At 40.9% G+C, this 144179-nt stretch overlaps 6 protein-coding genes across 13 annotated transcripts; 1 reads left to right on the top strand and 5 right to left on the bottom strand.

The window, feature by feature from the left end:
• Window positions 1–34802: 34802 nt before the first annotated feature.
• Window positions 34803–106380, bottom strand: spag9b (sperm associated antigen 9b). 6 transcript variants are annotated; one of them, XM_072667844.1, is made up of 30 exons: window positions 88901–89468; window positions 74676–74796; window positions 72748–72818; window positions 70517–70611; window positions 60264–60414; window positions 52410–52529; window positions 50633–50843; window positions 49436–49532; window positions 49106–49227; window positions 47042–47099; window positions 46628–46780; window positions 46448–46499; window positions 46230–46360; window positions 45673–45729; window positions 44008–44184; window positions 43024–43153; window positions 42833–42925; window positions 42573–42746; window positions 41944–42115; window positions 41585–41806; window positions 41179–41362; window positions 40898–41020; window positions 40706–40786; window positions 40503–40570; window positions 40179–40327; window positions 39373–39544; window positions 39153–39266; window positions 38361–38537; window positions 38042–38179; window positions 34803–36902 (listed from the first exon to the last, which is right to left on the bottom strand). In XM_072667844.1, the coding sequence occupies exons 1-30, from the start codon at window positions 89198–89200 to the stop codon at window positions 36784–36786; spliced, it is 4032 nt and encodes a 1343-aa protein (XP_072523945.1). In that variant the 5' UTR covers window positions 89201–89468; the 3' UTR covers window positions 34803–36783. The 6 variants fall into 6 exon arrangements, with proteins under 6 accessions (XP_072523945.1, XP_072523946.1, XP_072523948.1 ...); XM_072667845.1 differs by having other exon boundaries at window positions 52446–52529; XM_072667847.1 differs by lacking the exon at window positions 52410–52529.
• daglb (diacylglycerol lipase, beta) lies at window positions 90251–103813 on the bottom strand. The gene is made up of 15 exons (XM_072667645.1): window positions 103249–103813; window positions 101144–101295; window positions 100859–101033; window positions 99087–99354; window positions 98874–98996; window positions 96852–96979; window positions 96632–96758; window positions 96452–96535; window positions 96209–96286; window positions 94261–94341; window positions 94036–94163; window positions 93820–93888; window positions 93543–93615; window positions 92165–92415; window positions 90251–91088 (listed from the first exon to the last, which is right to left on the bottom strand). Exons 1-15 carry the CDS (start codon window positions 103341–103343, stop codon window positions 90893–90895), a joined length of 2028 nt encoding a protein of 675 aa, XP_072523746.1. The 5' UTR covers window positions 103344–103813; the 3' UTR covers window positions 90251–90892.
• On the bottom strand, window positions 105347–110394 carry kdelr2b (KDEL endoplasmic reticulum protein retention receptor 2b). The gene is made up of 5 exons (XM_072667851.1): window positions 110121–110394; window positions 108500–108600; window positions 107661–107819; window positions 107020–107272; window positions 105347–106098 (listed from the first exon to the last, which is right to left on the bottom strand). Exons 1-5 carry the CDS (start codon window positions 110209–110211, stop codon window positions 106064–106066), a joined length of 639 nt encoding a protein of 212 aa, XP_072523952.1. The 5' UTR covers window positions 110212–110394; the 3' UTR covers window positions 105347–106063.
• Window positions 110395–111678: 1284 nt separating this feature from the next.
• Window positions 111679–116595, bottom strand: mettl9 (methyltransferase 9, His-X-His N1-histidine). 2 transcript variants are annotated; one of them, XM_072667605.1, is made up of 6 exons: window positions 116455–116595; window positions 116116–116280; window positions 115846–116036; window positions 115411–115620; window positions 114725–114909; window positions 111679–114608 (listed from the first exon to the last, which is right to left on the bottom strand). In XM_072667605.1, exons 2-6 carry the CDS (start codon window positions 116278–116280, stop codon window positions 114400–114402), a joined length of 960 nt encoding a protein of 319 aa, XP_072523706.1. In that variant the 5' UTR covers window positions 116455–116595; the 3' UTR covers window positions 111679–114399. The 2 variants fall into 2 exon arrangements, with proteins under 2 accessions (XP_072523706.1, XP_072523705.1); XM_072667604.1 differs by lacking the exon at window positions 116455–116595 and having other exon boundaries at window positions 116116–116295.
• Window positions 116596–117584: 989 nt separating this feature from the next.
• cdr2b (cerebellar degeneration-related protein 2b) lies at window positions 117585–124628 on the top strand. Its single transcript, XM_072667944.1, is given in 6 exon segments — window positions 117585–117836; window positions 119777–119889; window positions 121653–121801; window positions 122809–122946; window positions 123787–124563; window positions 124565–124628. Coding segments are annotated over 6 exon segments (1362 nt in total). The 5' UTR covers window positions 117585–117715.
• Window positions 124629–127654: 3026 nt separating this feature from the next.
• On the bottom strand, window positions 127655–141918 carry polr3e (polymerase (RNA) III (DNA directed) polypeptide E). 2 transcript variants are annotated; one of them, XM_072667705.1, is made up of 21 exons: window positions 141792–141918; window positions 139622–139756; window positions 139440–139490; window positions 139261–139338; window positions 139045–139160; window positions 138848–138930; window positions 138654–138761; window positions 137270–137319; window positions 136977–137096; window positions 136790–136875; window positions 135801–135845; window positions 135596–135687; window positions 135394–135514; window positions 135170–135251; window positions 134665–134724; window positions 133971–134128; window positions 133803–133864; window positions 133222–133691; window positions 131332–131409; window positions 130105–130230; window positions 127655–129605 (listed from the first exon to the last, which is right to left on the bottom strand). In XM_072667705.1, the coding sequence occupies exons 2-21, from the start codon at window positions 139658–139660 to the stop codon at window positions 129549–129551; spliced, it is 2082 nt and encodes a 693-aa protein (XP_072523806.1). In that variant the 5' UTR covers window positions 139661–139756; window positions 141792–141918; the 3' UTR covers window positions 127655–129548. The 2 variants fall into 2 exon arrangements, with proteins under 2 accessions (XP_072523806.1, XP_072523807.1); XM_072667706.1 differs by having other exon boundaries at window positions 141822–141918.
• Window positions 141919–144179: the final 2261 nt, after the last annotated feature.

Raw genomic sequence — 144179 nt, 5'->3', positions numbered from 1 at the left:
GAATGTCAGACATGTCCTGAATCCTAAACAGAACAGCAGATGATTTTTATAATTGAGAATTCAACTCAACTCAAATCGAATCAAATCGGATTGGTCATATACTCTCATACACAGTACAACTAGCAGTAAGATGCTTTGACAACTGTCCAGCCACATAAAAATCAGGGTACAAAAACAAAATGAAAGATATATAAAAACATTATAATAAAATAAAATCTATAAATAACATACTACCAATTATTAATAGGACAAACGATTTCAAGTATCATGACTAAGTGTTTTATTTGGGCTAGGAGTAAATTACCCAGTGAAGAGGAGACCCTAACATCTGTTCACATGCAGACAAATGCTAGAATGCTTCACTGAAGGTAAAGGAAGGGTTCACCAAGTGTAGTCATCCAAGACGTCAGTTCAGCAGTGCTGCCCACCCCTACCATCCACCAATCCATGTCCTCATGCCATTCACTTACGTCCATCGTTTACCCATCATGGAGTGGTGATCACTCAGAGACACTTTTGGTCATGGACAGACATGGATAGAACACCCCTCCCTCCCACCCGAGTTGCTGTATTACTCTTTGTCGTTAAGAACAGCAAAGCAGGGATGAGTCCTCGCCCTGTCTGTCTGAAACCCAGTGTGTAAACACCCACCTACTTGTAAAACAAAACATTGTTGAAAAGATCAAAGGGAGGATTTGCACATCAATGTGCGCCATAAGAGCTGCATGAATGTGGCCGTGCGTTTGTTGCCCGCTGTCTCCTCTCTTTGCAAACGTTGGCTCAAAGCTTTCTCCACATTGCGTTGATGAAAAGGTGCACTTGGTGCCGCCGCTGCTATTCTTGTTGTGTGAGCTTGTGTCGAGATCGCACAAAGATATGTGCGTCACAAGTGTGCCTGTCTGTTTGTGTGTGGCTGCAAATAGCCCCAGCAGCCATGATGCAGAGAAAAAGCATGCACTTCCAGTGTCCAGTTACTGCACCCTGTGTTTATCTATAGAAAAAGCTCCAGTCAATGGCAGGCGTTCGCTTTTAAGCCTTTTGATGCGATAGACTATTATGTAGAACATATCCCACAGAGCTCTTTAATAGGAAACAGGGTTCGGGCCTCCTTGTGCTCAATTTCTTGTGGCATAGATTCCACAAGACATTGGAAACATTCCTGTGAGATTCTGGTCCTTGTTGACATGATTGCATCTCTTAATTGCAGCAGATTTTTCAGGAGCACCAATGTTTATGCTCTTTCTTGAAGTAGTCATCAGAAGATGGGTAAACTGAGGCCATGAAGAGATGCATATGGTCAGCAACAACTCAAATGTGTCTTAAGCCAGGATTGATTGGTCTTAGCAAACTCAAAATGAGCCAAGAAAACATTTCCCACACCATTACACCACCTCCACCAGCCTGGACTGTTGCCACAAGCTGTTTATGCCCACTTTGGACCCTAGCGTCTGTTTGTCTCAGTAGAACTTGAGGTTCATCAGACCAGACTGTGAAGACTGTCTTCAGTTGTTCAGTTTTGCTGAGCCTGCGTCTGCTGCAGCCTCAGCTTTCGGTTCTTGGCTGCCACCAAATCTGACACCAGTATAATCATTTTGGGTAAACATTAGAGATTGTTAAGCTGAAAATCTCAGGAGGTCAGAGGCAGTGTTCTTAAAGTACTGGTCATAGTTACAATATTTTTATCAGGATAGATTGTCAATGATAAAATATGATTATAGTGCCCACCTCTAGTACAAATGTCACTGTAATATCATTAAAACAATCTCAACAATGAGATATATGAGCTTTAATTGCTGATGTTTAGGATGTTTTTGACCAAGATATCCTCCGTCATTCAGAGAATATTCTTGGCTGTTCTTTACAGGCTATTTCTATATATAATTTAAATTCCACTTAAAACAAATATCTTAAAAATACAATCTGTGTTTTTGCCATGCTGCTCTGTGAGAATAGAAGGGTGGAGGTGAGGTCGAGTCACAAAGTCAACATGCAAGAGCCCATTGTGTTTCCACCACCTGGCTGGATCACGTGGCCAGGCCCACCTGCTCTGTCTCGCTCGCAGGGAACCAAGAGCCTCATTATCTACATCATGTTCTCACTGTTGCCATTGCAGTTTTAGACCTGCGAGCATTAAAAAAAGGGCTATTTCTGTCTTGTTACTGCCTGGACTTCTCAAGATTATTGTGCCATAATATGTGATGACCATCCACAACCATGCACAAATTAATCATCTTTGAAACTTTTTTGTTGGGGAATTCCAGTGGAATTTCATGATTTCTGCAATTCAACTGCTAAGACATACACAGAGTTATTCAGCGTGGTTTGATGTAAAATGCTCTGTTCTATAGAACCTAACCAGTGCTCACAGTGGTGCTGACAGGAACCAGATGTCTGAAGAGTTTAATGTATAAAAGTTACATCACAGAAATGTATTGCAGCTAAAGTTGACAAATATGCTACCTGATGCCTCAGACATTACAAGAGCCTCAGACATATTACAATAGTTTTCAGGAATGATTTTGACCTTAAATAATGCATATTTTTATTTTTATACGTTATAGGGCTAACATATAACATCTATTTTCCACCATTTTATTATTTGACCAAAAATATTTAACACATATCTGCCATATATATTGGCTGGGATGACATTAGTGAGATGTTGTGGCATGAACTGTATTAGGTGATGGAAAGTGTTCGATTTCTCCTCTGGCATCAATATCCCATAGGGCACTGACATTCACCCATGCTTTCATATGTGGAAGTTGTTCATTTTACAGTGACAATGGGATCCATCATTGTAAGAGCAGATCTGTTAACTATTGTGTGGTTTCAAAACGAAAATGAATCGGACACTGATTTTTTGTTTTTTGTTTATGACTATTATTAAAAACTAATAAAAAAATTGATTAGGGAGATATTGGGGAGTAAGGCAAATTTTAGATAAGATAAAATAAGATAATCCTTTATTAGTCCCACAATGGGGAAATTCTCAGTGTCACAGCAGAAAGGGATAGCAAGACACTCAGTTACAAAAAATGTAGATAAATAATTTACACTATATACACACAATATAAATAAGAATTAAAAAAGCAAATATATATATATATATATATATCTGCTACAATTGGCTGGTGCTTTGTATAAATGACATTTTTATTTATTTATATTTATATAAACATAGTTACTTTGTGATAACCTATCGTTTTGGTATCCATAGGAAATGATGTGTTCTACTGTCAGAAAATTAATAACGGAACATGACTGGAATTTTGGAAAATAGTCAAAAAAGGTAGTCTAATGACCAAGAGGCAATATTACTTAATGATGAGGTTGGAAAAATGTTGTGACAACGTTGAGAAAACAAACAGCGCAACCTTTGCACAAAGTTGTGACAACACTGCGTTTGCTGGGAAACCCAGTCATGTGGCATTTGTGACGTCCTGGGCCGAGCTTATTATTTATTTGTTCATTCCTTCTTTGTCTTATGTTTCTTTTGTTATCCTTTTGGTTGTGTTGTATTAACCTTAAACAAAATGATTTAACTGAACTGAAAGGAAGCATTGTACATATGAAAGCCACAAAATCTGAAAACACAAGGCCAAAAAACTTTGTATCCAGGAGTTCCATTGTGCCGTTTTTAGAACCTGATCACCAGGACATCTATATAATTGCTGCTCATTCAGTGCATACATGTCAGTATCCTGTTGGTCATTTGAGTGGACTCATGGTCTTGTGGAGGAGGAAGAGTTGGAAAGAGTTGGATTTACTGGCTACAGTATTAACACCTGCTCTGGGTGGCCAGTCATAGAGCCTGCACCCTTTCCTGCACAAGGCTGTCAACTGTTCTCGTCTGCGTCAACTGTTCTCAGCAGCTGAGGTCTCAGCAAGTGCTAGTGCCGTCACGCCAAATTCGGCCTCACATTTGCTGCATTTAAAGGTGCTACATGCAGAATCTAATATGTGCTTAACATTTTGCCTCCAGTGTCTGCTTTCAGTTTTGAGAACACAAGCTTGTGTTAAATGTTTATTACATGAATGCTCAGGCTGCTTGTGCCTCAGTGCATGTGATCTGCTTGTCTGCAGTGTTTGTAACCGAGTCGAAGCAGTGGGTCTAATTTACCAAGCCTTCTTAAGAACTGTCTTTACAATTCTTACACAGATTTTGACCAAGATTCTGACATTCACCAGTGTTTTCATATTTGGGAGTTATTCATTTTACAGTGGCAATATGATCCATCATTATCAGAGCAGAGCTGTTAACAATTGTGTGGTTAAAAAAAAACAAAAAAAAAAACATGAATTTGACACAGATTTTGTGTTGGGACTATTATTAAAAACAATTTAAAGAAAATTCTTAGGGAGATAGAAGACACTGTGTAGTGGTACAATACAAAGTGCGAAATATAAATATGAAAAACATGTTCTCTGCTTACAGAATAATCAATGTTTCTTTTATTTGAAATATCAATATTTAATCAAATAATGTATTTAAAAGAATAGTAGTAATAATAGTAATAAATGTAGTGCTAAATGCACTCTAAATGCACATTATATTTTGTCCTAACCTTGCATATAAGATGTATATCAAATACTCTAATTTAGATAAAATGTGAAAAAATGAATATTAAAATGCTAAAAATTCTAAAGATAAAATTGTTCAAACTGAAATGATAGTAATATTTAAAATTATACATTTTAAAATGACACCTACATTCACAAACCACTTTATTTGTAAGACTATACTATTGCTCTCAAAGGTTTCTTGGATTTTTGTTTAATAAATCTGTGTGCCTCTGCAAAAATGTGAGAGTCAGACCAGGCTACCTTTTGTTCCTGACACAATTACATAATTCTGAGCAAATTTACGACTAGGTTGTGCCAAAAAAGGTCCAGATCAGCAGTTTTAGAAATGCCCAAGCCAGCCCATCTGGCACCAACAATCATGCCACTCTCAAAATCACTGATATGATTTCCCCCACTCTGATGAATTATATTGATTAACATTATCTGAAGCTACAGGCCCTTTATTTACATTCACAGCACATAGCTGTATTAGGAGTCTTGCCCAAGGACTCTCATTGGTGTAGCATAGCATAGTCACCCAGACTGGGAATTGAACCCCAGCCTCCCACATGGTGTGGTAGCTTAGTGGCAGGTAGTGGTGTTATCTGTTGTGCCACACAGTCTAATGCATTTAGCTGCTGCCACAGGATTGGCTGATTAGATAATTACACAAATGAGTTGGTGGACGGGTCTTCTAGTGAGGGTATATTGTATACTTGAGTGAGGTCACATTGTTAAGATTGGCACTGGTGGATTGACAGATTGGTGTAGTTACATGGCTCCTTTAACATATTTTGGAAACAATTATGAAGCCTTTTCAGACAGTTAGTCACAGTAAACTTTTAGTTAAATTCCAGTTGATTATCATCAGGTATAATCACGCCTCATAGATCCTGATTATGTTCACAATATTTCCTCTGAAGACATCTTTAAACCGAGCACTAAGTGAGCAGCCCCAATCTAATTTGTTCCTCCAGGCATCTCTCAGCACTGAGCCAAGTCACACATTTTCAAGCCCCCCAGTTAATTTGTTGAATAACAGATTGCTAGGAGTCTGTCTACGGACACTGAGTCAGTTCAACAGCAAAACACACACACACACACACACACACACACACACACACACACACACACAAAAAAACCTGTCTGGATGAGAAACTGAACATGTGTGAGCTCTAGACATCTGCCCCTCTCTCAGGAGATGATAGAGGCTGGGGACTGGCCTGCTGCCATACACGTTCACAGAGGCATCGTTGGTTAGATTTCCTTAGGCAGGACGGTCTCTAAGCTACTTATATAATGGTGACCAGGAGGGAAAAACAGCAACTGTTTCCAATATATTAGTGGATTAAGATGCATGTTCAGTAGCTCCTTAGCTGACTCATAGTCCACATTGTAACACCATGTGTGCGCTCAACGTTCAGAAATGAGCTGCTGTTAGATAGAATTTCAGATTTCTGCAGTTTCTGTCCACAGGCCTTTGTGAAGTAGGTTAATGGCCGAGGACAGTCTGTTCACTGCGAGTGGGTGTAAAATATTTCGCTATCATTATTTACTCAACAAACCCGTTGTGTAATAATATGTGGGCTCATGGTTGTAACAGAAGACTGACTTTACCAGTTCTTTTTGAAATATTCAAACTATGTATTACATAAGAAACAAACACCCTAGTCATCTAATCAACCACAGGCATGGCTGAAATTCAGCAAACTGGCAAAGAAGGTTCAGTCAGAGGGACTCGTCCTTAAACTGATCTATTAACACTCGTGTCTGCTGCTCTTTAAAGCTATGTGCTTGTGAACAGCTCTTTACTTCTATGTTGCCTATTCAAAACTGAATTGAAGAAAACCAATTCTGAGGGATGATAGGTGTTGCATGATGGGTAATTCAGTGTTAAAACTGACTCTTAAATAGTATCTCTTAGAGTAGCTCTTAGTAGCTGCAGTCATCACCAGCTATTAGAGAAGAATGGTCAAGTCAAGTCAAATTTATTTGTATAGTGCTTTTTACAACTGTTGTCATCACAAAGCAGCTTTACATAATTAGTACTTAATAAAGGACAGTGGTGTAATTGGATACTCACTACCTCACTTGCTGCTCATTGCAGTTGTTGAAAGTGCAGATTTTCATCTTCTAAACTTTTAGTAAATACCAAATTCATATCAAGAAGAAGAAAAAAGATACTTTATCATGCTTTACAGTGGCAAACAATCACTCAGCCTTCACTTTAGGCCATTAATGTCAACTCAGTTGATAAAACAAGAACACCTCAAAGTACCAATTTTATAGAGCTATAGGAATACTGATAGTATGTCAGTGCTAAGCATGTCTTTAATAGCCTTGATTTCAGAAGAAACAATGCATGAGCAGGCATCCCAATACTTTTGTCCATGTAGTGTATATTGTACCTTGTTTGTAGTAATTGAACAGTTTATCAGTGAAGAGTCCCAGCACAGAGCTGCCATCATTTTTTCCCCATTTCAGGATTTTCAGAGCAATGTTATTTTCTCTCTAAATTGGTCCCAACCACAGCAAAACAGAACCTGATTGGTTGGTTCCTCTGTCTGTTACTACTGTTACTATCTTGTGTTCTAGCCAATGGCCAATGTTTGGCTATACCTACAAAGACACTATTTTGAGAACCTGACTGACTGGGCATTTTTTTCAATCAGGCAGATCAGAAATGTAATCCCTTTCTTACCAACAAATTTTATTGAATGAAAAATGTAATTATAAACTCTAAAAATGACAGAGGACCTGTACAGTACCAGACATGGGTATACATGGGTCTCCACTGTTAGGATGTCTTGGCTGGGGAGTTTAAAGTCAGCCCAAGTTATATGTTGAAAGTAAGGCTAGTTATTATATCATTGCTAAATGTGTAAATGTGTATGTATTCATATTTATTCAGAGGCATTTCCACCCTCACACAACTTTGGCTTAGGTCTTGTTTTGTGGAAGTAAAAAAAAAAACAACAACAACAAAAAAAAAAACTATACTTTTTTCCCCTGTACAGTTTTTATTTCAAAATGTCATTGACTGCATAACTTTAATAAAATGTTATAATATTTCCATGCATAATAACTTGGCTGCACAAACTAATAAACAAGGCTGGTTTTGTGGCAGCATGTCTACTGAAATGCCCAAAGCAGTACATATTACTGAGTTCGCCTTGTTCACGACACCTCACACATCCTCGCTGCTCACTCTGTTGGTGTTCCTCTGCAGTGGGTTTCCATCGTTGGCAACCTTGAAGCGCCTGGCCAATCAGCAGCTTGTATGTGGTGCCCGTTCAGCACCCCCACCACACGCACTGACACCTCAGCAGAACTACAGAACAGCCATTGCGCTCAATCAGGAGTTCCACTCTGTCTCCGTGAGTTATACTGCCAGTAAAATACACCGCCCTCCCTGCCCCCTCCACCCCCCTCGCTCCACGACTGGCACTCTGAGCCTCTTACACAAGTGCCGGCCTGACAGATTGGGTGTCGTCACAGGAGGTGCTGGAGGCACACATGAGCAGGGGGGTCATGCAAGAAGGGGGAGATAAGGGGCAAATGCAGACAGGGTTTCCTAAAGTATCCCAGATTGGCAAGGCCAGCAGAGTCAGGTGGGCACTCTCAGAAGGTCAGAGGTGATGGTACTGTGGAAAGCAAGCCCCAACTGTGCGCGGCAGCAGCTGTGTGTGATAAACAAGGCTAGCACTGGAGTCAACAGCCCACCCCTCTAACCCCCCTAACCCCCTACCCCAACAGCACTGCCTGGAGTGCATGTCAACATGGGCACATGAAACAGCAGTTAGAATATAACCAGCTTTCACAAATATTCCATCATCACGTACAGCAGGATGTCCACTTAGGGTTATTTCTGACCTACACAACAATGACCAAATCATTATTTTTCATTACATTTTCTTAGCATTAGCTAAACCACACTTTCCTCACTGCTGGCCACAGACCTCCTTTAGGTGTTGGATAATGTTTCGTCTTCAAACAATTCCCAACACAGTCCTACAGGTTATCAGTGACGTCTAAATGTGGTAATTTTATTATTTTCCAAATAAAAGGAGAGTTTAGATCGCTTCAAACACCCAGAACAGCTCCTATATCATACACTGGTGTTTAAGTACATCTGAGCTGTTAGATCAGGCCTTCTATTGGCAAGAGCCTGACATTACACTATTTTGAATTTTGATATTTCACAAAGTATCAAACACACCATATGCATAAAATCTAAGATAAGAAAATACTTTATAAGCAGTCAGAACAGTGGGGGTCTCTCTCTCTCTCTCTCTCTCTCTCGCTCACTTATTATCTTTTCCCCTTTCTGATGCAGATGAAGTATCTTGTACTTAATTGTTAATTTGACTGGAAATGAAATAAATAAAGGATGACCTCCTGTGAAGTTACCAGTCGACTGGGGCGCCGAGGCGCTCAGTGGTCACTATGGCCTGGGGGTTGTGATTTCAATTCCACTTTGCCATCAGCAGCCACAGTCAGAGAGAGCTTAATCATCCATGCTCTCAATGGGTGGATAGGTGGCACTCTCTCCCATCTCCTGTTTTTAATCTTGTAGCAATGTTAGCTGGTGTGGCAGGACCCAGTGCTTTCCTCTGAGCGCGTTGGCTGCCCAGCCGTATCACCAGTAGTGGTAGTTCAAAAAGAGGTGGCGGCAGGCTTTTGTTCATCGAAGACATGTTAAATCCTTCCCATTCTAGTGTCAGGATCCGTAAGTGTTCGCTAGTGTTGGGGGAGCTACAAATAGGAAAGATAATTGGTAGCACCAACTTGAGAGAAAAAAAGGAGAAATGTGACTTAAAAAATTTAATAAATAATAAAAAAGGGCAGTTACCAGTCCACAAGTATACGGTTTTGTTACGACACTGATGACAAAACACATCTACACTTGCAGGTACCTTCACTCTATCCGTTGAGTGTAAGCAGGCTAGACTTCCACCACTATGTGCATTCCTTGCAGCAACACAACAAGGACTTATTCTGAGCACTAATCTTTTCCATCTCAGCAGTATGTTCCACAGGCCCAAGTAAAAGTGAGACATGTGGTTTCTTGTGCAACATAATAGCATTTTTCAGATTTTACTACTCAGTAGAATTATCCTATGCAGCACTGTGGGAACACAGTATCCTTTAATTCTTTCAGAACGAGAGCATTGGCTTCTAACCCAGAGGAATACTAAAGAAAAGCTGCATGGAACAGGAATCATTCACATGATCAATGCTAACTTGTTTGTTGTATAACAGAAGCAGTAACATACAGAAGGTTCTATTACCTGAGAAGTATGACTGTGCGTCACAGGGATAAAAATACAGTTTTCCATTTCTGCGTCTGATAGCATATCATAGAGGGAAACGGCTGCATGAAGAAAATAAAAATGCACTCGTGTTTCAGACCGGGAAATGGATTTGTGGAGGCAAACTTTCCTTTTTTGAGCCTTCTGAATCTAGGACAGATGTCCGGCTTATAACCCAGATACATAAGGGAGTGCCATTAGGATGTGGGCAGTCAACACATTAGATCTGGATTATTAGTCCATTTCAATGTAAGCAGCAGGCCCTGTGAGATAAGAGCCTACACACCTCAGCATCAGAGTGAAGCTCCGCAATATATTTCTGCCCCATCTGACTAAGTGTGCAGCGTTCAAATGCAGAGGATATAAACATTAGAGCATTACTGTGAATGTCAATGTAGCAGCTTGGTTTACTTGTGGTATGCAGCACACAATGGGCACAAACACTGGCCCTCTCCTGACGCTCCTGAGTGAAAGTTGCTGAGTAACGTCATTCATAGCAAAAGAGTTTTTGATGGACCCTTCTCCCCTCTTGTTTTGGAGGCTGGTCAATTGAATCGCAGACTCAAATACAGACACTGAATCAGCACTTACAGGTAGCAACTGCTGAACAGCAAAATAATGACATTGCAATCTGCATACATCACACAAATCCACGCTTCCAAAAGATGCGAGTTGCCTCCTGAATAAATACTTTCATCCTATTTTTGCTTTGCTTTTAAATTTACGTTTAAGTATGGATATATGTACATGTTTGGGCACTGCTGGTCACAATTTCTGTCACTGTAAATAGTAATGTAGAAGATAAACTGTGTAGTACAATCTGAGAGTGAGGAAAGGAAAGAAGCACCATCCAAACGTTTGGGCACCCCAGGAGATTTGAGGTCTAAGATAAGGTCCTAGAGTCATCATTGAAGAAAGCAAAGTGATGCAAATTTCACAAAGCTTTACTCTGACTCCTCAAACCTTGTGCCAACAATCAGCAGCCTTATTATCCAATAAGCAGCTGTCCTGCAAGACCAAGAAAACTCGAAAGAACCACTATTAATTTGCAAGACTTTTAGCACGATGAAGCAAACAGGTGGTGCACTGTTCTACTGTGCAGCAACACCTGTGCAAACATATCTTCAAGGAAGAGTCATCAGAAAAACCTCTCACATAAACCCCTAGCAAATATCATTACAAATATGTGACTGGACCTTCCAGACAGGTGTCTTAAACTACAATCACTTAAAATAAATTCATAGTGGGACTACTATCCCCCAATTGCCTGGACCTCTGTTGAATTAGGCCCCAAACAAAAAGCTTTTTTTTTTTTTCACACTTATTTTTTTTGACACCATTTTATCATCCCAGCTGTACATATAAAATTTAGATGGTATTGTAGACACTGAGCTCCATAGTTCCTACAATCACCACTGTAATGAAATCTAAGTCTGTAAGTTTTTCTACAATTAAACATTTCACATTAAATAACTTGTTGTTGAATGACTATTTCTCTCAAAAAAAAATGTGAATCTTCCATCTCTGGCATCAACATTTTAATTCATCTGATTAATATAGAGGCTTCTTCTGAGCAAAACCTGTTGATGCATTTAATGAGTAATGACAGATCTAGTCTGTTGTGAGTCTCAGAGACATGCTGTGCTAAAGCTAACCCACTGATCTAAGATCAGGAAGCATTGCCAGACCTATGCTTACCACGTTTCACAACAGATGGGGGGTATTGGACATCAATAGCCTATAGCACAGTGAAGCTTTACTGTGGGGTTCAACGGACAGGCCTCAATAACACCTTGATGAGCTCCATCTGGATAAAGATGTTGAGTAAGATTAGTGTAACCACAGGGGGGCATAAAAAGTATGTGCTTCATCTTCTTGCACATTTTCAGCTACTTTGCTAGACATGTGGGTATACATATCCATACATACATATCCAAGTAGCTTTGTACTGTATCTGCTTGTTAGTGACGCGTCACTGTTAATGAATCAGAGGGTCAGAAGGTTTCCAAGGTTGGCCAAGCCTAGGCTAATTTGGATTTTGAATGGTACACACCACTAACACTGCAATGTAGTCTGGGACTAGGCACGAAACCAGCCCATAATCTTGTATGAAGAAAGTACATGACTATTCAGCAACATTTTGTTTATACTTCATTTATAGTTCATCGTCATATTCAGCCAAATGACACAACATGGCTACTCTAACATCAGAGCCTTCTATTTCTCTTGAAAACACATTTAAAGCATCTTTTATTACTGGATTTACTTTCCTGGAACCCAGTACGTGTGTTGACACGAGATGCAGGCCAATCTTAGCCCACTGCTAATCATATAACTTTCTTACATGTCCCTTGCTATTGAAGCCATGTACCTCTGCCCCCAATCCCCTTGCAAGGGGTGATCTATTCTTAGCATTAACACTCAAATTGTAAATAGTACAGCAGGTCTTCTGAAACCCACCTCACCATAAATACGTGACTCTTCTCCACGGTTTGGCCTTAATCATGTTGTTATTTATAGCTACTAAACTCATCATGTAAACCTCAGGAGCACTGCCTGATAGATGCTATTAAGTTGTTGTTTTTTTTTCAAAATGACCAGTCTTATATTTGTTTATATTTGTTTGTCTGTTTAAGGTCAGCAATGTTGTGTCTTTCGTTTCCTCTATTCTATTAAGTAACTTAGTAAAGGCTTCGGGTTTTATATTTACATGACTTGCATACTCACTGAATAGTTACGCAATGCTGCCTCTCAATTGAGATCCACACCAAATTTAATTCATGGTAACTCTTGCAGGGTTGGGCAGGTTTTACTGAATGGCCAAATTAATTTAAAGATGAAGGATTTAAAATTATGATTTTGATTCGCTACATTTTGATTGAGTTTCTAGTAAGCTGGACTACATTGTTGAAATAAGCTAGGCAGGTTAGAAACAACTACAAATTTACCATCATGCAAATATTAGATAAATTGCATGAAACCTGTTGTAACACTGTAAATATAAAACTGTACATTTCTTTATTTAAAAAAAAAACTTGTTGTACACAACATTTTGATTAGATTTAGATTGAAAATATTTGATAAAGCACATCTAATATAGCAACAGTTATCAGAGAATGCATTTACGGGTGGAGCATGGATAGATCAATTTACTAAAGTATTCAGTGTATTTTTGGGTGGATCGGCACCAATACCAAAATGGAAAAACTGTGTACTAATCTTAACTGTGTTCTGCTCAAGGAAACTCTGTATTTCCAGTTCCAATCCAGCTCCTAGTTTATCTAATCAGTCCTTCATTAAAGCAAATCAGGTGAGCTGCTGCTGGAGCTGAACAAATCCATACACTAAACTGAGTTCACCAGGGAAGCAACCACACCCGTTTTCTTCTTAATGTGTTTTTCTAACAAACACATCAGTAACTTTACTGACCAACAGCTCATTCTGACTACAGTTTTTCAGGCAACACACAAATAAATAAATAGTTAAATACATTTAATAACTTAAACTGTAGGCCATATCAAACTGCAGGCTACTATTGAACTACGATGGACAATAAAAAACAATTTTTTTTTTTTTTCAGGGCCAGATTGTCTAATTCAGCATCTGCTACGCTGTCCAAAGTTCCCAGCCATGAGTAACTGAAGAGTTGCATTGAAGAACAGGGTCCATTAACCCCTTAAACAACCTATGGCTCGTGGGTGGGCAGAAAGTGTTATTACAAACTTCTGTTACCACAGAATAGCCCCACCAGTTTATACTGTAGTTTATACTGTAGTCCCTGTAGTTACTGAGTGAAAGCCATAGCGTGTAATAAGGGGTTAACACTGTTCTGAGAATCATCAACATCGACACCTTTGCTGTGGCAATCGTAAAGATATTAAAAACTATATACTCAGAAACCAATTAGAACCGAATGAGTCTTGGGTGTCCATTTGGGACACAGCACAGAATTCCTCAGCCGCATTCAAAATTTAGCAATAATTTCTTCCCCAGTGAAGCTCACTGATGCAGAACTAGCCTGTAAGTGTGTATCATTTCAGTCATTCATTAATCAGAGGCTAGATTTCGCATTGTTCCTCACTCTTATGAAACTTTAATCAGGCTGCCAGCTGCGCTCTGCATGCCTGAGGTGGCACGTGTCCTTGGAAGGGTGTCGCGTCCACAGGCCTGGCCATTGTTACTCTGAGTGAGGCCAGAGCCATCAAGGAGCAGCCTCTTGTGACCTCTTTCTGTCTTGTTTGTCTTTTACACACGCAAGCAGGTCACAAAGCGCTGGCCATGCAGCCTTTCGCAATGTGGGTCCTAAAATCTCTCCTTATTTCCCCTCAAAGATCTGATTTATAACTCTTGCCTGCTCACCTGGGTTGAGATCAATACCTTTTCAATTCCCTTAATTCTAATAAAATCAGCCAATATATGGAAATTCCCCCCCACAGTTAACATGCACTCAAGATGTTTTAAGCAGTTTTTCCAAGCAATTAGTTTAATTCAGCATATGAGCTGATCGGGTGCCTTGCGCTGGTGAAAAAAGGCCCCAATTCCCAATCACAAATAATTTATGGACTCATTTTATCACCCTTCAGCTGAGGGAAATGAGTCTAAATTTCAGTGCAAAAATCTAAGTTACCAGTCTCTGCAATCTCTTGCATTGTGCCAGATTGCATCAGCACAGGCGTAATGCTTTAATGAACCTGGGACAGCTCATAATGCAGAGCAACTTAAAACAAAACCCCCACCTGTCCATTTATTTCACCATATGTTCCCCTGCATCCTTAAGAAGATTGCATCTCAATCTCATCAATCAATGAAACGTTTCCATTCAAATGGTCAAGATGGCTGGAGCTGAGGTCTTAAGGGTTAAGTGAAAGGTCATCTCCAGGGCATGTGTGCAGGACATAACAATAGCCAACACATCAGAACCTGAATTAAACCACTTCTGGAAGCAACCTGGTGCAGCACAGAAAAACACATGCCATCTGTTTAACTCATCTTGGCACATGTGACTGATTCATCATGTTTAAAAAGGAGGCCATCATTGTCTACCAGCTTCACATTCATGCTGCTGTTCTCCTGGCATCCAGAACCATTCGTTTTGAAGCTGCAAGCCAATCAACCAGCAGGTCCGGACAGATGTGTGTCTATCCTGCAGAAACTGGAACTGATCACTTCAGATTTTCCAGCGAGATTGGAACCTTGGTTAATTAACGGTCCAAGAAAATGACACTACTGCCGAGACAGATGAGGGAAAATTTTCCTATGGAGTGGACAGAACTGGGGCGAAGTGAACTCTAGCTGGGCAGATCTGGTTACCACATGACTAGCTACAACACCCTGGTCATCACCATTGCTCTCAGCAGCATAGTTGGACAAGAAAAACAGTCCTGTGTACGTCAGTCGGATGTCCACAGTGGAATTCATATGGTTAGCGGTGCTCTTCAGGGGAGGTGACCCAGCATTTTTTAGAAGGCACTCTGAGTCTAATGACGTGCATGTTAGTTAAACCTGTAACACCAGAAAGAGTACATATGGAACACTGGAGAGTACACTGGAATTCTGCTGTTCCACGCTCTCAGTATATCTGAAAAATACACATTAGCATGTGGAGCATGGTGGTGGTGGTGGTGGTAGGTGAAGGTAGAGAAAAGCATGTCCACAAATGAGTTCCACAGAATTAGCAAAACAGTCCACAAACGAACCCCCTAAACAGTGGACAGTGATGTTTCTCCAGTGAGCTATTATACTGGATTCAGATAGGAAAGCATCTGGTAACACAGTTGGAGGCCACCCATTCCTTTTGGCATGCTTTTCCAAACCACAGCTGGGTCACTTAAAATTCTTGGGGCCGTAGTGGGCAAGTCTTCATTTTGGAACACTGCTATCTATTAAGGTTGTAGGAATTTTCTCAAAACCATGATGGGTTGAACTTTTCTACCATATCCTCATTAAGAAAGCATCAGTAAACCAGCCCAGTCCATGAAGACACCAACAACAACAACAAAAAGGTTCCTCTGTGGCCAGGACTCCAGGTGGCCTTAGGCTGTCTCCTCCCAATCGCTTAGCACAGTGCTTGCCAACATAAGCTTCTGACAGAACGGAGTTGGCAGTTAGTATTCTCCTCGAAGCGTGTTGAGCTGTTCAATGATGTTCAATCATTTATGACAGACAGAGCCCTGCTGATCTGAGATGAGGGGCACTAGCTGCCAGACTTGGTGGGAATCTCACTGACTAAATCGGGGAGAAAATGGTTCTTGGCGTGACTTCATGGTTATAGAATGGTTACGTTATGTGGAGATACTTTGAACTTTATATAAATATATCATAAATAAATAAATAAAATTTAAAGAAGTTTTTTCACCCTCACGTCTTATTCACAACAATGGCCTGTTAAAGAACCAGTGAAAGGTTCTTTATGGAATTAAATATGTCTCTATTTCTTTGGTACTTTTATTTGAGCTGACCTGGGCTGTGTTTTCTAAACTGTAAACAGTGCATATTCATCTAAATGTGACTGATACCTCAGATATAACAGTGAACACTGTACTACAAAGAAACTGGACAATAGCTTTGGTCACTGTTTTGCTAAGGGCAGGAGTGAATGTGAGAATCTGCAGAACATTCAGCCTAATAAGACATGGAGGCAGGCTGTACATATATTGACATTAATATAGTTACATTTAATGCATGTGAGCAAATACTTTCATAGTACTACTCTTTGCTATACATGTGATGAGCTAAAAATGGGGAGCAACTAAATACTAAAACTGTTTGTATTTCAAACCAATAAAACACCAAATCTTTAGGTTTTATTTGATTGTTTGAAGAGCTACAGCCGGCACACTTCTTCTGAAAATCATGAACCCTCGCCAGAAAGGAAATAAAGACTTCTGCATTGTCAAGAGTTGTCTTACTGTTGATATGGAGTATTTGTAAGTTTTCCAGAACCTTCACATTAACATAAATATGAAAACCAGGAGAGCATGACCTGGCCAGTGCATCTCTTACTGCACATCATCTCAAAGGCTCATTTGGTGAGGAGTGTTGCTAGCCTCAAACAATTAAAGACCCTGAAATGGTGGGGGCACCGCCCACGAAAATAAGATAGACATCAGACGATAGGAAAAAGTTCAAATTTAGTCTGTGCATATGCACCACTTTGAATTAAAGGGCCTCTTTTCCCAAATATCTGTGCTTATCGGGGTGCTATTATTTTTCACCCACCAAGCAAGAGCAAATTGCTGGCAAACTAAAAACCAAATTGTACAGAATCTATTTTCAGTGAAATGGAGAGGACACTTACAGCGGTAAAGGTCAGGGATTGTGTATTGACTCCACTCACTCATTGTCTTTCTCTCTCGCTCTCTTGCTCGCTCTTGTACACACACGTACACACACACACACACACACACACAAACCATTAACCAGTTGATAAAGCCCATTCCATTTTCTGTACTGTCAGCTTGTAAAGTTATCTTGTCTTAAGAGTGTATGTGGTTATGGGTATAGGTATTGTGTACAAATTACAGTAATGTGTAAAGCCTACACACTTAAATGTAAATAAATTGTTAGGGTACACTTTTTAAAAAATCTTTCTTTTTTCTTTAGAAAAGAAAATAGTTCTATATAGAACCATGGCAGCAAAAGACCAAAGAGATTCTTAAATTAAAGGGTTAAAAGGTTCTATACCTTAGTGGAAGATATGTTTTCTATACAGAAGCTTATAAATGGTTCTATTATATTATAATATTTCTACATGGAATATTTTTCTGCTTAGAATGTTTACAGTATGCCTGGTTTGTACATACATCAGAATAGCCTTGTACGTAGTCTGCCCATAAATGCATTTATTTGTAGCAACTGATGGACAAAGTATTCTTTAGTAGAGCTCAGTAACACTGAGATAAATTACTGATCAGCACAGTGATTTATCAGTCTACTCAGGCTTTAGTAGAGTTCAGTTACACTGAGATAAATAACTGATCAGCACAGTGATTTATCAGTCTACTCAGGCTTTAGTAGAGCTCAGTAACACGGAGATTAATAACTGATCAGCACAGTGATTTATCAGTCTACTCAGGCTTTAGTAGAGCTCAGTAACACGGAAATTAATAACTGATCAGCACAGTGATTTATCAGTCTACTCAGGCTTTAGTAGAGCTCAGTTACACTGAGATACATAGAGCTCAGTTGTTGTACTGTCAGATCATTGTTTTATCTTTTATAGCATTCTGTCCAGCTCTGGCAGTAAAATAGCTAATTGAAACGGTTCAGGCAGGAATGTTTTTGCCATCATGCCACTATTAACTAAATGTGTTTTCAATTCAAACAATATTTATTTTGTTTGTGGGAAAGGTCAGACCCTTAGGATAGATCCAGACTAGTTCTATAAACAAGCAACAGTAGCATAGTTCAGCTTGGTAGTGTAGCATTTTAAACTCGGTACAGTTTCCTTTTAGTTTGCATGGGAGTGCTGTGGCTAATCTAATTTAGTGATAGTGTTTACAAAAGAACCCTTGGGCGGGACAGGCCTTGGATAGGTCTTATCCTAGGAAATAAAAAACCTACACTATAGATGTGCCTCAAGCAGCTGTTTTGAGTCGATAACTAGACAGTATAAAAGCAGAGAGTGACTGCAAGGCTGGAAATGCATCAATTTTCAGCCTTTTCAGGCGGTCAGTACCGTGCCCTGCCAAGCAAAACAAAACACACATTACAGCTCAGTGAATGTGAAAGAGTAAAGTGTCCTGCTGAACAGTATGTCTCAGCAGCTCTCAGTTTTCCTTCACACATGGCATGCCTCCGTCCCCCAGCTGGTCACACTGTGGGAGAAAAGGAGTGCGTCCAGCCTCACCATCAAGGCGTTAATTGAGCAAGAGCTGTAGGCCCAAGATGGCATTGTGTGTGTGTGTGTGTGTGTGTGTGTGTGTGTGTGTGTGTGTGTGTGTGTGTTCACTCTTACACATCAGTGCTCCCTACAGGTCATAGTCAAAACATGCCTGGTCATCACTGCTCACTAACAGAATGCCTCTCCAGCTCTAAAGAGCCCTGAAAAATGAGAGCCCACGATCTTCAGGATACCTGTACCAGAGAGGGTATGCTGGTCAAAATACAGTTGAAAATGACAACAATTTCTAATGTTGTGGGCTAGCTCATTATGTTCAAGGTGACTTTACACCAAACGCATATGAGGCATTTAGGGGAGACAGTGTTTTTATTTTATTTTTTTAACAGAGCTTTGATTCTAAATCCTGATTGGCTGAGACACACAACTGAAGCTGCTGTACTTGCTATATATGCATATGAAGCCACACATCATTTAAAAGCTGCATTAATGCCCCCAGTAATTCAAAACTGGGCTGTTCATAAAATAACCATTTGCCTATTGTTGTTGAAAAGTGGTGCATTTGATCCTGTCCTATTTTGCCGCTGTTTGCTATTGTATGTTGTGTCTCATAGCATCCATTAAAGAGGTAGTCTTGCCAACAGAAAAACAACCTTTGCTACATCTGTTGGGAACATGACTATTTACCGCCAACCGTGGTGGTCTAATATAGGTGAAGTAGGATTTTCTGCTGTAAGGACTACAAAACCCTTTTGATGATGGGTTACAATTAAGAACCATTAAAAAAAACAAACAAGTGATTTGGAGAAGATTGTGCTTTTCATTCTAACTGGCGAACACACAAAAAATGCCATATACGTAGCCAGGCTTTCTTTATTGCTGTGGCTACATGACACATTTGTGAAATGCATGATCTAATACTGTAGCGAGAGAAACTGCTGGCTACAAAAATCTTGATTTTCAACAGGATCAGAGTGGTGAAATGATGTGCTATAGAACCTCAACAATGCCACGTATTATATAAAAACATCCCCTTTTTGACCCTGGTGAAAATCAGTGTAACGCATGACCTTGAATGGCTTTTGCCATGGAAAGAATCAGCTTCTTTGTTTTGAAGTCCTTGGATGCTTTTTGACCGTAAAGTCAAGTCACAGCACTCAGGCCATTGAATCATCTCTAAATACTGTAGCAGACGACTGGATAGGGGGCTGATGGAATTTCCTCTTAATGGTGATGTCACCATTAATAAAAGCTGGAGGGGGGGGGGTCATAAACCTATCAGCGGGGACACATGGCAAGGTAATGGCTAAAGCAGCAGCAGTGCATGATAGTCCTGGGCCGCGCCTGCATTGCCGAACTACTATGGACATAAACTGATATTGGACCATGTTCCTTTCGGCTTAATCTGCCTTAATGATTTTCCAAGGCTATAGAAGGAGTGCTGTTGCACAACACCTTTCCAACATGATCTGTGCAGAAGAAATTCCAGCCTTAGACCTGTGGACTCTTTCAAACCGTTTTAATCAGATAGGAGATGCATGTTTTAGATCAAATGCTGCTAAGAAGAGAGTACCTGTCCACCCTTTAATGCTTCATCTGCTCCAGGGCTCATCTTTAAAATTTCTCCACTACACATGTCTGATAGCATGAGATTATTGGAAACTCCCCAAGGTTGTAGTTTTGTGATTCTGTCCTTGCTGGCACGGCAGTTGTGTTGCATCACGTGCATACAATGCCTCCCAAAAATATTCCTTCCCCTTGAAAAGGTCACCTGATTTATCTGAATTACAGAGGACGCCATGATCTTTTGTGCTAGGTCATATTTTATTTTAGTATGCGGGATAAGGTTTTGTGATCAAATCAGACCAAAATAGACCTTAGCATTGATTTATCCTCACATCACTGCAGGACTACGCTTCTGGCTGTTTACATGCATGGACTTTATCATTCTCACTCACATCTAGTTTGGCTTGATGCCACATTTACCCTTTTTCTGAATTCACTTTTGTTGTATGGATTTTATTCCTGTTTTGCTTTTTATTATTATCATCCGGTGTCAACCTGAGGAGGATGGGTTCCCCTTTTGAGTCTTGGTTCCTCTTAAGGTTTCTTCCTCTCGACCCGAGGGAGATTTTCCTTGCCACTGTTGCCACTAGCTTGCTTTAAAGAGGCTTTGACCCGGATCTCTGTAAAGCTGCTTTGACACATTTGGTGTAAATTAAAAAATGCTATATAAATAAAACTGAATTGAAACGTATGGGAGTGGCAGCATCATGCTGTTGGGATGCCTTTCTTCAGTGCACTGTTATATATATGGTATGGAGTGTGCAGTTTTGGGTTTTTTTTTATAAGGTTTTATATTAATAACCTTTATAAGTGTGATAATAAAGTAAACACTGAAACGAAATGTAAGATTTGTGCTTGATGTGTGGACGTGACTTTGGTGGGGGTCGGGGAGTCCAGTGCTTTACCGCTGCGCCACCACAGCTGTGAAAGGTGGGGGCGGTTAAAAGGCGGGAAAATACCAACAAAGGCATCGTCAGAAACGGAGACTTCCGCCCAAACTTAGAGCCAAACCTCTCACACTAAAGCCTGCTCGTGTCTAGAGGACTCTCAGACCACACTGGCTTGTGACTAGCTCTCTCTCTCCTCTACCATGAGAGCCTACGTTTCCCTCTCTTCCCCCCTCTTTCCTCCTCTTTCTCTTGGTAAAATGTTTCGCTTCACTTTCGATGTTTTTTTCTCTTCTTTTGTCTTGTTTTGGCTGCTCACAGCTTAAACTCTGCTCTTTTGTCTTTGCTTTTCTCTGTTCTCTCTCTCTAAACCCACTGTTACCGTGTGTTTGGCTGGGTGTATTTATAACGTGTCATACAGGTGGCTCTGGTCAAAGCTGAGGATTCTGGGACTTGGAGTTCTTCACTCCGGATCTACTGGCCTTACTACTGTGTTGGTGGCTGATGGGACATGCTGCCTGCCTACAATGACGAATAGATAGAGCAAACACAAGAAGACTTAAGAAAAACACTTGTTGTTGAGGCTAACCGACAAAAACGGCTTCAGTTTGCTGAGAAGCATAAAGATTAGAGTCTGCATCGATTGTTAATTGTGCATCGTGTGTGACATTTTTTATATTTATTTATTTTTATTTATTTTTATTTTACTTCTTATATTTCTAGAATAAACCAGGTCATTAAAATCATTTCACAATTTGCTTATATCTTAACCATTTAATTATACCAACAAAAAAAAAGGAAAGAAGCGAAGCCAGTTCTTCTGTACTAAAGACATCTGGGCTTGAGATATAAAACATGAAAATGAGCAGATAGATCACAACTGCAGCTTTTATTTACTCATTTTTACATCTAGTTGTGTTCAAACAATTGCAACCACATTGCCCCAACCCCATTTTTAGGTGAGCATTGAAGCATAGCATCGGAGCAGATATTAATAAAGCAATTAAAGTAAATAACACATCATATTCGGTTGCTAAGCCCACTGCTGTACAACACAAATCACAATGTGAAATTCACAGATGATACGTCAGTAGTGGGCCTCATCACCAAGAACAATGACACAGCATACAGAGAGGAGGTGCAGTGGCTAGCGCACAAAGTTCCTAGTCCCTCAACACCAGCTCCATAACCAAGAAAGCCCAGCGGTGCCTCTACTTCCTGCGGAGACTGAGGAAAGCTCATCTCCCTCCTCCAATCCTCTCCATGTTCTACAGAGGGACTGTGGAGAGCATCCCAAGCAGCTGCATCATCGCCTGGTTTGGGTTTTGCAATGCCTCGGACCGCAAGACCCTACAGAAAATAGTGAGGACAGCTGAGAAGATTATAGGGGTCTCTTCCCCCTCTGTCACAGACATTCACACCACACACTGCACCCGTAAGGCCATCAGCATTGTAAAGGACCCCACTCAAACCTCACATAGATTTTTTTACTGCTGCCGTCTAGCCGAAGGTACAGGAGCATCCGTGCTGTCACTACATTCTGCATTAGCTTTGTCCCACAAGCAGTCAGACTTTTAAACAACAGAGACTGAACTAACACCCCCCGCCCACACACACACCCACCCATGACCCATATTTATACATTCCACACTTTACTACCTCAGTACCTGCTGTCTCATGTTTTATGTGCACTGTACGCCGCCTGCATATAACGTCACAGCATTTTAAATTTCTATGCACCTTCTATGAACCTTATTACCAATACCTACCTGTTAAATATCTATGCACCTTACACTCATTACCTCTACTCAGAATTGACTCGTATTTATTGTATTTATTGTATAGTGCATATTGCACTTTCTGCAGTCCTGTGTTGTATTGTTTTTGTCAGCGCTGTATTGTTTTTGTCTGTGCTGTATTGTTTTAGTCTGTGTTGATTTGTTTTTTGTCAGTGCTGTATTGTTTTTGTCTGTGCTGTATCGTTTTTGTCTGTACTGTATTGTTTTTGTCAGTGCTGTATTGTTTTGGTCTGTGCTGTATTGTTTTTGTCAGTGCTGTATTGTTTTTGTCAGCGCTGTATTGTTTTTGTCTGTGCTGTATTGTTTTGGTCTGTGTTGATTTGTTTTTTGTCAGTGCTGTATTGTTTTTGTCTGTACTGTATTGTTTTGGTCTGTGTTGATTTGTTTTTTGTCAGTGCTGTATCGTTTTTGTCTGTACTGTATTGTTTTTGTCAGTGCTGTATCATTTTTGTCTGTGCTGTATCGTTTTTGTCTGTACTGTATTGTTTTTGTCAGTGCTGTATTGTTTTTGTCAGTGCTGTATTGTTTTTGTCAGTGCTGTGTTGTTTTTGTAAGTGCTGTATTGTTTTTGTCAGCGCTGTATTGTTTTTGTCAGTGCTGTATTGTTTTTGTCTGTGCTGTATTGTTTTGGTCTGTGTTGATTTGTTTTTTGTCAGTGCTGTATTGTTTTTGTCAGTGCTGTATTGTTTGTGTCGGCACTGTATTGTTTTTGTCAGTGCTGTATTGTTTTTGTAAGTGCTGTATTGTTTTTGTCAGCGCTGTATTGTTTTTGTCAGTGCTGTATTGTTTTTGTCTGTGCTGTATTGTTTTGGTCTGTGTTGATTTGTTTTTTGTCAGTGCTGTATTGTTTTTGTCAGTGCTGTGTTGTTTTTGTCAGTGCTGTATTGTTTTTGTCAGTGCTGTATTGTTTTTGTAAGTGCTGTATTGTTTTTGTCAGCGCTGTATTGTTTTTGTCAGTGCTGTATTGTTTTTGTCAGCGCTGTATTGTTTTTCTCTGTGCTGTATTGTTTTGGTCTGTGTTGATTTGTTTTTGTCAGTGCTGTATTGTTTTTGTCAGTGCTGTGTTGTTTTTGTCTGCTGTATTGTTTTGGTCTGTGCTGTGTTGTTTTTGTCTGCTGTATTGTTTTTATGAATGCTGTGTTGTTTTTGTCAGTGCTGTATTGTTTTTGTCTGCACTGTATTGTTTTTGTCAGTGCTGTATTGTTTTTGTCTGTGCTGTATTGTTTTTGTCTGCACTGTATTGTTTTTGTCTGTGCTGTATTGTTTTTGTCAGTGCTGTATTGTTTTTGTCTGCGCTGTTATGTTTTTGTGAGTGCTGTATTGTTTTTGTCTGTGCTGTATTGTTTTTGAGTGCTGTATTGTTTTTGTCTGCACGGTATTGTTTTTGTGAGTGCTGTATTGTTTTTGTCTGTGCTGTATCATTTTTGTCTGTGCTGTGTTGTTTTTGTCAGTGCTGTATCATTTTTGTCTTTGCTGTATTGTTTTTGTTCTGGTTTTGTTCCATGTGGCACCCTTGTTCTGGAGAAAAAGGTAATTTCATGTCACTGTACAGAGCTGAAATGACAATATAAGCCTCTTGACTTACTTGATATCCCTTGCATGTGCTGTATTGTTTTTGTCTGAGCTGTATTGTTTTTGTCTGTACTGTATAATTTGTGTCCATGCTGTATTGTTTTTGTCTGTGCTGTATTGTTTTTGTCTGTGTTGTGCTGGATTGTTTTTGTGAGTGCTGTATTGTTTTTGTCAGCGCTGTATTGTTTTTGTCTGTGCTGTATTGTTTTTGTCTGTACTGTATTGTTTTTGTGAGTACTGTATTGTTTTTGTCTGCTGTATTGTTTTGGTCTGTGCTGTATTGTTTTTGTCAGTGCTGTATTGTTTTTGTAAGTGCTGTATTGTTTTTGTCAGCGCTGTATTGTTTTTGTCAGTGCTGTATTGTTTTTGTCAGCGCTGTATTGTTTTTCTCTGTGCTGTATTGTTTTGGTCTGTGTTGATTTGTTTTTTGTCAGTGCTGTATTGTTTTTGTCAGTGCTGTGTTGTTTTTGTCTGCTGTATTGTTTTGGTCTGTGCTGTATTGTTTTAGTCAGTGCTGTATTGTTTTGGTCTGTGCTGTATTGTTTTTGTGAGAGCTGTACTGTTTTTGTCTGTGTTGTGCTGTATTGTTTTTGTCAGTGCTGTATCATTTTTGTCTGTGCTGTATTGTTTTGGTCTGTGCTGTATTGTTTTTGTGAGTGCTGTGTTGTTTTTATCAGTGCTGTGTTGTTTTTGTCTGCTGTATTGTTTTTATGAATGCTGTGTTGTTTTTGTCAGTGCTGTATTGTTTTTGTCTGCACTGTATTGTTTTTGTCAGTGCTGTATTGTTTTTGTCTGTGCTGTATTGTTTTTGTCAGTGCTGTGTTGTTTTTGTCTGCTGTATTGTTTTGGTCTGTGCTGTATTGTTTTAGTCAGTGCTGTATTGTTTTGGTCTGTGCTGTATTGTTTTTGTGAGAGCTGTACTGTTTTTGTCTGTGTTGTGCTGTATTGTTTTTGTCAGTGCTGTATCATTTTTGTCGGTGCTGTATCATTTTTGGTCTGTGCTGTATTGTTTTTGTGAGTGCTGTGTTGTTTTTATCAGTGCTGTGTTGTTTTTGTCTGCTGTATTGTTTTTATGAATGCTGTGTTGTTTTTGTCAGTGCTGTATTGTTTTTGTCTGCACTGTATTGTTTTTGTCAGTGCTGTATTGTTTTTGTCTGTGCTGTATTGTTTTTGTGAGTGCTGTATTGTTTTTGTGAGTGCTGTATTGTTTTTGTCAGCGCTGTATTGTTTTTGTCAGCACTGCATTGTTTTTGTCAGCACTGCATTGTTTTTGTCAGCGCTGCATTGTTTTTGTCTGTGCTGTATTGTTTTTGTCAGCGCTGTATCGTTTTGGGGGTGCTGTATTGTTTTTGTCAGCGCTGTATTGTTTTTGTAAGTGCTGTATTGTTTTTGTCAGCGCTGTATCGTTTTGGGGGTGCTGTATTGTTTTTGTCAGGGCTGTATTGTTTTTGTGACAGTTGTTCTGGAAAAAAGCTAATTTCATGTCACTGTACAGAGCTGGAATGACAATAAAAGCCACTTGACTTACTTAATATCCCTTGCTTGCAATAACACTGACATCACTAACATGCTTCCAGCTTTTTCTTTTATTTTTTATTTTTGAGGGGGGGGGGGGTTCTGGGAGTGAAAGCATGTTCAATTTGGTTAAGGTCTGGAGATTCCCTCTTGTGTAGTCAGTTGTCCTGTTGACCTGTGCTTTGGGTCATTATCATGCTGCATGATTAAGTTTTTTCTGATTAAATTTGATGCATTTCTTTATAAATTGGCTTCTGTAGACTTTGGAGTTCATTCTGCTGCTACCATCATGAGTTACAGCATTCATACAAAAAAAAAGAAGCAGCCATTCTAGACTAAGCCATGACACTACCTCCACCATGCTTGACTGATGAGTTTGTATGATTAGGAGCAGATCTTTGGTACGCTTCTTAGTATGCTGTTTTCATTTACGATCTCAGTCTTTTTTCGAACGGTTTATTGTGATCCCTTCACTCTTGCTCTGTGAAGGATGTTGATGTCACTGACTGCTGTTTAAGGGGTTTTCTTCACAGCTGTCATGATGTTTCTGATATCAGAAGCTATTATGTTCCTCTGCCGACCTATTTAATGTCTGGCACCAGGGGTTTCATTCTTTTTCAGGTCGTTCCAAATTGTTGTATTGACTCTGCTCAGTGCTTGTCTAATGGCTATGATCGATTTTTACCTCTTTTCTACCGTAGACAATGCACTAGTATCCATGTTGGCTGATCATTTTTAACAGCAAATGCAGTCTTCACAGGTGAAACCCAAGGCTTAAACCTAGAGTCTGCAATTAAAGTAATTTAAATGTTCAAACAGTCAGTTTAACAGACCCACCACGGCAACAAGAAACTCCTTTCAGTCACATCAGTTACATGTTCTTATAAGAGTGAGCAGATCCAGGTCTATGGAGACCTAAAAATCATCTGACCCAGAATCCCTCTCCTGTTGTCTTGCAGCAGTTGTTCTAAAAAAGGGCAGGCCAGGGCACAATTTGTTCCAACAGGGGGTCGAGGGTTGGGGGGGGGGGGGGGGGGTGGAAAAATCTAGAGCTGTTGCTTGGCTTTGGACAGATGAATGGATCCTCAGATGCTCAGGTCGGGACGACTGATATTTATGGCTAATGAGGTGAACGTGAGACGGTTCCTCGCGTGTGACACACCATTTTAAACACTTTCAGTGAACAGGGAGGCATAGCAGAGCAGTCCTGCCCATTGGTCAGAAAATGACAGACAGCCACAGGGGGATGGAGGGGTATAGGCATAACCAAGAGCGTTATATCCACTTTCCAAATATAACTCCATGTCAGCAGGCCCCCCAACATGCCTCAATCCAGCAGTGATGTCAATGGCACAGAACCAAGATAGCAACTTCCACAAACTCGCTCGCTATTGCAGGACTGGTGGCACGGACCACCGGCTGCCCATAAAAACCACAATGCCACAAATTTCACTCCTAGATTCATTCGGGCTATAAACACCTCAAAGGGGATGACTAGATCCGTTAGAAAGACCGAGGCAAAAAGGAGGAGGGGTGAAGTGTGTTTGTGAGTGTTATGCAGTTTGACAGCACTTCAGGCTATGTGTTTTTTTTTTTTTTGTGTATGTGTTTTTTGGGAGAATCTCAAAGGTACAACCGGGGTACAGCTTGTGTTGTGTTGTTTAAACCAAAGGTGGGAACGTTTCTCCAATGCTGGACTTTGTAGGGGAAAAGTAAAGTTAACAGCACACAAATGTAGGCTATTTTAGTTGAACCTATGTCATTACCATCAAAGGGACCAAGAAGGACTGGGAAATGGGAGCTCTGCCACCATATAAGCCAATCTGTATATAAATACATCAGCAATATATACCTCAACAATTACCATTCGTTAAATGCAAAGTACAGAAGGAACTTATATTAGGTTCCCTAAGTGGAGTTATGAAATAACTACATTTTGGGAGGAGGAACATGCCTGAAGCCCCTCCTCTCTAATCTATAGTCCTATCAATTCCATCTCTACCTTGTTCACGTGTCTACCACAAGTCTGTGCAACCCTCCACCACCCTGTCACATCCCTTTTAACCAAGTCATCCATCACTCCTGGCTCCACAGATCAGAGGTAATACTGGTTTCCTAAACTCCAGCCCAAAACTACCCCCTATCTTACAATCTTCTCCCAGATCATCATTGGCTCAAGGCAAAAAACATTTAACTGACATCTCTTTTGAAAACCATTCCTGTAAATGAGATGTAAGACAATGAAGAACCTTTTGAAATCTATCACTGCATCACACAGAAATCAGCGACTTACTCCTTCTGCCTACAGTTTTCACCATTATGGAAAGTCTACATGTCTACCTAAGATGAGGTTGATTGTGAGTGTCCGTCCATTTGTGAATATGGTGAAGGGCCTTGTTCAAGGGCACCTTGCAGAGCCTGTGTATCAAACCTACTACCCGGTCATCAATAGCATGGCTCTCTAACCACTGAGCCACCTCAGCCCATTTCACAAGTAGATGCTTCCAGGAGCCAATTGGAAAGATGTACGTATTGCACAAACAAACCCTACAGGTCAGTGTATATTATGGAATTTGTTCAGAAATAATTTTTTAAGAGTGCATTTGAGTGCATAAGAGTGCTAACTTGCATGGGCCAACCACGCCAATGGTGACAGATTAATCTCAATTTTTAAAGGTTGACTCAATGACCACACATGTTCATCTAACTCAAAGTAGTTGAGTAATGCATTGGAACAGTTTTATGTACAACAAACATTTATTTGAGTTCAAACAACTTGTGGGTTTACAGTGATGAGGCACTATTCATGTTGCTACATGACACCTGCATAAGCCTTTCAGGACAACTGAAATAAGCCTTTATAAACATTATAAGCATTTTAAGCTTATTCCACCAAGCATCAATAGATCTACAGTAAAGGGATACGGAACCCTTTTTGCTTAGAGTTAAGTACTTCAGAGTTTGTATCTCACACTTGGCTGATTACTATCTTTAGCTTAACGACTGAATTGAACTACATGTTAATTTGATGAGGCTTCCTCTTATAATTGTTTATTTTATTATTTCTTTTATTATTACCCAACACACTTGTTAGTTCTCTCCCCCTATCACATGTGATGCTCCCTACACTGGGAGGGGTAGGACTGACACATGTGTCCCAACCAGTCACTGATGCAACATCACCTGGCAATCAATGCACTCGGAGCAAATCACCAGGTACACAGCTCTGATGTGTTCCAGCCATCTACCCACCTGGAAAGAGCAAGCCCAGTTGTGCTCTCTCAGGCTCTGGCTGCTGATGGCATGCAGCATGACCCAGGATTTGATGAATTTCTAGCTTGTTTTAATGACTTTAGGATTATCTTGACACACTTTGTCACAGATTATGTCATTAAAACAGTTTTAGGTTACAAAACTGAAACTCTGCTTGTCTTCAATATGTTACCACAGGATGTGTTAAAAGTAACCTCCCATAACTGGACACACAGATAGAGTCAAATATAACTGCGCACTAGGTGTTGTTTTTAACACCTCAGTTTTAAGAGCACACCATGTGATCTCCTGCATCTCTGATGTTCTCTTGCTGGAGCCTGGCTAATTTCAGCTGCCCCTAAATTTGAATAAAGTGAATAAACACTGTCTGGGGCAGGAGAGTGTGAGGAGAATGTGTGTGTGTGTGAGAGAAAGAGAGAGAGAGAGAGAGAGAAACAGTGTCTGTCCTCAGTCCAGGCCTGCAGCTATAGCATCCTGCACTTTGCACTTTTGAGCAACTTAAGACTCCCTCGCTGCCTCCTCTCTCTTATCCAGCGTGGCAGATGAGCTTGGAAAAAAAAAAAACTTCCAGCAGTGGAGCTGGCCACCACACATCAGAGCACAGCCCAGCACAGAGCTCACATCTCATTAGAAGCAGAGAGAGGAGGACTGGCATGTTGCATAAAGGCCATCAGAGTGCTTCATATGCAGCTCAAGTGAAAGTCAAAGTGAATCGTGACACATCAAAGTGGAGACGCAGCAAACTCAAAGTGACGTGCAACCCGCATTCGTCACACTGACCGGGCAGGGACTGAGCAGCCGCTGCCTCGGCTGGCATGATCATAGGCCTTGAGGAAGGGTGGTTGTTATGGAAATATCTTGTCTTAAGGTAACACCACTATACCTTAAGACATTTTCATGATGTGCACTACAGATCATGATGTTCGTAAACACGTTGGAGTGGACAAAATGACCCAGAAAAACAGCAGAGATGCATTAAAAAACAGTGACTCTGTATTTGCATATGTTTCAGGAACAGGAGGAAACAGGAGGCAAAAATAACAAGCTTAGAAAAAGCTTAGATCCTAGACAGCATATGGTTTAATTTGAGGCTTCATTTGACGGTTTAGTTGGTTGACCAGCATGACCAGCCTGACTAAGCATGTTGTCCAGTAACATGCAGCATATGAACTATTTTCTCAGGTGACGTCAAACGGCTGCATTCTGCAACACTGTAGAGAACACCAAAATAATTAGAAACTCAAATAATTTACAACGGGGGAGTGAGTGTTTGTGTGTGGAGGAGGGGAGGGAGGGGGGTGCACAATGTAGTTAAATTGCTAAATTAGAACAATGCTTTAAGCTTTGTGTAAGTATGAATAAGAAGTGACATCTCCTATTTGTTCCTTTTATCCAACATATCTGAAGAATCTGGGTGTTTTACAGTGTGTTACAGTGAGTGTTGATTCAACAGCCCCATCTCAGCTGATTACTTTACCAGCTAAGAGGCCTTAAGATAAACACCAAAGCAGTCATGTGAAGACAGCTGGAATAGATTCAGGTTCTGTGAGGGACAGCAGATGAAACTCTCATAAAATAGTCCAACAGATCAGAGTAATAGGCAACAGTGCTGGGAGGAGACCATCTATACTGTACTGCTGTCTCGCAATTACACTGGTTTTAGCTCTATTGATAGATGTTTTCACATATGCTTTAAAAACTAAGCAGTATGTTACAGCAAAACTATACAGTCCAGTCTGAATAAAGTACAGCGGCATGCAAACATTTGGGAACCCCTGGACAACAGTTCAGTCACTGAAAGTTAAGTTTTTGTACAATTTTACAATGAAATACAGGAAGGCAGACTCATGCAATATTTGTCGGACACCCCAAGAGCTTTGAGGCCTTCGATAACTTCTACCTGCGTCTCAGACATAAATAATGAATGAGCTTGCTTGGGCCATGGCTTGTTCACGGCCAATATAAGGAAAGATCAGAGCTGTGTCTGAAACATTTATTTATTTTTTTATGCTTTAGTGCTGATACACAACTTCATTGGCCTGGGACAGAAGAACATGTACAGTGTGTACCCACTGCTGAGCCAGTCAAAGCCCTGCTCTTTCTATGAATGTCATCAAAGAATATATTGTGCACTTCTTTGTGCCGCCGTTATATAGTCCTAAAACATAGTGCTGAATTTTTAGTGCACCATAATATAGAATATCAATGTTCATACTGTCTGAACTCGTTCACTACCTTGTTGAATTCTGTTCCCTATAGTAGTGCTTTATGTAGTAATCTGGATTTCCCTATGTAAAGAACAGTGTATGTAGAGTGACGCAAATTTCTAAGCTTTATAAAACCCTCAAACTGTGTCTTAACAATCATCAGCCATGGGCTCCTCTAAGCAGCTGCCTAACACTCTGAAAATGAAAAAAGCTGAAGCCCACAAAGCAGGAGAAGCCTGTAAGAAGACAGTAGTTTCCAGGTGGCCATTTCTGCGGATTGTAATGTAATGAAGAAATGGTTCTGAACAGGAACAGTGGAGGTTAAGTTAAGGTCTGGAGGTCCAAGAACACTTTCAGAGAGCACTGCTCCCAGGCTTGCTAGAAAGGCAAATAAGCAGAATACTGATCATAAACACCTCCAAATCTACAATGGAATACCTTAAGAGGCACAAGCTGAAGGCTTTGCCATGGCCCTCACAGTTCCCCAGTCTAAACATCATGAAAATCTGAGGATAGATCCTCAAAAGAGCAGTGCATGCAGGTCTGCCCAAGAATCGCAGTGAAATAGAAGCTTTTTGCTTATGGTTCATAGATGAAAATCCTCAGATCAAGAACTAAAAGACTTGTAGCTGCTGCAGAAAGCATTTAAACAAGCTATGGCCCTTGAGAAAAGAGGCGTTTTGATTTTATGTTTTTTATGTTATTAGTAATAAACAGAATCTTTTCTAAAATATTATAGGAAGGTTTCATCTTTAACTTTCTTGCCTTTTGGAAATCAGCTATTCATAGGAACACATACTTTGACCATGAATGCCCAAACATTTGCATGCCACTGTCTGTCAGGTGTGTAAGTCCAGTATTGAGAGAGTAGAAATGTCATGATACTTCTGTACTATATAATTTAGCTAATATGAGCCATTAATTGTGCTCTATAAGGTTATCGGCATAACCAGCACTACCAAATAACATTAATGATGAATCACACCTCTGACATAAGGAGGACTAGAGGAGAAACAGTGGGTTCTTCTCATGTTGTCCAAAAATACAACCCCCTCACATGACTGCTCTCCGTGGAGCTGCTGCTGCTGCTGGCCCTCTGGCTGTGTCTGCACTGGGGCAGTCACTCTCAGTCTCTCAGCCCGGGATCTCTCCCTGGACACACACACCAGCTGACTGACTTACATAACCGCGGAGTGTGTTCAGAGGAGGGGGAACAGGGGCGTGAAGAGGAGGATGAAGGAGTCTGAGTGTGGACTGGATTCAGCTTTTTAAATTATTCTAAACTCTTCTCAAATGTCACCCGATAATCCTCACAGCTCTTGGTCACAGCTCTTGGTCAGCTCTGCCAGACGGAGACAGGCCAGCAGAGTTTGAAGGGGCTCAGAAAAGACTGGAAAGGTCATTTAAGGCAATGCATTTCCATAGGTTTACTTTGGCGATTTTACACAATCATTCCTCAACGGAAAATCAATAGACGAGATCACAGCAGAACAACAGAGAGTTTCCGTTTAAACAGGCTCAGGGTTTGTTTTTGTTTTTTTTGTTGAATGCTTTAGTGCTGATACACAACTTCATTGGCCTGGGACAGGAGAACATGTACAGTGTGTACCCACTGCTGAGCCAATCAAAGTCCTGCTCTTTCTATGAATGTCATTTCAAAGGCAGCTCAAAGCAGTGATACAATGTTGCCCCCTGTAGGAGGAGACGCATAGCTGTTCATTAATAACACCAGGCAGGCCTGCATGAGGACGATTATGCTCATAAAAAGTACTGATTACTGATGCAATTATTTTATTTTATTAGGATACGTTAATGGAACATACTCCGGATCCTTTGGACACACAAAGATGAGAGCAAAAGGAAGATGAAGTAAAGAGGCTTGTGAGCAAGAGAAGAAATGAGAAAGAACAAGAGCTAGTCCTTATTGCACTTAACAGACCAGTTAGCCAACCTACACCTAACTGGGAAAAACGTGGGACATTAAACTGAATTAGAATTACATGCGAGATTTCAAGTTTCAGAAATCCCATGCCCACAGAACACCACCTATTCTACGTGCCCTAGAATGGAAAGCTAGCTGTTTAGCTACCTCAGCGTAGTAGACTAATGAGAATTCGGTATATGGAAGGGACACACAGTGAACCTCAAACGCTATTCTGTGTTCTGTACGTCTAAGTCTTCCCACGCCACTTCTTCTTCTTCTGCTACTTCAGGAGAATATGGAAGCTAGAAGGTTGAGGCTAAAAGCTAACACTAGGCCGACCTGAGCAAGCACTGCTGGGCTTCTCTGGAGGTCTCTGGGGCAGCTGAAAAGGCTAAAAGCTAGCCAACCAGCTAAAATTTATTTAGCTAGCTAATCATGATGAATGTCATGAATATTCACAAAAAATGTTTTGATTTGTTCTTGTGACTGTTTTAAGATATGCTAGACTAGTCTAAGCTAGGCTATGTGTCTGTGGGTCGTTTTGGTGACGATAAATATGGAGAATAAAAGGAAAGTCAGTTTCATTCCAAATCAAAATACCATGGTTGTAAAGGGGTGTGTAAACTGTGCATCTCAAGTACATTCAATACCACCTTTACAGCCATTTTCATGACATTTCAGGCATGTTTCTGCACATTTCTAGTTTCTAGAACCTTTGGAGGTTCTTGAGTTTAAAAAGGTGGAGGAACCTCTTTGAGGGTGCTTTGAGTAAGCTTCAAGAAAAGCTTTTTGGAAGTAGAAGGTTCCATGAAGTTTCCTCAAAGCACCTTAAGAAACTGGAGTACCCCTAAAAGGCCTTAAAGTAACCAATACTTATAACAGAGTGCTTTGTTATCTGACAGCAGGCTGTGTAGGCATCAGGTCACCTCACTAGATCCTAAGCTTAAAGAAGACCAAGGTTTGAAGAGTCAGGACACGCATTATGCTTTGGAACGGTCATCAGATCACAACTCCTAATGGCAATTCTTGACCTGCCTAACCAGTCAAAGTCCTAAAAGTTCTGAGGCTGCATCAGCGCATTTCGTTTTTATTTATGTACTTTATATGGGTATATCAAACACTGATATCGTATGGAATAATAATCTGTGACCACTCTTGGTTCCTTCATATCTAATAAAACTTAAATTTCATCCTAAACTGCTGGAATTGCGCTGCACCATCCCACCATTACCTTCTTGAAGCAGTGCCTATAAGAAGGAATACTCCACTGCTTCAGGTTTCTAACTGGGTTATGGTGAGGCTGTTTCTGAAGGCTACAGTGTGAAAAACACAAGCACACACGTTTCCCAAAACGTCAGTTTAATAGATGTTAAAAAAGTGTAAGGCTAGGATGCTGTGATGGGAACATGACACCGTACATGTCTGAGGGACAGATGCTTTCATGGCAACCTGACAGTGGAGTTCTAGGTGGAACACCTGCAAATCACCCCCAGCTTCAACTCTCTCTCAGCTGGAACAAGGAGCCCAAACAGGAGCTTTAGAGACAGCGCGCACACACACACACACACACACACACACACACACACACACACACACACACACACACACACACACACACACACACACACACACACACACACACACACACACACATCCTGCTTGAGCTATCAACAAGCTGACAGCAAACACACTTGTCTAAAACGACAGACAGACACACGCCCAACAGACACACCCTCACACTCCGGGCCACCTTTATAAAATAGTGCATAGCTCAATAAAGGTACATTTCTGTGGTCAATCATCTCCGAGCGATCCACTCATGGAATATCGATCAACCAGTAAAGGAAGTGATTCGAATCGTAGGACAATCATTGTCAAAACATCAAATCCAAGCCGTCTCAGTTTCATGTACATATTTATATTTCATATATATTTATATTCAATGTACAAAGTTACATTCGGAACTGCAAAGGCTCACTGATAGAAATAAATACTGAGATGGCTAAATTTGCAATGTAAAGCTGTTCCTCTTCTCCTGGAGAGGAGGAACGACTGCAGACAAAGCAGTGCCCCCCTCTCCCCCTCCAGTATGCTCAAAAGGCAGCAAACAGCAGCATAACATCAGCAAAACGTTAGCGCACTCGCTTGTCGCATTACAGAGGCCTGCGGTTAGAGTCTAAAAGACAAATGTACAAAAGTGTCATAAAAATAGGCATTTAGTCTCAATGCTTCAGAATCTACACAGAAGAGAGGCTTTCGTTTGAAAAACAAAGCAATGAAGAGAAACAAGGGGGAAAAAAAAAACAAAAAAACCCACACACACACACAACACTCACCAAGCCTCTGACCAGTACATGATCCTAACAGTATTGCATAACATTGTTTTCTTCCTCCATGACTGATATAATCTGGCGGTATTGTCTCATATCTTCAGAAAGAGCACATGATGTGATCATTATCAAGGTCATGATAGAAATTTACTACAATTTTTCTGTAGTGCTTTGGTAACGTTAACATTCATACAGAAACAGGTGAATCTTTTTTCTTCATGTTTCTACAACAGAGATGAAAATGCTTATGATTTGGGTCTCCTGGTTTAGCTGGGAGGACCTGAAATGAGGGAGGAATAATAATAATAATAATAATAATGATAAAAAGTCTGACTGTAAAGCACAGCAGCCTACGAAAAAGAGCAGGCACTGGGCATGCAGCTTTTTGCAAGCCTTGACCCTAAGAGCATTTTTAAGCAGGTGCTTTGTCTTTGCGAACATATTCTCCTTCCAGCCATCAACAAAAAAACCCTCTACCATTTGCACAGACCGCAGAATTTCAACCGTTATTTGATTGATATCTAAGCTAACTGTGATGCACAGTGCTACTGTTTGGGGGGAAAAAAATGACTGGGAAAAAAAATAAAATCCCAAAACACTGGATTGTCCTAATTCATCACAGCAGACTCCTCTTCATCAGTACTGCCACTGTTGCTGTGGTTATGTTTTTTTTTTTTTTTGTGGCTTTTTTTTCTTCCATGGTTCATCTAATGGTCAGAACAGTACTGAGACCTGTATTGCCACAAACGTGAATGTGCAAAGACTGTGCATGTTCTCTGTACGCGTTCCTCCTCCTGATAGCTGGACGCAACAATAGTGACCCTTCATCAAAAACAGCAACACCTTTTAAAACCAAAAAAGATATAAGAACTTAACAAAAGGCTTGAACACAAAACCCGCGAGGACGAGCATTCTGAAACACTCCTTTTGAAAATGCTCCTTCCTGCCTGGAGAAGGCCGCGTGAGTGGAGAAAAAAACCCCCAACTAAACGTTCAGTCTCCATTGACCATGACCTGCCACACTATAAGGTGGCTGCGCTCGGCTTTGGCCAGGAAGGGCTGCAGCTTTAAGGTGGCTTCCTCCAGGTCCTCTCCTTCTCCTGCCTCATCACCTGCAGGGATAACAGAAGAAAGTCAAAACAGATTCAAAAACATATAAAAAGAAATTCAGCATTGCACAGTCCTATCGTAGCTGCTGTAATCCTGCACCTTCCTTCATTCCAACTATTTCTCTTTAAGTAGAGTGGCAAGTAACTAAAATTTATGTTAATAGTTAAGGGAGTAGGAGATGAACTGATATCCAAGACCATGTTAAAGCTGATGCATTCTTTGCAACATTTTAATCAAAATTCAAGTGTATTATTGCTGCCTCGTACATTTTTAAGAGTGTAAAATGAAAAAAAACAAAAAAAAAAAACAAAAAAAAACATGTAATAGTTTGGGTGTTCCAAGACATTCGAGCTCTCAGAAAATGTTAACCAAGTTCTCACACTTCTTACATAATTAGCTGCTTAGGGCTGTGGCTTGCTCATAGCTATTGTTAGGGAAAGCCAGGTGTACCATATTTGACTGCCTGGGTTTATTAATCTGAAAAATGCATGATTCACAAATTATTATATACACTGATATAAATATCAATAATCCTATTATTCATACAGAAAACCACAACAATAATGATACTACTGTACATTGCAGTTCATGCACTGAAGTGGATATACTTATATTTACAAATACACTGATGCAAACAAGGCTGAGGCTATTAAAGTCCCATTGAAAGCACTGTATTTTGCTTTGCAGTACTCAAACACAGCTTACAAAAGCAGTAAAAGTGGTCTCATATACTGCAATATTATAAGTCAACAGCCAATGTTTTCACACCGCAATCGTGTAATACTCATTTTAAGGCAAAAAGGTACTTTAGAGCCAGTCAGTAGGGGGAGCTGTGCACTCACTACTCAATCCCAAACTTCACCTCCAAGAACAGCCACTGGCTCAGGCTGAATGCTTTCTGACTACTGGATCGCTATAGAAATAAGACATTGGTTTATGCAAATGACGTGTTTATGGGGCAAATTGGGGCGTGCAATTGATATGTCAATGAGGATGTTGTGTGTACATACTTGTCTCCATGCAAAGAACCTGAGCCATTTGATTTGTTAAAATGTCACATGACAGCCTCATGAATCAGACGCGGTCGGGTTTGTGCATCTTTCTGATGGAAAAAAGGGCCCTTGTGTGGAAAAATACTAACCCATTCTGAAGTCAATGTAGCCTTCTCCACCGCTCATGACTAGGACTGACTTGGAAAATTCTGTGGGTGCAGGAGATTCTGCTGCTGGCTTGTCGGTGCCTGCCTCACCTCCTGAGCCTGAGGATGGGATCACTTGGCCTGCCATGGGGAAACAGCGGGCAAACACAAAGCTGAAGCTTCAAAACTAAACCATTACACAACAGAAAGAAAACGAACGTACTGGAACAGGACTCAGTCCTCATTCTGTCCCAATTCAATGATCTAAAAAGCTGAAATACTTGAAAATAGCCTGAACATGTTAAGCCTAAAAGGGCCACACCTGGAACAGCAGTGAAGAACTTGACTGCGTCTCTGTGACCGTGGAAGCAGAGCTGAGCGTGGGCCATGGAGCAAAAAGGCACAAACGTGCCAGCCGTCACTTTATCACTGTTCTCATCACCGTAGACACGGACCACGTTGCCTGGCCGGTTGGACGTTCCTTGGGTGACTTTCTTTGCTTTTTTTGAGGGCAGAAAAGTTGATGATCGGTTAGGCAGGCTAAATTAAAAAATACAGTACTGTGAAAAGCTCCTTATCGGAACAGTACGTGTTTATTTGCTCAATTATACACAGTAATACTACTATAAATAAAAAAATATTAATACAGAAAGTAGTGATTTAATGTAAGTGTGTTCATTAAAACATCTCCAAGCTCTCCTCATGGGAGTCTAGTATTATTTGTTGTTATCAAACACCTGGTTTGGTAAATCAGCGCTTAATGATGACAAATCAGGTGAGCTGGTAATGGAATTTAACAAATCCTTGCGCTGACTGGAAGCATTCAGGATAAATTTAGAACCAGGCGTTGTTCTCCAAACTAGCTTACATGATACCGACTTTCTTTAAAATGAGAAGTTCTTGTTACTTTTAACTGAATTTCTATTTCTGTTCTAATGTGATCCAGAGTCTTCATAAGCAAAAACACTCAATACTGTTGACCATTTTAACCTATGTGCTTAAACGTCTACACAGTACTGTATACATGACCTGTATATATTAAAAACATGCTCTATGTCAACAAGCTTGTAAAGCTGGTAAATGCTGAGAAAATACTTTAAAGTAAAATACACACTCTCGGTTAGAGGTATGGAGATGATGACGCCGTTCCCTGTTCCAATCCATAGACGGTTACACGACACCATCAATGCTGTGATCCTCACAAAGGAGAAACCCAGCTTGCCAGTGCCTGAACCAGAAACAGAAACAGTAAAGACATCCTGACACCAATAGATGGCAATCCTAATGAGAAAAAAGAACCCAATATTAGAGAAATGAAAGGCTGAAGTGCTCACCCAACATCTTGCTGACGTAGGGCTCTATGTCAACATCCTGCAGATGCTGGTAGGTGTGAGCATGGAACAGTCGGAGTGTGGAATCTAGACGGATGGACACCCAGATGCCATCACCGTCCCATGCTAGTTGCCTCACTTGGCTCTCTTTACGAGGGTGGGCATCAAAGGACTTCTGTATATTGGGATTAGAGCGGCAAAAATAATTGATGATGAAAAAAATCTTATAAAGGCTACTCTCAACTTTTTCATCAATGAAGGCTGAAGCATGAAAACATGCACAAATGCATCCGACTGGTGATCACAAAATTCCCTTTTTCTACTGAAGACAGACAGACTGATTAATCTCTGTCTCATCTGAACGCCGATTTTTCTGCCTTTTTTGTGGTAATACAGCAGCAATAAGAGAAGCCATTAGTGAGTGTTCCCCAGATCTACTGTCCCACCACAGTATTACACACTATTAATAATACAGTAATTTACAGCACTGAAATAGAAGATCAGCTGCCTATATTTTTCTCTTTGGTACACACAGTCATATGCGGATCATGCCAAATGCCTTGCTCTGTATAGGCCCAAGCTTTAGAATTCTTTCCTTAGCCACTTTTAAAAGATCACATTAAACATACTGTTTAACAAAAATACATATTTTTAAATCTCTTAAACTTAACAACACCATATAGAAACATATACACACACACACACACACACACACACACACACACACACACACACACATATATATATATATATATATATATATATATATATATATATATATATAGAAATATGGATTTTTTTTTTTTTACCTCTATCTTCATGGCTTTAGGTTGGATGACGTAGATCTTGTTCCTGTAGCCACACCACACTTTATCATGCACCACAGTCATGCAGCGGATGGAGTGGTGAGGCCGGCCCAGATCCAACAAGTGGTAGTTGGTCAAATCCCACTGACCATCTGCACAGAAAAACAAGACACGGTCAGAGCTGATCAGTAGATGTGTGAGAAAAGCTGAAAGACATATCTGTGTTCTATAAGGATACTTTTTTCTGTAAATTATATTTTGATCATGATGACAGTATCATAAAAGAACTAGTGTTTAAGACCATATAAGAGCCTGCAAGATCCTCACCTACTCCTCTGTGGAAGATTGCCAGAGTTCCATCAGCCAAAGCCACTAAAACTCTGCCTTTGACATGCCTTTTAAATGAATGAGAAATGGTGGGGGCAGAGGAGAGCGGGAGGAGGATGATGATGAAAACTAGCTTTACACCACTGTCCAGTGCATTTCCATTAGTGTGAGATATATTACACAAAACAATCTTCTCTACTTACACAATCCCCAAAATGGAATCCTTCAGCTTTATTGAATGTAGGCACTTTCTCCACTGTGCAACAGAGGAATGAACATACACACTGCAACAAAGCATACATGACACTCTTCACAATGGCAGAAATAGTATAATGAACAGCACCAAACGGACGAGGAGGGGAAAAATAACCCCCCAAAAAACAAGGCACACCTACCAGCCATTCTGTGCCCCCAGCCACATTGTAGGCAGGACGCTGCTCATCTTGTTGGCCTCCTCCCTCATCAAGTCTTGCTCTTCAGGTAACAAGCTTACCCCGTCCTTCACCAGGTCAGATTCCCTAGCGCATTATTTGGGAGGTAACGATGAGGAGTCTCACACAGTGTTGTGTAGGCTGAAGTGTACTGAATTATGCATTTATAAAAGTACTGCAAGCACATGCAAGAGTAATAAGTGCAACAGTTCTGATGATCTTGAACAATTTAAAAAGCATTCAACCTCTGAGTGTAATTGGATGGTGTATCTCCAGTGTTCTGGACTCCCAGAGGATCAGTAAACACATGCTCTGTATAGACGCCCGGCTGGCCTTCTTCTGCAGGTGTGGTGTTGCTGCTCTCTGTGGCTTCCAGGGCCTCCTCCGCTGCAGCTAGGCTGTGCTGTCTACGCTGCGCCAGCATCTCGCCTGAACACCAGCCAGGATGAGATGTACAGTTCAATAAACCCTTATAACTAGATGGAATCTGTACTTACTGACTAATTAATAGTGCTGAACATAAATCCCATTGTAACTTGCCAGTCTGTAACAAGCGAATAATGTGATTTGCAAACAGAAAAAGGCCCACTGGTGATTCCTACTGCTCTCTTGAAATGACACTAAGAATTAAATAAAGGAAAGGTTGAGTACCAGAGTCTTCAAAATCCTCTACAGAGTTTGCACTGGCAGTTTGGGGGATGGCGACAGTTCCTTCCACAGAGCAGCCTACAACAGTGATGCCGTCTAGAACACCCTCGGAGCCAGCAGAGTTGTTGTTTGCTGCAGTACCAGCCTGCGATGTTCCCTCAGCACCGCCGGCCTCGCTGTCTGCAGGCACCTCTTCACCAGCCGGGTAGTCGGTCTCCCGTGCCCCTGGAGCACAATCATATCAGGCACCACATTAAGAAAGCAATTAAAGGCAGTATCTGACAGTCTCATGACTTTCTACAAAAGCAATCATTCCCCATCCCAATTTTTTTCTCTCTCTCTCTTTTCTCTTTTTCTCTGACCTGGCATGCTGGCAATGCAGAGCACATGAGAGTTGCAGACGAAAAAGTTCTCCAGGATGTTTCCAGGCTGGTTGGCGTCGATCACTACAACCTTGGAGGTGGCGTGAGTGCTGGTGCAGATCCACACCAGACTGGAGAGCTCATCCTGATGCCTCAGCTCTTTCTCCTGCTCCTAAATGCGCACACACACACACAACATACACAACACTGTGTTACTAAATAAAGGTGCTTTAAACGGTTCTTTCAGTAATGTCGTAAAAGGGGCGGGGCAAATAAATGTTTGTGGATGTGTCCCAACTTTGTACTAATTAATAATGCCATTGTAGTTTCTAATATAGAAACAAGTGTCAAAGTTGAGTATACTTAAATATCCATGATGAACACCATTATCCCACAGTGTAATGCAGTGACCTGTGTTGGTATAGCAATGCTTCATCACTCCCTGCTAGTATGTTAATATTTTGAGTACTAGTCTGCCAAACCCGCACTACTAAGATTAGTATATGGTCTATACCTTATGTTAGTGTGTAGTACCCAGTTAGGATGCAGACCTTGGTGTGTTCAGACAAGGATGAGTATTTTAGGTATCGATATTGGTGTTGACAAAACTCCTTCCTGTGTGTTCCTACCTTCAGCTCCTGTTCCAATCTGTCCAGGCTGCTCTGAGAGCCTTTTGTCTGAACTGGGCTGAGGCTGCCGCTTTCCACTCCTGAGACATCTCTATAAAACACACTCGCTCCTACAATAGAGCCCCCGTCACGAGTCTTCCCTCCTGACAGATTCACCCCTGCAGCACACCACAGCTACACACAAACACAGATATCTGAGGTCAAACCAATCACCTTACATAAAGCTAATATAGTTAAAGTAGCAGGTTAAACATGTTCACCTTCATGGAAGCATCTTTCTCATCTAAAGGTCTGAGGTAAACAGGCACTGGTAAATTCTTCGTCTTACTGTCTGCCTGCCCGCCGTTTGAAGCCTTTCAAGAGAGAGACTGTCTCAGTTCACTGAACACTCATGTCTGTTATGCTTTACAGATGTACCTGCATCTTCAGTATCAGTCAACAAAGGCCATACCTTGAACTTCTGAGGCAGACTCCAGCCGTAAGCTTGCACCCTGCCATCCTCCTTCTGCACATGAGCCTTCACCTGCCTGTACTGAGCTCTCTTCTGTTCCCTACGTGACACAATGCTGTCCGCCTCTGGCCTAAAGACACATGACACACACACACACACACCACATGTGTACCATAACAGGCAAATAAACTACATATTCTGACTCAGTTCCTTTTAAAATAAAGTATAAACACTTTTTTTATTGTGATTTTAATGAGTGTGTTGCCAAGGGCACAGTTATTAACTGACTGTTAACAACTTAATTGTCAGTTTTTAGTACCAGTACTAATACCTAATCCTACAGCTTAATGTGAATTTTAGCCTTATTTCTACAAACTATTTCAGTTGTTGTTGCCTTCCTTGTAGTTAAATGATTACATGTTATTTAAATCTCATTCATTACACCAATATCAAATCATGCCAAGTAACATTTTCCCCCCAGACAAAAATAAATTTGATTTTTAATGTAGTGGAACCTTCACATCAAATCTGCCACGTTTTTGCCATCTACGCTCTGTAAACAGAGCTAGAAACTCCATAGCTCTCATCACTGTCCACCCATTCCAACAGATTATGAAGTACCTAAACAAAAAAAACGTGGCCATCATCCCCCAGCCTTTCAGCTTTGCTCCACCACATATTTTCTCTGACTTCCACATTTTTACAGTGTAAAAATGTATGCAGCCCCATCGGTTTCAGACATGGCCTTAATGGCCTTAAATGGCCATTTCCCTACACTGTTAAAATAATACTAATAGCACAACGTTGTGGAGAATCTTCAGCCTGCTAAATAAATGTATGTGAGTGTGGGTGAGGGAGTGAGTGTTGAGAGTGAAAAGCCAGGTCAACAAGGTGTTTTGCATCTAAAAAGCATTGGGTTTCAAGTAATACTGTTCCAAGTAATATAAGAGTCTGGTCAATCCCAGTCATACAGAAGTCACTTACTCCTCATTGAGGAAGTCAAAAGCTTTGGACTTGTCACTGGGCAGCTGGGCGAGGGTGCTGCTCCTCTTCTTAACGGAGGGCACGATGTGCGAGGTGGGGGCGTTGTACTTGACGTTAACTGGAGCCTCAGGCTTTTTGCCTGTGGCACTGGAGGACGAGCTGAAGAGTCTGCTGAAACTGGGAACGGGGAGAAGGGGAGGGCGAGAAAGAGACGACACAGAAAGACTGATATGCAGACACAGGCGGTAGCAGGAGCAGTGTTAGAGGTCTTAGGTCAACAGTTAGGGGTCCAAGGATCACTTCCCAAACATAGGGCATGCCCCCACCCTGCTTAGCAACAACATCCCATCAGCCTCACATCATGTTAAATGAACACCACCAAGCTAAGTCAAGCAGACAACCTGTTAGGGAGCTAGTGCTCTTAATACGCTTAGTACGAACCTGGTGCTTGGCTGTAGTGTGCCACAGTGAGACGTACCCAACGTTTTATGTGGGGGTTTCTATCTAAATCTGTTCAATTTATCAGTTACTAATTACAGAAACACTGCATATATCCAGTGTGGAAACTGTTGTACACAAGTAAAGACAGTGTACCGATGTATTGTGCTAATGATGTGGCAAAGTGAGCTAAACATTAAGAAAATTCTACACCTCAGGCACTGTACATGCAAAGCATGTATGCATTAACAACTGTGCTAAACCAAACGGACAGCGCAGCAGGTCGTTTGTCTTTAAAAGACCTACAGAAACATTTGTTTAAGCCTAAAACGTCTGCTTAGATCTGCACTCATCGCAAAGTCTCTTCCCACCCACCCACACACCTTCTGCAAACATGAAGGACAACAGGAGGCAGGATAAAGAACACATGAAAGGGGCACACAACAGGAGAGTAAAGGAATTTTAAGTATGCAAAATGCCACATGTTCATCCCAATCCAATCACACCAACGGCAGAACATTCACATAAATCCCAAGACCTGGGAATGGCTACGTGTTGTGCTACACTGGCTGGGTTCTCACATATTCTCAAGTGCGGAAAGGAGGGGGTGGTAGAGCAGCGTCTAATGTAGTGCAATAAAAGTGTGAGTACTGCACTGCACTAGACTTCAAATTTTGTTCTAATTATCTTTTATGTAAGGCATTAGTTTGGCTGTAAATTCTTCTTGTAAAGAGTTGAAAATGAAAGCCATTCCCAAATCCAAGAGCATGTTTTGGATATAAGGACCAGACCAAGTGCAAGAATGGATTTACTAGCATTTCAAAGATTTACCTACATCCTGGATGAAAAAAGCAAAAACAAATAAAAGGACATGAAAAGGAGAGGGAGAGACACTGAATGAATGCCAAACCACACAAGGTTTAGTAGTAACACACTTCAATGACTATTGGAAGAAATGAGAGAGACATAGAGCAAGGGAACAGTGTTGTGCGAGAGAGAGAGAGAGAGAGAGAGAGAGAGCGCGAGAGAGAGAGCGAGAGAGAGAGAGAGAGAGAGAGCACAAAAAAAATAGGAGAGCATGCAAAAGATCACATGAAAGAGCTAGAGTGAAAGCTAGAGCAAGAGAGCAAAAGTCAAGCGTGAGAAAGCATTCAAGAGAGTGCAAGAGCAAGAGAGAGAAATAAATAAAGAAATAAATATAGAAAGAAAGAGAAAGACAGAGCTTACAATTGCCAGATACTGGACTTTTTCTTCTCGGTCAGGGTCGGATTCTCCCTCGAGGCCCTGTGTAGGAACAGTAAAATTGCATTTTTTGAATAAAAAACACACAACCCACTAAATATCCACTATATGTCCAAATGTTTTTGGACACCCCTTCTAATGAATGCACCCATTGCTGACACAGCTGTGGACCTGTGGAGCAGTGGAACTGTTTTCTTTAGTAGAAAGCTTTCCATGGAGAGTAGAGACAATTACTCAGTCCATAAAGTGTCAACATTACAATCTTACACTTCTTTGTGCCTCTGATCATGTACTGGCCAATAGTACACACAAACACAGGGCTCTCTGTCTCAGTAAGGCAAGGCAGAAATCTAACAGAATACTGCAGTTTACACATTGGTTGGTGGTGTTGTGCGCACACTCTCTATAATTGGTTGAAATCTAGTTTTTTTATGATATACACAGATGTTCAGAGTTCTAGAAGTACTGACGATATACTTGTAGAAAATGTAGAGAAGTATGTGACACATACTATTTCCTACAGACCCTCGACCCTCACTCACCGAATCATTTCTGTCCACCTGACAGCCTCCTGCAGCTCCATCAGTCTCTCCTTGTACTGATTCCTCTCCATCAGGACCCGGGCCATCTCCACCCGTGTGAACCGTTTCCGCTGGGCCGTGGGCACATCACTCTGCAGAGGCCGTAAGAAAGGATTCACTGCACAGAACTTCATCATCAAAATGTATATATGTCTGTTAATGTAACCCAAGGCACTCACATCATCTTCCTCTTTTACTCTCTGCTTTGCCATATCCAACTCTGCCCGAACTCTGTTCAAATAAAAGGACCACCGCATTACAACTGCAATTTTTGTAACTCTGCACTGTGGAGATGCGAGGTGTATTTATGCAGCATGTCTCGTGTCTGATCCCATAGTTCCCATAGTGCAGCTTCTCACCTCTTAACCTCCTCTTCCAGCTCCTTATTCCTCTCCTCCAGTTTGCCTTTGGCCTGTCTGAGGACTTCCATCTCACCCTGCAGAACATCCTTCTCGCAGGTCAGTTCATCCACGCGACCAATCAGGTCATTCTTCACCACGTTTAGAGCATTCCTGCAGAGCACACACACACACACACACATACACACAAGCTGCTTTTTCCTTTTCTCTTTTATCTTGTGTCATTCCACACACATACAGCAGATGGCAGTATACACCTGTCTAGCTCATATATATCATCATATATAGGGAATAATCATATATATATATATATATATATATATATATATATATATATATATATATATATATATATATATATATATAAAACATGTACATGTCTAACAGAGGCCAGTGCATATTAAATAGTCTTACTTTGTCTCCAGGAGCTGGGTGTTCTCCTGGATCAGATGCTCTACTTCACGACCCATACCTGTGTTAAAGCAATACACCTTTTATTTGTCTTCATTCAGATAGCGACCCCGAAAAAACATGAAAACACAATACACTGACCGTAATGATGCCAAAAGAACCACACAAATCTACTTTTACACATAAGGGGATGGCATTAGCCTGCTTCTACATACTATATACACAGTATTTAAGAGACTGCATTAGAAAAGACTAAGGGAGATCAGGAAACTAATAAGACTGTCCATCCTGAACAAGAAAAACTGTGGAAATAACCAGGAAGTTACATTACCAAAGAAGTTAAGGTCTAATATTGGCATGCAGAGCAAAGTAAGTAGAAAAGAAGAGCAGATGAAAAGGACGGTTGAAAAAGAAGTGTAAGAAAGGCATGAAGATGTGAAATGATTGGGAGGGGAAGAGTAGTCAATGAAAACATACACACCAGAATACTCATCTGGGGAACAGAAAAGGCCAAAAACAATGAAGGAGAGCGAACATGTAGAGAGAGAAAACGGTTAGAAGTACTGGAAGAGCAGTATTCATGACAGATGGATAAAGGACTGGGGGGCAAAAACTAGCCTATTTGGACACTACTGTAGGATCTGGTTTCTGGTCACATCAAAAAATTATATCTTGGCAAATGAGATCAAAAAAATCTCCCGATTTCAGGGTTACTGCATACGATGCTCTTTCCAGATAATCCTGTATTGTATGGCGTCTATAGTTAAAAATTTTGTCCTCCGAACTTCTCCCAGTGCAGTTGTGGCCACCCCGATCGTGAATTGTAAATATGAATCGTATAACATTTACTACTCAGTGTCCTGTAATGTGAGGTGGATGACTATTCTCTTGTGGAAAATGCCTAAAAGACTGTCAACCAATGAGAGCCAAGCCGAACTCCAAGCCAGCGCTCTTTAGTGTGTGCGGAACAAGTCAGAAGCATTGTGGTTCAAATGTGAGGTTTCATCCACATCCTTTTTTTTCTTGCCTTTAAAAAAAGCAGAAAGCGCTCACCACTAGCATAGCAATGGTTTCTCTGTCATCCGCCATGTTTGTTTACATCTAGTTTGCGAGAAACTCCCGCAAGGTTTTGAGGATCGGAACCGTCGGTTGGCAGTGCATCTTAAAGTGTGTGGTGTTTCATTCAGGGAAGATCATGTAGTGTGGGGACTCTTTGTGATGACTAACAACAATCAAAGACAATCAAGACCAAAGTACTTGAGTACAACTCTCAAGTTATCAACATCATATCAATAAATTCTGTAGTGTGGGCCAGACATTATAGAAAATGACAACTGTGGAGGAAATGATGTAAAATAAGTAAAACACATCTATAAATAAGTTGAACAATCTGATTATATTCATACAATGATCTCATAATTTACCAGGTCACCTGTAAGCTTATACTTCAATTGAGTTTTAATGAAAGAACCATGTTCATGTTATTATTTACATTTACTCATATACTGAGTATCATTCATGATATTAATAACAGAAACTGGTCACAATATGTACTGTAATTCAATTTAATGTGTGCAAAAACTAATAAAATATATATATATGGATAATTTTCCAAATTTATTATTACAATTATTACCACTATGCCACTTTACTAAATTCACATTATTTATATACATTTATTCTTACATTAACGGTTGCAGCTGTAACCACTATAATTTCCCTCTTGGGATCAATAAAGTATTTCTTATTCTGATTCTGAAAGAATGAAAGTATCAGAAGAAGGAAGGAGAGTGAAAGCACTGGGGAAAGGTTTAGAACTGGACTCAAAAGAGAGATGGAGGAGGGATCACTGGACCAATGTCACATTTGGTTCTTTGAAGAACCTCTAATGGATGGATCTTTAAGAAACCATTCTGGTAAATCAGATGCGTCAGTCAGTCTTTTTAATGTTCGAAGAACCTCCACATAATGTAAATATCCACACCGAATAGAGATTAGTCATACGACCACATATCTAACCCAAGAACCATGAACATGACACACAAAATAACGTATACCATTACTTACCCAGTAGGTCAGCCCCCTCATCCACATCCCCTATGAGGTCTGTGCCTGCTGAAGACAGCTCCTCAAACAGGGAGTCAGTGTTGCGGTCAAAAGCCATGTTCTCAATCCCCTTAGTGGGAGTGCTGAAGAAGAAGGAGCAAGAGACACATACACACTGAGGGCTGGACAGGAGAGTGGTCAGCTTAAAACAGTTCACACACTACCTGGCGTCATTGACCAGGTTCTTGCTCATCTACAGTTGATTACAGTTAATTACATCAGGGCGCTGATAAGAGGGTGAATGGAATATAGCAGCACTGTGTGTAAAAGACTGGATCAGTGAGGGCATACCTGGAACCTTTGCAGCCACTCAGGTCCATGTCAAGTTCAGGGGTCGACTCAATAATCGCCTGCACCTCTGATTTCTCGGCGTTCTCAACTACATCATCTGTTCAGACACACAGAGTACTTCATAAGGGCTTGTGTGATGCATTTACAGCTGCAAACAGTTGCAATATTTTTGACCGTTGCTGTGGTCAAACAGTAGAGACGAGTACTGAACATCTGGCCTAATTCACCAGCAGTGTGACGGTTTGTAAATACATCAGTCAGTGCAGAACATCAGGACTGTGAATATCTAGCTTAACGGTGCTATAGTCGTATACTCTCTTTTGTGTGATCTCCTGTCAGTTACTATAAACATCTCCTAAACACCCAGTTACTCCACTCAATTTCCTCAACACTCCATTATTCCACAACCATCTCCTCAACACCAGTTACACCACCCCCCCTTCTCAATGCCCCATTACTCCACCCCATCTCCACAACGTCCAGTTACTCCACCTCATCCCCTCTGTGCCATGTTACTCCACACCTTGAACTTCATCTCCGGAACTCCCAGTTACTCTACCCCTAACTCGTCAATACCACATTACTTTAACCCTACTGTCCGACTACTCTACCCCATCCCCTCAGCACCATGCTACTCCAACATGCTGTGCTGCCAAAAAACATGAGAAGAAATGTGCTAAGACTACATTTTAGACTGGAAGTGCATTTCCAAAATGGAGAGAATTACTACATGCAAAGGGAATGATGTTGGACACAAAAAATTAATACACATTTTACAGCTTTAAGTAAATAATTGCTGACATCACTCCAGAGTGATTTAGTCTTTTTTTTTTGGAATTATTAATATTGATTTGATTTAAGTGTGTGGACACAATCAGCCTTCAGTGAGAGATCTTAAATGCTGATATACGAAGATGGAGAAAGGTCAGAGGTCTAAGCTAGATTGCTGGTTGATCTGTTTAGTGTCTGCAACTGATTTTATTGATTTTACACCTATCTAATCTCACTGGATGGATAATTACACCCCAGCATTAATGGTACCTTGATTAATGTAGAGATTAAATTTGAATGTCACATGAAATCAGTACTTTTCCAGGGGGGAAAAAATTATGTTTTTTGAGTTTGAGTTTAAACTACCTGGTGATGCAAATGTGCAAACATGACAACAACACGCCCTTCCCTGAAAGTAGGTCTCACCTTTAGGGCTCGGGTCTGTTGCTATGGCATCCTGTACTTTAATGTTTTTGCTGCTGTCTGGCTTCTTGCTGCTAGAGTTCAGGTTCCTGTTGAGTCCCTCTGCCTCCTCGGTTTGGGGAGTGTCTACTGATGCCATGGCGACATCTGAGGTTGCCGTGGACGCGGGTGTAACCGATTTGGAGCCTCCTCGGCCAGCATCTGAGAGTTCATCCTGAAACAGGAGCCCACATTGTCAGACAGACAGCTATTTACACGGACATAAGTGTCCAAACACAAGTATACAGAGTCTAGGCGTCGAACACAGCCTACACTATTTATCACTAAAAAGCCAACATGGTTCAAATCCAGAAACCCTTCACCAGTGGTTTATACAACCATGCTGTTAATGTCTGTCTGTCTCTACACACACTTGACTTGGATCAATGTGCGATGCAGAAACGTTTGCACAGATGCTCTAGAAAATCTAGCCATATTTTAACCATTAGCCTACGTTCAAACAAACACAGCACACACAAACAGTAGAACCTTTAAACGCCACGATTACCTAGAGCAAACCTACAGCAGAGAACATGACCTGCTAGAAATAACTAAGAAAAGGTAGACTGCTATTGTTGGGTCTACAGGACAAACAGCACAAAGCCCTGGTGCTGTACTCATTAAGCAATCAGCTTTATACTACGGTAGCAGGCACACACACAACAGGCACATAGAGGCTGAATGCAACCAAAATAAGTTACGTTAAATATTCACACACATGACACATTTATATGGACAAAAGTTTTGGGACACCTGCCAATTCATTGTTTCTTCTATAATTAAAAATACAAATAAATTATAATAAATTAAATTATAATATATAATAAAATACATTTTGTTGGATTTTGTTGTTCTCCGTTTCTACTGTCCAGAGAGGGCTCTTTACTATTAGATTTTAGCAGTGCTGTGTGGATTTGATTAAATTTAGCAATCCCCAACTAATCCTAAAAGTGTTGGATGGAGCCGCAGCATGCCAGAGAACACAGTTCCACTGCTCTACAGCTCAATGCTGTAGGGCTGTATACCCCTCTAACCAAAGTCTGGTATTAAGCACAGTGGCAATAAGATAGATCTCAATCCCCTTAGTGGGATAGACAGACGGATGGGTAGACGGATGGGTAGACGGATGGGTAGACGGATGGGTAGACGGATGGGTAGACGGATGGGTAGAGGAATGGGTAGAGGAATGGATAGAGGAATGGATAGAGGAATGGATAGAGGAATGGGTGCATAGAGGGATGGATAGAGGGATGGATAGATGGTAGATGGATGGATGGATAGATGGGTAGATGGATGGATGTATGGATGGACGGATAGATATGTAGATGGATGTACGGATGGGTAGATGGATGGGTAGATGTATGGATGGATAGATGGATAATACTGTTATAATTAACTGCTCCAGAGAGTCATATTCTATAATATAATATAATCTATAAGATAATTGACCAAATCATCTACAGGAAAACTTACATGTAAAAAAAAAAAAAAGGAAAAAGTAATCAAAAAAAAAGTAATCATACATTAGAATATGCAGAAATGTGTCTCTGCGATGGGCGTGAACTTATCGTACACATCCTAAATTGACCAAGCCAAAACTTTTGCATAGGACTGTATACTGTATTTTACCAAGTGAATGGTTGCAGGCAGCACTCTATGAACACACAAAGTAGAGTAAGATGACAGTCAGCTGGGGATATCAAGCCAAACAGCACACAACACACTGGACTACTGCTGCTACCATGGCGACCATGGTGAGGCCGACAGGCAGGGCTACCTCGTTGACATCTGTCCAGAGGAAATCCAAAGTCTCCCGTGCACTCTTACCCTCCCCTCTCCTGAGGGAACCATCTGCCTCCAGCTGCCCAGAGAGAGAGGTACAATGAGCTGCACTGAACACCCTTGTTCGTGCATACAAAACACCCAGCCAGGAGGATCATGGGAAATGTTGGCCGGCAGTATTAGAACCATAGGTAAATGTCATGGTGGATTCCTGAGGGCCGGATTAAGCTTTCACCACTGAAAAAAATGCTTTTTTCAGTGGGGAGACAATACTGGCATTGGAATTTAGTCCAAGATCAGGCTTAACCCACGTCAGTTATATTGCGGGATGTGCAAGTATGATAACCTTGTGAATTTCAATCGTCTTGGCCACAACAGCTATGTATCGTAGCTGTCATGCAAAAGAAGTGGATGCCTAATCTCATTGGAAAACCTTCAGCTTTCAAAGGAAGTCAATCTAAAATGATTTTATTCCAAGTCAATGTGGTCCATTTCTCTTGGTTTGTTAATTACAAAGTTTTGACACCATATATAGAAAAACTGACAGAATCACATGATGTTAAAAGGTCAAAATGCAAAAAACAGAGATACAAGGTTTTTTACAATATGCTGTTTCATCTATGTGCTCGGTACCAATACTGGCTATTGTGTATTCTACACTATATTTAATACATTTACTATACATTTGATTTGCTTGTGCCATTCTAGGGCATTTTTTTAATCCCTGTCCAAGACCAACAGATGAAAGTGAGCCTCCTAGGCTACCTTTAGCCTATTTACAGGTCTGTTTATGCTGTTCATGAAAGAGCACTGCTGCTGACCAACAAATGAAAATCTGTCAAAATCTGGTTCAGTGCCTTCAGTTCTGGAAATCAACAACCCCTCCAGCATCTGAAAAGAGTTCATTATGCACACTTCAGCTATACACTCGGACACTGTGAAGAAAGCTGCCAATCAATCTGTCAAATTGCAGAATGTGAAAACGAAGCACCCCTGAACTGCATGTGCTTCAGGGACGAAACGGGTTGTGATATATTTTTAGCTGTGGCTCATAAATTATTGAAAAGCATTTTCTAAGGTGCAGCAGAAGTGCATTCTGTCCTTCAGCCAGCTACAACAGAGATGTTTTATTAATATCTGTTTTCAAACAGTTTTCCACAGGTGCCCGCGCTCTATAAAAAGATCAGGAGCTCTCTCTCATTAAAATCAATTTGTTATGGAACAACAATTAATCCTGAGAGGGATTATAGAGTCACCTTGCAGAAGCAGCTGTGGAGAGAGGACTCTACCGTAGATATGCCTGCATGTACCAAGGATGATTTCTTGTTAGATACTTCAATCCGGTTACAAAGATACACTCGTAAAAATAAAGGCGCTTCAACTGTTTTTTGAGCAACGCCATAGGAGAACCACTTTTGTAAAGTAGGTGTGTTTAAAGATGCTTCACTTGATGTAAAGGTTCTTTAACAGTTCTATTACATGGTTCTTTATGGAAGCATACGTTTCATAGGCCACAGCACACAGACAGGACAATGTGTGTGTGCAAATGTTTGGTCGAATTACACCTAAAGATGCTAAATTTGTTTTTGATAATGTTTGATGATGATGGTGTTTGGGCAGCTTCATACAGACTTGTCCACATGCAGCTGCACTGCTCAGCTCAACTCAGCTCACGCTTTCATAGTTACCATAGTGAACAGCTCACTGATTCTGCCGTTAGATCCAAGTGATCAATACTGGCTTTGTTTTGGACAGGGAAGACTTGCTTATTGTCGAAAACCTCAAAGTACACTTCAATTGCTCCCCTGGGGAGATGTAGTCCTATTACTGGTGTTTTGCCGTCCTATATGAGTTGAAGCGGACCTTTGTAAAAAGCTGGTGATTAGCTCCGTGTGAAAAAGAGAAAACCAGTTTTTTTTTGTTTGTTTGTTTTTTTTAAGCGTTTCAGGAAGTTTTTAATATCCACTGGAGGAACACTCTGAAACACTCTGAATGCACTGAATGCGGGGCGCAGCGGCAGACCTCACATTTTTCAACGTGAGGGGACATCTGCCTGGAAAAAATTCAGAGATGTGAAACCAGACGGGCCTAAAATATTCAGACGATTGCGGAATTTAGTAAAAAAACAGTAGGCAATTCAGGCAATAATTTTCTCAAAAGACAACATAGAAAAAAAAACACAGACATGGTCGTTTCAGACAAAAACAAACTCCCAAAGGAGCCTCTGTGAAAAAGGGAATTACCTCAGTACCCAATGCAAATGTAGTCCTGTCTGAATATGGACGTATTCATCATTTCCCATTTCTAATAATGAAGATCTGCTGTTTTGTTTGGTGCTGTTTAACCAGTGTGCCACAGACCATCATATTTCATAACACTGTAAAACAACAGCCAATGTTAGAGTGTTGGGGTTTGGCTTAAAACGTATGTTTGGTGTGCTTCAGCTTTATGGCATCATTCAAAGAACCATTTGTAACACCCTTATTTTTTAGAGTGTAGGTGAATCTAGCATCCAGAGTCTTGCCCAAGGACTAATACTTGCTTGCCTAGTCAGAAAAACGAACCTTAGTATGCTACGGGGATGGCAAAGTTGTTGTCCACTACACTACAGCAGTAAATGACATTAGTTCATCTTGATTTTTCTGATTAAGGAAATGCTACACATGCAGTTCAGACATGGTATGTATCCTACCCTTACTGTACGACTGCATGGTCTTCTGAGTGTCTTCCACCACCTCCCTTTCCTCTTTCTTCAAGTCTCACACAAAACAAAACCAGGTTTGAAAACAGAGATGTCTGATGGGAGGTCGCAGCATGCCATCATATCAAACCCTTTCCTTGTTGCCATGGCAGCGTCAGCTCACAACTCTCAGTCTGGCAGTTCTTTTGCCAACCAACCTGGGGAAAGCCTGAAAACATTACAACCTGGCCTACTTTTCTCCATTTCATAGCAAGTGTGCCAGGGAGAGATAAACAGACGTTACTGGAGACAGTAAATCTGGGAGAAATGTCGAGTCATAGAGGGCACAAAGCACAGCCTGTGTGTCCTCGGTGGGAGTCTGCTGGAAGCCTGAACAACAGGAACACTGCTTTGTGCTGGTGAATCTGGGGGGGGTTCGCCATGGGGATTAAAGCAACCGAACCGAGCCGAGCAAATGGTTACTGAAAACGACGCTAATTTATACACAATAAATGATGGGTGCATCTGGCTAATTCAATCAGAGCATGAATTATAGATAAAACCTCACAGTCCATTAAAATAACAGATGATTTATATGAACTGGAGTGGTTTTCTAAGCAATAACTGCTTCTTTAACGCCGAACTGTCAATCAATTTTGGAGCCCAGAGTCTCTCGCTACACAGCTTGAATGAGATGCCTGGTGTACATACATACATATACTTACACTACACTACACTACTGAACATAATGGCCATACCTGTACATTGCATCCAATGTGTGGGTAGTAATATCACATAAAACTTTTTTTAAAGTTTAAAAAAATCTTTTTAAATCATATTTCTTTATGGAACCAATAGTGGCTGTTCTAGGTCATGGCTAAAAAACAACATTTAGTTGAACCTACTGAGCGGCACTGTTTACTATGAGTCTGTGAAGGCAAGTGCCATATGGCTGCATGCTGGGGCAGAATGCTGAGGGTGGCAGACACCAACATACTCAAGAAAGTGATCCGCAAGGCTAGTGATGTTGTGGGTGTGGAGTTGGACTCGCTGATGGCAGTGTCGGAGAGAAGGATGCTGTCTAAGCTGCATGTCATTATGGATAATGGCTCCCACCCACTCTACAACACGGTGATGAGACACAGGAGCACATTCAGTGCCAGACTCATTCCACCAAAATGCACCACCGAGCGCCACAGGAGGTCATTCCTACCTCTGGCCATTAAACTCTATAACTCCTTGCTCAATGTGTGACATTATAGTTCACTTGTGCAATTCTCAAATTATACTGTTCATATAATATACTGCAATAATAAGAGTAATGTAATATTTTGCCGCTTTATTATATTAATGTAATCTATATACATATTAAATTTCTTTCTCTCTTTTTTGTAAATTTTATTTTATAGAGTGTTTACTCTTACACAAATGGTTGCAACTGTAACAACTGCAATTTCTCTCCTGGGATCAATAAAGTATTTCTGATTCTGATTATTCTAAACAGTGATGAAAATCAAAACATCATGCGAAATGCTTAATAATGTTCCCCCATGTTTTACTGAATTAACTGAATGAATAGTATCATAATTTATCACATGCTCTCCAAATTTGTTTTATATTAATATTATTTTAGTCATGAAACAAATCTACAAGTAGGCCTGAGCAATGTGGTAAAAATACTATATCACAATATTTAAAGACTTTTTTCGCAATAAACAATACCTTAAAACTACTGTTCAGATCCTCTCCCGTACTGAATACAGTGATTTTTACTCAACATCTGCTGCTCTTCATCTAATTAAACCAGTCTAATGACACTGTTAGTAATAAAACCTGCAGTTGATCAGTGTTCATTAAGCACTAACAATATCCTCGATATGCTTAGAAAAGCATATTGTTATTACAATAACAAAATATATCACAATAAGATCAAATATTGTCATATTACCCAGCTCTACCTAAGATCTCATTCAGAAGACACATTGTAAATAGCCTCTCCTTAAGCAACAAAACAGCAAATAAAAAGTAAGTCAGACCTGATCTAAAATACAAAAAGAAAACCATCTTTCAAACTGCTCACAAACACCGATTCCGACGGAATTATTTAGACACAAGAACGAAGCACAGTTCAAATAATTCTCCACTAATAGCACTCATTAAGGTTTTACAGCAGCAAACACAGTAACTTTCTGAGAGAGAGATGCATTATTGTCACCTTAGCTATCAATAACAAGCAGTCCCCAGTCTGCTACTGTAAGCATTATTGCTATGGCTCTGCTGGTAGGGGCTGAAAAATGATCGCATCCCATTCATCAGTTTCTTATAAGTGAATAGTATCCTCAAGGTCAGACTACTCAAGGCTCAGAGCTCCTGACAATGCATGTTAGTGGCTAAATCAATCAGGAGGCCTCCTCTCAAACCGTAAGGGGTAGTCAGGCACTTAAAAGGATCTGAAAAGAGACAGAAATAGAAATCTACAGTAGGGCTTTCACTATTGCCAGGATTAACAGTGAAGCTACTGGCAATTTTAACAAATGAATAACTGTTTTTTGAAAGAGCAAAATCAAATGAACTGTACAATATCAAACAGTGTACAGTCTGTCAAACACTTCATTAATCAGGAAACCTTTTAAACCTAGAAGAAAAACAGACCCTGTTATTACTAGAAAATAGATCTTAAACTCTTAAAAATGGGGGGGAAGACAACCGAAAGAACCATTTGGATGGTTAACTGGTTTCTTGTTTGTATTGGTAAAAAAAAAAACCTTTCGTGCTAGTAGATAGTACTAATTAGAACCTTTTGAAATTGGAGCACCAAAATGTTCACATATCTGTGCACATCAAAGAACCCCTTTTCAGTAATACCTGCATAGAACTGGGAACAGTTTATTTGGAAAAAGACAAAAATTAGGGGTTTATTACGGTTTTGAATGGCATTTGGAGGTCTGTTTTATAAAGAAAGAATAAACACATTTTACCACCCTGTTATGCAAGTTTAGTAGAGCTGTTTAATAGTCTTTAATTAGTGAAAAGTAAAACCTAAAGCACCTAAAATGTCAATCACATGCCAACTGGGCACATAGCAACCAACTGATACCAACTAATAAATGGAAAACATAGTAATAGATTTTTGGCCTGCAAGTACTATTGATAGATTCTCTATTTGTGATGCAAACTGACTGAATAAATACTTTAGTTTATTTCAGTCTCCAATTAGTGAGGAGTATAACCTCACCTTAAAATAAGAAACATGATGATTACACTCTTTTTCTCTGTAAACTCACACAGAGCAATACACCTGACACTACCTGTGAACCCACATGCATGAAAGTGCTGCCAATTACACATAAATACACAAACATTCAGGTTGTTACATCATGCAATAATAATAATTTGCATAACAGGGTGGTTAAGTGTTTTTGCACAATATTACAACTATTAATGCAATTATTAGTGATTCTCTAATAGCAGAATCTCCAAATATGTACTCATTTAGGTTTTACTGAACAAAGACCCCTTTAATTTGTATTCCCCCTTCATTGAAATGATCATCGTCATCATCATCATCATCATATATATTATGGGAATGTATTTATTTTTTTAATTAGCAGGTTAATTTGAGTAACTGTGACAGTCTTAATCTAGAGCATTTTTTGAGGATACACCACCCTTGTGCCTAATAGCTCATCAGCACTACAGTTAAAATACAGTTAAATATTGCAACTGTTACACTGATTCCAGAGCTTCTGCTCCTACTTCTACATTTGCCTTTCTGTCTGGAGCCCCCTCCTCCTGCTCTGTAACTGCACTGCAGATATATTACCGCGTCAGGTCAAACTATAAAAACAGTACGCACAAGCTCTACTGAGACTGCACACATTTTTAATATCCGAATTACCCCAGTAGAGATCAACGACAGAATTTTCAGGGAACCAGCCGCATAAGCCTTCCATTATGGAATGACAGCATTTTGGAGTAACGGCTGCGATATAGTTTGAAAACCGCTTAACAAGCAAAATATAGCACTTTACAAAAAGACTTGAATTTGGCTCTCTTTCTCTTGAGAGAGTGAGAGAGAGGTTTGCTTGTGCACTAGGAACGAGATGATGACAACAATAAATAAATACTTATTTCGATGGAATATTCATGAGGGGGCTCGCGGCACAGTCTTTGTAAGAGGCAGAAAATTCCAGAGGGGGAGGGATGTTCTGTAACACCGTCTCCCTGTTACTCTCAGCCTTATTCGCTCTCTGTTTAAGCATGCAGGACACAGCAAGCACAGCCTCCGCCTCAGAAAAAAAAAAGTTTCCTCTCTGCTGGCACGCAGCTGATTCCCAAGTCCTTTTATCACACATTCTGCCTGGACCCTTTCAGAAAAGGAAGCTCTCTCAATGCAAATGAGCCATGTCGTCATTGCTTTCTTTCCTGGGAGCCCCCCTGATTTCCCAAAAGTGGAGGACAGCATGTTGAGTGAGTTCCACCACTAATTAGCCTACATTAGCCCGTGTGGAAAAAAACATCCCATAACCCCGTTTGCCTGCACAAGACCTTCAAAAGGATTCAGCAGACTCTGGGATAGGGGTGCACTGTTCTACTATGCAGCGACACCTTAACAAATAGGACCTTCATGGAATGGTTGGTGTGGCGCAACAGATAACACCACCACCTACCATTGCGTTACAACAACACCATGTGGGAGACCAGGGTTCGATTCCCGGTCTGGGTGACTATGCTGCGCTACACCAATAAGAGTCCCTGGGCAAGACTCCTAACACTACATTGGCCCACCTCTGTAATATGAGTAACCTTGTAAGTCGCTCTGGATAAGAGCGTCTGCTAAATGCCATAAATGTAAATGTAAATGTAAATGTAAGTGTCATCAGCAGACACACTGTCCTGTGATGTTTTCAAAGGAGCATATAAATAGGCCTGGTGCATTTATAAACAAGTCCTGCGAACTGATGAAGTTTGGAGAACAAGGATGGATCCATCTATTAATGACCGTTCCACCACTAATAAGCCTACATTAGGTGGACAAAACACACAGTCTACCTAATGTAGGCTGGTAACTGATGAGCTGAATAAAGAAAGTAAGTAAACACTCCACACAATAAGAGAGTATACTTTGTCCACCTTGAGGCTGGTGTTGGAGCGAGGGTGACTCAGGTCGTTGTATCTCCATGTATCCGTTCCCGGAGTCTCCACTTGCTCCCTCTGCAGGTCAGGGGTCAGTACATCAGCACCCGGCAGCTGGAAGATTCCCAGAGACACAGGCCGCTCCTTCCTGGCAACACGGAGAGAAATGAAACAAGTGCTGGGTGTTAATTCAATAGGACAAGATTTTCCAACTAGATCAAGGCGTGTGATGTTATGTGTTAGTTCCACACTTTGATACCTCTCATACCAGACAGAAACCACAGTTCCAGAAAGGACACTTCTCATTCCTTTACTTTGGATGTATTTGATTTTTATGTTCTTTCCAGAGAAGACATTTCAGATGGGTAGGATGGCGTTATCAACAGAAAATGCTGGATCAGATATAACGGGGTTAAAGGAATGATACAGCAATACTATAACCTAGCCCACACTCCTAGCACATGTTTTTACAACTGTTGTTAAATAACTTCCTGTCGGGTAGTAGTGTGTTTTAGTAGTCTGAGAATGATGAGATGATTATCTAAAAGTGGGTTAAGTGAAGTGCCTTCATTAAAAATAGCTCATATTAAAGTGTAGCAGTTTTTAAAGGAATCGTACATTTCAATATTTACATTTACATTTATGGCATTTAGCTGACGCTCTTAACCAGAGCGACTTACAAGGTTACTCGTATTACAGAGGAGGGCCAATGTAGTGTTAGGAGTCTTGCCCAAGGACTCTTATTGGTGTAGCGCAGCATAGTCACCCAGACCGGGACTCGAACCCCAGTCTTCCACATGGTGTGGTAGCTCCCTGGTAGGTAGTGGTGTTATCTGTTGCGCCACACCAACACCAATATTGGTATATTGTGACTCTAGAACCTTTAGTTTTTACAAACCAGAATCACTCAATAAAGGACACATATTGCACAGTGAAAGCTAACAATCAATACTGTTACTGTAACATCAACGTGGATATAAACTACACAATAAATGATCCAGCACTAAATCAAGTTTAAGCTTTAAGAATGGCTATTTGGGTTTGGAAACAATTGTAGAATGATCTATATATCTATTAAATGATCTATATACAGATCATTTTACAGTGAATTCTACTTGTTAGGGCTATTATAAATATTTTGACTTCTCATACCTTGTCCTAACAATCATCAGACATGGGCTCCTCTAAGCAGCTGTTCAGCAGTCTGAACGTTAAAATACTTGACACCCACAAAACTGTATAAGGCTATAAGAAGACAGCAAAGCACTTCTGGGTAGCAGTTTCCTCAGTTCATAATGATATTAAGAAATGGCAGTCAACAGGAACAGTGGAGGTCATGTTGAAGTCTGAAAGACCATAACATTTTCAGAGAGAATCGCTCACAGGTTTGCTAAATGGGCAAACCCCTGTTTAACTGCAAACGATCTTCAGTAGGATTTAGCAGACTCTGGAGTGGTGGTGCACTATTCAAGAACTGCACAAGTATCACCTTTATGAAAGTGTCATCAGAAGGAGAAAACAAACAAACAAACAAAAAACGAACAAAAAAAAAAACACCCTCTCTGCGCCCTTTCCACAAAATTCAGCATCAGATGTTTTCTAAACAGCATCTAAGCAAGCTTGCTGCATTTTTAAATGAGTCGTGTGGACTAATTAAGTTAAATAGAACTTTTTGGCTGCTGTAAGGAAAAGATACTTTTCACCCACTTTCTCCCCAATTTGGACCACCAAATAACCCGTTCGGAATACTCCCTATGCGATGCCTGCGACACCAGTAAGGGGGACTGAGCGCCTGGAGGGAAGCACCGCATACCCGGCTTTGCCGCTCCAGCCTGCAGACAGCCAGTAACGGCCAGCTTTGCAACAAAGTGATGTCGGGGGAGAGCGCTCTGGAGAGAGCCAGGCCAATTGTGCTCTCTCTGAGCATCGGCTGCCGATGGCTAGCAGCATGACTAGGACTCGAACAAGAACCCCTTTCCAACATTAAGCATGGGAATGGATCAAGCCATCATTTACAGTATATTAAAAAATATATAATTTAATATTTAACTTTGTTTATAACCAAACTGACTAGACAACATTCAGGAAATTTCTGGTTCCTGAACCGGGAACTTTTTCCCTGCGCATGATTTTAGGTTGGGCCTGTACAGCCAAACTAGCACGGGGTAGAATATCATCAGGAAACAAGGAATGTGTGTAAGCTCTGAAATAAAAGTCATGCTTCTTAAACTTACAATACTCCAGGGCAGCTCCATAACAGCAGCAGTGCAGAGTCAAAGCAAAAGCTTACAACTTAATACGGTTGCTAAGAGTGTTGAAAGTGTTGGATCTGGCTTTCGTACTGAACCGGCCTCGTCTAAACTGTACTACCACTGCTGCTTTTATTCAGAGCCACATACTGGTTGCCGTGGTGAAGCGGTAGCTCTATTCAGCCCTGCCCGGACCTCAACATGCTGACTGCACATTCTGCAGGGCCCGGCTACATCCCAGCCAGGTTAAACCTCATCAGCCTAACCCCCCCCAACACACACACACACACAAAAATCACTGCTGCAGTATGACAGAAACGTATGCAGATTAATATCATGGGTCCCGGCCACACTAAGCTTCTTTAGTGGATGTAGACCTACACAGGCCCAGAGGTCCCTATGATGAAAGACAAATACAAAAAAAAAAAAAAAAAAACCCCACCAAACATCCAAGAGTAATTACAAGCGAGCGAGTGAGGATTTCATGATGACCCATGGCGTGGCTTACATAAACATTCACCAATTCACTTTATCTGTTTTGTTTGCATTGATCCTATCGCCGAAGGCTAATTCCCATACACTATCTACTGCTCACTGAGGGAAAAGGTTCAGTGATGTTAAAGTACAGTGTCATAATTTCAGCCCTTAAGACCTTTTTCCCACAGCAATAGAGATCAACCAGCAGCAAAATGCTCTTTCCCACATGAATTCTGGCTCAATCGGTCACCGATCTGCTCCGCTGTCCCCTAGGTTGAGGGTACGTTCACCAATATTTACAAACACTGCATCCTGTTTCAACTTGCTTAGACAAGGTACAGGCCGACGAGGGTGGTGCGCCTGTCCCCTGCATCACAGCTGTATTTCCACTACAGTCACAAACAGCATAAACAAATTAAACTGCTACCCATCACACCACGCACCACACAGCCCAGCCAATCAGTATGCAGGTACAGTATCAAAGAGATACAGACACACAAAGAGGTATAGGCCTAAGTGCACAACAAAGCAGTCTGTTTGAAAGAGAATGGGCAAATTCAAAAGCCGCCCGACAGCGAACAATGAGAGCGTGATCCAGAGCACTGCAGGGTCACAAAAACCAGCCCTAACCCTGGCGCAGGCAGGGAACGGTCCCGGAGTTTGTCATGGTTTAATTACAGAATTTATATACACACACATATGCGCACACACACAATGCTGGACTACCATACTCAGCTTTATCAACGATGCTGCTGCTGTTTACCACAGCAGACTGGCATTAGAGGTGGGAAACTAGGAGACAGTGTAGATGTAGCTTCTTTATCAATTTAAAGGTTCTCCACAATCATTTATCTCTATTACAAACATGAATCTTGGTTCTCTATTAGCAGAAGTGGTTCTTTTATGGCTTCCATCACTCCAATAACAGTTTAAAGCACCTTTATTTTGCAAAGTGAAAGAGAAAAGGAGGAGACTAAGAAGGTCTGGACCCTGATGGACACATTTATATGCGTTTCTTAGTTCTTTGGTTTATTAATATTCAGAAAAGTCCATTTTTGTTGTTTGCTCTTTCTTTAAGAACTCTGATTACTGCTCATATACTGTAAAGTTCCAGCCTTAAGAGGTAAAATAATAATAATAATAATAATAATAATAAATGTATGGAAAGTACCAGAAGGTCTGACACTACAACTACAAAACACTTCAAAGATACAGAAACATCAATAGGTAAAAATGCAATAATAAAAAATCTAAATTAGGATGTAGAAGACAATCTCCAACGAGACACGCGCATACACACACACACACACTTTCCCCCTCTCCCTTCCCCTCTGCATACCTGCTGATCCTGGGGAGCGAGTGTGTGATGGCGGGCAGGCCGTTGGAGACGGAGTAATGCACCAGCAGCAGAACGGACAGAGAGACCAGCACGGCCGAGTTGATGACCACTGCTCCGCCAACGAAGCCAAACACAAACAGCAGCATGCAGCCCGGACTCATGGTCGTCGTTACCGCGGGTTACGGGCCGCCCAGCGCCCCCTGACACGCCGAAACAATCCCATCAGCATCGGCAGCCCTGAGAATACACATCCGTGCGCACCGCTGTGTGCGCGTGTGTGTGTCTGTGTGGCTCTGCAGCCTCTCAGCGCTGTGACATCATCCGCTCTGACACACACACAAACACACACACAGGGAGAAGCAGCAAACCGGCTTATGGCAGCAACAGCAGCAGCTGTCTCCCACGGGTCAGACTTTTCACTTTCCCTTTTTTCCCTCCTCCCTCTTTCTTCCTAGTGCTGCCTTTCACTGCTACTACTACTGTCTCTCTGTCTCCCACTCCCTCCCTCTCCCTCTCCCTCTCTGCAGTAGCACAGTCGGTCCGACAGCTCATTCCATATGCTTCTCCTCTGCTCTTCCCCCAGCTCCCTCTGAACCTATTGGCTGGGACTGAAGAGGGGAAAAACACAGTGCGAGAACTGACTGTATGTCTGCAGTGCCCTACTGCCCAGAAGTTGCACTGATATTGATTTGAAAAAAAAAAAAAAAAAAAAGCAGATTCAGATTTCTTTACAGCCGAATTCGCTGAGGGATTATTTTTGGAGCTGAATTTGAGCCTATATAATATATAATTATAATTTACTTGACTAGATGTTTTGAAGGAATTATATATATATATATATATATATATATAGATATATATAAAATTATTCAGCAGATGATCTCACAATTCCTTGGGGAAGAATAATTCCTTCAAAACATCTAGTCAAGTAAAGAACACTGTAAGGTGGTAGTCATATCATTTCATCATATCATTTTTAACTCTGTTAAACACTCTGTTGAGTTAACACCTAAATATACACTTAATACATAAACATACAGCCTTACTGCAACACACAGAAACGCTCACTTGTCCGATACTATTAGCCAAAGGCGCTTAATGGACTGAACTGGCTGATTACATGAAAAATTTATCGGCTACTTAAATAACATGCTGTTACGAAGGACCTGGACAAGTAAGATCCAAGTGAAGGTGTCATTAAGGAAAGTGGAACACGAGGCAGGTAAAGCCAAATTTAAAGCTCAGGGAACGTCGAAAACCTTTCATGCTGAAACTGAACTAGGATGATATGTCCTTAAATGTGTTTTAAGTTCTAATTAAGAGTCCAAATGGGGTGACCGTGACCTCTTTGGGTGCAGAGAAGGATCATCAGGGTCGTTTGTGACATTTAATCAAACACAGAACCACAATCAAAGAAAGGCAACTGCAACACAGATCCGCCAAAATGACTTTGTGTGAAGTAAATACGTCATTGAGTCTCATTGTGCACTTCTAGTAACTCAAAGCATCCTGCACATGCAACTCAACTGCTTCAAACTAGAATAAAGCAGATGGGTCAGTCTGAACTCAACCAAACTCACAATGCCTCAATTCACCACATTCAAATCTTACAGTAAACAGTGACACATTACAAGACCCAGATGAGGATCTCTCAGCATGTGCTTAGTAAGACATGGCAACTTCTCGTTTCATCTAAAAGGCTGTAGACTCTTCACAAAACATGAAATTCGAAGCCTTTTGATTTACTAATGTCACACCGAAAATAATCCCTTAATCCGCTCATTTCACAGATGGACCCTCCAACCCACTCCATTCACAACTGCAACAGTCTAGTGTATCAGGTTCAGGTATCAGCTATTTTAAGCCCAACCCACATCTAGTCCTTTATTTTGTATTGCTGCTGTGAGGTGTGTTCTCAGAAGGTAAGGTAAAAGTTAAGAGTCGGCAGTGTGGAGCTTGAAGAGTTACTTTACATACTTAACCCACACAAAAAGACGAAGGATATCAGTCCAGAGGATATAAACTCACGCTAGACTCAAAAGAAATGTTCTCATAGTCAAGTGATCAGGTGGGGGTGTAAGTATACAAAAGACTGTGGCGGAACCTCATAAGATGCTTTGAGGAACCTTTAAGAAAATGTTTGTAAAAGAAAAATGTTCCTTAGAAGTTCCTCAAATGTCTGCAAGAGGTTCCTCCACAGTTTTAAATAAAAAGAATCCCTAAAAGCTCATAAAGGAAAATATTACAGTTAAACTTTGGAAATTAATCTGCAGTTCATATGAGTGGTGATCCGTATGGATTACAGATCAACTACGGTCCATTACATCACCATTCAGCATTAAGGTATCGGCCTTTCTCTGCATACACGTCTCTCCACACATTAGAATCTGCCACAAAATCTGCTAGAGATGGTTAGAGATGGTGCTCTGGTTAAGGAACAAGCATGGACATATATTCAAGGCGGAACAGTACATAAAGGCAGATGTGACCTTATTTCCATTACATAAAGGAATTAATACAGAAATACACACCCAGTGCTCAACAAGTATGAACACCAAACCAGCCAGCACCCACAAATTAAACAGGAATTAAATAAATAATAATACAAAAAAAAACAAAAAACAGTCATGGCTGCCCTCCGAGATATGATTTCACTGCTGTGTCAGTGCTTGTCTTCTGGTTTAACACTGCCACTCTATTATAGAGCTGCTGTGTGAGATGCTCCACTGCCCTTCACTTCATTACCATCAACCAGCGGATTTTCTCAATCTGCCTCTGCCTCCGCTTTCCGCTTTTCCGCTCTCTCCAGTCACAGCACCACACTCCACTGCAGAGAGCACTGCTGACCTACATTCGGAGATGTGGGCAGTGGCAGTGTGTACATTTTTGGTGTGTGTCTGTATCTGTGTGTGTAGCCTTAGTGTGTAGTCATTTTGGCACACACTCAGTCTGAAGTGCACTTCACATCAACATAGTAAGTCACAGCAGACTGGTGCAATTAAACTGTAATGAAATTGGTAGGGTTTATTATTGAGCACGATGACACTCCTAGTACACAAAGACATCTTCAGCCAAAACATGGCTGCTGCCACTCGATTGAACACCTATGAATGTCATTTATGTACCGTCTGCTCTCCAAGACAAGCCACTGAAACTGACTGACTCATTTGAAAGAGCCACAGACAGCAGAGGAGAGAGAGGTTAAGCAGGGATGCACAATTCTCCTCCTCCTTTATCCATAGCTCACACAATCAGGTCCATAGGTATTGGGACAGTGACTTTTTTGTGTTTTTGCCTCTGTTTGCCTCAAAGAAATTGAAAAGAAACAACCACGATAGGATTAAATGTGTAGATCTTTTTTTTTTTCTTTTTTTTTTTACAAAGTACCTTAACAAACAAACTAAACATACACATATAAGTCTACAATTAAGAGACACTTTAATGAAGGTAAACACAGCTGACCTTTCTGTTCTTGGTGTGTTGCTAGTGGTTTAAATTTTGAGGTAAGATCTCTAAGGGCTCATGATCTGAAGCATACTGCAATCAAGCATGCTGAAAAAGCAGCCAAATATGGTGGAGGCACAGTTATGGCATGGGCATGTATAGCTGTCAATGGAACTGGACAACCAGTGTTTAATGATTAATCGAACACAACAACTTGAGCAGCTTGAACCAACGAAAAAATGCTTAGTGGGCTCGGTGTTGAAGTTCTCCTCCATGTTGCTTCTATGTGGCAGACTGGACGGGGTGGAGTCATTTGATTACACATGTTGGTATTATGTTCTTGATGAACAAACAGTAGGGAAAATAATAAAAAAAATACATGAATATTATACAGCAAATCCTTAAAAAAAAAAAAGTTATATTTATAATTATGCTGGATTCCAACTGCTTTTGAGCGTGTGAAAATAGAGGGATTGTGAAAAATGGCTGTAATTCCAGTTACTATAATTTATTAAACCTTGAATTAAGGCTGAACACGGAACAGTTACCCATACCCCAACAACCACATCACTTTGAAATCTGATATGCGTTTTCTGTGGATGTTGGCCCTATACTGATACCTGGTGTCAGATTGCTGCCATCTCCATTTGTAATTATCCACTGTAAATCCAATGCTGGATCAATAACGCGGGCAGTGGCAGCTCAGCGGTTAGAGCGCCGGGATATCGATAACAGGGTTGTGGGTTTGATTCCCGGGCTCGGCAAGCTGCCACTGTTGGGTCCTTGAGCAAGGCCCTTTACCCTCTCTGCTCCCCGGGCGCTGGAGTTGGCTGCCCACCGCTCTGGGTGTGTGTGTGTACTCACTGCCCCTAACACATGAGTGTGTGTGTGTGTGTGTGTGTGAGTGTGTGTTCACTACCAGATGGGTTAAATGCGGAGGACACATTTCGCTGTACAGTCCACACTGTACAGTGACAAATACGTGCACCTTTACCTTTATAACCTGGCTCATCTATCTCTCTCTTGGATGGTCATTCATTCATCCATCCATCCATTTGGTTGTTTGTCCACTCGCTGGCTCATTCATCAAATTGGTCATGCCTTGCAATAAAGAGAGCCTTTCCTTGGCTAAGGTATCTCCACAAGAACACCGGATATTGTTTTTAGTGAGGTAACACAGTGGGTCTAAAGCAGCACCTGCACATGCAGAAGAGCTTGATTCTATTTTCTCCTGGCTTTTTGGGAGCTGTTGTATTCTGAGTATCAGTCCGAGAGTGTCAGATAGAGGCCATCTCTAGAATATCGTTCTCAGACAGTTCTGATCATTTTTTTATCTAGTTATGTCTTTCATATTTTCACACTTTCATCTTAGGACTTTAGAAAGCTTCTGAAACAGCTTGAAAAAGTAATTTATAAGAAGTAATAAGAATTATCTTGCAATCAGGTCCAAAGTATTTGGACCGTGACACAATTTTCTGTCATTTTTCCACTGTACACCATCACATTTAATGTGAAATGAAGCCATGGGCGTAATAGACAACTGACTGATCAGCATGGTCATGGCCATGTGTGGCCTGTTCCCTTGTCTCTTGTGTTCTTTACTTAACCTTTGTGAATTAACAAGTCAAGCGACGCCTTAATGCATGTAAAAACGTGGGAAACAGACATGAAACACCTCAAAAAGAGAAAGTCATATTAGATTTTTTTAAACATCTAAAAACAGCTTGTCCCAGAACAATGAGAAGAGTGTAGAGAAGTAAAGGAAGGTTTCTTTTGATGCAGAGCATACCACATACCGCATCTGTCAAACATGATGGAGGCACTGTTATGGCACTGGCAGATATTGCTACCTGGGTCACTGGTGTTTATCGAGGCTGACAGACGTAGGAGGATACATTTTAAAATATGTAGATAATATATAGATCTACACAGTCAATTCAGAATAGTATGACCACCCCTGGTTTGGAATGAACACTGCCCATTGTATCAGCTCAAACTTAACCATATAAGAGCACTTCCATAATTCCAGACTGTAGTCCATCGGTTTCTCTGTATATTTGTTATTATTTCTCTGTATATCTCCTTTCAGCCTGTTCTTCAAATGGTCAGGACCCCACAGCACCACCACAGAGCAGGCACTAATTGGGTGGCGAGTCATTATCAGTACTGCAGTGACACTGACAGGGTGGTGGTGTGTTAGTGTGTGTTGTGCTGGTACGAGTAGATCAGGCAGAGATCAGAGTAGAGATTTGACACTGCCCCGGATCAGGAATGAGAAACACTGGAGTCTACGGTTTGGTGTGTGTAGAAACACTTGCAGCTGCATTTTGTAGTGATTTGGCTGGGAAACTTGTAAGCATGGTATTACATTTACATTTACGGCATTTAGCAGACGCTGTTATTCAGAGCGACTTACAATGTTACTGGTATTACAGAGGTGGGCCAATGTAGTGTTGGGAGTCTTGCAGAAGGACTCTTATTGGTGTAGAGCAGCATAGTCACCCAGACCGGGAATCGAACCCCAGTCTCTCACATGGTGTGGTAGCTTAGTGCCAGGTAGTGATGTTATCAGTTGCGCCACACCAACCACATTATTACAAAACACAGTATTACAAAAGCTAGACAGTATCTGACAAAGGCATGAATGAGCATTTCAGTACCTGAGGTACAGAATGATGGACAAAGACTGACAACATTTTGCAGGGGGAAAAATGTGAGCTAATATCTGGGGCTACACTCACCTATGTTTGCTCAAAGTTCCGGTGTCTGTTGCTTCTCCTCCTGCCTGCTGCTGTGTTTTGGTACGCTCCAAGTGTTCCATGTAACTGTGAATCATCTGTAAAAGTTAAAAATGACTGTCAGTTGTGATTTGCCTTCTTGAGCTGGATACAACTGCAGAAGAGAAATCAACTTAAAAAAAAAACTCAATAATAATAAAATGTGATAGGGCCTTGTAAGGGCAAAAGAGTTTGAGTGGTCTAATTTAGCCATGTCACTCCACTGCTGCGTTCTCTTCACTGGCTTCCTGTAGCTGCCCGCGTCAGAATCAAAACCTAGACGCTGGCCTACAAAGCTAAGAACGGACCAGCCCCTCTGTACTTGATGGCAATGGTCAAAAGCTGATCCACACCAAGAGCCCTTCGAGCTTCAAGTACGGCTCGGCTCGACCCGCCATCCCTCAAAATCCACAGAAGACAAGCATCCAAGTTTTTTTCTGTTCTGCACCAAAGTGGTGGAACGAACTTCCCCTGGGTGTCCGAACGGCAGAGTCGCTTACTGTCTTCAAACGCAGACTGAAGATCCACCTCTTTCAGTAATACTTGGGCGAATAGTAGAGTGGTCATTGACTTGTTGACTTATTGACTTGTGTTTTTGGCCTATTCAAACTAGCTGAGGTTATCCTTGGGTAAATAGCAAAGCACTTTTGTAAGTTGCTCTGGATAAGAGCGTCTGCTAAATGCCTTAAATGTAAATGTCTGAAGATCACCAGAACCAGGTTGTCAAGAGCTGTACATTTATGGTAAGTTTTATGAAAGTGAAAAGAACCAGGATGAAGAGCTGTGATTTCCTCTGAGCACGCTGACTGCCTTGTGATACTGCATAAGCGGCAGCTCAAAAAGAGGTGGTGGCAGACTTCATGTCTCAGAGGAGACATGTGCTAGTTTTCACCCTTCTGACCCTCCTTTTAGAAAGACCAACTGTGGTTGGTCTTTATAAAATGGCCCGCTTACTACCCCTGGAGCCAGGCCTAGGTGGCCAGACAACCTACGTACCCTGGCTGGGCTCAAGCCAAACTAATAACATGGGAGGACCATGTGGATCCACCACCTGCAAGGTCCAAATCAAAGGTGGGGTGCAATGCCCACTGGATTGCCTCTGGATGCCACTGCCTCTGGATTGGGCAAAAACAGACGGTGGTTGTTGTTGTCAAGGAGAGAATCTGAAGGTTCTGGAAAGTCTATGCCAGGATACAGAACGGCAACTCCATATGACAGTGGTGGGTTTAGGAGGAGCAAAGTAAATTCCATCCTGGCTATGGAACAGGGGCCCAGCTGTTCACTTTCTCTCAGATAAGAGTTAAAAGGGCATGGGAGCTTGCCACCCAAGTCTGGCAAGGGGGACCAGGGGGTTGTGTCTCGGATGATGGGTTTGTTTGTGGATGAAGTTGTCCTGCTGGCTTATTTCTGCGACGGCCTCCAGCTTGCATTAAAAAAGTTCAGGTAATGCACCTCATTCAGTGGAATGCTATTCTAGCATTACAATAATTGGGAAAATAATTTGCAGTAAAGATACGGATTGTGTGTTGGTCTGAAGAACACAGGTACACTGTTAATCTTGGTGAACCTGAGTCCCTGTATGGATTTGTTTAGTTCTTCCAGCAGCTCACCTGACGGAATGAAGAACTGGTTAGATAAACTAGGTACTGGATGGTGACAAATATTAGGCATCCCACAAAGTTAGTGGCTTCCGAGATGCTACCACCCTTTGCCCAGTGCCCTATTATAATGCCTTTTTGTACACCAGTCAAATCGCGCCCTTTGCCCATGACTATGGTTTGCACTCTGCTACAACTGACTGGTGTGCTTGCTTATTTATACATGCAGCAAACACAGTCATGTGTTTAAACTCCGGCCCGGGAGTTTATTCCAAACCTGGGTGGTCATAATACTCTGATATGACTGTGACAGTGGGTGAAGAATGTTAGCATGTTGGAAACCGCTAACTTCGTGGGATGTTCTAGAGCCACCGCAGGGAAGGTGTACCAAGAATGGACTTCTCGCACACTGAGTGCCTCTCAGCAGCGGAACAGTGTTGCACAGCTTGAACAGCTTCCGTCCTTTATTACAGTCCATGCCACCACGTCTCGCTAGTGCCGAACAAGGCTGTTGTTTTTTAGTATAAGACAGGAGTTCACAATATTCTGTGTTTATATATACACACTATATGGCATACGGTATATCTCTATACTCACCTCAGTGTGTCTCTGATGGAGGGCGTTGTACTCTTTCTTCAGTTCTGCCTCTCGTTCCTCTAATCTTCCAACTGAATAAAAAAAAAAACAAGATTAATGTCCCACACTTAGTGTCTCATTATTCTGATCAGACAAATGCAGCCATCAGACAAACACACATCTTGAGATTGGAATCTTTTTTGCGCTTTGATTTCATTCAAAGAGTCGTATCAGTGGTGATCTGAACTGACCATGGCATGTGCCATCAACTGCAGTAACATTAACAGGGCACTAGGGGTCTCTGCTGCAGCACAAATCCCAGATCAGTCATTTGGAAAATGTGCCAATTAACCTCTTCCTCTGACTTCTGACAATGCCGTCAAACGGGCAGTGAGACAGGGGAAAGGCTTAACCCCATATAAACCTGCAGGTTCAAAATATGCTTAGGATCATTCTACCACTTCACTGCTGAACAACTGACACTGCTAACTAATAAGGCGGTGCTACGTGTACAGAGCCCACACTGTTAGAGCTAATAACAGGGCATCTACAATGACCCTAACACATGAAGTCATGGCTTCACAACAGACTATTGCTTCCTACACCAGACAAGTGTGTCTGCACGTACAGAAAACGCCAAGCATCGTTGGAATGTTATTAAACTAAACAACTGACGGCTCAGTTTGCTGAGAATTTGCAGCCCCCAATCCCCCCCCCCTCCATGCGTTCTCCCTTTAAAACAAGAAAAAAATAAAGCAGGCAAGGCTTAGACGGAGCAGCTCTCAACTATTCGCCTCCCTCAGCTAACCCTGTGGAGGTCAATTAAGGAGCGTTTCACACAGCCCAAAGAAACCCAGTGAACTGCCTTTAATTACATTTGACAAGAAGAGCGAAAAAGGAGAGCAGAGGAAAGAGAGACACAATGAGTGCTTCTAAAATGGAGAGGATCTTAAACTACTGAGTGGTTACACTTGATCTCAGTTTATGCAACAGTTTTAAAAACACTGATAAAAAGGGAGACAGGAACGAGCGAAAGCTTGACTAATGCGAACAAGTGGTGTCAACCAACCAAAATTTTCCAAAGGCTTGAGACTAGAAGCCAGCAGGGAAAACATGAGGCACTGAAGAGTACATAACATCTCACCACACCATGGACAAAACAGCATTGTGATCATATTGCTGAGTATTATATAACTATAAAAATAAAGGTATAGCTTCAGTTGGTCAAGGCACTATAAAACATTTCATTATCGATTAAATATTGCAACCTTCTGCCACTGCAGTACTGTAAAGACCAATACAGTATAATACAGATAACCAACAAAATTCACTCTGTGAGCTTCATGATTAGAGGAGCTCCAACATCAGTAGACGGGACAGTGCACTCGTCTATTTAATTTTGCACTTACTTTCAAATTTGGTTAAGAAATCAGACACAAAGACAATTCAAACATGTCAAGATCTACAAGAAGGTTGCAGCGGGTCACTGGGCCGGTTAAACTGACTTCCCTGATCCAATCTAACATATGAAGTATATTTATTTCACTCAGGAGAAATGTTCTCATCTGCAGAGAACATTTAAAGAACTGACAAAATGGATGGATGTGTCATTTGCTCTAAGCAGTTACGCAATGCACCGCCCACCTGAAGCACAGCTTGGCAGTAAACACAGTCATCCTCCCATCATGTGGGGGAGTTCAGCAGACCTGCAGGTGTTATCCAATTCAGTCCATTCTCAGTCAGCACACAACGCGGACAGGGATTGCTCGTAATGTGTGTGACCGACTAAAGAGTGCAAAGGTGTGAGGTGAGGTGTTTAAGGTATGCGGCAGCATAATAAAAACACCAGGCATCAAATGAAAAGATTGAGGTCTACAGATCCAGAGGTGAAGAGTCAGCAGAGTGTATTGGGTGGCTGATGAGACTTGGCTGTGAAGTGAAATACTCACTCTGGTCTGCATAGTTCTTGGTCTTCAGCTCCATCTGTCTGGTCTGAGCCTCCAGCAACACCACCTTGCTCTGTAGCTCTTTCCTCTCTTGTTCCTGGGAGTCTTCATATTCTATATACCTCTAGAAAAAACACAAAACACACAGCACCTTCAGTTCAAACACTCAACAACACAAGGAGAGTCAATCTTAATCAAGCACTGATTCAGTTATGATACTCAGGCAAGCGATTCAGCACATTATGAAACCTCAAATGTCCCACATTCAAATCGATTATTGTGGCATGACTAAGAATTGTTGGAAAATACACACACGGCAGAATATAAACAGAATACAAACCATATCTGATATGAAAATAGCCTAGGAATTTTAGTTCGGCCAAAGAAATGAGTGCATTATTCAACATTACTAAACTGGTTCTAATCAATTCTAGCATTTCACGGCACTAAATTGATGCATCACGTCACTCTAAAGCATATCTAGATCCCTACTCTGTACCTAAAATGAACTACACAGGGCACAGGGAGATCTGACTGAGTGACCCTGATCATTCACAGCTGTACACTTCAGGAATTATACACACCATGGTGCTATACAGTACTATTTTTAAAGGACTATCTACGAAAGGCTTTCCGTTACAGAGAGGAAACTATGAAAGTATTCAGCAGTATTTAAGCATTCAGACGCTGCTTTGAGCAGCGGAACCCTTGAAAACCCCCCTTAGGAGTGTTTGTTGAATGTTTGCCTTTATTATTCTGACCTCGAAAGTTCTGAAGTTGCAATAGCACACATAATTGACCTATCGACTAGATGAGAAACTACACTACACCAAACGAACACTGTACACAGTGCAGGATGTGGAAACATAAGCGGTATCATACAAAAACCTGTAGGAAGGAGACTTTTATTTTTTATTGCTTTCTGTTTTTATGATTTAGCTTTTCCAGAAATACATACTGAAATATTGGCCTTCAGAAGTTTCTGCTTAAAATACAACAACAAAAAGATTCCTTCTAGTATTTTCTTACTTTTAGACATTCAACTAAATTTACATTGACAGTTGACTTAACTGGCGACTATGTACAGATTTCCACAATTCATGAGCCTTTTTTGAACCATCATCTACACAAACCAGCCACCATCACACCCTATTCAAAGAGACCTCGATTCACACCTCTTTCATACTGCACCACATTCACAATTCGTTTCTGTAGCACCCTTAATGCCATGTTCACTCTATAGGAGTCATCAGGTTGTAACCGTGAATCTTTTCGTTATTTGTGGCTTGCACACTACATGACTGATCAACGACACAGGTTCACAAATGACAAGATCTTTCACCAGGAGGAACCCACAACGAGGTTTGTCTGCTCTCCGAAAACATGATTTGTCACAAAAACATGTGATAAGATATGGGCAATAAGATAAGCTGGGCAATATGATGATATTTTAGTGCTTCTCGATCAATTTTGTTATCGTGATAACACATAGAGGGTACAGTTAGTGCTTAATAAGCACTGATCAGCTGCAGGTTTCATTACAGACAGTGTAATTAGAAACTATGAAATATGAATTTGAGCGTCCAAAGCGTCTAAACTGTACAAATCTTTTACAAATGTGGTTCGGATCTGATTGGAAAAAGTGTAATTTCATGTGGTTTTTAGGTGTCCAGACTATCAAAAATCAATCTGTATACAATCTAGATATGCTACAAATCTGATTTGGGCTGGCGGTCTGAACATAGCCTAAGAGAGGAGCAATTTCGCAGTTGTTTGTGTGCCGATTTGCTGCGGAAACACCCAGGACATGGATAAAGACTCATTAAAAAGGCATTCGCTGTAACAAGTCACTGTTCTGACCCCGAGCCACAACACTTTTCACACTACCAAAAAAAAGTTGCCGAAAGGTACAGATATTAAACCTGCTAAATATCTGTTGGTGCCTTGTGAGGCATTAGTGATCACTCTGCAAGCTCTTGAATCAGGTTCTCCCCACCAATTTCATCACTGCCAGGACCTTCCTCATCACACAACACTACCAGCGCTAGAGGGTTGAAGGTTAATGTCTAGATGGCTGCAGATAGATTGAGATCAACTATGCTCTGAAATCAGTTTTATTATAGGTTATTTACTCTCAGAGTAATCTAAGTAACCAAACAATGTTTGCTCATCAATATTCCATCCTTAAACAAGTCAAACGTACCCTCCTATTAAAACACAGAGACTTTGTACGCCATGCTTGGTTCAATGACACGGCAGAGACGTTTAATAGATTTGCTAAAGCATCTTAACATGCTTCTAATTTAGGGTCACGCAGTGCGCGAATGAGGAACAAAAACAACATATTACATTCACAGCGACTAACCATGTCCCAAGTCCCTCTCAGCCATGACATCTTTTAGTGGTGTGGGTTTAGCTGCATGCTAACAGCTGCTTGTGGATTTCACCATGACCGCGTCAGGTTTCAATGAGTCACTGCAGGCGTTAGCCTAGCATATTCATCCTTCCCTAAAGCCTTCTGACCGAACCAAAAGCTTGGGCGTGCTAGGTGGAGGAGAAGCCACAGAGAGAAGAGGTAGTCAGGAGTTTCCCACCCAACAAATGATGTCTTCACCTCTATCGAGTTGATCAAGGATCCTTGAAGAACACTCTCCTCTTTCTGGTTTGGTCAGAACCAGATAAACACTCTACTTTTCAAACGAACACCGACAGAAGGCCTGAACTGAGTAAGTGGCAATCATGAATCATCTACTAGCTCCTGAATGAAGCCCTGCCTGAAACAACTGTACACTGATGTCAGAGCAACCAAACCCTGCATTAAAATACCACAAACAACACAAATGCAGTCTGCACAATGCCACGACAACCCGAAAACCTCCCATCTCACCTTCCATTTACGGCATTTAGCAGACGCTCTTATCCAGAGCGACTTACAAGGTAACTCTTATTACAGAGGTGGGTCAATGTAGTGTTAGGAGTCTTGCCCAAGGACTCTTATTGGTGTAGCACAGCACAGTCACCCAGACTGGGAATCGAACCCCAGTCTCCCACATGGTGAGGTAGCTCAGGGGCAGGTAGTGGTGTTATCTGTTGCACCACACAAACCACACCAACTTCCGCAGATGTCCCAGACGAAAATGATCTGTGCACACATAGGATACTTGTATAAACTTGCTAGCAACAGGCGTCTGCTGGTGTCAGGTTTAATAAGCTTTAATAAGTGTAGAGTTCTGATTAGGTGTCTGAATCCATTACAGTTTCTCTACTGAACTGACTGAACCAGTAAACATGTGCAGCAATATTAAAAGAACACCATAAACACTAAGGGAACATAGGGGACATTTCCCCTGGAAGTAATTTCATTATCATGTAATTACAAACTGGACTAGCTTCTAATATTACTGAACACATTCTAACTATGATTACAGTTAGTTTGGACCTCACAATCCGATTGGTTGAGAGGTGCTCTAGCTTTTTCGCACTACAACTGCATCACTACACATTTGAAATACAAGTCTGTTCACCTGGCCGTCATCTCTGCCATGCCAACGTGCAGTAATTTCCAGTCATACAAGATCAAGACCATCTATGAATGAAGGTGAGACCAGAATACTCCGCACTGGAGGTCAAATGACTGTTTCAAAGACGTGTTCTAGCTACTGCGCTTGTGCATTATCTCCAGATTGAGGGGGGCTTTCCTCACTAGCATGTTGGCGTAACCAGCAAGCTGACTGGCTCTTTTTGCTGAAGGCCAGGACTTCAGCTGTAAACAGATCCCATGTTGAGCATTAAGAGAAATCCCATTCGTATTTGTACCAGTGGCCGGTATCCCCATTTATAACATCTCTGGCTGGACGAGATATCTTGACAGTTCTATGGTTCTATATGTAGCACAAAAGGGGAGCCTCATAGTATCAGCAAATATCATGGACCGGGTACAGGGCTCAGCAGGTGCCTTAATGAACCTCCACTTAGTAGGTCCTGGTGTTTTGGAATGGTTACAGTTTAATATCAGTACCTCATTTGTTGGGGAACAACTTTTTGGCGGAAGGAACTGACAGTATTAAAGCATATTCAGCAAGAGATTCAGGGCTTCTCAGATTTATTTTCTGTATTTTGTAAAAAATAAAAATTTTTTTGATGATTTTGCCTGTGATCAAATCACAACCGTGATGTTATTTGTGATAATGTACTCATGTTCTATCGCTTAATTATATAATGCAATCATTCAGTTGGACACCAAAATACTGCCAGACTGGTTTGCTGGCACTCTGGACAAGAGCCAGAGCTTCTTTGCTTCGTCTGCATGAAGCCCAGAGGAAAATCTACATTATCATATCTCCAAGTGCTGTACATGTAAGTATGTATGTGTAGTTAATTAGCTGATGACGTTCTGTTAGTACAGCCTATAATGAAGTGCATTTTTAAACCTACAGACCAGACGACTGTGCAAAGGGAATGCTTAAAAAGCTAATAAAATATAAACAATAATCACATGGAACATTAAAAACAGCAAAATAATGTAAGTTTGCATAATAGCAGCATTCATTTAAATTACTGTGATATTTTAAAAATACCAATATCATCTGCCCAACGCTAATAAACACACTGCAGAATATTAGACGTGCACAATCAGAACTGAACAGGATGCAGGCTGGACTAGTCAACTAGTCAATATTCACTCCCTACACTAAACAATGAGCAGTGTGGCACCAATAACAATAGTGGATCAGTGTTGACGCCCATACTGGCACTTACACACAGTTTCGGTATAGGCATTACAGAGCACTAATGCCATGAAGCTCACTGACACCCTACTACTACACTATATATATATATAAATAAAAACGTACTTCCATACCAGTCAAAGCCAGTCATAATTAGTTATTACCATTAAACAGACATTTAATGGAACTTTTACATTAGATTTACATTCTAAAAACAAAAGCAGAGTTTAAGCAGCTTGTTTAAAAGCCACACATTAAAAGTTCAGTACCTTTTTACATAGAGACAAGTGCCTGAATGTGAAATTGCCATTTTTTCACTGCTCTGAAATGTGAATTATGCTTCCCTACTTCCACGTCTTTCTGCAATGTGGCAGTTTTCATTTTTCATATCTCTGAATCTTCTCACATGTGCAGATACTCAACCAGTAAATGTTGTTCTTTTTAAGTATATTTTCTCTTATTTGGGATAAGATATAAGAAATACAACCTATACAAATTAGAATACTAAAAATATCAGGATTTAGCAGTCTATCGTGTAGTTGGTATCCGTATCGGTATAGGTACTTGGTATGGGCAGATACTTGAAAATCTGGTATCGGTATTGAAAAGGGAAAAGTGGTATCAGTGCATCTCTAATAATTAGTAAGCCAGCTAAAAACACACTGCATATGAAGTGCATATGAAGGTGCAAGTTTATCTAAACACACAATTATATTATTATTATTGGCCTTGTTGCCTGTAAAATCAGTCTAAGACTGCACAGTTTACTTGTGAAGACAAGCTTTAAATCAGTTCAGTTAAACAAGAGCAGAGATGCCACAGCCATCCTGCCTGCACCCTCCCAGCAGTGCTGTGTCTCAGTTTGTAAAAATGATGAGATTGGGGGGGGGGGTAACAATCAATCTAATGCTCAGAAATTCCTTTATGATAATTAAAAACTAAAAATATGTTTTTAACTAAACGGCTCAGCCTGTGACTCTGAACTGCTTGCAAAGTGCACACTGCCCATTCCCAACACCAAGAAGTCATCTGCACTCAAGGTGTGCTGCAAAGGTCCAACATCTGAAGAACCCTTCTGCTCCACTCGGAGCATCCCGATACCATCTCACGGCGGGGCAGCTGACTCAGCCATTGTCATCACCTGAACATCAGATCTCAGAGAAATAATAAGTGCTTTCTACAGTTAATTCAGTTTAGTTAATGACAGAAGGCTTTTTCCGCCATGGGCAGCGCAGCTTCAAAGGAGTGTGACGCACATTAGGCATCTGTGTAAGGCATCTTATGATCATCAGGCTCTGTGGCTCACAGTGCTGATCCTTTACCATATAGAGTTCACAACTGAGGAGAAATATCACAGAAATAAACCATCAAAAAAATGAAACACAGAAGTTTTCACTAAATTCATTAAAAAACAGAATCAGCATCTGCAGCAGAACAGCCCTTGTGACCTCCTTGTTACTAGTGAGTGGGCAGACACCAATTTCAGAAACTTCAAACTGCAGAGCCTCTGCTGAAATTGTAGCTCTCAGCTTCCAGTTCAGCATATTTTCAGATGAAGTTGCCATGGCACAGCAGCAGCACAGCGTGTTTGTATTTTTCCCCAAATAGCAAAAATTCAAATACGGATTAAGGAGGTTGGCGTGTGACGAGCTGCTCTGGCCAGGAAAGCCAGTGACTTAGGACTGTAGCAATTAACTGTACAAAAATCTAATAAGAGCATTACCTCGGTGTGATGCCATGTGGTGGGGGTCTTATTTCTAAAGGCGTGCAGGGATTTAAAGTACCAATTAGGAAAAGCCAAAATAGTGCCTTGGTCAATGAAAGATTAGGTCAGAGTATATCAACAGAGCATATGGCAAACACACTGGAATTTTTGGCAGAGCCGCTGGTAATAAGCAAAAGTCTTGCTGTTGTTACAGTGCTAGAAACTAGGGATAGCCCAGTCCAGTTATTAGAACATGAGATGCTGGACTGATTTACCTTGGGTTTGGGCTTGGGTAGCTGATGTTTATAAAAATGACCCTTTTAGAGTGTGTTTAATATCTTATAATACAGTAAGACTAACCTGCCTGACCGTTCAGCTCCCAGTTACTTTACAATGCTGCCATGAAATCAGTTCATTTGTATGTATACAGTGTGTATACAGTGGTATGTACCGATGTATAATAACTATATAATATTTAGCTATATAGCTATATAACGCTATGTTGATAGCGTCCAGTGATTTCCTTTTCTGGCTTTGAACACGCTGTTTAGGATTGGTTTGGTAAGCGAGGTAAACTTAACGGAGCGACTAGTTTATAATTCAAGAATAAAGGCGTGGTCTAGGAGTACTTTTATTGAGTGGAACACTGGCCAGTAATCACCAGTAATCCAATAGCATATCTTTGCCGTTGCACAAGAACAGTGAAACTGGGTGGGTTTTAGCGGCCCGGGCAAAAATGGCAGAAAATAGGCAAGCGTCTGGAGACTCCACAGTGCAGTAAGCTGTGAATAATGGACGCCTGACGGAGCCCCGCTAAAACACTGTGGTAAAGACAGAGGATCGGCATCGGATGGGGCCTAGAACAGCAGATTTTCAATCCATAACAACATGTGTGAATCATATCGGGACATTTCCATATTCTAGAAATACTTGTGGAGTCTCTGTGAAGGCCTGGGTTCAAATCTCACTACTGCCAGTCAGAACCTTGTGATGACCCCAGCTCAGACACGGCTTTGGTACATGTGCACTTGCAACTGTGCCTCTATGCATCCTATTCATATAGGTCATATTCTGCCACAATCCAGGGTGCATGGTGAAATCTGCTTTGCTGTTTGGCTTAGTGTCTCGATGTGTTTGGCCAATCAGGTGGAAGTGTCTTACATATAAACAATAATTCCAACACGAGGGAAAAGCTGATAAGGGAAGCATCTAGATTTCTGATCAACATTATTTTATCAGTAAATCATAGAAATGCTGGTAACATTTCCAGCACCATGCTTGAACCTTCATGTCACTATTCAGCTGAACAGCCAGTCCATTACTGATAAATTTGAAAAAAAAATTTAAAAACTCTAAAGGTTCTGTGCTTTGATTATTTTTTTGCACAATGCCATGGTAGAACCTCTTCTGGTTCCATAAAGAGCTGTGTTTGTATTAGGGATGTGTGAAGAACCTTTTAAAGGTCTAAAGAACTTGCACTTAATGATGTCAAGGTTCAGGCCAAATTAAGGGTTCCTCACAGTAGACATCTCTACAACCCAACACGGTTCTTTATGGAACCAAAAGTGCTTGTTCTACGGAATCGCTCAAAGAACCTTAAGAAGCATCTTTATTTTGAAGGTTGTGGAAAAAACGTGAACCAGTGATGAATTACTGAATTACTAATGGCGTGAAATCAAAGGCCTTGTTGGTGTTGGAGCACTGAATGCTGACCTGCATGTTACAGAAATTCCTGATTTGGAGTCTTGACATAACACACAGACACACACAGACACACACAGACACACACAGACACACACACACATCACTCTGACTGCTCTATAACATTTAAAACTCTGTGTACCAGGTCAGGGAGTCATCTCAAACCGCAAACTGATTCCATTGGACTAAACATGATTAACAGCTTCAGCTATAATTAGGCAACTGTGTGTGAACCCCAGGCTCTCGCTTGATTTTTCACCACTGTCAGTGTCTTGTGAATCTTCGTGTATGTGTGTGTGTGGGTGCATGTGTGCTCTTCCTTCATCATCTCTCACTCTCTTGCTCATCATATGATCTGGAGGACACCGCTCATATGACAGTGCTGCAGAGGACGAGCGTCTGGCTTAGGGCTCCCGTTCACACATAATGCCCCCATTGTGCCCCCTCAGATACAGAAGCAGCACTGTAGCGCCACTCTATTGATAGAGCTCACTTCAAGTGAACTGCGTCTTCACTTGGCTTGGTTTAGGGGCTCGCAGCCACATCTCATAACCACCATGGGAGAAGCTTTGGAGTGGATTCAGTTTCAGGCTACGGTCTGTTTCTTCAGAAATCGTATTCGCTAGCTGGAGGTTTAAGTTTTCCTCACTCAAAAACAAACAGTGACGGTTCTTTAGTCACGGCAATATAGATGAAAAACTCAACAGCTGCTGTACTTTCTACTTATATCATTTGTTATTATGTGACCACATTGACTCTTGTTGCTATTTCCAGTTTACCCCACTATAAATAAGTGTCTGCATGTGAAAATGAGTAAAGGACCTTCTCCTCAACTGCAGGTTCTTGAAGGCCTTGAAAAGATTCTTTACAGAAACATGGTTCTTCTATGAACCGACTGTAATCCTGCTATGGCATCACTGAAAGGACCATTTGTAGCACCTTTGGTTTCCCAGACATGGGTCAAGTCTGAAAACGTAGAAAATGTTACATCAGGGTTAGAACCTAATTCTAACTGCTGGAGCCAAGATATTCAAAAGGAGAATCAATAGATTAGAGAACTCACACTGGGAGCTTAGAGCTTCCCGTCAGCATCAACACTACTCTATATTAGCATCAGAAAAATAGCAAACGCATAACCAGAAGTATAACAATGAGGTATAACAAAACATGAATTCCTGCGTTTCAGCTGCACATGTTGAGGATCACTCCAAAGAATGACCCTAGAGATCTTATGACACAACTCCAGGAAGAGAGAAAGAAAAAAATCCAGTCCAAGAAATATCCTGAGTGAAAAAAGGAGCTCAGGAAGTTCTTTTTCCCGGTGCATTCCTGGCCCTTCCCCGACATTTCCTCTCCGCGTCTAGAGCATCAAGTGCAGACTGTTAACAGTTGGCATAGATGTGTGGCATTATAAAGTATACACAACACTGAAGGCCAAGAAAAGGACTGGCATAACTGCTGAAATCTGAAAGCGTTAAACAATCCAATATACAGCTGCAAATCTGAAAGACAACACAGACATCTGCACACTGATCTAGCAATAACTGTTAGCTCATCTTAATGATCATACAGGCCTTTAAACCACATTACTCATTTATATCACTTACACGCTACTGAATCATTAATGGTGATAACTAAATTCTTTATAGTAATTACTGAATCATTTAAAGTAGAAATTGAATCACTTATAGCAGACAGTGAATCATGTTTAGCAGTTACCGGAATCATTTATATGATTCAGTTCAAAATGTATAGTAAATATTGAATCATTTACAATAGGAATCATTCTTTGTAGGTACTCAATCATGTATAGCAGATACTGAATCATTTATATTAAACATTTCTATCACTCATTTATAGCAGCTAATAATTCATAGTAAATATTGAAGTATTTATAGTAGGTATTGAAAAAATGATCATAGGCACTGAATCATGTATAGCAGTTACTGAGGACTGTCCACAGATATTTGATGATACATTACGTCGGGGGGCTGTGAGAGCCAGGGCAAAATAAGCCTTGAGTTTGAGGTGTAAAGACACCGTCTCTGTAGTATTACTAGTGTAGTATTACTACATACTAAATATATAGTAGTGTATCTAAATAACATCACCTCTGTGCTTCCTCTTATGTAGTCCCACCAGGAGATGAGCAGCTACACATCAGCTAAATGGATAAGTGGATAATGACACCCGGATGTCATGGGACAACCTTTAGAAGTTCACACCAAGGTGTGCTTGTCTTACAGTAAGGTGTTAACTCATTCAGTTGTAACCAGGTCATCACGTTAACACATTTCATTTGACATGGAGTAAAATTATAGCTAATACGGATCCACAGATTCCCAAACATAAAACACTGGTTTAAGTTGTAGATCTCAAGCAATTAAAATGACAATAAGGATTATTCTAGCATCCAAAAACAAATCCAGCTTTAATAATAATAATAATATGTTAATAAAGATACCTTCTTACAATACAACAATACTTTTAGAGGTTTAAGAGGACATTTGTAATGCTGAGTAATTCTCTGTCTCATCTACAGACATGTTTGATGCTGCTAAAGAAATATCTACAGGTTACCAAATTCAAGTTCGAGTTCACTTACTTTTTCTAGCCTGCACTGTGGAGGTTTACTCAATGTGCTCAATAAAAGACATGAACAGTACAACCCTGTGTGTACTTTACTTAAGATTGTGTTTGTCTGTGATTGTGAGAATCAGACCAATGATGCAACAGTAAATATAACAATATATAATTGTAAGAAAAATTCTCCTACTTCTCTTGCTTTAAAAGCTATGAGCTCCTGCTGGTACGTACATACGGGTTAAGTAATTGGTGGGCCAAATTGGGAAGAAACTGGTTGAAAGCCTGTATAAAATTTACACTGCTTCTGTCAAATACCTACTAGGACAACTTTAATTATAACTCTCTTAACTGAAACTAAAAGAAAACTAAACTAAAACTCTGGCAAACTTAGTCTGCATTATGAAGCCTATAAAAACCAACTGAAACTAAACGTTTAGCCCAACAAAGACCCAAAACTGCCAAACACGAAAAACAAAAGTCATTCCTCTTAGTTTTTCTACACTGCAATCATCAGTGTTGTATCCTGCGGTCATGGCCCACACACACGTCTGCAGAACTAGTTATACTAGACCTCCGTTTCACTCCTGCTTGTGGGCTCTTGACATTTCACTGTAATGAACAAAATGCAACAGACAAGAAGCGCAGCGTACCATTGCTACTGGCAACAGCCCACATGACACTCAGGCAGCATCGCGTACCAGCCGGCAAAGCCAACCAACACAAAGCCTGGAGGTAAACCCAAAGACTGGGTCGCATGCCATCTTTTCACTTCAGCTGGTCTGAACAAAGCACCACGTGACCTGTAAGTTACCCCAGCTCAGAAGGAAGGGGAGCACTTCGACTTGGCGGCTGCCATCAAGCACAGGGCCAGGCATATAAAGGAGGACGGGCCGGGAAGTTGCTTACAGAAGGAAGGCAGTGTATCGCTGGTGTGCCTCAGTGGATCACGGTGACTCTGTGGATTTTGGAACAAGCGGGTGACTGTTGAGCAGAAGCGACTGGCAGTCAGTTCGGTGTGGACACTGAGCTCAGTGGAGACTGACCTGAATCACTGTGCGACTCTCGTCTCATGCTTTTATTTAACAATCCTCAGAATACAACCTGCACAGACAACACGAGACATGAGTTGCACAACTCAAGATATGCTCAAGTGATGCGTACGGCACAGAAACGTTGCGCTTTGCCTCTGATCATTGAACTACCCAGTCACATCCTTAGTACAACATTTCCAGCATAGGATTCAGTGCCGACTGACACTGTAAACAAGAGTGTAGTTGGAGGCATTATCCAGCTTCTTACTGGAATTTTTCGTTCCACCTTAAATGGTGCAGAAGCTTCAGGTGCCAGAATGTAACTGCGACGCTGTTTTAAGGTGGGATATCAGGTTCATGCTATGAGATCAGGCAAACGCAGCACACTTCATTGTTTACACTTATCTATGGCAAGCTGCCCCTGTTGGGCCCTTGAGCAAGGCCCTTGAGCAAGGCCCTTCACCCTCTCTGCTACCCGGGCGCTGCAGCAAAGGCTGCCCACCCCTCCGGGCACGTATGCTCACTGTCCACTGTGTGTGTGTTTGATCACTAGTGTGTATGTGTGTGGCCACTGCACGGATGGGTTAAAGGCGGAGGCCACATTCCATCTGTGTCCAACACTGTCATGTCTTGTATATGTTGTAGACTAGGGCTGGGTATTGGCAAGAGCCTGACGATACCATACACATCACGATACAGGAGTTATGCTTTAATATACTGCGATATTTGGGCATTTATAATCCAATTTAAAAACACCATTACCATAACATCTGAGTTGAAGGAAAATGTACTTTTTATGCAGTCAGAGCAGCTCTCGTCACACCAAACTCTCAGACAGTAAAAAATAAATAAATAAATAAATAAACAGTTATTTGCACAAAGTATAATCATATCAAACTGACAGCACCTTTTTGCAAAGCTTTACAGGTAGTAAGCATGTTTCTATTCTTTTTTTTTACAGACACATAACTCTATTCTAAACCGCTGGTGCCTTGATAATGACAGCATCTAGGCAGGCAGGCAGGCAGGCAGGCAGGCAGAAGTCTAGCAGATATCCACAACGCGCTCTTATATAGTCACTCTGTCCCAGACAATGTGGATAATTACACTGCTGAAAGCCTGGCTGTTATGCCTGTAGTGACCAGAGTTAATAGACGTCCTGCTCTAATACAGCAAGAGTGAGTATGTGAGTGTGTATTACTGCTGCATCTGCAGAAGCCTGGTCCTGGTGAACTACGCCACCATGCTACACTTCATTCATTTCTCCACAGCACATCACGACAACGTCACTGGCCTGCTTTGTTCAGAGCCGTGGTTCCCAACCCTGGTCCTAACACACTTGATCCGGCTAGACGGCTAATGAACAAGCCCTCCTGAGCTGAAGGCTGCGTTAGAGCAGGAGACCACTCAAATGGGTAGGACAGGGAAGGAGGAATCAAGGACCAGGGTCGGACCACTGGATAAGGCTGTGAATATCTAACGGCTCTAAAGCAGGGGTTCCCAACCCCGGCCCTGGAGGGGGGACCCCCTGTCCAGCACATGTTAGTGGTACCCTGCTCTAACCCAGGTTTGTTACTTACCTGATTAGCGGGATCAGAGCAGGGTAAATGTTCAGGAAAGGGGGTCCTGGAGGACCTGAATTGGGATGTAGGTGCTTTACGGTTTGAGAGTACTTGCTGTCATTGTCAACAGCTGTGGCTCAAATGTTAGAGAAGTTAGGGGACTAGAGGGCTGGGGACTAGGAGGTCCTATCCTCCGGTCAGGCAGGAAGCAGATGTGTTTGGGGCTGAGGTGCTCTAGAGAAAGGCACCGGCCGAACCCTTAAGTGCTTTCCAGGTGCGGAGGTGGCTGCTTACTGCTCCGGGTGCGTGTTCCCACCGTCCAGTGTTGAAGCACTGGAGTTTTCAGCACCAGCAGCAGTAGTGCAGGCTGTGTGTAACAGTGACACACAGTCTGAACATGACAAAGCCTGCATGCGATCTTGGGTGTGCCTTTATTTTGTTTTCAGCTAGTCTTTTTTTAGCTGTGTGGGAGTTTGCCTGTGCTTGACAGTTAGCTAGCTACATGAAGCATGGAGCACCTGCAAGCTGAGCAGATACAGTTCCCTTTTCGTTCAGAAGCTGACGCCTCACATCCTGAGGGAAATGACAAGGGACTTTACATGACAACAGCATTTTCCACTGTCCGATTATAAAACTGACAGATCTTAATTAAAAAAAATATTTAATTAAATACTTCATTAAAAATTTTAATAACAGTTGTTGGGTGGAAATATCCAAAAGAAGGCCCAAAAAGTGAGCTGTTTTTGAAGAACATGGAGCTTAAAATCCACGAATCTCACAAAAACACCTCAGAGACCAACTTCTGACAGTTTTCTGAAGTACTAGCTAACAAGACTACGGTCCTCCCTCTGGCCAAGCTGGCCTAGCTCAGCATACACGTTCCCCCTAAAAGTGCCCAAACTGGAGTGAAACCCACCTCCTCCACGCCTTTCCTCAGCGCCTTCTCTCGCTCGTACTGCGTGATGAGCTGCTCGTTGTCCTCCTTCAGCAGCTCCAGCTCCACTTCGTGCTCCTGGTTCTCCGCGAACACCGAGTCCAAGTTCTCCAGCACGGCCACCACCAGCGGCATAAGTTGCTTCACCACGTCCTCGTCGTACTTCCCGATCATCCGCTCGAACTCCCGGTAGATAGAGCTCGCCAAGCCGGACACCCGCTCGGACATCATCGCCGAGCTGCCCGTGTCCTCCTGATAAAGGACCTCGTCCTCCAGCTCCATTTTCCCCTGCTCCTCACTCCGGCCGCCGGGCTCCGGGAGCGCAGCCTGCTAGCGTAACTACTTAAGATAGCCAGCTAGCGCTGCTAGCCGGGCGACTCTCCAGCTCCGGAGCTTTCCTCGGAGACCGAAAACGGACTCGGCAAGACTGAGCCACGTCCGCGAACGCCTCCCGAAAGTGGACGAGACCGCGCTAGGAGACTCGGCAGGCGGCTCGGAGCTGCAGAGACTTTAGCTTCACACCGCTCTTCCCTCCCTAGTTGATCCAAGTAGAGTCCCAACATAAGAGTTGTTGACTAGACCGTCACGGCCTGACGTCACTTTCTAAAAGCGGGATGGGCGGGAACGAAGAGGGGTGTCTAACATCCCTCTCACTCGCCTCACCTCGCTCAGCTCAGCGGGGCTGGACACGCGCGGCTCCTCCACAGATCCGGGCTGAGCTGGAGTTAGGAACGAGAGCAGAACTACCAGCGGAGGAGTAAAGCCTGTCCTGTGTGGATTTAGCTGGAGAATTCAACAAGTTACACACAGCAATTGTGCCACGAAGAGCTGGCAACAGGTTCAGGCTTAAGCCACACTTCACACTCCCACTAGCTGCTGATTAAACAGCATCACTGAAGAGTTCTGGCTCATGAAAAATGCTTGATTAATAATATTATAATATAATAATAACACTTATGTGCCACCTGACACTCTCTAAATGTCTCTCTGAGACATCAAATGTGGAGATGTAGTGCTGACCGTGCTTAAAAAGGTCATTTTGCCATTTTTTTTATTATTTTAATTTTTAATAATTCCATAGTCAAGATGTCAGAGCGCTCTGGTGTGAAATTCAACATAAAAAAAATAAATAATAATGACATAATATTTAATCTGCCATGCACAAGGACCAGTGTACACCTGCTACCTGTGTCTTCACATATGGTTCTTTACAAGCTGCCTGGTTTCTAACACCACCGTTGTTAATATTTCAGACTGGTCAAACCACTGCGAATGAAGAAGTCAGTGGTATTCCCCTTCAATAAGCATTCAAAACCAACCAGACCAGCATGATTCTCATGAACATATTTATTGAGAAATGATCCTGAAATGAGAACGTCATGAAAACCTTTTAATAAGTCAGATGAGCTGATGTAGTGGAGCAACTGGAGCAAGTTGAATCAAACATTTCCATGCAGACAGAATGGTTTTAGTACCATGCATCAAAACTGCGTTCCCCACAGCGGCGCTGGAATCGTACGCTGCTCGCTTCTGCATCCAGGCTTTGTGATTCCAGCACTACAGTCGGCTACGCATAGGCACTAATGACCCTGGTTTTGAGAACGTACGGCACAAACAAACAAGACACCACGGCTACACAATTACTGATGTTTCTTCCCCCTTACATCTTCTGGACTTTCGGAAATAAATAAATTTGATTCTCACAAACAGCACTATATATATATATATATATATAATACCATTGGACGACATACACCACATAGACTTCGACTCGATGAGAGGGAGAACGCAGTGTATCGTACAATATCATTCGAAGCGTACGGCGCTTCCAACACAGCAGATTAAAACCACAAATCAAAAGCAGAAAGAGCCGAAATGCTCTTTGAGGAGTCTTAAACGATGCAGCTCCCTGCAGCCTCCTTGTGCGTTCACTGCCACAGTCAATTCAGGATTCAGGCTGCAGGCAGCCAGAGCTCAGATGACATTCAGGTGACTGTTGCTGAGGGAGGAAGGGCAGAGGGAGAACGGCCGGTCAGTGGTGAGGCTGCGCAGGGCCCGGAGGACCACATCGGGCATATGGTCGGCGATCATCCGTGGACTGATCAGCACGCTGCGGAACGCCATCTCGCTAGACCACTCGGCACGGTACCGCACCTGTGAGAAGCAGTGCCTGGGAAAGACGGAGACATCAGGACATTAGGGGGAACAGAAACACTCAAAGTATATTTTTACATCAACGTTTTTATCTGGAGTTATGTGGGTTTCAGAAAGTCCAGCGGGGCACTTTTAAAATGGGAACATTCCACAGGGGATTACCAAGATGCACTGGTGCATGAATGTAATGAATGTCTGCTAAATATTATGTTCGCAGTGTTTATACTTTTATGACCACTTCAATTAAAAAGGGGGCTTGTAAATACTGATCTGACCACAGCTATTGCTTGGGGCTATACACTTTGCATTAAAATGCGTTTCATATCCAAATAGCATCTAAATTTACTTTCTGTCCGGATTCTGTTTACACTTTTCACTAAAATGAGTGATGAGATAAAACGACTGATGAGATTCGAAGCCTACGTTCCTGTGTACTTCATTTCCGGTAAATAAGTACATCCATCCAGTCATACTGCCAGCTGTGGCTGATTGTCTACCATCTACACATGTGCATACATGGCTTCTCAAACTGTATTCGGGCGCTTGTTCAAAATGCAGTAGAGATGAGTCTCTCACCGTCTCCAAATGTGGCTTGAGTAGAGCTGGGCTATATGACAATTTTTTATTATAGCGTGATAAATGTTCTTATCGTGATACACAATATGCTTTCCTAGCATATTAAGGATACTGAACTGCATGTTTCATTACAAACAGTTATTAGACTGGTTTAACTGGATGAAGTGTAGCAGAGTTTGCATAAAAATCACTGTACTAAATATGGGAGCGTGTTCAGATGGTAGTTTTTAAAAATCTGTGACTACCAATGCATTTTGTCAGCGATCACATCTATTATAATGAATATTGTGTATCATGAAAATGTTTTTAAATATCCTGATGAAATAATTTTTCCTTATCGCCCAGCCCTAGGTTTGAGTTATCAGATCGTACACCTGACTTTTCATGTAGTCAAGTGAAATCCGAACCTTGATTACCATTGATCACCAAAAAACGCATGTTAATGCAAGGTGTAAACAGCCTCAGAGTAACTTCATCTGTGCTGTGACAAGCTGGAAAAGGTTACTGTGCTCTAACCTTCGTGAGGGTCCATCTTCTGTGATGTATATGATGCGGCCTGGCAGGTAGAGTGGCAAATGGGTGGGGTGGGTGGGCGAGTCATCTGAAGACAGGCTCTGGTAAGAGGTGGAGCCCTGCACCAACAAGCTCCCATTGCCAAGCAACGGCTGGTTTAACTCCTCCTCCCGCCGGTTCTCCATTTCTGTGGGGAAGTCATCTGGAGTTCCCCCAAACACTTCGTACCAGCAGCCATGCAAGAGGATCTTGTACTGGCGAACAGAGAGAACGAGAGAACGAGAGAGAGAGAGAGAGAGAGAGAGAATTAGTAGAAAAGGGCAGGACCTACAGTGAATATACTGAGGTTTAACAACTGGTTTTGATGAATTTGTCCTGTCTGTCCACTTAAATGCAGGAAAATCACAACAAATGGAGGGTGTTCCGTCAAATCCCCCCTTTAAATAATACCAGTGCATAAAAACTATACAGCAAAACAATGGACACTTGCTTATCCAATGTTTCTTCCAAAATCTATGCTGATATAACCGTCTCTGCTCTTCAGGCAAAGCCTTCCACTAGATTGTGGAACCTTGCTGTGAGGATTTGACTGCAATTAGCCAAAGAGCTTTAGTGAGGTCTGGTAGGCAACCCTGCATGATCAGCCCTGGATCGCAAACTTCACTCAATCTCATCCAGAGGCATTGGATGGAGCTTCCTCACTCACAGCCCACTGCTGAGGGGCTTTATACGCCCCTAGCTGACACTAGGCATTATGACCTACTCTTCCGTTTCTGCTCTTTCAGCTGTTCCTCAAAGCAGAACAAAAACATTTGGTGATGCTACTTTCAGCCATTACACTCATTACAAAACTGGAATCGAGTTCCAGCACAGACGCAACCAAAAAACCTACTTATTTATTCTGGCTTTAATATAGTGTTTTATACGCATTTTTACTATTCACTATTATTTTTATTTTTTAAATATTACTATTATTTTATATTACTGACACTGTGATCTATTCTACTCCATTTGCTTCTACATTTTATTACAGATCGATTTTATTTTTAAATAATTTATCTTTTATTTATCTTAACTATGTTTTGTAGTTGTTTTAAACCCATTTTAATATCTTATGTTTTGGTTGAAAAGCACTTTGGAGTTTAATTAAATTAATTAATTTTAAAATGTGCAATATAAGTACTGCTCTGCACTCGTCACTTGTGTCAGTAATAGATACACTTTAATGCAAATGAAATTACAGCTAAGAAGGAATGTCCACAAACCACATATAGTGTAATGTCCACATATAGTGTATACTGGGGGAAACCTAGTTAATCTTTTCCACCATAAAAAAAAGCTGCGATGTAAGAAAACCAACCAACCAAATAAAAAAAAGTACCTTGGGTTTGCTGCAATTGGACACCATCTTTAATATTCTCCTCTTCAGGTCTTCCATGTTTGGAATACTTAACCTTCAAAAAAAAAATGGCAGTGAAAGAGAAACTTTGGAAGACTGAATAATTTTAGGGAAGTGAAGCCAAACTAACTCCACAAACATAAGCCCTGAAAAGCAAAGTTATGCCTACAAAATGCTTCTATACCACAATAACACCCCTACAAATACATTGAACTGAGACTGAGCTGTGTGGAGAGCAGTCTATGCATGTAATCCTCACCTGGGGACCAGATCCTTTCCTAGAACCACGGAAATCACAAACTGTTTGGAGTACTCAGAAAGTGCTTTGCTAAAGGAAGACACAATAATAATGCATTTCAGGGGATGTAATATCTTCTAGACTGTCCCACCAGACATGCCACCATGTTACCAATCAACAGTTATAGCTAAATAACTGATCATAAATATGTCTAGGATTCTGAATGTGTAAACATACCTCATGAGGCCCCCTGGTGGCGAGAAGGCATAGCACTGCAATGTGGGGTAAGTACTACGCAGCAGCACCGCCAGTAGGGAGGCTGTGCCTGCACCGAGACTGTGGCCTGTGATGACTAGCCTGTACTCCTGCACAAACATACATTTACATAACATGCAGATTCACACCAAGCTGAGAGTACTCCTATGAAAAGTACAAAAGTACATATAGGCAAATGAGACTTACAGGTGCAATGCTGAAAGCTTGGCTCAATATGCCATCATTGACAAGCTTCTTATAGATATAATTGGCTGCTTGAGATATGCCCTGTGAAACAGAAAGAGATCATACTGTCTGAACAAGTCAACTGCAGAGTCAACAGAACCTGCTTTACCTCTTCAAGGTTCTACCTGAGGTATGTAGGCCTTGAATTCTTCTTATTACATTTTGGCTTCATTCCCATTACCAACTGAAACCTGTGCCGATTTTGTCCCCCTTAAAATTGTGACCCAACTGTGTGAACCTTAATGAGTGTTCAGATCTGAATAGCACATCTTCATTTTACTCTAATAATAAAAAGCTGAGAGCTGTTTGGAGCAAAATATCTTCAGCTGCTACTAATCTCAAATGGCCCCCCAGGCCCTAAGTAGTGCACTACAAAGGTCATGAAAAAGGGGGCTTCAAAACACAAACACTGCATTATATGTCTACTGAAGACCGTGTGAACAGATGCCTACTGCACCTACCTATTGCACTATTTAGGTGTGGAGGCCATAGTTGACTGACTCGACATAGAGAGGCATTTGGGATTCAGCCTTAGATTGATGTTTATAATGCATGTGGTTTATTCATATTACGCTATTGAAAGTGTACATGCAGGCTGTTCCAAAGAGTATGTAGATGAATATAATGTATACACATGTAACTCACTTTTTCACACAAATATGAACCATCAAGACAGAAGAATTCAATCACAGCAAAAAATCTGAATTGAACGATGAGGCTTGTAATGTGAACGTGGCCTAAACTTAGAGATCATATAAGGGTCATTTATTTCAATTTATCATGATTTGAATCAAATTAAACATTACTATTGTGCTTGCAGTCTTGTTTCATAGAAAGAAGCAATTGTTTATCTTTTTGTCACATGATAAAACTGACAAATATTAAAATGGAAAAAGGCAGAAATGCAGGTTTAAATCTGTATTGCAATATACATATGTAATGGATTCTATAGTTTTTATTACATAGACATAACCATGTAATATTAATCAAATATATTAAACCACAATATTATCTTAATATTATATTATTATAGTAATATAACAACAACAACTCTAGGTGTCCAATGCCAAATGTACACTACACAACAAATCTGTCATCTATGACGTGCCATGTGAACATAGCGGAGTGTACACAACACAAGTGTTCACACCACCACACTACTTTTCTCCAGGTCTCACGGAAATAAATGCAAGGAGTGCTAAGCAGGAGTTAGTGCTGAGCAATTAATCAAAACCCATTAACATGATCCTTGCCCAACTTTTTATAAAAAAGAAACAATCCTGTAAAATGCTTGGGTATTCACAGAACTCCGCCCAGTCCAGTCTGCGATGTGAAAGCAACATGGAGGAGAACTCAAACACTGAGCAACTCTAGCTACTTATTAATTGATCATTAATCGTAATCAAGGTAAATACTGAATTTATTGTGATAATAAATTCAGGTGACCCAGCACCCCCTACTGGCGTACAGTGTTTTCTAGCCCTCTCGGCTGTAATATTAACGCACCTTCTCTTCAAAACCTTTTTGTGGTAACTGTTATTGTTTTGGTAGCCAACATCATGCTCCCAGCGGGTTTGGTTCCACACACTCTTTTGCCTTGAGCTGCTCATCACTGCATGCACTACATTACATCTGTCAGCGAATCTTTCACACATATTTGAACATTTTGAAGTGTCTGAAAGCTGAGGGGTTTTCTTGCCAGTCTGTGACAGGAAAATCAGAGCTAAAATCATGTACTTTATATAAAGGTAAAACAAACTGGGACCAGAGGCATGATAAACTGTTTACCTTATTACACTAGATCATAAAAAGGGCTACAATGCATCTCTATGGTACCTGTGTATGTACATTTCTGATGAAAAAAATACTGGAAGGAATGCTGTGACATAAACACAACACTAAACCTCACCTTGTGTGCATAGCAGGCTCCCGACACACCTTCAACAGGCAGGTTCTCACATTCTGCAGAGAGGTCAGTCAGCGCGTCCTGTACACGTTAACACATGCATACGCACACACACATATACAAACATATACACACACAGAAATATTATTACTATTATGCAAAAATATGAATTTTGCACTTTTTGACAGGACAGCAGTCGTGATCTCTCGAACATACGTACAGAACAATTACCCAGCCCTCACTCACCTTTAGCGACAGAGTTCCCCTCACTGCAACCAGCACAGCCTCCCTTTTGTGATCCAGTGCAACAAAGAACGGGATCTCGTAGATCTACAGAGCAACCAACAGAGCTCAAGCCAATCACTCTCCAATCACTACTCCCAAAGTCAAACTGTGGGAATTATGCACAACAACACAATCGCTTACCTGATTATGGAAGCTGATGTGGATAAAGTCTCGGTACTGCAGTCCTGTGACGTGTAAGATGGAGTTGAAGTTACAGCCGAGGTTATCTCCTCCAACCAGGTCGTACTCTGCAGTACGGTTACGACAGCTGGAACAGATCAATGTCCATTGCTACGTGCTAGCCGGTTGTCAGCATTTGCAGATTAAAGTATCAAGAGGATGGTAATATGATTAGACTCACCAGTCTCCACTGAGTTTGCACAGTCCAGTGAACGGGTTGGAGTAAACATACAAGGGCCAACCATAAGCAGCTACAGCAAACTGCATGCAATGTGCAGCTTTCTCAAGCTCTATCTCCAGATCTTCTCTCTGTTCACCGACAGCAGGATTATATACATGAGAGAAGTTCAGTCATAATGCATTTAACTGTTAATTTAGAGAAAAAAGACATTTCAGAATCAGCATTTACACAGATTAAAAACTTCTTACTAACTAACTTTCTAACTTCTTAGCTGTGATGTCAAGATGAATTTAATTTTTTTAAAATTAGTTTTTCTTTTTTTTGCTGTAATTGAAAATATTCTTTTCTGTAGATCATGTTTTACAATTTCACAAACGTGGAAAACAAAGGTATGTTCTCATGACTTTCACAAACCATTAAAAGTGTTTCATTTAAACTCTACTTTAACCTACTATAAAGGTTGTCAAAACCATGTTTTAAAGGCTTTATAGACCTGTTGGTGTTTCCAAAGTGAACCTGTACACCTTTCACAATTCTCAAAACCACCCAAAAAACATTTCTTTACATTTAAATAAAACAAATACATTAAAAATTAGAATCAGTAATAAGCCTGGGTGCTGTAATCAGATATTGATGATGATTGGCAATTAACATGATGGCACTACTTTAGACGTGATAATCGGCATGCTGGGAAAGAAATAAAAAGACTGAGGGCTAATTTGAGTACTTGGACGATTAGAGTACTATGGTCACCTTATTGTCTTGTGTTTAGTAATGTCTAAGCTTAGAGGTATCCTTTGAATTATTGGTCTATTCTAACTAGCTAAGGTTTTTCTTGGGTAAATAGCAAAGCACTTTGTAAGTCGTTCTGGATAAGAGGGTCTGCTAAATGCCGTAAATGTAAATGTAAATTTAAGTTTGAACTGCTCAGTAAATAATCTCAAATACTATGTAATATTCTATTCCCTTTAACTGTTGAAACGGCAAATTATTGCATTATTAAAAAGCATCTATAGCTGAATTCCAGAGCTCCTCCGCTTTAAAGAGATTAGGAATGAAAATCAGCTGTTAAATATTTAAAGTAACTTCTCAGTCTGACGGCAATAACCAGCTAGCATAATGAGTAAGGCATGTAGCCTACTAGTGGTACTTCAAAAAGGATCACTACCAATAGGTCCTCTTTTCCCTCCCCAAATATGCTTTTTGGGATCTAAACAAAATGCACAAAACCATCCTGTACGTTTTATGCACATGTAGCAGCTGTTTCTACAGCTGCTACATTTTCCATTTACAATTCGTAGAGATTTAAAGGTCCCAGCTTCTTGCCCCTTAACTGGTCTATATGTAGTAGCACCTACATGCAGATATTGGACAAACTGCTTCCAGCCGCTTGACCACAGCCTGAACAATGGCTTTTGCTTTAAATGAATAACCAGGGGAACTGAAGAATGTACATTTTTAAGGCTACTGAATTCTTTTATTTATATATTTATATTACTAGTCTTATAATAACATTAAATAAAGAATTTGGTAAAAGTGTTTCTTATTATTATACTTTTAAAACACTTCTGTTGAAATAAAAGTTGTTAATTATTTGGCTATACAGGCTGTTTATTAGCCATGTTAAAAGAGTTCATGCTAATGCATCAATGCTCCAGCCTACGTAAAGCTCCCTCGACCACAACATCTTTAACTCAGTGATTGCCTGTGTGTCCCCAGTGTCAATCTAACTACCAAGATCAACTATAATTTCTTACTACATATTTTGTACAGCACATTTTAAAGTGCTCCCACACATACAATTTGTTGGCATTTTTTTATTGTTCATCTTGTAAAGTGGTGCAGTTTGTTTAATAAAAAATAAAATTTTACCATCTAAACAAATAGTTCCTTTAAAACGCTTCTGCTGAATCAATTCTGTAGTTTAAGCTATAATGCAGTTGAGAACTTCCAAATATGCAGCAAAAATACAATATTCAGATTAATCAGGCCAGCCAACCCAGTACTGAGAAACAGACTTACGATGGGGGACGACGGGCTGTGTGGTATAACATCTTCAGGGTCTTTGCACCGCTCCATTTTGTCCTGCTCCTGATGCAGAAGTGCCAGGCCTGCAGCAATGTCACTGGGCACCAGGTCGGTGTCCTAGACAAAGTAGTGCTGTAAATTAGCTGCACACATAAAAACCAACACTCATGTCTCTGTTAGTCAATCGACTGAACCAAAAAGACTCACAGAGAAGAAGCCGCTGACAAGCTGGGAAATGCTGGAGAAGGCCGCCCGGTGGTTGTCATCCTGAGGCAGGCAGCAACACAGCAGACGCAGTCGACTCTCCCACACGCGTGTGGCTAGCGAGCGTGCAGTATAAAAGAGCTGTGAAGACTCGCTGCTCTCCAGATCCCTCAAACCTAAAGGCTCCCCGATCAGCACTGGCCGCCGCAGGCTGCCCAACGGGTCAAACACAACCAACACACCCACCAACATGGACAGCAAGATGATCCAGCTGGAGAGGGGTATCAAAAAAAATGGCAGGCCTGTAATATCAGTCATCAAGACGTTAAACAGTGATTCACTACATCCTTAAAAGGGTTCTTTAATAAAGGCACTGGTTCTACTAAAGTAGGCTACTTTGCTTGATAAACTGCAATCACCAAAAGACGTTCCACCACTGATAGAAGCCAAAGAACCCTTTTTGCCTTGAAATATGTATCATGTCCAAATTTGCCTGTATGGCTTTGGCCGCATAGATTTTACGGATCAATTTTAGGAGGCCAGAATTACCTTTTTTGCAGATTTCATAATGATGTCAAAATACACAAGCCTTTTAGAGTTTATGACCGTGCCGGAGTGTTAAATGTGATATTTCTTAATGTCTCAATTAATAGCAATTAATAGAATCTGTAGAGCCCTCCCTTTCTATTGAATCACCCGGAGTTACGAGATACTCGTCTCTGCCTCTGGCTCTGGCTGTACCCCTGTACATTTTTTGTGCGTCCGTCTATGGGTTTGTGTGAAACTGTACACTCAGAAACTTGTCTTCATGGGTTCATGTGTCTGTCATTTGCCTCTCATCTGCAATTGGGGGATTTATGCATCAGTCATCTGCCCCACATCTGTAATTGGTTGGTTCATGCATCCATCCATAGGTTTGTGTAAAACGGTCACTCAGAAACTCGTCTTCTGCCTCTCACTGTTCATATATTATTTTATTCACTCATTGCTCTACTTTTGTGAACCCAAGACTCTGCATTTCAAGCACCAACACAAACTGTGCACAAGTAAAGATATGGTTTCAGAGGAAATATTAAGAAGAAGCTGTAGGTCATGTGGGGTCTCATTATAGTGTGAGCGGAGTTAACTTGAAACATGTGGATATTATCTTTAATATTTTAAAGCAAATTTGATATAATAACAGAGACAAAAATCAAGAAAATACCCTTAGACTGGCAAGAAATCCAATTCCTCTAATCTAATTCTAAATTAATTTCCCCAGATACACTTAATCAGCCATGGTACATTTTATTTCTGATGAGTGCTAGGCTAACGTTGCTAACAAACACTGGACCTAGACTGTCACCAATCTCATATCGGTAAATACACACCCAAATTTATCTGCCACAAAAAGTTACATAAACAAGATTTTTTTAATCAATATAGTGAAATGTCATGGTCATACCTTATTCGTTTTGAGACATTTTCCAGATCCAGAAGTCTAGTGTTTGTTAGCAAAGTTAGCCTAGCATCTCCCATGCTAAACAAAAGGAACAAACCTCAGATATCAAAAACGTATCGGCTAATCGACTGCTTCTGGGGTAAGTGATTTTAAATGTTTTTCACTAAACTATTCCTTTAATCAGGAACATCCAGGTAGGGAACTGCTTATCCACAGTTTTGTCACATTCAATAAATTTGGAGGCTTTCTAAGTGCATGGATTCTCCAGTTTATTGAGTATGCTGTCTTACAGCTCCCACTCCACTTTTAAAAGCTGTACAAGTATTTCACCTACCTAGCAATCACAGCACCTATTACAATCCCAACTTCAGCCGGTTCACATCCTCCGCTGTCATCAGATACCCAGACCGCCCCAAGACAGGCCCAAACGAACTCAGGGATGTAAAGAAGGGCGCGAAGGTACACCAGGGCTGGCATAGAGCGCCGTGGACCTGGATTCATTATGGTTCCTTCGATAAAGAGATGAGAGGTGCATTTCAATTTTTAATGAACATGTAAAAGTGTGCATTATGTACATAGCTTGGTCATAGGCGACAGTTCGCCAATGGATAAGGCTTACCCTGAGCACTGATGTAAACAACTGCACATAAGGTTAAGATAATGACTGCAAGCAGGACGAGAAGGACAACAAGGTAGCTGTGAAGAAGAGCCCCACCGGGACAATCAAATCTTCCTTCGCGGGTGGCATACAGAGCCAAAATCCCAATCCACCTGCGAGAAAACAGAGCATATAACCATTACTAGTGTGAACTTGAGACTCCATATCCCAAAGAATACTTACTGGATTGCAGAACTATTCAAAGCTGCGCACAATCCCATGCAGAATTATGTTCCTATGTTTTACACAACATAAAATAAATGAAATCTCAGTCTCTGAATACTAAGGGGATAAAAATAAACAGTATAAAAATATAAAAATAATCAATCAAAAAAAATCTAAACAGCATAACAACATTTTAAACTGTATTATCAAGACACTTCTCACCATCTCATGAGGGACTCTCTTTTTCCATGTCCTTGTTAAAAACACTGTCAATATTTAATACTGGGCATCTCTTCTGTTCATATTGCTTTAAGATTTGTACAAGGAAATTACATTAAACTAAACAGATACGAACAAGATATGAGAATCATAACAGTATCAGCAGATAACTGCTTCATAACCACCTGCAGCAGGGAGAACTAAACTAGAACTATCCTGAATTAGTATTTACACCAGTCAGAAATTATTTAAGGAATACATGGACATTTTACTAATCAGAATTACAGTGTGGTTATCTGGAATTTCAATTTCTACTGGTATTTCTTTTACCAGATTGCAAGTAAAGCACTGGTAACCTCAAAATTACATTAATGATGTGTGGTCCTGACAATATGACTAGTCGGATTGTATTTATAGATCTGCAGATCTGATATTATCACTAGCACACATTTCATAACTGCATTAGAGAAATATTGAATGCATCTTATTGCTGGTGGCATTTTAGAGTAAAACTACTTGCCATACACGGTAAAGCTTATACTGGCTCAGAAAACTATGGCAGACCCCCTGGCTATACATCACAGCCTATCCCCCCACCCCCGGATCACTCTTTGGGGACTATGGGTTTAGGTGATGTTGGACTACATCACTAAAATATCCTCATTTTATTCATCTTACAGAGACCCTAAAGTAACAATTTAGAAAAATAATACTGATCATCTTAAAACATTGCCCTGATTTGATGAAACATTTCCTTCATTTAATAATTTGTTCCCTCCATTTAATAATCCATTCCCTACATTTAATAAAGTATTCCCTCATTTAATAAACCATTCCCCCATTTAACAATCAGTTCCTCCAATATTTAATAAAGCAGTCTCTTTAACAAATCATTCTATCAATTTAATATATTGTTCCTTCAATTTAACAAATTGTTTTATCAATTTAGCAATCCGCTCCCTCAGTTTAATAAATCATTCCCTCAATTTAATGAATTCTTCTCTCGAACATTCCTTTACTTGAATTAATAATTCCCTCAATTTAATACATAATTCCTTCACATTTAATAAATAGTTCCCTCAAATGTAATAAATTAAATGTTTCCATTTAATAAATTGTTTCAAGTTAAAAAATAATTTAATAAATCACTTAATCAAAAATAATCATTCCTTCAATTTAATAAATAATTATCTTAAATATAATAAATAATTCATTCAATTAATAAAATGCTACTTTAATTTAATGAATAATTCCTTAAATTTGATTAACTGCTCAATCAAATATAATAAATCATTCCTTCAATTTAATAAATAATTATCTTAAATATAATAAATAATTCATTCAATTAATAAAATGCTACTTTAATTTAATGAATAATTTCTTAAATTTGATTAACTGCTCAATCAAATATAATAAATCATTCCTTCAATTTAATAAATCGTTCCCTCGAGTTTATGTCTCTAAACATTATTTTCCTCCCTTGATTTTTTACTGAGTCAAACAAAGCTGTGTAAAAGCTCAGGACTCAGGAGAGAAGACATCTGACAGAAGACACAACTAAACCCGGAGGATCGAGAAGAATCTCAGCCTCGGAATCGAAACGGAGCAGAAACGAGGTGTGAGAAGTGAACACTGGTGGGATCGATCTGGGGGGGAAACACGACAAAAGCAGCGCTTCTCACCACAGGACGCGGATGAAGAGCTCGACCCCTCCCGGCAGGACAAGATCGTCGCTGGCTATCCCCCACCGCCGCCCAAACACGACCATGCCCGGCATCGTGACAGCTGACCTCGCCTATGGTCAGAAGACCAAAACACGGGCTGTGAACCCCGCCACCGCCCAGCAGCACACACCAGGAGACGGGAACCGAACCACACAACGTCGAGGTGAGGTTATTCAGAGTGTGACCCTGTCGGTGCTAGCTGACCACCACTCCGTGCGCCGTCGGTGGCATTTCAGTCCGCATTAGAGCACAGAGCCCAAACCACAACGACCCAGCCTCGCCTACAGGAAACAGCAGCGCTCCCAGCAGCGTTACATCACACTTCACACAGCTCCTCAGCCCCGCACCCAAACATCTTTAACACTAAAAGAAAAGACGGCCAGCGGTATAATGTGGTGGACGAGCTGCTGTCTGGTCAACACTGCGGCAGATTCAGCCTGAGCGGCGAGCCTGTGTGTTGTTTTCTGTTTTGGTGTGTAACACCTAAATCCTCCGTCAGATTTCTACACTCACACTTTCTACAGTTCCGGGAAACGTGCGGTAATAAAATCATCATGGCGGTGACTGTGCCATATTAATCATAACATGTGCTGTAGTAATAATTCTGCAGTTCCCATGAAATTTATACACACATACATTTGTTGCTGCTACTGCAAATGTCAGTTTGGTTAACAAGGATTAGTAATATGCTAATAGGCTGTTACTTTTTAAAATTGTAATGATACTGTAAATATTATGTAATTTAATTTTGCTTAATAATTTAACGTGTTTATATACACATACAAAATTATATATATATATATATATATAATTTTGTATGTGTATATATATATATATATATATATATATAATAACCATGAATAGTATTATGTATTTTTTATGACTGCCACCTATTACAGTAGTAAATACTGTATAGTACAGTAAAACAAGTAATAATATTGTAATTATCACTTAATACAATTTGCTTATTTACACATTCACTATATATAAATGGAAGTGTTCGTTGGACAACAAGGTTTAATAACCTTAATGCTGCCCTGCTCAACTCAAGCTCCAGTAATACAGCAAGCCACACATAATGTGAATAATAAATAATATTATGTAAGTTCAGTCCTGTTACACTCCATTGTATTAAAGTGAGCTAATGATAATAAAAATAATTATAATAATTTGTCATTTATACTTAGAATTACAGTACAGTAGAATTAAGTTCTCCTCTTCACATATCCCAGCTTGGAAAATCATGGTGAGAGAGCAGCCATCCACATTATGCCACCCCTGGAGCAGAGAGGTAAAAGGCCTTACTCAAGGGTCCAACAGTGGCAGCATAGTCGACAATTTAGGGTCTTACACATTTACTGCCCTCATCTCATGTAGCATAACTTAAAGGCAGAGAACCTTGGGATGTCTAATATATTTGTATATGTGACAGTTGTATTTCAGAAAACAAACACAGTAAAACAAATCGTGTTTCCCATATTTTTTTTATTTGAGGTGGACATCATGCAAAGCTAAATAAAAATATCTATGAAAAAAGCCCCCCCCCCCACAAAAAAAAAATCTAGAAATTAAAAATATTCTGCTCAACAAATTTGCAACAATGCCCAGCCCTCAGTGATTAGAAATAAAACATAGCAGTAAAGAAAAGCTCAATATACAAATCATGCTTTGCAACTCTGTGGGCAATGCTACTGCTCGTAGTTCTGAGTAAAGTCAGATCTTTAATACAAAGGAGATAAACGTTCATAAAAACCCAGACCCCTCTGTTATTAAGTTAGATGCTACCTCAAGAAATTGTCATCTTTTTTCCAGAATTTTAGAACCACCAGATAAAATTTTAAAAAGCACATTGGCTCATATTACACTATACATATGCTCAATGTGTGTCAATAGGGGGGAAATAATAATAATATCCAAAGCACAAAATAAAGCATTATTTGAATAAATGAAATGCCCAAGTAGTTGAAAAGGTCATTTATAGTAATGAAATTACAAACTGATGCATCCATAATTTAGATGGGCAAACCTGCGAGGAAAGAAGAGAGAAGGGGGGGGGGCTATAGAAAGAAAGAAAGAAAAAACAAACAAACAACAATAAACCAAACGTCAGCTTCCACATTGCTAGACATTTGATTAATTTGAAATGTTTCATCTCAAAAACTTAGGAAACACTGAAAAGGTGCCATTTCATTGTAATGAAACAAAAAGAGCTGAGAGCATGGGGCAAACCACTGTATTGAGATTAACCTTCCTTAATAAAAGGAATGTACAGGGTGACAAAGTCAGAACAACCGTTCCTCAAACAATTCTGCCAACCACCACTCATCTAGAGGTTCAGTAAACAACGTACATGAATTCAGATTGCAAATACTCTTACAAATATAAATCAATATTCGGCATAAGAATAAGTCCCCTTGACCATTACAAACACCGCCAAATTTTAGGCAATTTCAGCTCTTTTTATGATGCCATGAGAACAACTGAAGGGAATACACAGTTCATCTACAAAACACTTTTTTTCCTTGGTATATTATAATAAAAATAGTAAGGCAAAAATGAATAAAACAGAAATCCAATGGGGGGAGCTGTGCGGGTTTGCCATTGTTTGAATAAAAAAAAAAAACGTCCCAGAGCTGTTGACGTGGTCATGGATTAGGAAAAACAGAAGTGGATCCCTTTTGCACTCCGTCTCAGGCATCTTACTCAAACTTGGTGTCAGCGGTGTCCCATGCTCCCACGCGCGGCTGCCAAAGCTCTGGCTTCAAGCTGGCACTTAAGCTGGCAAACTCAGCTTCTTTCCTTTCAGCACTATAAACAGAAACATGGACAATTTTAGGACCCACAGGAAGAGTTTTTTGACCACCTATATTTAGGAGATACGGCTGACTGTTGCCTCTGATGTTCTTATGCTCAGATTTACTGTTTAACCATTATTTATATTGGTGTTATTGTTTTATGGAATGATAACCTAGTCAAAATCATAATATTAAGCAATCATATCAAAACACACAAGAAGTAAAAATGAATGGGATTTTGTAATAATCATTTCATTTAATACAAAATATTATATAAACATTTTCCTTTAACAGTGTGTCATAGGCCACACAAACAGCTGATGATGGAGCAAGCTGTAACGAATATTCAGTATGTTGTGAAGGCGTCTGTTTAATGACTTGTGACGGTCACAGAAATATGTGCTGAGTAGCTCTGGATATTTGCACCATAAGCACTGAAGACAGGAGGGCTGGGTCCAGTTCTTATAAACTGTCAATGGGAGGAACAGAAAGAAGGAGCTCTAGAGGAGATCTAAGGAGCTAAACTAGGAGCTAAACTTGGATCAAACCGATGGGTTAAGGAAGTACAAAGTGGGAGGACTGGGTCCATTTCTTATATATTGTCAATAGGAGAAACATGAAGGTGCTCCAGTGTTTTAGCACATGCTGAAAGCAGTAAATCATGGATTTAAGTAACTAGAACTCACAGATGAAAACAGACTGAACTGCATTTCAATCTGCATTTGGGAAAGGTCAATGGTGAGGTAACTGTCCAATCAATCAGCTCAGTGTCTCTACAATCTCTCCATTTGTGCAATGCAGTTTAGATCAAACTCCATGAGGACAAAACAACCCCTTATGCTTTAGTTTTTAATGAAATAAAAAGTAAAGCTAATGTAAAAACAAGAATAAAATAAAAACAAGTTGATCATAAAGAAGCTCACACTTCACTTACCTTTTGTTACATAGAGATAGAAGAAATCACAATATAGGATTGTCTGGACAACGCCTGCCACAATGGCAATCATATCGAAGAATCCTTCAAAGTAGAAGCGCCAGATCCAGTTCATGAGATAAAGGGCCCGGTAGAGCCCCAGGAAGAACAGATAGTGGGTGGTGATGGTCTCAGCTTCTCCAGTCTTGCTAATCATGAAAAGCTGAGGCAGAATGGCCACGGACTCCAAGTAGATGGAGAAGGTCCACAAGATCTACAGCGACACATGAACAAAAAGGCTTCAATTAAGAAACATTCACCAGGAGGAGGAAGAGGGCTTTCATACACCAGCAAAGGACACATTCACCAAGTTCCCAAAATACTTAATGCTTTAAAGCTAAAACCAATGGACCTGCCAAGATAAGATACATACACTAGTCAAGGTTGTTTATGATTTTAACATTATTTCCCGCCCCCCATATATCCAGAACATTGTAAATACACTATACTGCGAGACATACACTTCAACTAATACTACTTCAGTGCTGTACAGGGAAACAGCAATGTTCAGTATGTGTCTATGGACGTTTCGCACTGAAAGATGAACACACAAAAGCAAAGAAATGAGTACGAAACAGAAAGCGTTGAAATTACGATCTTACCTCCAAAGGAGAAAAGTCGTGGTTGACGAGGAAAGCAAGGCCACCCACAGGAACGACCAAGAACTCTACCCTGAAAGTGTCATGGTTGCCATCATAGGTGGCTTTGAACTTGACGTAGATCAGGTAGACCGTGGCGTATGCACATCCGATGTATATGACCTGTGCCAAATAAAACGTGGAAACTTAAGAAAACATAACATAACAGGGGAGGAACTGCCTAAAGGAAAACTCCACCAGATTTTCTCATTTCGGCTAAATGTAATAGTTAAGATTAACAAACTCATTCAGAGTGGTTTAGTGTGAACTGCTACCTTCTACAGGCGCTTATCCGGTCAAAACTGCTCATACTGTAGCTGACAAAAACCAGACACATGCAGAACTGAATCTGTCTAAACACTGCCTCACACAGTTATACATGAAATGGATACAAACACTTGACGCTGATGCTGGACCTTGTTTTACAATAGTTTGGAGATAAAACTGTGGGCAAGAAGTAGCTACATTCAGTGCACTGCACAGAGAAACAGCCTCCGACAGTTTGCTTACATATAACGTACATGCAAACTCTTGTTTGGATCAGTAAGAAAACACTATATTTGTGTTGTAGACATCACAACACTTGATTCCCATCACCACGGATACAATATATATATATAGGTTTACACTGCAAGGATGAAATTTCATAATTTGCATTATATTTATTATTATTTATTTATTTATTTATTTATCACCCCCCCCCCCCCCCAAACAACTCAATACCGTACTGACACACTGTAAGATAGTATCGCAGTGTGGGAACACTTGATGGAGGAAGAGTTCAGCAGTCCACGCCAGCTCACCTTCATGGTGGTGTTGTACAGAGAGATAAAGGAGGTGAGGAGGTCCAAGTAACGAGTCGTGAAAACCAGGGCAAACAGAATCTGGCTCTTCCCAGATATGCCTAAAAGAGAGGCAACAACAGGTCAGACATTGCTCTGCTAACATTGTGGGACTTCTGAAACACTACACTTTTTAACCTTTATTTAACCAGGAGGTCCCTTGAAATTATAATCTCTCCTTTGAGGAAGACCTGGTTCAAGACAGCACGTCATTTCCAGTTATAGACGTTTGCAGGACCAAAACAATTTCAACATAAACACAGAACATAATACGAAGAGATAATTCCAGTTTAGGATGAATGCTTGCACTCTTCCATCATTCAGATGATTTCTTTAACACAGCTTTAACTCACACTGTTGTGAAGGTTCTTCCATGACCATATGGTGTGAAATAGGATCGCACTGCATCTCTGATTTACAAGACTCAAATACAGTCCTTTTGTTTTGTAATCTCACGTTCATCACCTCCACTGCTACACCAGGAGCACCGCAATGTCAACAGTAACTAAGTCAACAGAATGAGACTAACTTGCTGACACCACCATCCACTCCCTAAAATAAATTGAATCAAGGGACGTATTTAAATGAAGGGGTTGTGTAATGAAGGAGATCTGCAAACAAGACAAGACTCATTGAGAGGTGGGCTACTACTACCTAAAAGCCCAGATCAGCTACTCAGGCCAAAAAAAAGGAAAGTATGATTTCTCATATTTAGTAAGACTCACTAAAGCACTAGTAGAAAGTGTGCTCAGTTATCATGGCAGGTCTTGAGGTTGTGATAAATGGTGTTTTCACATTAATAAACATACAGACATCACTGGGCTGCAGCTGAACTCCAGCAGCCCTCAGTTTTAGTGATGACTGGTGCTCACTGTAGGAACGTCGGGCTACATCCTGCCACGTCAGAGGTCATGCACAACCTCCAGACAGAATGAATGAACCCCTGCCTTAACAGTGGACTACTGAACTACCCTAGAGTCTGACATTAATTAACCTCTCAGATCATGATCTGCAAACTACAAGGACTGCTGGATGCGGGCACTGCATGCTTTTATTTATATTTAGCAGTTGACGTTAACGTTCACCTCGGAGACGCAAAGACCCCACAAAGCTAGCGCGAGCTAATCCCACCCAGATCTGGGGTCTGATCATACAGCCTGATGAGCCTAATAAGTTTAATAGCTTGAAGAAAATCTGACGTGGTAATTGAGAAGTCAGGCTAACGTCTAGCTAACTTTGCTCCAAACCGTCTGCGTGACGTTGAAACGCCACCTAGGCCGAATAACGCCGGCAGTAAAAGTGATAAGAAAACACCATGAGCAAAGTCCTGAGAACCAGTCCGACTGAGCTGGTCAGCGCCGGCTGTCAGTGAAGTTACTCCGTCCGCTCTGTGGAGTCGCGGCCTGGCCGACCCCGCTGAGAGCCTCCGAGCCTCTGAGCCGGCCGAGTTAGTTTAGCTCTCCGGCTAACTGAAATCCCCAGCATGCAGCCAAATCTCCCCCGACCAGAAACCCACCGCCGCAGCCTGTCTGTGCAGAGCTGCTGCTCTTTGCAGGCGAACTCATAAAATCGATCCTCTTACCGGCACAGGACCTGCTTTTCCATATTTTGAGCAGCAGGATGATGATAGCCGCTAAGTGCGAGAGGTCGCCGGTGAGTCTGAAGATGTTCATGTTTCTGCCCGCGCGGTGAGAGACCACGGCCTTCAGACACAGACGGAAAACGAGGAATAGCAGTCAGGTCGGACCGCGCTTCAACAGCACCGAGCGGTTCCACCGAAGTGAGAGAAGGGCAGGCGAGTCCACGGCAGTTTGCCCCACTCCCAGTTGAAAGATGGCGAGGAGAGCGCGACGTGGCCCGGGGACGTGGCCAGCGGGCTGAGCGGCCAATAGAGCCGGGCGAGGGGGGCTGGAGCCGATGAGCACAGCGCTGACACCCCCGGAAAGGGCGGGACAGACCGGGTTTATAGTAAACTTAGAAAAAAGGGCGCAGTTTACCAGTTTACTTATTTAACATTATAATAATACTCGTAATAATAATACTAATAATACTCGTTATTGATTATTATAAATATTAGTTGTTGGAACTACGGTATAGTCTGAAATCATTATTATCATTAGTATGTCACATATTCAAAAATACAAAACACGTTCATATTACTTCACACATTTTTTAATATGTTTTTTTGTATCATAGCTTATATAGCTAAGATTATAATAATATTCTTAATAATAATACTATAAAATAATATGCATACTCGTTATTGATTATAATAATTAGTGTGTGTGTATGTATATATATATAAAAATACTAAATACTAAAATACTAAAATAATTTAGTGCCAAATATTCAAAAATATTGTATTACTTCACACGATATACAATATATATATATATATATATATATATATATATATATATTTATGGATCATAGCTAATGTAGTTAAAATTATAATATTTGATATAATAATACTACACAAATCTTACAATCTGAAAGTAGTCTGAAAACATAAATATGCAAAAAAAAGGCACACTAAATGATATTCATATTATTTCATACAATATTCAATAGATCCAATTATTTATGTAGCGTAGCTTATTTAGCTAACGTTATAATAATACTATTATTATATTTAATTTGTTTACTTAATTTACAACAAAGGAAATCATCCCATAATGGATCTCTGTGGACAAACCCCACCACACCCTCACCTCATACATACTTACTCTGCACCCTGCGCTTCACTTACTTTACCTGAACAGCTCCATCACACTTACATCTGAACAATTCATATCGTCAAGTGCCCTTGTGAACAGCAATCTGCCTTATCTGAATATTTCTGTCATGTATTTGGATCAGTGCAGTAGTGTATGAATAGCATATCTATTTTATTGTGTGTATGTTGTGTGTTTACTATTTACTCCAGATGTGTTGTTTTGGAGCTCTTGGTGCATATTAATGTGATCTGTACATTTATTATGTATGAACACTGAAAGAGCTTAAATGTTAATAACTGCATTACAACTGCAGTCATTGTATCAGCAATACCGGTTCCTTACTAGAAAACAAAACAAAACTGTGGATATCGGTTGCAGTAGTTCCATTCTAGCATTGGGAAAAGACTGGGATAGGAGGCTGAATAATATCCACCAGGTTTAAAGTACAGAAAAAATCTTACAGCCAAAATCAGGGCACTTCTAACAACCCTTCACCTATTGCAGACATATGGCATCTTTCAAAGACATACACAGAGATCTAATCTTGATTCTGATTACATTTAGACATAAATGAGGATCAATGTAAAATGCAAGTCAAAAAACATAACAGCTAGAAATATTTGGCAAAGTTTGTTTGTAGCAAAAGCAAAAGCAAAAATCCCACAGAATGTTCATTATTACAGCTTAACATATAACAACACATTACAACATAGCATGCTTGCATCTGGTCATGCTGTCCAGTGGTCACACTGTTTGTCAAGTTACTGGATTTCAAAGTTGTATAGACAGTCGGGTATTTGGATTGTGACACAACTCATTTTTCAGCACTGTACACCACCTCAAAGGTGAAGCGAGATATTTGTTTGAAAGCTGTAGTAAATTCAGGGGACTGACAAAAACTACTGCATTAACAATTCAGGAGATTTCTTTACATAGTCCCTTCTTTTCCATATGCGCAAAAGCAACTGGGTAATTGCCTGACAAGCATTTCCATGGCGAGGTCCACGCCTGTTCCCCCATTATTTAATGACAGCAAAAATATAAAAAAGTGCACTGGAAGGGCCTGGAACACCACACACGACAATTCCAGGACTATTTCCTCGTAAATAAAATCCATTTTTACAAAATCTAGCTACGGCAACAGCATATCTCAAGGAGGTAGGTCACAGTCTACAATCAAGATACGCTTTCACAAATGTAAATACCAAGGGTTTACCTCTACAGAGTAAACCACTGGTCATATTCCGAAAACAAAAATATCAGATTAGATTGCTAGATTACATCTAGGAAAAAATGCCAGCCCAGTTCTGGAACAAGATTCTTTGGAAAGACCAAAACATACCACATCATCTGTCAAACATGGTGGAGGCACTGTTGTGGCTTTGACATGTATGACTGCCAATGGAACTGTGTCGCTGGTGTTTGTCTATGATATGACTGCTGATAAAATAATGGGGGATGAATTCTGATGTGTATAGAGCTTTTCTTTCTGTTCAGTTTTATTCAAGTGACAAAAAAACAGTAGTGATATATAAATGACCCCAAACATACGGTGAAAGCAAAGAAACGGAACATTCATAAAGAACAACAAAACTGAAGGCACTAAGACCCATAAACAAACGATCATTGAAGGCAGCTGTAGTAAAGGCCTGATCAAGCATCTCAAAGGAGAAAAATTAGCACTTGGTGATGTCAATGGGTTTCAGACATCAGGCAGCCATTGCTTGCTAAGGATTTGCATCCAACTATTAGAAATAATCCTAATATTTATGACTGCTGTTATTTTGTCTTGACTAATGGAGAACCTATGTAAAAAAATTACATGTATGAATTGCAAAAATTCAATATTTCTGTTTAACGCATCGGATTAAAGCTGAAAGTTTATATTTTAATCACATTTGACTGCTCAATCGAGGTGGTATACAGAGGCAAAACTGTGTCACTGTCCAAATACTTAAGGACCCGACTGTAGTTCACATGGAGTGTTACAGCACCACCTCTGCCCTTAGCTGGAAATGGCCTTATATTCTACAGGCCAAAATGTAAAACAGTACCTTTGAAGTTTGTAGGACCCCAGGTCTTACACTACATTAGGGTAAACACCACCAACATTTTCTATTTTATAAAAACATATTTCTATAGTATTTGCCATATCATATTATAATGATGTAAATTCATTTATGCCTAAATGAATACCTTAATTTTTGTATTTCAAATGCAAAAAATACAAAGATTAGAAATGATTAAAAAATTCTACATCCTACAAAAATCAAACGACATTGCATTCAGGATTTCTTAAGGAGTGCTTCTTTCATCATGCAGGGGGCCAAGGGGGGAGAGAGGGGTTTTTTGTGCTATATGAACAAAACGAACTGCTGTTCCAGTTTACCCCCTCCTCTCTAACAGTATATAGGTTCATGAATTATAATGTGTAACTAATGCATAGACACAGTAAATAAATGTTATAGGGGGTTTTCCCCCATAAGGTTTATCCTCCAAATGCACCACAGTGCTCAAAAATATTCTGCAACTAGTACTTTAACAATGACTGTCCTTATACCGATTGGAGGAATAACATCCATGTGCAATCAGGGGCGTTGCCAGGGATTTTGGGCCCCATTAAAAGATATTACACTGGGCCCAACTCTAACAATTATGCCTAAAAACTCAATTAATACTTTATTAATACTTATTATTAACTATTTAGGACGGTCACTCACAGACCCTTATAATGGGGGGCCTAACCTGCCCCCTTTATATGGTGCCCCTGTGTGCAATGATGGTATCTGGGAAGCTAGCACACAAAGTCATGTGTATTAAATCATGTGTAAATGGAAATGTCTAAACCAATCATCTCACCATAATAAAGAAATACACCTATTTGAGTCCAGCATACTGGAGTAAAAAGATAAGGAGATGCAATCAGAGACCTAATCACTGATCTAGACTAGTTCCAGTTATCCTGAGATGTAGTACATAATACAAACTTATTGACGTCAGCTTTAAATTGAGCCCTTTAAGATACTTCGTGTTAAACCCTTAACCCACATCCTCCCCAAAATGATAAGATTCTAAGAAATGTAACATATTACAGCAAAACCATGAGGGAGTTCAAGTTCTTTACAGTACAGAGAAAAAATAACCTCACTCGTTTGCCCTGAGCACAAATACTGCATCATCTAACACATAGTAATCTTGGTTCATATCACCCTCACACAAGTAGGGTAGGCGTGTGACTGCCTCCACCTCAAACCCAACCTGCTGGAAAACTTCCTCAGACAGGTTTGTAACTTGCTCCTCCCAGGTCTTGCCTTTCACTTGGAGCTGCTCTTTTGGGCGCACCCATCTCCCACCTACAAGCAAAAATTCCAATTATGAACCAGATTTTCCAGCTACTGATATGCATCTATAAAACAAAAACAAACAAACAAAAAGATCCACAGCACTGTTACTTCTTGCATCGTCTTACCTATTTCCACATAGGGATGAAAGGGTAAAACTACTGCCAGGATCATCCTCCCTGAGCCTGGAACCAAAGCATTCTTAATGTCCCTAAGCAGTTCCAGGGGTTCATCACATCTGTCCAGCAGGTTCAGACAGCTGATCAGATCATACTGGAATCCTGTCCTTTGCCACTCGTCAATTTCCAACACCCTGAAAAACGGAAACAGTTCCTGCATGTCAAGCAATGTGTAGTCATGTAGGGGTTTGCATTTCTTCAGAAGCAGGCCTAAACCATACGCTATAGAAGCAGTATTCATTTCCGGGAGTCTTTAAAAGCCTTGATTACACTAGCAAACGTCCAACATAACAAACCTGCCCTTTTATAATGTTCAGGATATCTCCCTTTCCAGGCTGCTGGTCGATTTTTTTTAATAGAGACCGAAAAATTGGGGATCATGCGCTAAAAACGTGTAACTTGCATGCTGCCGTTTTTGTCGGTTGGCCCACTGTTCATGCCGACATTTGGAGGAAGGAGTCAACATGAACTGCTAGAATACATCCAGAGTCCTGAAACTGATTTTTGGAGAACTGAGAACCAACCCTGACAACTCCTGTGTGTGGCCTAACTCCTTAACGTCCTGTGTAACACTAGTTTACATGGTCAAACCTAAGCGTTTGGAGAATATTAAATATATTGGGGAATGAACACACTTGTAGTTCTTTCTTTGGAGCTGCCACTTCATAGGAGGAGACACCTCAGTGGCGTAAACCTCTCTGAAATGAGAGCCCATGACATCTGTGACGCCACCATCCCCAGCCCCTAGGTCCAGGAGCCTTTCTCCTTTCCAGTCTGAATCAATTCGGAGCAGGCGCTGAAACTGATCCAGTGAGAAGACAAACATAGAACCACGGCCCAGAAACCTGTTCATCAGAAAACATAATGACATGAACAACATCTATTTTTTTTTTTTGTATTAAAGTTACATGTTCTAACTGTAGTATTTTTCTCTGAGGAGACTCACTTCATAGCTTTGCTAGAAGAACTGTAATTTGCATATGTGCCAAAGAAGTGTGCACAGTACTGTACGTTCAACCTAGGCAAATCACTCCGAGGAGGATCAATAAGGGGAAAAAACAACGAGGTACCCATTGATCGACGTTCTTGAGATGATGGGACTAAAGATGGTGGAGAAGAACGAGTGGTAGAGTTGGGTGAAAAGCCACCCAGATTTCTCCACACTCCTCTGAAGAAACGCCTGAGTGTCTGCGTCCAGCTGACTCTGCACAAACAGCGGCCGAACCCTCTCCCCGAGCAGGTCAGGACAGCAGCGGTACCACTGAAATGACACAGGGGCCATCATCCCTCACATGCACATCCTCTCGTGGAGATTCACGGAGCAGGAAGACGCATCTTACCTCCTGGGCTTCGTGCTCTGAAAACTCCGTGTTGGTCACCATGTTCATAAAGGCAGCCCGAGCCAGCGGACTGCGGACGTACTTCCCAGACCACATCGTCCTCCGAGCTGCTAGCAGAACCGACACATAAAGCACCACCCAAGCTCCAAAAAGCAGCGTCTTCATCTGTGGAGAACACATAGTGAGACTCAGAGAAGACAAGCAGCTACTTTAAAAAGCCATTATTCTCTCTCTCTCTCTCTCTCTCTCGAGAACTTCAGGAGGAACATCTCTCCAGATGTTGTTAGCTACTATAAATACTCTCAGTCCCACCGAAACCAAACCAATACACAAACAAACCTGTAGGTGTGGTGGAGCTCAGACGACCTCATCTTGTCTCAGAGTAATCCCTAAAACAAACAGCTGCTTAATAAAGGACTGTTTCGGTGAAGCGTTCGCTAAAGCAAGGAGATGAGCCGGTGCAGATGAATTGCTTCCTGGGTTAGATGTGAATTCCTTCGTCATCACCATTTTAACCAGTGTGTGATCAGCTCGGACCACCAGCAGGTGGCGCGCCACATCTCCTCCCGGGGTTTACTGCTCAGGCGCGGACCCTGTCGGTTCCTGCGGCCTGTAATCGATTAATCAGCTGCCTGAGTGCGTTGACAGTAAAATAGTGCTTTATTATATATTCTAATAACATCACCTATTATTCTAGTGTATTTCAGCAGCATACAGCAGTATTAATAGGTAATTATTGCCTTTGATATTACGATGGTAATAAAATATTAAATGCTGCATTTATATATATTTTTTTATATTTTATATTTGCCTAAATAGGCTACACCACCTTAAATAATCTGAAATGTTATAATGAAGATATGATTAATGTGTAAGCTTTCAGCTTTAATTTAAGAGCGTTAAGAAAACCAATTTAAATGAATTGGGACTTGCAGCTTGCTTTTTTTACATAATCTCTCCATTGGGCTTTTAATTGATAAATAAAAGATATGGTTAAATAAAACATGTGATCCAAAGAGGTGACCATTAGGCTGGTCATCATTAGGCTGGAAAAAGAGAGGGAGCAGAAACGTTGGAAGTGGCCAAATTCTTAAAAATTAAAAAGTGCACTGGTATATTCAGCAACAGTTTTATTTATTAGTTTTCTATTATTTCTGTTTATAGATTAAATGATTTTGCAATTGTATTTATTTATGTATTTATTTGTTTGGTTGTTTTTTTAAGTTATTTTTTTATTTTGTTTATTTATTTATTTTGCTGTTGTTTTTGGTTTTGTTTACTCTGAGCTTGTCAGCGTTTACCTTTACCTCTACTTGAGTGCTGATTTCACTGAACAGCTCTACAGGAGAGTGCAGTGGGCTGTTCCGATAGATTAGCGTGCGTCACTCCGTTATCTGGGGTGCAGAGAGCGCGCGCCACGTTGATGGTGTTGGTGTTCCTGCTAAGAGTCAGGGATGCGCCTTGCAGTCCAGCGTCCTTCTGTTAGGGCAGACCACCTGAAGACCAGCCGGAGCTCGATCGTCACTGCTGTAACTGTGTCTGCAAGCTGAGTGCACTAGATCATCTGCAGGGGAGTGATGTACAGCCCTCAGTGCGCTGCATGGTAAGCCTTCCGTGCGTTCCTCACTGGAGACTGGAGACGCTCACAGACATGATCGCTGAGGAGGAGTTCGAGATTAAAGAGGAAGAGCCGTGGTACGACCACCAGGATCTGGAACATGGTAAGGTTTCATTTTACAGTATGTACTCTGTTGTTACTGTAAGAGAGCGTGAACACAGGCGACTGTGGTCTTCTGAGGGAACATCATACAGAGAGTTGCAAAATGACTGTAGTCAGGTGTGGATCTGAGGCTCATCATTTGGTCTTGTTACTTTAGTTGGGATTATAAAATGCAATCAACTTTTATACTCTCTCTGCCTTTGTGTGTGTGTATATATATATATATATATATATATATATATATATATACACACTATATTCAATGCAGCCAATCAAAGTCTGCTTCACTGCGGAAATGTGGCTTTGTGACAGTTCAGTTTGCACCACATCCTGTGACACCTCAGCACTTTCACACCTTCAGAGACCTGAAGGACACAAAGATGCCCAGATGCCAGGATAACGAAGACTGACTCTTTTCAGTCATAAGGTCCAACAATACAAGTGACCTCACTGGCAATTAAAAACCCATAGCTAAAATTTAATAGTACACTTTTGAATTGTAGTTCATTTAAAATACTTAACCCTTCAATGCAGAAAGGCTTATTACACACCAAGGCATATTACCCAGTAACTACAGAGACTTGTACTTACTGTACAAACTGGTGGGTTCTGTACTGACAAGGTGATGGACTTTTTCCATCCTCACCTTATCTCTTTTATCTCTTACAGTTAAGCAGGTTGCTTATGTTCCTGTTTAGGATGTAATGTATGTATAAATAGCATCATTCATTCATGTATTCAAAAAGCTGTCTGGGCTGAAACCCAGACATCTGTGTCCACAAACATTTGGACATACAGTGTAGCTATCACTCCCCAGTCCATATGCTGAAACCATAGATAAAAGGATTTAGCAAAATCAGTTCATTCCAAACGAGCTGTTTTGACCGCTTAGGTTCAGCATATGGACTGGGGAGTGAAAGCTACACTGTATGTCCAAATGTTTGTGGACACATGTGCAAATGTACACACATGGCATGTCTAGTCCCTGTAGAGAAGTGTCCAACAGCTAGGCACTTCCCTCCGAACAGTGCTTTGCTGGGTAAAGTCCACCTCAACCACCAATGCTGCTGTGAGCAGAATGCCTCAACCGCTGCGGTCTGACACTGGCTTGACAAGGATCCAGGAGCACAGTATAACACTATGTTCATGGTCCATTGTCTCAACCGGCAAGTAGTCAGACCAAATTAAATAGTATTGTAATGAAATACTACAAGAACAGGTATAAAAGGTATCGAGGTATGTTTGGAGGAGTGTACCAACTGTTAAGCATGGTGGTGGTGGTGGCGTTATGCTCTGGGTCAGTTTTACTGCCAGTGGAACTAGTACATTATTCAAAGTGTATGGTATAATGAAAGTGGAGGTCTGACCTCTACTCAATCAAAAAATATGTGGACTGCGCTTAAAAATCAGGTCTGTGCAGGAAAACCCAAATATTTAATTGAAGTCAACCATTTCTGCCAAGAAAAGCAGTCAAATATCCAACCAGAATTCTACCAGAACCTTGATCATGGCTGCCAAAAGTTGGCTCATGGTGTAACGTAATATATATGCCTATTAGGTGTGCTGTATGTATATTTTTGACACTGTATGAATAATTTGACCCTGTGTTGATTCCAGAAAACCTTAAAAACCTTCAAACTGTGCACCAGATTCTTGTTTTATAATTAAAAACCCAATATTGTCATGACATTCATGACAATAGTCTATGTCCAAAACTTCTACTTCCACTACAACTGTACATCATTAGTTTGAAGGTGAAGGGTTATGTTGTCAGCCCAGTGAACTAAATATCCTGCGTATTGTCACTGTCATAAAGAACTGCCCTTTATACTGTGTGAGCATTTAAAGATGAGCGGAAAAATCTAATTTTCCTTCCCTTATGAAGTTATTATTAGTAACTTTAGAGTGTTGTTTATGTGTGGGCTGTCTTTCTGTGCACAGATCTCCATTTGGCTGCAGAGTTGGGCAAAACCCTCCTGGAGAGAAACCGTGAACTGGAGCAAGCTCTCCAGCAAATGTATGGCAGCAACCAAGAGCAGCAACAGGAAATAGAGGTACAGGAGCAGAAGTCTGACAAAAGGTCATTTCAGGACCTCTGAGTGCAGTGTTGCATCACTGCCTTTTTAATATCCTGCCATGTAGTTTGATCACGTCACAGGGCAAGAATCTGATGTCTAATGTGAGGCGGTTCTTAGATTAACGCATCGCATTAGTCTTTGGCATAAACTAGCCATGCCTCCATCTGCAGTATTGATTTGTATTATCTGTGGCACACAGCTGTCATCTTCTGCATTAACATGGGTTTGGGTCATTAGATTTGATTTATGTTATTCTTAACTTGGCAAAGAAAAGGTGTGTTGTAGTGAACTCACTGTAGAGACAATAAAAATACATCAGCCAGATATTAAAAGCTACCGGAGAACGTTCAAATATCTGAAAATACGAGCGTGAGGACAGACACATGCCTCCCCCGACACATGTGCAACCAGCCACCGGCTCTTTTTAAAGCAGCTCTGATACATCGGCTAGCAGACACCCGTGCCAGCCATCATCACATTGGAATTTTGTGGTGGGAGAGAGCTCCAATTTACCCAATTGTCAGGCCAATTGTCCTCTCTCAGGCTCCGGCTACCGATGGCAGGCAGCATGACCCAGGATTCAAACCAGCCCAAAATATACATACACCCAGCTCTCTAGCAAAAGCCTACTTCAAGACAACAACTACTTCAAGAGCATAGGAAAGCAAGGCTAAGCTTGCAAAAAGCTAATGGAAAGCCTACTGGTTGATTGGATGCTAGGCGAGCGAGTGCTAAGCTAAAAGCTAACCCACCTGACTAGCTACAATCTCTTTAGCTTGCTAACTGCACACCACACTGACAACACTATCTAGTAACACTTGGGAATACTTGCATAAAATTATTTGTTTTATTTACAAGAGGATATGATATGCTATGCTATGCTATGCTATGCTATGTGGCTCCTGTAAGCCATTGCAGTGCCATAAACCAACCAATAAAAGCAAAGCTTGTCATTTTTTGCTCATCATGAAAGGCAAATCAGTCTGTTTTATTTTAAGGCAAAATAACAGGGTTGTAAAACCATATCTGAGCACCAACAAAAGTCACAAACTTACTATGTATACATCAAACAACTTTAAATACTTCAAATTCATTCTATGGCATCTGTTACTATTTCTTGTCTAATGTGACAATCAGTGTTGTGACCCCTGTACGCTCCAGCTACCAAAGCTAAAGACTAATAGGCTTGACAAGATGTGTTCAGAGGGTCTTTCAACAACTTGCCTTGCCTTCTTGCGCCATGTCCAATATACCATGTGGTAAAAACCTTGATAATTAGCTGATTTTTGTAAATCAAATATATGGGGAGGGAAAACCTAGCATTAAAATATGCAAACTTTCGCAGGACAGACAGGTTAAACCAAGGCAGAGAACAGTTTGCTGTGTGAGTATCTGAAACATGGAGAGTGATTGAACATTGTTGAATCATTAACCTGCTAATATAATATAATATATGTTTCCATATCAGCCTTTATCTATTTTAGTGCCCTTCTCTGTGATAAAAACCATGTCTAGTGAAGTGCTTAGTAGGAGCGACCTTTGTTTCTGAGATATGGAGACAGGTGGGTTAGAGATAAACCAGGGTAGAAACTGTGTAACTGTAAGTCACTGTTTATGTTCCATTCACCTTTAAAAATTAATCATCAGCTGTAGCCCAACTGCAGACGTACTTAAACATGTGTTAGTAATGAATTTAAATGACGGTAGATCTGGGTTTCTAAGTCTGCCATTTGTTTCAGTATCTGTCTAAGCAGGTGGACCTGCTCAGGTCAGTGAATGATCAGCATGCTAAGGTCTATGAGCAGCTGGATGTGACTGCACGAGACCTGGAGCAGAGCAATCAGAGACTGGTCTTGGATAACCGCTCAGCCCAGCTTAAGATTGAAGGGTAAGAAATATTATAAGACTCAATAGTCAATAAGACATACAGCACTGGCCTGTTTTTATTCCCTTAAAATCTATTTATATGAATTGAAAATAATAAATTGTCACTAAGAGCGCAACACCTGCCTTGTATCTCCAATGTAGTAGATTTACGCCTTCTGAATTCCCATTAACCATTTATCCATATGTAAAAGTTCAGCCAGCATTATTAAATGTTAAAAATGGTCAAGGTAGTTAAATGCTGGTTATCCAGACAAAGATGATACCCTTCCCTGGTAAGCTAGCTGGTTTAGTTGTATTTGATTTTGTTCAAGCTTGGTGATGCTGGACATGTTGGTCAACCAGCTTTGTAATGCTAGTCATTCTAGTTGTCCAGCTTGGTGATGCTGGTAATGCTGGTCAAGCAGTTTGTTAATGCTGATCATGCTGGTCAACCTGCTTAATCCTGATGGTCATGCTGGTCGACCAGCTTGGTTTTGCTGGTCATGCTGGTTACCCAGCATGGTCATGGTGGTAAACCAGCTTGGTCAAGCTTGGCCCTATGCTGGTCAAGAGCTAAGCAGGTCAACCAGTTTGAGCTGACCATGTTTATGTAAAAGTCCACTACCAACATCTTATTAAAAAACTTAAGTTTTGCAACTGAACCTGTCCTGCAAAAACCTTGTATCTCAAAAATGACAAATCTTACAAGATTCCCAAGTCATTTTGGAGCATTTCTATTGGCCCGCTCATGATGAAATGACACATTTGACACAATGTAAAGAACAACTGCCAGATTCACATTATATTCAAGACATTGTGTTTGGAGATACAAGGTTTTTGCCTGACAGCGATAATATACTGACACATGAGGTACAGCCTTACAGCCCTTGGGTCCAGCAGTTTGGGTATTTTTCTTTTGCTTTTTGACTGCAGGAACATCACAAAACTGTGCTGGACTCTAGCCTTCCAGGGCCAGAACTGATGATCTTTGCTGTAGTGTGTCATAGCGGATGCTGTGTTTCTGTGCAGGCTCACAGAAACCGTAAACACCTTGCAGTGTCAGGTGGAGGAGCTGCAGAGGGAGGTGACGGAACTGAAGATCGTTCCATCTGAACATACCACACCGGATCTACTGGAGCCAGAGTGGCCAAAGAACAAGCTTTTGGGGTAAACGGAAAAGAACTGTGAATGTTTTACAGGTTTTTACCAAACAATTCTGTTAAAGTATCACTCAACTCTACCTCCAGCCACATATCTGCATTTCGATTTCTCAGTACTTACATTTAAAGCTGACACTGACTACCATACTGACCAAGCAAACACATGAATATGAATATTCTTCACACTTCAATCACAGTATATTATTACTCTAAAAAAACAAACCAGTAAGGTAAATAATAAGTAATTGGGGATCACACATTCCCACAGAAACCATCACAGTGCATCCAACAATAAAGGAAGCATTGCAATTATTTTAAACAGTAATTGAAAACACAGTAGCACACAGAAAGCTCTGGTTCCACATGCTGAGACTTGCAGATCTTTATGAGTTAAAGACGAGTTCCAAATATACCAAACTGCAAAAAATGTAGCATTAACAAGGAAAGAGACTCAGAAAATGCTATTTCTGCTGAAGGAATGCTCTTTATTGTTCTTCAGAACAGCACAGGCTTCAAAAAGGTCAGCGCTGGCAACTAGCAGAGGGGAATGCTCTAAAAAAGACTATACTGTTACGAGTCAAAGAACTTGCTTTTTAGTATTTTATAGAATCTTGCTACACGGACACCACCAATCCAGTCAAAAAGCTGTATACAAACCTGATCATGGTGTCAATATCCTGAAAACTGAGGGATGAATTATGTGGCAAAAATATGTCAGAAAAGCAATGATGTTCATAGAAGTAAATGACGTTCATAGATTTTTATCATCAGTGTAATAATAAATTAGGTCAGCTTAGGCTGACCTTACATGTGTCTGGGATTCTGACCGTGTACCTTTTTCCCTTAGATACCCACCCTATGCACATTCTGCGACTGCGAGCACTCCCTCTGAAGAGGAGGAGTACTGGGAAGAGGAGCACTCAGCTCACCTGCACTGTGTGGAGACACTGCAGGCCCAGCTGAATGCCGAGCGTGCCCTAAGGGAAGCTGCAGAGCAAGACGCCAACACTCTGGCCAGAGAGATCAGTGAGCTGGAGCCACGCCTGGCTCTGCTGGAAGGTTATAAGGCTCGTCTGGCTGAGCTGGAGGCTGAAGTCGAGGAACTCAGGCAGCTGTGGCGCTCTGATTCGGTGTTGGCCAGCGCAGGCCGCGCCCACAGGCTGTTGCTGCCAGACACCGTTTACTTCCCCTCGGAGGAAGACATGAGTGAGAATTTTCAGAAGAGACACATGCTGAAGCGTTGCAGCAGTGAGCGGCAGCTGAGGGAGACCGGCAGCGACGACAATGGCCTGGGAGACTTAGAACTTGCTAATGTCTGCAGGGGTCATTCGGAGACGGTAAAGTACAGCCGGGGCATCTCCCTGCTGAACGAAGTGGATGCCGAGTACAGCGCCCTACAAAGGAAATACAATGCCCTTCTGCGCCGGTGCGAAAACAAGCCACAGCCAGTGAGCCACAAAGCTGTGCAAACAGCCCCAATCAGTCAGCACTTGACCCCACCTCGAGCTAAGCATACGTGCTCCCAGGGGGTCGATACACAGGATAATGCTCAGACGCCTGAATACAAAGCCCTTTTCAATGAGATCTTCACTTGTATCCAGAGGACCAAAGAGAACATAAGGAGCACAGGGCCAAGTCCAGTTAAATACAGTAATGCACCATGATGCCTGTACTTTACAAGCCTCTTAGACTTGCCCTCAATAAGTACTTGGCAAGTCTCCCAGTATGGGGTTCAGATACAAGAGACTGAATCTGAATCAGCAGACATCTTAAAGGGATGTATGTCTAAAGGGTACTATTGCATACTTTACAAACTGGCACTCAGGAAGAAACACTCAGATATCTATTTTAATTTAATGGATGATCAAATTAACAAAAAACAATTCATCAAACCATTCATCAAATGATGTGGGTTGAGCAGTGAAGACGTTGAAATGAATGTGTTGAGAAGAAACATCCACCATCTATAGGAGATCTGTGGACAGCAGCAAACAACATGGGAACCTAGGAAGCGGTTTATTGAGATCAATGACCACCTCCTGGAGATCTACTCTCCTGCAGACTTTAGCTCCAGTACTGATTAACCACATATCAGATATCAATCAGAAGTTCGTGATTAGCTAAAAAAATGCAGTATGTGACTGAACACAGCATTTTCAGTCACGGTTATGGATTATAGGCAGTGGTTGCAGCACAGCTTTGTCTTCATTCAGCATCAGCTACACTAAATTCCACCTGAAGCTTCTGGTTTATATGTTTATATTTTCAGAATCCTGTTCTGAAAATCTGACAAGCAGACTCTCTTGAAACAGGAGAGAATTTCAAGAAATGTTTTGGGCTTGTCTTGCTCCCTCTTCAGATATACATCTTTGGACAGAGTGTAAATGTAATGAAGTGATGTATTTACAGAGCAACCTCAGTATTCTCAATGCAGCTCATCAGCGCCCCCCCCCCCCCATCCAAAGCATGTGTTTAGTATCAGAGCTAATGGATGAGATATTCTACAATGATGGAGGAAATGGTTCATAATGAAATGTTGAAGTAGTTTAGGCACTTTTTTTGCAGTTGATCCCTGCGATATTGCTAATGTCCTAAAATATATATCTAGTATATGAGGTTGACAAAAACCACAGTGTGTTTAACAAATGTATGATGACTACACATGATCTTCAAATCATACAGTGTGATTTAAGGACAAGATATGAAAAAGGTTACAAACAATAGACCTAACCTAGAGATTTGTTTTTCTCCTCACTTTCCTTTTCCATGATTCCAGAAAAAGAACTTTCTTTGGCTTGTGATTTAATTGTTTGCCACTATAGTCACTGCCTGAAATACAGATGTATCTAAATAAGGTAAAAACGGCTTGTGTGCTCATTTCCTGCGGTTTCAAAAGGTCATATTTCATATACAAACTCACCAGACAAAAAAAAGAAGCCTTTTCTTTTTTTTCCCAATAGTTCTACTTTGGTTTCATCTGACCTTAAGACATTCTCCCAATACTCTTCCGGAACATCCAAATGCTCTCTAGCAAACTTCAGACGCGCCCGGATATGTACTGGCTTAAGCAGGAGAACACATCTGGCACTACAAGATCTGAGTCCCTGGCGGCGTAGTGTGTTACTGACGGTAGCCTTTGTAACGTTGGTCCCAGCTTTCTGCAGGTCATTCACTAGGTCCCTCCGTGTGGTTCTGGGATTTTTGCTCACCGCTCTTGTGATCATTTGACCCCACGGGCTGAGATCTTGCGTGGAGCCCCTGATCGAGGGAGATTAGCAGTGGTCTTGTATGTCTCCCATTTTCTGATTATTGCTCCCACAGTAGATTTCTTCACACCAAGCTGCTTGACTATTGCAGATTCAGTCTTCCCAGCCTGGTGCAGGTCTACAATTTTGTTTCTGGTGTCCTTCGACAGCTCTTTGGTCTTCACCATAGTGGAGTTTGGAGTGTGACTGTTTGAGGTTGTGGGCAGGTGTCTTTTATACTGTTAACAAGTTCAAACAGGTGCCATTAATACAGGTAATGAGTAGAAGACAGAGAAGCCTCTTAAAGAAGTTGTTACAGGTCTGTGACAGCCAGAAATCTTGCTTGTTTGTACGTGACCAAATACTTATTTTCCACTATTATTTGCAAATAAATTCTTTAAAAATCAGACAATGTGATTTTCAGAATTTTTTTTCTCATTTTGTCTCTCATAGTTGAGGTCTACCTATGATGTCAATTACAGGCCTCTCTCATTTTTTTAAGTGGGAGAATTTGCACAATTGGTGACTAAATACTTTTTCCCCCCACTGTAACTGAGTGCACGTTTCAGGCACAGTCAAATGTCCACATGCTGTTCCAGGTTGAGGAGTAGGATTGAGGTCTGAGGTTAAACAGCACAGATCTGGACCAATACCAAAATTTGGAAAATGTAGGGGTCTAGTGTGATCTCTGACAAGACTGATGCTGTTATTAAATAATGGGATCCATGTTAGTAAAGAGTAGAAATGATGCAAGTCATTTTTTTGGTCAGTGTTCAAACTGCACATTGTCTTGATTGCTGATGTGAAGATAAATGAATACATGCTATACAGGAAACACTTCTGTACATTGTAGAACACATTTTCTATTTATGTGCTAAATGTAACATTTAAAAATGTGCCATAACAGTTTACTGTTACTGTTTACTTTTCCCTCATTAGAACATGAACATAATTACACTAGAAGAACCCAAACATTCATATATTACTAAAATACTGCAAATGAATGAAAAACAGCATTGAAAATGCTATAATAACAGTGTTGTACCGAATAGTAATATAAATCAACTGCCAAAAGGTGACTTATAGTTTTAAAGTATACATTGTACAAGTTATAATTGAACAACGTGGCAAAAGTGCTTAACACTAAGCAACAGCATGTAATTTTAGGGAGTGCAATTAGTCCTGTTAAACTGAACTTGTAAAAAACAAAAAAAGTGTACAGTAAAAATGACTGTACTGAGAATAGGATAGTATTTAAATAGCAGCTTTTAAAGTCTGCTGCTCCTGCTGAATTTTGTCTGTATGGCATTATGTATTGTAAAATAACATTTTAACCAGATCACCCAGCCCTACAAAATAAGTGATTTGTACTTCATATTTATTTCAGTAATTATATAGATCTGCGGTCAACAAGTCAAATTCAGAAAAGTATCCGTAAAGAAAGCTTAAACAAAACACTAGAAGCAATGCTGTCGTTGCAGTGTTTATTGAGCATGATATTCAAATGGGAAACTGCAGACTTCCACTTATCCCCTTCAAGTGCGAACATACAGTCAGGTGAAGTTCTGAATATATGGAATGCTTACATTGCTGAACCAGGTCCAAGAATCAAGACACCTTGAACATAAGCTGTCTTTACCTAGGAAGCAGGAGTGGGAGGGAGGAGCTATATGTGAAATTACAGTTAGTCCAGTCAAAACAAACAAAAAGAACTCCGTAATGGTAATATTTCCCCTGAATAATTTAGAGGCACTTTCTCTTGTTCTAAAAAGCACTTCAGAGTCACTCAGAATATTGCTTTCACCACTAATTCCAATCACACACTAGCCTGTTCAAAGCATTCATCCAGCACCTTTGTGAGCCAGGACAGCCTCAGGTCTACTTCATGGGACAGTGACAAACTCTCACGCTCGCGCACACACATACACACACACACACAAACACACACATACAGGGGGAAGAAACTAAATTTACTCAAACAATGACAGTCAGCGGGGCATGAACACTTCGCCAAACTAACAGTTTTAGCAGCAGAGGCATAGAAAGTGTTGGGAACTGATTTTACCCCCAAAGCAAGAACACACAGTTGGTGCTAAATGAAAGAAACACTGCTGTCCTGACTTTTGCTTAGTTGAGACTTAATTAGCTATGTGAGCATGCATCCCTGGTCAGTATATAACCCACTAGAGAACCCAGCATCCCAACCATCACACATTAAGGGACTACAGTCTCAAAGGCCACATAAGAATGGTGCATTTTCTTTGTAAGCATATACTCTAGAAAAATACAGGTGCTTCAAACGGTTCTTTGAGTGATGCCATAGGGGAACCAGTTTTGGTTCAATAAAGAATCATGTCAGTGTTTTTTAAAATAATAAAATAAAGTTTGTACATTTAAACACTCACATCTCTACTACAAACATGGTTCTTTGAGGAAATAAAAGAGGTTCATCTATGGCATCGCTCAAAGAACCATTTGAACCAGAGTATATGCTTTCTCTACCAGCTTTCTCCATCTTTTCTCTGCAATACACCAACAAAACATTCCATAATGGCACCACAGAGTTACTTAGCACTCCTTTATTTATTAAACTCATTTTATCTGCATATAGCCTCCATGTCCAGTCCACTGAGTACTTGGGCCATTTCTCAAAGAGCCAGCGCTTTGGTTCATCTGTTTTTCAGGTCAGGTGGATGTAAAAATGAAAGCACGATGTGCAAAGAAGTAAATGATAAACACATGAACTTGTGTTCTGTGCCCCCTTCTGAGCAGTACAGTATATTTATATTTTCAGACTGTATTAAAAAAAAACTGTTATTTATTTATTTATAAAGCAAGAAGGGGGGATCAAACCAATGATCACTTTCAGTCAATTATGCGCCAAGAAAGGCCAAAAAAAAGACATAAACCTTTCTCAAAGGCCACAAACAAGATAAAATTGCCAGCCGTTCATCTTTATTAGCAATGTCTAAACTTAACTTAAGAAAAACAAAAAAAAAAAAAACTCTTCTGTCTCTTTTTGTGTATATACATCTCCCTCTGATTTTTGTCTCCATTATTTCACTGAACACGTCCATAAGAAGAGGTGGATATCCAGCCCTTTTTTCTGAATTGTGTGGAAGCTTCCACAAGCTTTGATTTTGGCTACACTCGGCTAAGTGTCCAGAAAAAGTAAACAAAAGCAAACGTTCTGGAGCAGCAGATGGACTTCACAGTCCTCCAAACCTGGTCTTTAACGGCAGAGAGCAGTAATTGATTCTTGAGCCTGCTCCATCTCCCTATGCAGAGTTTACGCTCACTGAACATTTTTTTTTCTTCCTTTTCCTTTTGATTGACAGGATCTCTAAGATTCTTCCCCCCGCTGTCAGGACTGTAGCGTGCCTTTCAGGTACCACATTCCTCCTAAGCTGATGCAACACTCCTAGAACAGAAAATAAACAAATACTCTTTTAGGCATGACTAACAAACCCAAATACAGCTTCAGAAGCATGTTCTGCTATGAAACCCACCTTCTGAACAGAGATGCACAGATTTTCTTAGCCGAATTATTTTAACATATCACAGGCTGATTTAGATTTTGTGTGATTCCAAGACAAATGAGACTTTCGTCCATGTTGGAGGGACACTCAGAAATGGTAACAGCCACCTGTTGGCTGTGCTGAAGCCCAATGAAGATTTCTGAGGCATGCTGACGGGATTGCCCTGTTAAACGGTGCAGGTGGAGGACACAGTGATTGCAATGAAGGAGTGTGGGTATATTTGCACGCCGCTGGCACTCGTGTGGTGCAGAAGTGTAAATGTGACCGACACCAAATCATTTACATGAGACTGACCAGCAGGTCACCAGTTATAGCCGATCACTGGACAATTGCTTGATGCATCTCTACTTCTGAATGGTGTGTTTAATGAGCAACTGATACCTTAAGTAGCCTGTCCACATCAGACTTGGTGGCCGCATCACCGAGCTCCTGCGAGAGTCGGGTCTGGATGACGTTCCTTCGTACCCGGTAATTCTTCATGAAGATTTCAAACAAAATCTGGCGATGCTAGATGGGGAAGGGAAAGAAGAGCAGGGATTTCAGATAAGTTAGCGCTAGTTCAAAAAATGTGACCAGTTACAGAAACACATTCAGTCAGTCCCACATAAAACTAACATGCTCTTCTAAAAGCCAGAATCACAAGGTGGTTCTGAAAATAACCACATTCAGCTGACCAAGTAAGCCTCTGTCTGAGTTCAAGTAAGCAGCCAATCAGGTTGTGTCATCTTCTCCCTGCTAGGGCCATGAAAGTACTTTGAAGGCCAACACCAAGAGCATGAGGAGGAGCTTTTTTCTGCAGACTATTAAGGCCCTTAACCAAGACAATATCTTGATCTACTTACATGCACACATACACAGCCCAGTACAGTCTACAATTATAAATATTTCTTTATAACTATAAAAAAAAAAGAAACATCTCCTGCTCATTGCACAGCACTGAAATGTATACGCATTCTGTACACTATGTATTTTATACATCTAACCTAACCGCCTACCATATTCTCATCCTTCACCTGCATCGCACATTAAAACCGCATACTTCTGATTCTAAAACCTCAATTTCTACACATCATCATTATGGACAGGAATAGTAAGTTCAGTGGCAGGTTACGGTCACAGAGCTGCTTAACAGACAGGCTGAGGAGATCTTTTGTCCCTCTAACTATTAGGCTCTTCAATTCTCAGAGTATGGAATCAATGGACAGAGTGCAACAATAATGGTCTGGTTTCTTATTCTGCTAACTGGATGTACACTGTTTAGTTAGTCTTAATTTTATTATTTATTTATTGCATTAGTATGTGTACCTGCCTCTGTATCAGAGTCCTGTCTATATCTGTTCCTATATTGTGTTATGCTGCTGGATGCTACATTTCCTTCGGGATCGATGAAGTATCTATCCTTCCATCTATCCATCTGTCTATCTGATGTGAAACTACAGAAAGATACTGATGGTTTGGATTATTTTCCATGACCATATGGCTACTATTTATGATGCGCGTAACAGCTTTCTGCTTTCTTTTCCTATATATATATATATATATACATATATAGGAAAAAAAAGAAGGCAGAAAGCTGTTACGAGCATCTGTTTTGATGAAGTCCATTACCTTATCAAAGGTTTCACCACTCTCCCACAAGCCAAAGACTTTCTGTTCATCAGCAGTAGCGTTGGTCTGAGGAGGAAACTGCATATTGGAAGTAACAAACATTAGTCAGTCAGTTACATCACACACAGCTTCACTGTGAGGGATCCCTACCATTTACTGAGGTCAGAGATGGCTCAATGGCACTTTTTCCTTTTCTGGTAGACAACTTGAGCATTGACTGATTATGAAATACTTTAGAATAATAAACAAAAAACAATTTAGATTTAATATTTAAACTTACGCTTACAGTATTATCATTATCATTGTCATTATCATTTCAATAGAAGAACATTTAAAAGTGAGCCATTATGCTCAAACTCTTCTAACACACTACAATACATAGGAAGAGTCACACTGTCGACAAACATATGGACACACACACTCACACACACAGTTTTGTTACAGGATTGGATTAGTTTTTATCCTGCTATTAGTCGGATACTGATTCCATCAATAGCAATATGCCATATCTAATGGAGATGCACGATTGATGAACTGTTATCTAGTTGATACTAGTACTGAAAGCACATTAATATAGTTATCATTAATGGCAGTACAGGGGAAACTGTAATTTTACACCTTTAACTAGTTTTGAATATTATAATAGCAACAGTTCTCAAAAATATTTCAAACATTTTATCTAAATAGTTTAAGTTTCTGAAGACCTTTTTTTTAAAAGAAAGACTTTTATAAGAGGACTATCAAAGATTTAATAAAAGCAAAAATCAACACAAACAAAGAGGAGAGAGAAAAAAGCCCAACAAAAAACAAACAAAAAAACCCAACACACTCAGACAGCTTGTATTTAAAAACACACTGCTGGACGTGTCTCCCGGACACTCCCTGGCATTAGGCTCGTCTTAACAATAATGAGCTTTGTCTCCATTAATAGCGATTACATAACACAGTCAACCTGCCCTGCCCTGTATCCCCTAAATCCAGAATTAAGGATTACGCCTTAAACCCAAACAAAACTGGATTGGACTACACATTAGAGTTCAACACCTGAACAGGACTGCAGCTACAGTTAATATAGTTCGAGCTATAGATTAGCCCTTGCTTGTAAATGTATGTATTTGTATATAGAATGTAACTGTTCTCTTCATCAACAGACATCAATGGGCTTTTACCCCACAGTGCGTTTTAGCCTACCGATTTCTTTTATTGTCCCGTTCCTGAGCTTTGTCTTAGATACCCTTTCTTGTGCAAGTTTGTGTTTATGTGGCCACGATGATCTCTAAGTATAATTCCCCATTTTCTCAAAGAAACAATAAATGACAAGTCATTTTACCTTAAAATATCAGCTTCAGGGTAATTTTGTAGCTACAATAACATTGGGGAGAATGGCGTCTGTTATTGGCACTCCAGGCCAAAGCGCTGCTAACGTACTATGGAACATACTTTCGTGGAGCTGCACGAGACATGAACCCAGCGTCAGGTTTGTTTGTCTAAAAGTCGGCACAGCTCTTTCACATGCATTTGTTGAAATGTGGGCAGCTGTCCATGAGGGGACGCTCAAATGATGATTTGTATTTATGGCAGCGCAAGTGAAATACACTCCCCAAATAATACAAATTCTCAAATTATGCTGTTTATGCCACTTATTGCAACAGTATGTAGCAAGTAGCACCTTAAAATAAGGTGACCAAGTAGGGCTGCAACAAATACCTATTAGCCATTGAAACGAATAATCGAAACAAATTAGAAAAAATCTGGTATTACAAAAATAAATAAATAAATAAATCTATATCCTAGAACCAGTGCATGCTGTCCTGAAAATGGTTAATTCGCCATTCCGAACCTTAATGCTCATCTATGGTATACAGTACATAAGGGCCTTTGTGTACTTACAGGCACAAGGATCTGCTTGCAGTGGCTGTGGAGGATGGTGTCCTGAAGCATGCGGTCTGTAACATGGCCAAACACACAGTGGCCTGTGGGCAGGCTGGCCAGGTGCAGGTTGAACAGGCGTTTGACCTCACTGAGACACAGCACATAGTGCTTTCGGAAAGTGTTCCGTACAAAGTCTTGGAGCTCTGAGGTAGAGGCCGGCCCAGCCCCGTGGTCATTATGGGGGTCCGTGTCAGGAGAGTCTGTGGAAGGATAACCGTTTAACGAACCATTTTGAAGAGCACCAGATGTGTCCATGGACTCCTCAGAATCGCTCATAGGCTCTTCTTTAATTCGCACTGTTGCGTCAGAAGACACAGCGGACGCTTTTAGTCTTCGGGCATCCAAGTCCTTCTGCAGAGACGCATGGTGCTCCCGAGCATTCTCTCGAGCCGCCTTGAGACGCTGTTCGCCACTAATATGCAGTGGCTCTGAAAACACAAAGATATCTGATTTGTAAGAAGAAAAACTAAATCTAGCTGGCATTTAAAGAGCAAATCTAGTTTATAAGCTCTATATAATAATTAGAGAATTAGAAATACCTGGCGGAGTGTCCTTTTTCTGCAGGAAATCCTCCTTCGAGAAGTTGAAAACTTTCTCTAGCCTGCAGTTAAATAATTAAAACCAATTAATTACAGGAACAAAAACAGACAGTCTTTGCAATAAGCAAGCACCATTTCATGAAAAAGAAATTCAAATTTGCAGTTTACTTGTTCTGGATGCCCATCCAGAGCATGTGCTGTCTCTGAGCCACATCAGGGTGCTTCTTGACAAAGTCTTGATCAGTAGGCAACAGAAAGTCCCAGCCTCTGTTCGCTCTGGGAATGGCCATCTGTTCCAAAAAGTCCTTCACATCCTCAGGAGGCAGCTGAGTGTGCACACAGGAGAATTTAATCAACAGAATAACACAGTGATGTCAAGTTAACATGATAATTACGAAAACAAGGTCATACACAGTCATTGATGCAAAGCACTAACAGTTATAGGAGCACAAATAGTGCTCCCTTGTGAAAAATATACAGCCTGCTAAATGTGAGTGAGTGATGGTTTGAGCGAGTGATTGTGTGTGCAACCAAATGAGCAGGTTCATGAGCTTCACATCTACAAACCTCTCTCTGCCTCTCTATCCCATTCATGCAGATTTTCCTCATTTGATTGAGAACAACCCATACAAACTCACACACGTTCAGAATTACCCTCCTTAAGGTTACTGGGTAATACACTACTAGTTTCAGATATCAAGAATTTAAGACAAAACATTAAACTTTCTAAGCAAATGCATGCAATCTACACAGAATGAATAACAGCACTCTTAATTTCGATACCTAGCAACATATGGACTACACAGTATAAATAGAACCAACTCTTGTTCCAGTAGAGTTATAAACCGCTCCAGGTGATTACCTTTATGACAGCAGCAACTTCTTTTCTCATCAGAGAGCGTTCATGTGTAAATCTCCACATCTAAATTGACCAAGACAAAATGCAAAACAACTGAATTAGAGGCCAGTAGTTTTTTAGGTTCCATTTCCACATGCAGAAGTTTTGTTTCCATAAACAAAGGCTACATTCACACTGCATGTAAAAGTGGGCCAAATCCAAGGTAGTGCTGAAATCTTCCCCTTCCCCAATAATCAGTTAGTTGGTCCATTATGAAGGCAATTCATTAGAAAATAAAAGGTGGTATTATTATTTGGTTGATAATTGACTATTCTGAATTAAAAACAGAGAACCCATTTTTATTTGACTTAAAGGTTTTCACCTGATCAGACTGCTACTTTTAATATGAATCAGATTTAAGCACCGCATCTGAAATCAGAACTGATTTTATGCATTTCTGCTGTTTATGAAGGTGTGCCGCATGTACCTACAGCGTGACCTCAGGACAGGTTTCACTTTAACTACTTACCACAAAGTCCCGACCTCTACAGAGAACTTCTGCAGGTACTCCACTATGTGGACTGCAGGTAGACTTGGGATACAGAACATCGCTGTAATTAAAAAAATATATATGTATTTATTAATCCATTCACCCCAAACCACTGTAGGATGTGTGCATATGTACTGTCATACTACTGATTACATAACCGAACATTAACACAGGAAGAGCCAGAGACAACTTATTAATCTCACCTCTTAACAACCCAGTTCCCCTGGACAAGCAGCGCCACCTGTTGTATGCAGCGTAGTACTGCTGTGGAGTCTGTGCCCGATGCAAGCAGTCCCATTAGGTTGGCAAATGGCATGACTTTAACTAAAAAGGGAGAGGGGGTGCATTAATATCTGGATATAGATCACATTAATTATAATGAGTTAGCGTGTTAAGTGAATTTACCATTCTTCATCAAAGTCTTGACTTGATCCCCAAGGGGCAGGGTGCGTAGTTGGGCCATAGACAACACATTGCTGGGGCCCACTGGCTTGACTCTGAAAATGGCAATAAAGACACAGATAATGAACATTTATAATAGTGATATGACTCATCTCCAAATATCAACATCCTCAAGAAAAGCAGACAGAAGAAAACACATTCTACTTACATCTTTTCTTCTGTTAGTGGCGGCATGAGCATGGCAAGGTACTCACTAGAGAAACGAAAGGGAGAACACTGCATTACAGTCAACAAAATAAATTACAGATTCCCCCGAACTCAAGCTGAATTTTACTCTTTGAAAGAAACTCACTGGAAATCTAGCATAAATCCCAGACAACTATGGTTCAAAGAGAACTAAAAACAAAAAAAATAAATGATAAATTACAAAACCTTATGGACTGAATTTGGATGAATTTAGATTTGAATAATAAAATATTGATTACGTAGCCAAGGGTTGATGAGTGTGTTTTTTGGGCCATTATCTATTAACTTATCTCAGAAGACAATGAGACCGATATCCAATATGTTGGTCTGATACCCACTGGCCATATATTTCATCGCTGTCTAATGAAAAACATGTATCTCCAAAATAGTGACTTTCCAGAAGGCAAAAATGCCCTTAACTTAATTAGACGTCAATGAAAAAGAGTTGTTTCCAAGTAATTCCAAGAATTTCTATAGGGTTCAAACCATGCAGCAGCAATTTGAAGTTTATACTGTGCATAAATTAAACAGATATAATGATTAATGATATACTAAATGTAAACCTTTTTACATTAAATAAAAATTGATGCATCAAGCTTAAAAACCATTTTACTTGAAATAAATAATATTCAACAACAACATTTGTCAATGCAGCAGCATAACAGCATCATAATTGCTGGGTCTTCATTGCCCTATGTCTTTTATCTTGCTAACATAACGTTGCACCATACATTATCCACCATTCCCATTTGCCCATTTTCTATTTCTCTGCTTACTTTATTGGCTGTGTGCGAGTGGAAGAGCTTAAACTAACATTACATCCTGTTGCTACAGCCTGTAAATTAGTTTATATCATTTGTCACTGATTACCTTAACTATATATTTTTCCAGTAATTAAATAATTCCAATCTCTAACCATTTTAATACATCATAATTTCTTTATGTACTCACCACGGGGATTTTATCAACTCTGTGTTCTCTGTAGTATCCATGGCCTGGCAGTAAAGATACTGGCGCTCATGTTCAGATCGCCCATCCTACAGACAGGACAACCATAATGAGACATGACGCTAAACTAACGAAGCAAACTACATACATCAAATATGCACTGGCCTTTCATTGTTCAAATTACACCTACTTTTAAGCCATGGTAGTGTAAATGGACCCAGGGCTCTTCAGCTTGTTTCTTTTGCAGAAACTCGTAAGACTGGATTCTCCGTTGACGAGCCTGCTCTGACTCTGGTCTGGCGAACCTTACCTAGTAGGCGGACAAAAAAGGCAGTGATCATTATATCACATATTACAGAAAACTATTTCCACGAGGTGATTTCAATAAGATTACAGAAGACTAAATATTTACTTCAGGCTTCACTTCATTAGGAGGTTTGATCTGTGTGACTGCACCACATTACATTTGGTTTAAAGACTTACAGTGATCTGCTTGATGTCCTCCTCCGCCTCATCTTGAGAAGAGTCCCCGGCTGTGACAGGACATATTTGTAAGTTTAAAATGCAAAACATCACACAAATGTCAAACAGAACAAAGAGAGCTTCATACACACTTATTCACATCATGTCAACTTAAGATTTTAATAGTATGATAATCATTTAAAAAATATACTAGATTTTTGACAGCATCTAACTATCATCATCAGTTACAACAATCCTTACAAGAATGAAAAGAGAAGTTCTCCTTTTTCCCGCCCAGTACATCCTTAGTTTAGTGAATCAGAACAGGGGCAGATCCAGGTAGGTTTCAATGGATAGGAGTATCAGTCATCTTAATATGGATTCAGTTCCGATTCTTTGTCTTAACCATGGTTCTTAGAGCGCCATCTGGCCTTCTCAAGGCACAATCAACGGACACTACCGGCAATTCACCCAGCAGCACTGGAGAGCCTTCTCAGAAGGTAAGTAAGAGAGTCTACATTGTGAAACTATTTTACAGCAGGACATAAAAACCAATCACTCGGAGACGTCCTGTTTTACCAACGGGAGAACTGTGCGCTATTCTTTGTTTTACACCAGCACTAAACAGTTCAGAACTGGGTGGACTGTTCAGAAACATAAATCACAGCACATTCACCCACTGTAAAGCAGTTAATTCACACCATTTGTCGACAAACAACAACAAAAGTGTGTACCACTACACACTAACATGAGTGATGTGACTGCAGTGTTTTAAAAAGAATTGAGAGCTGATTGGTCAGACTGGATTATAAGATATTAAACATGCTACAAAAGGCATTTTAAGAATCTCTATTAAACTAAATCAATCAGTCCAGAACGTCTTAAAGAAACTGTTGGTGTAAATAAAGGGATGTTACTTCAGTATTAATCATCAGCTCATCTTACCTAAACTGTGTGACTGGATTATTTATACAAACACAAAGATGCTACTTATGTTACTCAGCATTAGACAATTTCATCATTAGATAAATTTAGTGGAACTATTTTAGGAAATAGTGAGAAATGAATCACAAAATGTTCTACAGAATCATCAATACAGTGGCAATTTACTGTAGGTCAACTGGAACCAGAAAACAGATGTAGTCTGAAGCCCAGACATTTAAAATAAATAAATAAATAAAAAATCGAATAAATAAATAATTTATGTTTCTTTGCGAACTGAATACCTGTCCACAACAACTACCCCACATTTTTTTCTGGGGTATTCTCAGTTCGGCTGCACTGTTTCCCCTCCCCCCAATGCTAGCATTAAGCAAATGTACAGGTTACGAGTGTACTGTGAAACTGGTATACTGCTTCCACACCCACACCGGACTGCCATTGTCACAGGAGACCACCGACTTACCCTCATTGGCTGCTTCCCTCTCTCTGTGTTTACTGTCAGCTTTATCCAGATATGAAAAGCTGGGCCTCATCTGCAGAATGCCCTGTAATGGTGTGAGGTGAAGCTCCCCTGCCAGCAAAATTAGTCAATCAGTCAGACAGGCTTTACACAACTCAGCACTCTACAATTTCTACAGAGTGAATGCAGATAATTACCTTTACGAAACACTGCCGCAGCATAGCGAGCTGTATTTGTAGTTGCCTGAATGGAGGAGAACATCTGCTTATCCATCATTTTTCTATGAGAGAAAGTAAAAGAAAAAACATGTACCACATTTAGAACCAAAGCTCCTTCCCAGACATGGACATATGCATAATTTGCAAAGACAAATGATTACTGATCATTTACATACGTGGAATAAGTATTGGACTCTTCCATTGATGTGCCGTCCACGTTGAGAGCAATCTGCTCGCCTTTACTGCGGCAATAGTTGGGACTCATGGTTTCAATAGCCACCTCAAGTTCAACCTAAGCATTGCATGATCTGATTAATATCCAATATATAAACCGTGTACAAGAAACATTAAAATACACTTAAAAATCTCTTCAATACTAAAAGAAATCTCACCTTTTGCTGCTTGGGTTTAATTTTGGCAGATAAATGAGTGATATCATCGTAGTTCATAGTGGCAGGGCGCACAGGATACTGTAAGAGGAGATATTTCTTCACTCAACTACAACAAGCTCACGCCTCAAAACCAAATAATCATCTGAACGTTTGACTCAGAAGTAATGTGGCATTCTTACCTGGAACAAATACAGCTTGTCTGCAAGGCTTTTGGCAAGATAAACATCAATCTTTAAAAAAATATAAGAAGAAAGGAAATACAATCATCAGGTCTCTGTGTTCGCAACCAGTTTAAGCATGGCAATGCATTTTCCCCCAGCTTTCTCTGGACAAAGACAAACACTGAGGGTCACACATGTACCTCTTGTATAATCGGGTCATCCTCCTCTCCGCTGGCCATTGTGAAAGGACGAGGAGAAAACTCTGCCTCAGGCTTATGAACGCCAAACCAGGGATTACAGAACTGCTGAGATGGTCACAGCATACCACGCAAAACCTATACACAAAATGTAGGGGAATAAAAAGACATTCAGATCACTAAATGTCAGTGGCATTAGTGTTTTAATTGATTAATTACATAATTACATTTAAACAGCCATTTATTCCAGCTTGATATTTAGAAATGCTTTAATTCAGATTTTAGGTAGCAGCAATGCAGCACTGCAAATGTAGCCATTATATTAACTATATAACTATTAATAATGCCCAGTTTTATTTGTAATGTTCACAATACTAAAATAGTGATTCATTTGAGTGGAAGTTGTGTTTGGGGACCATTTTCCCTATAATAATAATAATTATAATAATTAGGCTGATACCTTTGCAAAACTACTGTAAAGCACCTCCGGCTTCAGGCAACCTATTTATAACCATTTTATGTAATACTCTTGCAATTTAAGAGGTAAATGCATCTAATAACCACAACATCTGGTACATATAACAACATCTGTAAACAAATTTGATGCAGCAAGGTCCACTTAACAATAATTGTATTATTTTTACTAGTATTGCACCAATACCAGTACTGTATCAGTATTACACATACTATTCATGGTACTTTGAATTAGAAAGCACCGATATCATGAAGCTTACTGACTCCATACTTTATTTTTTATTATAATTTTTTTATTTGTTACATAGAACATTTTTGCTTGCATACTTTGTTAAGAAACCAAACCTTTAAACAACCAGTAAGCACCAGTCATAAATAGTTATTAATACCATTAAAGAGACAAGATAATGCGTCCCTGCTTCCACGTCTTTCTGCGTTGTGGCGATTTCAGTTTTTTCATAGCTCTGAAACTTTTCAGATGTGCAGTTACTCAACCAGTAAATGCTGTTCTTTCAAGCATAATGTATCTTATTGGGGATCAGATTTTTAAAAAGTACAACCTACAAAAAGTGGAACACTTTATAGCCATCTATCCAGCACTGCTCCCAGCAGAGCGCATACACACACACACACACACATGTTCAGGGGATAGAGGTCCCTCAATTCAAAAACACAATGTGCAATTAAGGGTCAATTTTCAATTATCTGTAAATAATATTGAGGTTTTTTTTGTTTGTTTTTTTTACATCTATTATTTATATATTGGTAATTTATCTACGTTTTGCTTTGGCTGCTGTGTCACTGTGAATTTCCCCACTGTGGGACTAATAAAGGATTATCTTATCGCAATCTCATCTTATTTAAGTCAGAGTTTGCATCAGTAGACACTTGAAAATCTTGTATCTACACTAGAAATGGAAAAGTGGCATCAGTGCATCCCTCATTTTTACATTATTTTACATCAGGCTAATCTAAACGACTAACAAAACGAAGGTAAAATCGGCCACCTGAAGAAAACTGGTTCTCTAGACAACAGCTAACTTCACAAAGAGCAGATTCTCTTCCAAAAGGCAAGTCAGAGAGCTAAACCACTAGCACCATGCTGTTTCACTGCCAAATCCCTTGCAGACAGCCAACACAACTGACAGGAGAACAAACCGCTACTCTGAGCTTTCTGATTCCCTTCAGGAGAGTAGAGGTTAACTCACAGATAGCGTGACTAGCACAAGTGCTAACATTAGGGTCTGTGGACTGCATTTTCCTGAGGAGTCACAGTGATCATGCTGGGTTTGCAGACACCTGCATATGATACACAGTAAACAGCACTTTCTAATCATCATGGTCAGCCAGCAGGTTTCACGCTGGTCTCCACGTTGAGCCGCGCACTCCTTCACTCCTACATCTGTCACTCGTGTACAGGAGCTACCAATAAAGGGTAGAGGGGATTTGAAACGTCTCAATGTCAAACTAAACTTCGAGAATAACCAGGATATCTCTGTTAATTATCACCACAGTGCAGGTATATCGTGAATGAACCCACGAAACGCTGTAACGTCTTCAACATTTCCAGTTAGCTACCTAAGTTTAGCTAGCGAGCTAACGCTGTAGCTCAGCACGCATAACACAACAATCACGTTTCCAGGCCTCGGTTTGAGAACTAATTTAAGACATTTCTAACAGTCAGAGAATAAAACCTAACCTGCAATTTACAAGACGGACTGAACTCTACCCTGTCGAAGCAGATGAACCTTCCCCAGTTTGGGAGTTGAGGAGAGTTGGGGGAATTTGTCAGGATCTCCGCTCTGCTTCCATGTTGCTGCTTCCAGGGCTTCCTACAGACAGACACGTGGGGAGGAGCTGGGTGCTTTGTCTCTTCCCATGATGCAATGCACCGTAAGGCCGGCGTCGTGAGTACTTGCTCACACCGAGTGGAGTCGCTCCCTGCCAGCTGAATAGTTTCAGCCACATGTCCAGAAGCATGGGTGAAAAAAAAATGATAACCAATAAAGCAACACTAGAGAAACTACAAAATGAATGTAGGACCAGGGACCGTTTACTGTGTATGCAGGTGTCTGCAAACCCAGCGTGATCACTTTGACTCCTCAGTAAAGTCCAGTCTACAGATCCTAATGTTAGCACCTGTGCTCATATCTGTGAATTAAAATCTCCATTTTTGTAGGGAACATGCTCAGAAAGCTCGAGAGTGTAATTGTGTTCTGCTGTCAGTTGTGTTGACTGCAAATTATGTGGCTGGCACACCTCTGGTACATCTTCAAGCAGCAGCACACAATGTGCACATCCTAAAGCGGCTGGCACACCAACCAGCTCATCTTAAAGCAGCTGGCACACCAACCAGCTCATCTTAAAGCAGCTGGCACACCAACCGGCTCATCTTAAAGCAGCTGGCACACCAACCAGCACATCTTAAAGCGGCTGGCACACCAACCAGCTCATCTTAAAGCGGCTGGCACACCAATTAATTCATCTTAAAGCAGCTGACACACCAACCAGCTCATCTTAAACCGGCTGGCACACCAACCAGCACATCTTAAAGCGGCTGGCACACCAACCAGCTCATCTTAAAGCGGCTGGCACACCAATTAATTCATCTTAAAGCAGCTGACACACCAACCAGCTCATCTTAAACCGGCTGGCACACCAACCAGCACATCTTAAAGCGGCTGGCACACCAACCAGCACATCTTAAAGCGGCTGGCACACCAACCAGCTCATCTTAAAGCGGCTGGCACACCAACCAGCTCATCTTAAAGCGGATGGCAGACCAATTAATTCATCTTAAAGCAGCTGGCACACCAACCAGCTCATCTTAAAGCAGCTGACACACCAACCAGCACATCTTAAAGCAGCTGGCACACCAACCAGCACATCTTAAAGCAGCTGGCACACCAACCAGCTCATCTTAAAGCAGCTGGCACACCAGCCAGCTCATCTTAAAGCAGCTGGCACACCAACCAGCTCATCTTAAAGCAGCTGGCACACCAACCAGCACATCTTAAAGCGGCTGGCACACCAACCAGCTCATCTTAAAGCAGCTGGCACACCAACCAGCTCATCTTAAAGCGGCTGGCACACCAACCAGCTCATCTTAAACCGGCTGGCACACCAACCAGCTCATCTTAAAGCAGCTGGCACACCAACCAGCTCATCTTAAAGCAGCTGGCACACCAACCAGCTCATCTTAAAGCAGCTGGCACACCAACCAGCACATCTTAAAGCAGCTGGCACACCAACCAGCTCATCTTAAAGCAGCTGGCACACCAACCAGCTCATCTTAAAGCAGCTGGCACACCAACCAGCTCATCTTAAAGCAGCTGGCACACCAACCAGCACATCTTAAAGCGGCTGGCACACCAACCAGCTCATCTTAAAGCAGCTGGCACACCAACCAGCTCATCTTAAAGCGGCTGGCACACCAACCAGCTCATCTTAAACCGGCTGGCACACCAACCAGCTCATCTTAAAGCAGCTGGCACACCAACCAGCTCATCTTAAAGCAGCTGGCACACCAACCAGCTCATCTTAAAGCAGCTGGCACACCAACCAGCACATCTTAAAGCAGCTGGCACACCAACCAGCTCATCTTAAAGCAGCTGGCACACCAACCAGCTCATCTTAAAGCAGCTGGCACACCAACCAGCTCATCTTAAAGCAGCTGGCACACCAACCAGCACATCTTAAAGCAGCTGGCACACCAACCAGCTCATCTTAAAGCAGCTGGCACACCAATTAATTCATCTTAAAGCAGCTGGCACACCAACCAGCTCATCTTAAAGCAGCTGGCACACCAACCAGCACATCTTAAAGCGGCTGGCACACCAATTAATTCATCTTAAAGCAGCTGACACACCAACCAGCACATCTTAAAGCGGCTGGCACAGCAACCAGCTCATCTTAAAGCGGCTGGCACAGCAACCAGCTCATCTTAAAGCGGCTGGCACACCAACCAGCTCATCTTAAAGCGGCTGGCACACCAACCAGCTCATCTTAAAGCGGCTGGCACACCAACCAGCTCATCTTAAAGCGGCTGGCACACCAACCAGCACATCTTAAAGCAGCTGGCACAGCA

The sequence above is a fragment of the Salminus brasiliensis genome, chromosome 22 (genome assembly GCF_030463535.1).
Source record: "Salminus brasiliensis chromosome 22, fSalBra1.hap2, whole genome shotgun sequence".
Classification (NCBI taxonomy): Eukaryota; Metazoa; Chordata; class Actinopteri; order Characiformes; family Bryconidae; genus Salminus; species Salminus brasiliensis.
This window is presented reverse-complemented; position numbering and strand designations above follow the sequence as displayed.

Excerpts from the sequence above, each read along its gene's own strand:
- kdelr2b (XM_072667851.1), bottom strand. The coding sequence starts at position 110,211 with ATGAACATCTTCAGACTCACCGGCGACCTCTCGCACTTAGCGGCTATC. Across the intron at positions 107,273-107,660 it reads ACGACTTTTCTCCTTTGGAG|ATCTTGTGGACCTTCTCCAT; the intron begins GTAAGATCGTAA and ends GTGTCGCTGTAG. Across the intron at positions 106,099-107,019 it reads CTATCTCTATGTAACAAAAG|TGCTGAAAGGAAAGAAGCTG; the intron begins GTAAGTGAAGTG and ends TTCTGTTTATAG.
- spag9b (XM_072667844.1), bottom strand. The coding sequence starts at position 89,200 with ATGGAGCTGGAGGACGAGGTCCTTTATCAGGAGGACACGGGCAGCTCG. Across the intron at positions 44,185-45,672 it reads AAGTCCAGTATCTGGCAATT|TTTCAGCAGACTCTTCAGCT; the intron begins GTAAGCTCTGTC and ends CCCCGTTCCCAG. Across the intron at positions 39,267-39,372 it reads CTACGTCAGCAAGATGTTGG|GCACTGGCAAGCTGGGTTTC; the intron begins GTGAGCACTTCA and ends TTTCTGGTTCAG.
- mettl9 (XM_072667604.1), bottom strand. The coding sequence starts at position 116,295 with ATGTGTTCTCCACAGATGAAGACGCTGCTTTTTGGAGCTTGGGTGGTG. Across the intron at positions 115,621-115,845 it reads TCAAGAACGTCGATCAATGG|GTTTCTGGGCCGTGGTTCTA; the intron begins GTACCTCGTTGT and ends TCTGATGAACAG. Across the intron at positions 114,910-115,410 it reads CTCCAAAGAAAGAACTACAA|GGTGTTGGAAATTGACGAGT; the intron begins GTGTGTTCATTC and ends TCCGTTTTTCAG.
- daglb (XM_072667645.1), bottom strand. The coding sequence starts at position 103,343 with ATGCCGGGCATGGTCGTGTTTGGGCGGCGGTGGGGGATAGCCAGCGAC. Across the intron at positions 96,287-96,451 it reads GGGGAACTCTGTCGCTAAAG|GACGCGCTGACTGACCTCTC; the intron begins GTGAGTGAGGGC and ends TAACGTGTACAG. Across the intron at positions 94,164-94,260 it reads AAGCTTTCAGCATTGCACCT|GAGTACAGGCTAGTCATCAC; the intron begins GTAAGTCTCATT and ends ATGTTTGTGCAG.
- polr3e (XM_072667705.1), bottom strand. The coding sequence starts at position 139,660 with ATGGCCAGCGGAGAGGAGGATGACCCGATTATACAAGAG. Across the intron at positions 133,692-133,802 it reads GAAAAAGGACACTCCGCCAG|AGCCACTGCATATTAGTGGC; the intron begins GTATTTCTAATT and ends TTGTGTTTTCAG. Across the intron at positions 129,606-130,104 it reads ATGTGGACAGGCTACTTAAG|GAGTGTTGCATCAGCTTAGG; the intron begins GTATCAGTTGCT and ends TTTCTGTTCTAG.